The following is a 119,932-nucleotide window of genomic DNA, read 5'->3' on the forward strand; positions in this document are numbered from 1 at the left end:
TGCCCCTGCCTCACTCACAATCTCATGGCATCACATCTGGCCCGTCTTAAGTGTGCCCTCCGAGACACCCCTAGACCCTCCCCTTAGATCATCAGCCTTACTGGAGACAAGGAAATCATCTTCAATGTTCCTATCTAGGATCTACAGAATTTTTCCACTAAAGATCTGCCAGTGTCTCTATGACCCCTGAAGAAGCAAAATCTAAACCCCTTAGAATGATTTTCCAGGCCCTTCAACCTCCAGTCTTGTCTGCCTGTTACCCCCCGCCCCCAGCCATCCCCCACGGAAACTCAGGGCTTCTACGAGTTTCTTGCTTTGCCTTGGCCTCCATCTCCCACATCCACTGTTCCATGTGCCCCTGGGCACCCCCCTCCCAGTGAATGAACTGCCACAATTCAACCGTTCAGCCCTCCCAACCAGTGGAAAGTAGGGTGTTTGAAGGGACTGCGCCGCAGCCAATCTGATCTCTCCCCAATGCTGACAACCGACCCTGTCACTGGCACATTCCGCACAGCCCGTGATTCTTATCTACTTTGATGTCAGCCCGAATGTCTCAGTCTGGCGAGACTCACCGTGGGTGACCTGAGTCCACACTAGTGCAAGGTGTCAAAAAGGAAGAAGTCAAAACTACTGCCTAAGATAAAATAGAGGATTTCTTGTGGGTGTCCTCAATGCACAGTCTGTCTTCTCACTCCCATTCAGATAACTATGTCAGATGTACGTAGACATGATGTAAGGAATATATCAAAATATATTACCTTCCTGGATGCAAGCTCTGGCTTTCAAATGAATCCATTTATTTCCAGTCTCTGCTGAAATTGCCATCTGGGCCGTCCTGATGCCCCAAAATATGGCAGTCAGTGCTATAAAAGCAGGGTGCAGACCACTGTTTCTGTATGACAGCAATAAAAGCAGATTGGTTTGCAAAACTACTAATCAACTTTCAAGCATGGAACTTGCTTGTAGCAAAAGTAACAAAGGGAAAGTCCAAGACGTTCTCAAGTCCTTGCAGCAGAGTTGTAGATTCAGGGCAAGATTTCAAGTATCATAGGATACTATGTTCCTTTTAAAACTTACTCAGCATTTCTCAAAATACTGCCTATATTTAGATACAACAGCTAGAAAACTGAACTAGGTCTAAGTCTAAAAAAGCTAGACTATAGGACAAAAACTCATGTGATCTCTTTGAATCGCCAAACTTTCCTTCCAAAAAAAAAGAGAATAAATAAATGCTATCCAGTCTTAAGACTCCAGAATAAGAAATGTAGGCACACAAATGCACATTTGCATTTGCAAAATATGTGTATGGTTCATGCCTAGGTGAGAGCCACACTGAAACTGAGGATTCTGTAAAGAATTCCTAAATTAGGGCCTCTTGTAGGAATATTTAAAATAAATGTATCAGTGATTCAGTTGGCATTATATACATTTTCCCTGTTCATCTTAATGTCAAATAAGGAATAGAAGTCCCCTTGGACATGGATGCTGTCCTCAAAGTTAAATGGAGAGAAAGCGGACCTTTTAATATTTTCCTGAAGGATGCCGCTGTAGGGCAGGGTTCCTATATGGAACTCACAGACAAATCTGGCCCACTGCCAGTTTGTGTATATAAAGTTTTATTAAAATATAACCACACCTGTCATTGATGTATTGTGTATGCTGCTTTCAAATGCCTGTAATAGAGACTGTATATTCCACAAAGCCAAAAATACGTATTATGTGGTTCTTTACAGAAAAAAAAATTGCAGACCCCTGCCCTAGAGTTAGTATGATTCTGTGCTTTGCCTTTGTATGAAATGGAGAAGAGCAAGCCACCAAAATCTACTTATTCATAGGTTTAATAAAGACGGGGTCTCTTCTGGGGAAAAAACAAAAGTTCCTCATTCTCAGGTTCAAGACCATTGGTCTGTTTAAATGTAACGTGTTCAGTATCCAGTTTGCTCACTAGACTAACTCCCATCCCTGAACATTCTCAAGACCTCCACCAAGCAGAGAAGACTGACACGAGAGGAGAAATGGACATTTCGAAATATCAGGAGCTCCCACAATGGGTCACTTCTTTAAATCTCACAACTCTGTGAGGCAGAGTCCCTCTTGCCATTGCCATTTTTCTGAGGCTATCTCCTGTTTTTAAATGCTTGAGAAAGCTGAGAATGGGGGAGCTGAAGGAACCCACCCACAGTTACACAACAGCCTGGTAAGTTGCAGAAACGCAGTTGGAATCTAGGTCTGCCTGATTCCATTGCCTATGCTCCTCCCACAAATCTTGTTGCCTGGTTAATTTATTCATATATTCATCCCATGAATAATCATCAAGCACTTCAGGGGTATCTACTATGTTTGATCACCAAGGACACAGAGATTGTCAAAAACAGTGAAGAGAGACTGACACCTGGGTGAGATCCCTTTCAAATAAGATTGATGTGACCCTCCCTCAGAATCCCCTCAATCTGTAATTTAATAACAAAAAATTAAGAGTGACCATATCCTTATGAAATATAGTTGCATGGTTTTATTTTTTTCTAGAAGACGCAGTGCTGGCTAATTGGGCTGTAACCACGAAGCATACGCATGGTGTGTAGACAGCAGACACAATGTTGGGGAAAGTGCCTCACTCATGAAAGTGGAAGCAATTTCTCAAACCAGTTCAGTTTATCTTTTATCTGGATTACCTTTAAAGTTCTATGAACCATCATATCAAACATAATTCTGGCGGCAAGGAACCCAGCAGACCGTCATGAGTTATACTCAGTCTGCCAGAGTCTGTAACTTGGGCGTCATTGTTTTTCAATGTGTTCTTGGGCTATGTTTTTCGCCTACTGTTTTTAAAAAACAGACACAGCAGTAAAGAGAAATCTGTATTTTGTGTCTGTGTATGTGACAGAAGTTACAACTATAAAATATAATCCTACCCATATTTGAAAACTACAGTCAACAAACAATGTTAGTTTTGGCGTAACTAGCACACATTATAACTCATATACATACACTATAATAGTTTCAGGTGTAAACATAGTAATCCAACATTTACGTACCTTACAATGTGATCACCACACTAAGTACAGACACCATCTGTCACTGTACAAAGTTATTGTCATATCTTTGACTATATTCCCTATGCTGTACGTTATTACATCCCTGTGATTTACTTTTTAACCGGAAATTTGTATAATTCAACTCTCGACAGCTGCATAGCACATACACGAGGGAGAATTATTCAATGATTTTCATGCTCCGAGAGAAGAGATTGTTTTGGCAGCTGGGCAGTAAACCGGAAAACAAGTGTTGAGGTCAGGGCTACGGGGCATCGGCCACATCTGTAGCAAAAAGCTTCCCACGGGCCGACCTACAAACGGCTTTGAGGGAGAACACTCAGTGGCAGACAGCAGGCTCTCTGCGGCCACGTCAGAGGAGCCAGGGAAAATCAGAGGCGTGATGACATCACAGCACCTGCGTGTCCGCCTTGTCCACAGGCTGCGAGAAGAGTCAGGTGTCGAGAACTGCTCTGCTTTTCCCATGCTCAAGTATGACTAGAGTCAAGAAGACTTGTGTTTCCCTTAAATTGTGGAGATGAGGAGGAGAGTGGAAAATATTTTTCCTTGTTACTGATAATGAAAAAAAAAAAGAAGGCCTACTCTACGACTCTCAGTGGCAAGTGTCGGTGGCAGTCAGTACCCCAGAGAGGCCGAGATGACAACCTGAAAGCTAATATGGTGCAGTGGTAAATGCCACCAAAGGGAAGACATTCAGATTACATCGGGAGTCAGGGCTGTGGCGCAAATGACCCTATCGGCGGGTGGGAATTTTTCCCAACATTTTATTCTCTTCCTTCATCAGAGAAGGAAATTAATATCATGTCCTGGGGCATGTTAAAAGCCAGTTTCTGACAGTGCACAGACCACAAAGAAATTCTTTCCTGGGCCAAGTCAACAAAGTGCGGAACACCAACGCAGGTGGCGTTCCCTTCCAAGTTCAAACGTTCACCTCCCTGAGCTCTGAGAGCAACACAACTACCGCTGACCTAACAGATGCTTGAGGGGAGTCTTCAGGGAGAAGCTGCTTCATAATTTCTGGGTGACACCCCAATCGCAATACCAAAGCAACTAACAGAGCTATCAAACACCTGCTGGTGTCCTGCGTGCCGACGATTGTGATTTAGTGAAAATAAAAAACATTAGACAAGAAAACAGCTAGAGAGAGAGGGAGCCTGACCTACTATTCATGCAAGCAGAGGTAGATACCTAGTGAAAAAAAAAAATTCCCCTCTTACGTAATCTGAAACTATTGTTATTAGCATTGAAATTTTAATGTGATGCTTTGTAATATTTGAAAATCAGGATGATACGTTGAACTTAAACTTGGTACACTGTGTGCTCTGTACCCCCAGGAACAGCCTGAATTTTTACAAATGAACTAAATTCCCAAATAAGCATGTTCAAAGCAAATGAGCACCACAGCAGGGCCACGTTTGCAGCGTGGAAGAGGGCAGTCCTGGTTGGGTCTCAGGGCCACAGTCTTCCTCCTCGCTGCCTTTTGCGCTTGGGTGGAGCCTTCCTGGTTTGAAATTTCAAGAACCGTGCAAGCGTTTCCATGAATCTTTAGACCACGCTGCCTAGACCGAGTGTGGGTGGAGAAGATGAGACCCAGGGAAATGAAACAGCCTCTTCTGTATCAAAGAAGAGAATAGGAATGAAAAAAAATCCTAACTTTGCTGTGGTTCATTTTTAAATAGGTTGTTTCTTGTAGCATTTTAGCAACAAGAAAATTGGAGGGGAAAAAAACTCCCTTCACATTGTCCCTAAGTGTCAGAGAAGGGAAACAATGTGGGGTTTTTTTTTAAAGCTATTTTCAGAAAAGTATTTAAAAAGCACAATTATCTAACAAAGCAAAACTGATAATTATATAATTCCACAGCCCCGGCAGCATGAAAACTTCTGTTTAAAGGGATGGGTGGGGCTCGTCTGATTCCTTCATGTCTACAGAGCATCGTGCCCAGCTCTCCAGAGATCTGCTGGATCTACAGAGATCTCTACTGCAGAGCAACCAGGTGATCGCTGGTCATGTGCCGAGCGGACAGTAGGTGCCTTAGTCTTTAGGGAAACAGAACCTGGAGAATGCGGATGGAAGTTGTTGGTGATGAAAAAAGCCTAGAAATGGCTTAAAGAATGTTTGCACTGAAAAAGCAAACGGCACACAGTGACAGAAGACTTGATTCCCCAAAGACGGCACCTCCTACACCTTGAGCTCTAAGGAAGTGTCACCTTGGTTCTCAGAACCTCGGTTACACAGCACCTACTGTGTGCCAAGCCCTGTGTGGCTAGCTAACTTTGTGGGAATTGTTTGATTTATTCCCCACAACAACCTATGTGGAAATTGTTGTGCCCAGGTCGGAAATGAATCTGCTGAAGGGGTGCTCTGAGAAGCCACACAGCGATAGATCCAGCAACAAGAAGTTAATTTTTTTAAAGTTGTGATAAAAGGACTGATGGATAACATTTAAACCATTCCAATTCAAAGCTGAGGTTAAACAATCATTACCCACAAGAATACAGTTCATGTTGTAAATCATGCAATATGTTTAATCTGTCTCAGTAACTGGGTAATAACACATCCCTGGATCCCATTGTTTGGATGATATGTTTTGCTATGAGTATGTAAGTATGTAATGCTTGTTTTAAAATCATAGTATATTTCCCACTTTTTGTTGTTATAGATGGAAATATTACCTGGTTCCTTCTGATTTTACTGTGAGCACAGACTTAGGGAAACTGTTCACAAGAAACCACCTGTTTCATTTGTGAGTCTACCATTTATTTAGCAACCGTGCCATTTCTGATCTAGATGCAGAAAACAATGAGAAGATCAGGTTCAAGTTTGTACCCAGCTAAGTGACTCAAAGGGATCTGTCTACAGATTTCTACATGCAGTGCCCAGAACCATAGAAAAGGGATTCAGGGAGATAGAAATGGTACTGAAATGCAAAATGTGAAAGCAAGAAATTTCATTTGAGACCAAAAAGTTTTTCATTAATTCACCAGATTTTATAGCTCCGTTGTTATGATCCAAGGGCAAGGCCAACCTCAGTCACGATTCTCATTGGAGGAGCACCCAGAGAGTATGTTCCCAGACCTTAGTTCACTCCATCCTCAATAATGAGCCTCTAAGGCAGACATCTTACCATCCTCATTTCACACGTTAGAAAAAAGAAAATCAGGCACCCCAAGAGGTTAAGTGACTTATTCAAGATTATTCAGTCAAATCCATGACCGGCGTGGAAGTTGATGTCAAGGACATTGCTCACAAAAGCTGTCTTTCTTCCCCCATATCAGTGATTCTCAAACCTTTAAAAATGTAGATTGTGATTTTTCAGGGATGGGTTGGGGCCTGAGATTCTGCTGCCCAGGCTGCCGCTTGGTAATCTTCACGGGGACAAGCCAGGCCCTCCTGGGGCCCCACCTCACTTGCCCTGGTCAGGGAGTGGAAAAAGCTTTATGAGCCATGACTTCAGAGGCCTCATTCTGGCCCCGGCAGGCGGCATCAGAGCCTTCTCACCGTGGGCAGGAGATGGGAAGTCTGGTGCAGGGGCCGGGCGGGTCAGAGAGGGGGAGGTAGGGCAGGAGCCCCTTTACCTCTGATAGCAATTTCCAAACTGTTCGTTTTAGCAGAATGCTTTCCTCAACTGGAATCTTACATAAAGCCTTAGTGTATAAGACCAACAGCAGCAGAATTTTCTTGGTGAGGGTTTACTTTATATATTCACATTTATAGCATGCTCATGTTGAAGTTAAACAAGGAGCACAGTAAGACTGTTTCAATAACAACAGTTTGACATGAGATCTTACAAGCGTTATGTGAGTCCCAGAATAGAAAAGACAGGTGTCCCAGCATAGCCAAGATACAGTAAACCAGGAGGCAAAGTAAACCTATCGAAGGTTTTTTAAAAAATAGGAAAATATTCAACTGGGGTTGCTATCAAAGCAATAAAACACGGTGCGAATAAACCGAGTCACAGCAGACAAAGCCTTTTGGTTCAGTGTTGGCACATACATGGCAAGATGGGCCCTCACAAACATTGTTTTTATCATGGCATGATTTTTTAGAAGTAATTAGCTTTGAGATTCTACAAAACACATTTGCACCCCTTTTCTCAGTAATCTCCTTTCTAAGATTCTGCCCTAGAGAAATAATCTTAGGTACAGAAAAATGAAGGAAACTAATATTTACCAAGTGCCTACACTGTTAGACATTCTGCTAGGGGTTTCAGACCTTGGGAAACTAGGAGTTAGAAATGAAAGAGAGACCAGTCTGTTCATTCCACACGAGGTCTAAGTAACTTACCTAATGTCATCCATGGTGACATTCCCGTCCAGCTTTACCTAACTCTGAAGACAAGCTGTGTCTTTGAAACGTCGTGATTATCAAGCACTGGGGCCATCTTTCCCCACCCCCGTTGGAGTCCCATCCCCCCCTTCCTTCCCTCTGACCTGGAGTCATAATGGCTGTGAGAAGCTGAGTGGGAATTAGAGGCTTCGAGAGACACAACTAGAGGATACTGATTAGTTTGGGAAACACATGTCATCAGATGAGATTGGTCTGTCTTTACCTTTGGGAAATCATTGGAGGACACCAACTGGAACAAACAGGAAATCCTGAGAGAAACCCAAGAATGCTGGTCCGGGAGCTCCTGGTGCTGTCTCCAATTCTCCATGAGAAAGTCCGTCTGTAAGGGTGTGAGAGACAGATGTCATTGTACCATGGGAACCGCCCCTGAGAAAGAAGCTCAATGGGAAAAAATATGTCCCAGGGACACAAAAAATGATGCTGCTCTGTTAATAGATGCCCAGGGTCCTGTGAGGCCTCAGCTATGGAACATTGAACATGACTCAGGGGCATTCCAGGGAACAGCTAACAAGACTCGCAAGTCTCCTTCCTCCTGCTCAGCCTGCATGAGCCTGGTGAAGCCCCTTGGCTGGAGGGCTCTGCTAGTCAGGTCAGGGGAAGGAGGTGCTCCCGCAGGAAAGGGGCTCAGGGAAAGAACTGGTGGACGGAAGTGCCACGTCCTCCATTCCACCTCGGGCTCTGTGGGCAGGACACCACAGTGATGGTTGACTTCTGCCATGCTGGCCTTAGGGTAGAGGTTCAAGGTCACTTAGGTGAATACTTCCCCTGTGGAAAGCCAGGGATGGGGTTCATTGCCCTAGTTAAGGTCGAGCTTTATGTCTTAATAGCAAGTGGTAATTTTTGACTTACCTAAAAGGATAAAAAATATAGAAGAAAGCGATGGCCCCTCAGGGCCACAGCCTACTTGAGTTTTGGTTGCAGTGACCTAGGGGGCTGCACCCCTGCTCACTGCTCCTGGGGACCACAGGAGGCCCCCCGGGCCCTGCCAGCTCCGGGGCAGGGACTTCTCAGCGTGGTGCACTTAAGATCCTGGTAATCCTATGGGTTCTCCCAGTGTTTCTTTTTGAAACAGGATTGAAAGATGTGCTTCTTTTTCCAATTAAAATTTGTTTCTTCAGTCTTTGGAAAGTAACAAAAAAGAATCTTAAAGAAAATGTGTGCAATAATAGCAACCCAAATACAGAATAGACAGGGATGATGGATTTACCACAAATTCTATGGCTATCATTTCTATCCCCCCCCCTCAGCCCCTGCATCTACTCCACCGCCAAGTCCCGACATGACCCCTAAGGCAGCAAACCCACCCCCATCCCAACTCCTGGCACCCTGGTCCAAGCTGCTGTCGCATCCTGCCTGGACCGCTGCCATCAGCTCCTAATTTGGATCCGCACTCAGACGCTTGCTCTTCTCACAGCTATTCCACACCAGAAGCTGAAGAGGATTTCTGAGAATGCAAATGTGGTTGTGTCCCGCTCCTGCAAGAAAAGTCTTCAATGGCCAATAAACATTTGAGAAGCTGCTCCCCTGTGTACTCATTTGACAAACGCAAATTAAAATCACAGCAAGACAGCACTACAAAACAGCTAAAATTAAAACGATGCAAAACTAAAAATAAATAAAATATAAAAAGATGCAAAATACCAAGTGCCCGGCAAGTACGGAGAGAAAATGAAACTCTCTCACCATATGGGTGAGAGTGTGAAATGATACCGCCACTTAGGAAGTCAGTTTTCTAGCATCTACTAAAGCTGATCCATCCATCCTATGACCCTGCCATTACGCCCTCAAGTGTACCTGCCAAGGGAAATACATGTTTGTGCAGACGCGGTCCCAAGGGTGCCCTACAGCCTGTAGCAGCCCCAAACTAGAAATTCCCCAAAGCTCATCCATATCGCAAGGGGCAAACCCACGGCGGTGTATTTGCACAGCGACAACGAACCATCTGCAGGCACCACTACAATGGATGAATCTCGTGGGTGGATGTTATTCTGAGCAAAAGGAGCCACATACCCAAGTGTATATTGTACACTTCCATGTGTATAGTGTACAGAAACAGGCAAACAAATATACTCTGCGGAAAGCCAAGACAGTGCTTCCTCCCGGGAGGAGGAGTGCGGCCGGGAGCAGGTACAAGGGGAGAACTTTCGGTTTCTGCTGACGTTCTCTTTTCTGATCTGGGTGCTGATGGTGTGGGTGTTCCGTTTGCAACAACTTCAGCAAACTATGGACTTCTGTGCACCCATCCATGTGTGTTTAGAGTTAAATAAAAATTACTTCAGAGAAAATCCCAAATCCTTCACGTGGACTGCAAGACCAAAAATCATCCAGCGCCTGCCTGAATCTCCACCCTTCCTTTAGACCACTCACCTGCTGGCTTGTTAACTCCAGGCACACTGACCTTGAACCAGTTCCTCATCCTAGTACCTTCCTTCCCACCTCGGTGGCCTTGCGCCTGCTGCTTTCGGGGCCGAGAATAGTGGCTGGCAAACTATGGCCGGCCCACAGGCCAATCTGTCTGCCATTTTTTTTTTGTAAATAAAGTTTTATTGGTCGCAGCCATGCACACTCATCTGCGTATTGTCTATAGTTGCTCTGGTAGTACAACCACAGCAGAGACTGTATGGCCCACAATACCAAAACTATTTACTGTCTGGTTCTCTCTAGAAAAACTTTGCCAACCCCTGGCCTAGACCCTTCTCACAGGCCTACTCTACCGGATCTAACTCCTACTCACCTTGCACAATCAAGTGAAAACTTCTCTTCTGTTCAGAGAAGCGTAGGTCCACATGTAGTATATTCCTGGACCTTCCTTCCACGGCTCTCCTCTGCTTCAGGTCCTCAAGGGGCATCCCCTGCTCTTAGCGTAAAGCGCCAAGTCCTTCACAGCCTACAGCACCCGCGTGGTCTGGCCCACCGTGTTCTACTCCGGGTTTTTCTCCCGCACTTGCTCATTTTGATGTGACCCGAACTTTAACCTCATTTGAATACTTAGTCGAGTTCTCCTCCCCCTCGGAGTTTTTGCCCACAATGTACCTGGATGTACCTCAGCCTCGATGCTCATTCTCAGCACCTCTTCCAGCCGACCTTTGCTCTTCCTTCGAGTGTCAGTCAGCTTCAAGGTCACTCGTGCATCAGGCCCCTCCCCTAGCGGGGTTAGCACAGCCAGTGCTGGAGGCTCCTACTCAGCTTCGGGTCCTGAGGTCCCACCCTTTTTCAACTCAGAGCCATTTCTTGACCCTGCCCTCATCCGCCCTGCATCCTGCTCCCACTGTCCCCTCAGAATGGGCCTTTCTCAGACACCTTGCCCAGCTGATGACCTTTACAGGAGTGGCTCCCACAATGTCCTGCCCTCTGCCCTCTGCCCTGTGTCCTACCCCATTCCCAGTGGTGCTTCTCCTAAGGAAGGAAACAGACTTGTTTCAAGAAGGGGCTCTGGGCCCTTTTTCTGCTGCAGACCCAGAGATGAGCCACCCAGAGAGCCCCGCACCAAGGGAGGACACGTCACCTCCACTGTCAGTTCCTTCAGGGTCAGAGGCAGAGAGCCGCCTCTGCTGAGGCGGTGCCCACATCGGTGACAGGGTGGGGGAGGACATCGGGGCCCGCGTCACAGTCCACCCCAGGTAGCTCCGATGGCTAACCCTCCAGAACGCCTGTATTTTTTTTACCTAATAATTTTTGAGGGGAAAACAAGAATACACATTATACATGGGTCCTACTCATTCTTACCTACATAAATATTTTCAATTCTTTTATTTATGGTTATGCATTGAAAGCATAACTCTAGAAAGCAATAATGATATCCATATGCAAACTAATGCCCTGGAATATAATTACTGGTTTCACTTCTAAATATAAATTTTTTTAATTGGATTACAAAATTAAAACAAAAGATTTTTTTCCCTTGAATGTTTGGGCCAAAAATGTGAGTGTGCAGCATACAGGGGAGCGCATTACACACGGTTAAAACATGGTGGCGTGTCCTGATTGTGGCGGTGTCATACAGTCACCTTGTCTGTCAGAAGTCACAGGGCGGTGGCCTGAGGAGGGCGAATCCTGCCGCGCTGAAACCACACACTTCGGGAGAGGTCAGGACAGGTCAGGAGAGGTCAGGAGACCAAAGGCCGCGTGCTCCCTCCGCAGAGCGGGTTCCTGGTAAGGAAGGAGAGCTCCGTGTGCCTTGGAGCCAGGGACGCTGAGCGGCAGACATTCTCTTACTTGAAAGGGGCCAATGAAGAGAAGAGCGAGCCCAGCGACAGAACTTGAAATTAGCAATGGGAAGTGAGAACGTGAACTATGCCTGGTTCGTGAACCAGACATCAGGGAACGCCCCTCGTGTGATGCCTCACACTGAGTTGACATTTACTAAGCGCCAGTTTTCCACCACGAGACTCTTTCACCAGCCGTGTAGAAGACAGCAGCACTGTGGAAGTCAGAAAACAAAAAAACAGAAAAGGGGCCGGGGACGAGAAGGAAATACACTTTGAGGCGAAGGCAAGAATGCTCTTAGTGTGCAAATCTAAAGCACGTTTTTTGCTAAATGAAGGACGGGTGGGCAGCTCTGAAACGTGAGGTAATTCTCAGACAGATTATAGAACGAACGCGGCGAATCCTGTGGGAACACCAAAATGTTCCTGTGCTCTGATGGAAAACTTTTCAATGAAAGGAGTGGTTTCGTGAACAAACACATCACAGTATCAACCATTAGAGTAAATAGCAGAGTTCATCACGTCAGTTTTCAGAAACATAACCAACAGGAAAATCAACATGGGCGGGAGGGATGGAGGTGGCTGTTTAATGGGTATAGAGCTTTAGTCTCACGAAATGAAAAGCGTTATGGAGCTGGATGGTGAGGATGGTTGTAGATTATGGATACACTCAATATCACTGAACTATACATTTAAAATGGTTAATGTGGGAAATTTTATATGATACGTATCTTACCACATTTTAAGAATTGAAGAAAAATTTAATAGCAATTTAACTATCTTTGGAAAATCATTTGTCAATATCTACTAAAATGACTATATGCAAACCCTATCCCCTCCTAGATGTATAGAAAAATGTAAATTGTTCACCAAAAGGTATAGGCAAAAATGACTGTAAGCCATACTATTCATCATAAACTAAAAACTACCCGAATGCCCATCAGTAGGAGAATGCATTAAACAGATGGGACACACTCACACAATGAAGTAGTATACAGCAACAAAAGTGAGTGATTTACAACCCCAAGCAACCATATGTATGAATCCCACAAACACACCATTGAACAAAAGAAGCCAGGTGCAGAAGAGTACACACTGTCTGATCCCATTTATGCAAAGGGTAAACGAGGCGAAGCTAACATAGGAAGTTAGAAGTCAGGGCAGTAGTTATGCCTGCAGCCTCAGGTCCCCACATCACCTGCCTCATTCCCTAGGAGGATTCCTTCTGGATCAGTCTGGGAGTCTGCTTCTCCCTCAGAATGGGGGGTGGACTCAATACCATGGTGGCAAGAGTCATCTCATGCTAGGGTCGCTTTGGGTGAGCTCAAGGGGCAGAGGAGTGACAGACAGACTCTGAGCCGAGAGGGACAGGGCAGGTCGTGTATACAGGTGTCAGGGGACTAAAATGGGACCTGGGAGTCCACAGGAGCAGGGGACGAGGAAACAGAGATGCACTTTTATTATTAAATGACAAATAACTGCATTGGGTCAGGAGGCTTTAGTCTGAAAAGGTGGTTCCTGGAAAGGAAAAGACTGAGGCTGGGCAAACAGCAGGATCCTTTCTTGGTGTGCCTTCCTGATAAGGTTTGAGGATTATTTCGCTGTGTTTACATGTCAATCTCTGACTGTACCCGCCTGTAACCTCCCATGACATGGGGACCACTTCTCCCTCACTGCCTGGGCCCTACTCGGCACCCCTTGTTAACAAGGTGGTCTGGGAATGGGGCAGCATGGGAGGGAGCCCCAACTCAGCCGCTTCCAATGACTTGGTCTCAGTTTCTTCTTCTCTAATTCCGCCGTCGTCATCATCATCATCATCGTCCAACACATACTATGTAACAGGCATTATTCTCAGTAATTTACATAGTGTTTTAACTCAATCCTCACAATAACACTAGAAGGAGGTACCAGTGCCACCCCCGTTTTACCCGTGAGGAACCAGAAGCACAAAGAGGCTACAGTACGGCAGTGAACTTGCCCAAACTCATGTAGCTACTCAGTCATGAAGTCTGAATGTGGACTCAGGCAGCCTGGCCTCAAAGTCCATGCTCTCAGCAAATAGTTTGGATCTTATTAAAAACACAGATGACTACGTAATGCCACTGAGAAGGATTCTGAGACCGAGTCCGGACCCAGGAGGAAAAGCGCCAGCCAAGGTCTGCAGCGGCAGCACCTATGCCGTGTTTTTTACCATCATGTTAGGAAGGAAAAAGACTCTTGTCTTAACCAGACTGTAGTCAGGCTCCTCTGAGCCCTCTTTTCAACCAGGCCTTGACATTGACCCTCCTCCTGTCTTCGGCCTGCCTAGTCCAGTCTTCACAAAAATCCTGTCAAGTCAGGTTAGTAAGACTCCCTCCCACCTTGACACCTGACCGCCCTTTTGATCCGATCACGTTCCCTGTTCCCCATCGCTGATGTACAAGTTCTTGATCCAACTTCAGCGTGAATCCTGTTAAGTCAGTTTAGCGAAGTCCCCCTACATTTCATGTCTCCTGTGAGTCATTTTCTGACTCCATGACTCTGCTCGTTGGCCATAAGTCCTCACTTGTCCTTGTAATATTCCAAGGGTAGCCTAATCTCTCTCCCCTGTTCCAGAGCCCCTATTGTAACAGGCTTGAATAATATCTTTCTTGCCATTTCAACAAGGGTCAGAATACCCTATGTGATAAGGATCTTTAGGGTGACATCTCAGACTGCAGGGCCGGCCAGTGCCAAGGAGTAGAGGCAGTGCTGGGGGGGGCGCTGTCAGGAAGGTGGGGGATGATGGTTAGAGCTTGTCACAGGTGTTTTGGTTTACGCTGAGAACACACAGAGACCTGTAAATAGACTTGAGCTTTATTTCAGAAGAAAATCCCTTGGTAGTTATAGGAAAGAGTTTGGACTAACAAGAGTAAAGAAATCAGGCCACGGTATGCGAGGTACAGGCTAAGGGGAAGGACCCAAAAGATCAGGACTAGGAAAAGACACACTGAAGTCACCCGAAGGGAGACCCAACAGGGCCTTGAGGACAGGCCATGGAATTTGGGGGTCAGTGTGGACTTTCCAGTAAACAGGACCAGAGTAACCTGACGGGCAAGCGAAATCCCTATAATTCCCTTACTACAGTAAGGAAGATTGCCGCTGTGACTATTGTCGAAGCGTCACGGGACATCAGGAGCAGTATTTGTGGGGTTTCGGTCTGGGGTCAAGCAGGTTTAGGCAGGTCTTCAAGGTGGACCAAAGTTAGTGTCATTTGTAAGGGCGACTGTAATTTTTGCAGAAGAGGCTTCATTCTCCCCATTGAAAATAAGAGATTTCTCCCCTCCCCTCTTGCTCTTTCACAATTCCTTTGTTCTTTTCAAATATATACATATTTTCATATATAAAGATATAGATATCTTTATAATGCTTTCATATATATAACAGTGTTATCTTCATATTTTTCATATATTTATATTATTTTATATTTTCATATAAAAATTTATATAGATATCTATATCTTTATAATGTTCTTTTCAAATACATATACATATTTGTACATAAACTTCTATATATGAAAAGATAAGTATAAAGATATACATGTATCTTTATCTTTAATGGCTAAATAAGCCTCTCCCCCTCTCACGACTCAGGAACCTTCCCCGAGACCCTGAGAGCCACCTTTGGAAATGCAAATGTCAAAGGGGGTAGCACCCCTACCCCCTCATTCCTGTGGGAGGGTAAGCTCAGTGGACATCTTGCTCCAATTTGCAAAACTGTCTCCCATTATAAATGTTTGAGAAGTGTGCTCCCCTGCAATAAAGCCAACACGTGCCTCCCCATCAACCACGCTGGTGAGGACAGACACCTGTAACCAAAGGCGCTGCCAAGTCTCCTTCTTGAGGACCAGCCATCATTTACCTGGGAAACAGGTACGTCATGGGTGGTAGCTGCTTCGCTATAAAACGGGGTGTGATTTCTGTCTTTTCCACAGCTCATGGGGTGGCCTGTGCTGACTTATTCAATCACATCCTGATCCCACAATAATGGAACTGTTTTCTTTTTCTACTACCTTTGTGGAGAGGACTTCTGTGTCAGAAGATTCTGTTTTTAATCTAGTTCCCCAACACACTGTAGTTTAGGATTGGTGTTGTAGCAGAAAAAAGAAAAAATCCTTCTCTATGCTTCCTAGGTTCTCCCTGGGGCCCTGTCAATTAGACAAATTAACAAGAAAAAAGCATGCAGATATATTTGAAAAGCACAGGCATCTCTCATGCACAGGGGAGGGCTCAGTGATGAGTATCTCAAAGGGATGGTTAGACTTGGGCTTAGCATCCTAAAAAAAAATAATAATACATTTCTAGAGAAGTGACAGAACAAAGGAAAGGGACTTGAGTTTCTAGGGGCAGCTAATTGTGGGAGGCAAATGTAGGAAGAAGCTAAGTGTAGATAAGGCCTAGTTGGTAAGATTTGTTATGTAAATTCATTTGGTGTCCTCTCTCGGATAGAGCCTAGGGTCTAGTCCTAGTGTAACGGGAAAAGACACTGGTATTCGGGCTGCCTGTCACTACCAAACCCAATAAGCAATGACAGCGATTGAATCTTTTATGGGTGCTTTACTCAGATGGCTGGCGATACCCTAACAAACCATCTTGTCTTTTCTTTCCAGGCCAGATCTTTTATAAGGTGGGGGCAGGGGAGTAAACAAGGTGCGGTGAGGGCTTTGAGATTCAGGGAGGATTAGGTGAGCGCCTGCAGCCTTCCTGTCCTGGGCAGTTAGCTCTTCCCAGGGGAGGGTGGTCCTCTGCTCTCTCAGGAGCAAAGGTCCAGGTGTCCCCAGGTGGTAATCTTCTATCAGTGGCCCAGGGGACTGGCTGTTTTCCCAGGAGCTAGGATGGGCCTTGTCTGTCGTTTCTGAAACAAAAGCTTTAACATACACATTACTTGCTAGACTTATAACTTTTTACCTTACGCTAAAAGTTTCCAAGTCTTGAATTCCTCTACCACTAGGATCCTAAGGATCTAGGGATCTAGTGGATGCAGCATTGACTCCAATGATTAACTTCCTTTTTTTTTCTGGTTTAGAGGGACAGCCATCACTCTAGGTACTGGAGACGCAGAAGTGAACAAAAAAGACAAAATTCCAGCTCCCCAGGAACTTACATTCCAGTGGGAGGAGAGAGACAGTAAAGAAAACAAGTACATGAGATCATGTGGAATGGTGGTAAATCCTCTGAAGTGAATAAACAGAAAGCTGTGACAGAAAGTGACCGAGGAGGTAAGAAAGGTGAGCCTCTCGATTGCTTCCGGCCTAGCATGGTCTGGGAACCGAAAGTCCTCATCTTCCAGGGGGAGGGAGAAGAGAAACACCTTGGGGAGCGGGGGAGGATTCCTCTGTCATTTCATCAGATTGTTGTCATCTGAGCCCTGTTGCCAGGCAACCCAGACAAACCCCAGGCAAACCTGGCAGAGAGCTTGGAACCCAGGTAAGTAAAGACGGCTCTCATTCAGAGCATCTTAGTGTCTGGACAGTCTCACCCAGTAGGTCCTTGAAGGAGAGAGAGGAAGAGAAGCCTTTGTGAGGAGCAGAGTCAACAGTCCTAACCCTTTGTCCATGGAAATAGAAAAGACTGAAACAACTTTTCAAAAAGAACAATGGCAACAGCAACAACACGTAGCATGAGACCAAGCCGGTCTGGATCCAGAAACGTGGTTCCATTTCTGCCTCATTCACGCCCACACTCTCAGCTCACTGACCCTTGCACAGTTCGATTCTGATGTGTCTGGGCATGGTTTTTCATTTTTCAGTTGTCCTTCTCAACCCCCAAATTTCTGTTTGTTCCCTTTATATATTTTCTGCCGCTTGATCGACATTCTCTGCCTCCTGGTTTCATTCAGTTCTCTGGCCCTGGGACACCAGGGCAATGGCCTTATAATGTGTACAGTGGCCTTGAACATGAAAGCCTGGTAGAGGAGGTGAGGGTGTGCGAACTCAGTTGGCTGTTCAGGAAGGAGAATTTACCAGCCTCTAGCCAGGGCCTCGAAACTGGATCAGGACAGTTGTTTTCAAAACCTCAATACACAAGGCCATAGTCCCTGTGGTGTCACGGACTTTATTCCACAGGACGTGTGCTAAGCAGCAGCCAGAGGCAGAGGTTCTGGTGGCATTTGTTGGAAACAGACTAACAGGCAAATGTCTGAGTTGCTGCTGCCTGAGATGAGATATAGCACTTGGAGCGAACAATAGACCAGCCTCATACCTTGGGAGAAAAGGTTGTGTGTGTGTGGGCGGGGTTGGGGGGGAATCAGAAAAGGGGTGTATCAATTATTATTAATTACTGGGATTGAAAATCCATTGAGGTGTCTAGTTACTATGGCTGTACAGCAAACTACCCCAAAACATAGTGGCTTAAAACGACAGCCCTTATTCTGCTTACATGCCTACAATTTGAGTAGGTCTTGGTGAGCAGAGCCTGTCCCTACACCATGTGGCATCACGGAGGGCCAGGGCTAGAAGCTAAAATCAGCTGGAGGCGTGTTTGCTCACAGGTCTAATGGCTGATGCCAGCTACTGGCTGAGCCCTCAGCTGGGGCTATTGACCGGAACACGGGCCTCTTCCAGTGGCTACTTGGGCTTCCTGACAACATGGAGGGTGGGCTGTCCAAGAGAGACAGCCAGGCAGAAGCCATACCACCTTTTATGACCAAGCATTGGAAATAATGCAGTTTTTCTTCTGCCATATTCTGTTCCTTAAGGAAGTAACAAAGTCCCCCCTGATGTCAAGTTCAAGGGGCAAGAAAATAGACTATCTCTTAAGGAGGAGTGTCGACACGCTGGTTGATCATAAGCGACTAGCAATGTTGCTGTGCCAGATCTTGGAAAATACAATCTACCACAGGAGAGGAGGGGAAGAAAAGTCAGAGACAAGAGGGAGCGCAGGACAGGCGAGGCAGGGGGTGTCCCTAAGGTGAGAAAGTGAGTAGGAGCCTGGCTGCAAAGAGCCTGAGGGAGGCAGCGAGCAATCGAGGCCCTGCCCAGGGTGGAGAGGCCCAGCCCAGCTCAGAGAGGAGGGGAGGCAGCAGGAGCTTTCAAGCCCTGCCGGACAGTTGCTGTCTTTCTTGAGAGGCATCAGTGGCGGTGTGGCTTCGGGCCAATGACGCGGGTGTGGTGGGACAGGTTAAAGGTTTAACCAGAGTTGCCGGTGTCAGTGGTACCTGATGCTATGTCAGATCCCACAGGCGGGCACTGGCACACGCAGTCTGGGCGGCAGGAAGGGCAACCCTGAGAGCTATCAAGGTCAAGGTGGGGCAGCAGAGAGCACTCCTTGTGTTTACACTGTGCTAGCGAGGGGTAGAGCAAGGCAGAGAGAGTGGCGAGGAAAAGACACCGCGGGCTGCTTACTTAACCCCCCTGCACCTCAGTCTCCACGTCTGCAGAGCAGACGCTGCCTGCTTTTCCAGGTTGCCGGGGGGCTTAACTGCAATGACAACTGTGAGACACTGGGGTCCAAATGTCAGTCAGTGGGTGCTCCACACGGACGCCACGATCGCTGTGCCGAAATAGATCACGAGCATTCTTAACAGAAGAGGCACCAAGTGACTAGTTTGGGACCAGGACTAGACTGAATCACAGGTGTCAAAATCATCTTGTGATAGTAATTCCTGGGGGGGCATCTATGAGAAGGCAACCAAGTTTGAAGGAGTGATGACCCCCTTGCTTATCTGAGCCTGACAGAGCCCCCCACTAGCTGTCAGAGGAGCTGAGGCTGGGTTTCCCAGAAAAACTAGCTCCCTGTCACCACAAGAGAGGCGCCTCTGTTGGAAGCTACATCTGACACACAGCCCCAGAAAGGCCAGGGGCCTGGCTCTTCTCTCTCTTCATGGGCCTCCCTGCATTTTCTCTAGTGTCCCCATGTCAGCGAAGGGTGGCCAGGCCTTCAGTGGGCCTGGCTGGGGACTGGCAGGGCAGGCCCCCGCAGCTCCGTGGGACAGGACCTCGGCAACTGTGCTCAGACAGCATGGCAGTTTGAGAGGCACCCACTCGCGTGCACACCGTGGGCCCTGATTCTGCATTAGGCTGTGGGCCAGTAATGTGTCTCATCCATAGAGGAAAATGTGTCTAGAATAGCAATCATCTCTACCTGTGCACACACCCCACCAGCCCCAACCAACCTGGGGGCTGCACATGAGGCCTAGCAAGTAGTAGGTGCTCTTCCCCAAGCCTGCCACTCACACCCTCTTCCCCGTGCCGCAGCCTCCTACACACACTCACATACACACAGGTGCACGTGTGCATGCACACTCACAGACTCTGGTCCCTTCTCCGGGCTGTGTCCTACCTCCTCACAAGCTGTGCCCTTGGGGCCCAGGCCGTGTCCTCCAGCGCCACCCACCTGACAGCATCTGCAGTGCCTCTGGCTCTTCTAACAGGATCACTGTGAAAATGTTGTTTGGAAGCCCTTGACAGGAGAAAGGTTAGAGTTCTTCTAGGAAAGTGCTTTTAGGTCTCCCTGAAAAGTCCAGCCTGACTTGGGTTCCTAAGAGCTGAGTTTTGATGAGCCCGGAGAACTGATGATCGAAGTGAGCAAACCTGCAGTTGGTTCCCAGGCTCAGGTGTTTGGCATCAGGCACGCAGGGCGGCGGACACCATCCTCTACCTTTTGTCCACGGGGTCCAACCCCTCACAGGCCCAGCGGAAGGAATCGAGTTTTTTCCCCAAGCTCGGACACAGAAGCTGAGTAAAGTTGGAAAAGTCACCACCCCGGTCTGTTCTGTCTCCTCCCCTGTGAAATCAGGGGCATGCCACGTGAGGGACCCTCTCCCTTCCTTGGGTGTGGCCCAGCTCCGGGTTGTCCCGGGGGTCCCACTCCTGGGCCTACGAGACCCCTGACGTGGTGGGAAGAATCCCTGACACTGGGTTTACCACTGGAGCTCTCAGCCAGGAAAGGGGACTTGTGCTCAGCGACAAAAACCTGCTCCCACCTCCTTCCCGCAGCCGAATTAGCACCTGCGAGGCCTGCCGTCAGCACACAGCCAAAGGACTCTAGGGAACTCGAAACATGTACATCTGCTTGGAAAAAAAAAACAAACAAACAAAAAAACCTGAAAGGAGGAGGAGGAGGATGGAGGGAAGATGGGGGAAAAGGTATTTATATTCTCATGAGAACTCCCACCCTCTCTGTCTCCGTTCACTTCAAACAAACTGACCCGTGATGGGCCTCTGCCGGCGGGGGCAGCCCTGAGGCCCCGGGCTGGACAGAGCTCCCAGGGCCTTCACTGGGTCTGCGTGATGGGCGTGATCCACATCTCTCTCACAGGGTCTGCGTGCGTGTTCACCGCGGTGGCGCCTGCGGGAGCCAGTACCGGAGGGGTCTTTGTCACTGAATGACAGTGGTTATGGTTACTACGGCGCTGTCTCAAGTCCCTTGGTTAGAAGGCGAGGGGCGGTCTTCGGAGCTTAGGAAAGGAGCCAGGGAAGGAGCAGCAGGACGGAGTCCCTGGCGAGACTCAGGGACAAGAACGCTCCCAGGGAGGAGTCAGACAGGCCGTCCGAGCATCAGGTGATAAAGTCCCAGGTGTAGATGATGCACAGCCGTGGAAGCTGAGGTTCCTCTCATTCATATCTGGCTGCCAATCCACACCAGCTCGATGGAGGTCAGGCAGATGAGACACGGAGGAGCAAGCCAGACCTGGGCAGGAGCTCAAGGTCAAGGGTGTCTAGAGGAGCGTCCTGTCCTGCTGGGTTATCATCACCATGGAGCACACACCAACTTTTTTAAACTTTATTTATTTTTAGAGAGTGGGGCGAGAGGAAGAGAAATATCAATGTGCAAGAGATACATCGATCTGTTGCCTTTCACGCGCGTCCAACTGGGGACCTGGCCCACCACCCAGGCATGCGCCCTGACCAGGAATCAAACTGGCAACTTGCCATCCACAGGCCAGAACTGCACCCGCTGAGCCACACCAGCCGGGGCACAACACTGGCTCTTAACACGGCTTTGTAAACCGAATGGGTGGAGCCTGTTCATCTCGGACCAGCTCACTGAACAACAACTATTTGCCCTCCTGCACCTTCCCATTTTGATATCTAAACATGTTCATTATTTTTTGTGACTACAAATATACTCCAAACTATTTTTGAACTCCACGTCTTCTAGAGTACTCGAGGTAACCACCAACTACAACTTGTAATGAATTTTTTAAAATTTGTCTAAAGGGAACTGAACCTTAGAGCCTTCTCTTTAGCTTCAGTTTCCGGTGAGCAGTCGACCTCTGCGACACTTGCACGATGACACCTGATCTCCCTGAACCCTGAACCCTACGCACGGTACTCAGCCATGGCCCCGTGTGCCCCCCCCACCACTGCACGGGGTGCTTGAGCGGCCTCCAACTTTGGACTCTCCTGGACACTTCTAAAGTGAACAATTACCTCGGCATCTGTAGGACTGTTTCTCTAACACAAATCCCTAAAAGTAGGAATGCTGGTAATATGCATTTCATGGAATATTATTCCGCCTTAAAAAGGAAGGAAATTCTGGCACGTGTTACAACATGGGTGAACCTGGAGGACGTTATTCTTTGTAAAATAAGCTGGTTGCAAAAAGGCAAATGCCACGCAATTCCATTTGCAAATGGCACCTAGAGACAGAGACAAAGTCAAAACGACAGAGACAGGAAGTAAACTGAGGGTGGCCAGGGGCCCAGGAGGGGACTCTGTGCCCAGTGGGTGCAGAGTTTCAGTTTGGTAAAATAAAAAAGTTCTGGACAGAGGTTGATTGCACAGCAACGTGAATGTACCTGCTCCTGAGCTGTGATTGCCACAAACGGTCAAGGGGGTAAGCTGCATGTTACGTGTATTTTGCCACCATTAAAAATAACCATAAACCAAGGAGTAGGAGTGCCAAGTCCAAAGGCGAGTCCATTTTTTTCATTTGAATAAGTGTTGCGGACGTGCAGCGCGAGCCTGCCCTTCCCCCAGCTCAGGCATTGTCCACCCCCTTGTCATGACCTGGAGATGGCAAATGGGGACTGAAAGAGGGCAGAAATGGACACTCAGCTTGCTCAGCACCCCCAGACCCCCAGGGGGAGCCACAAAGAAACTTCGGTTGCAGGTGTAGGTCTCCACAGACTCCGCCTCTGGAAGCTCCCGAGTTAGTCCTGCTCTCTTCCCCCTTCCCAACTCCCTACCCTTAAAATGCTGACTCCAAATATCACAGACTGGCCTACATATTTCCCTGAAACAGCTGTCCTGCAGAATCACTAAAACTTGGGTCAAAAATAGTCTCGGTCTCTAAAAAAACAAAGCCCTCTCAGAAATGTCCTCACCTCCACAAAAGGCACCCAAAAGCTGACCCAGCTTTGTCCCCAGGGCTCATCATTGCTCGTGACCACCCCTCCCCGCCTGAAATCTTGTCCCTTTCTTGGTCCACCTATGGAAGAGAGGCAGCAGGAGGGAGAGGAATGATATCACAGCCAAGCTGCAGGTTTGTGTCTTCATTTCCACTTTATCAGCTCCCAAACAGGCTCAGAGACAGGGGGTTTACCCCGATTGTCCACTTCTGAACGCTCCCCACCAACACCTCAGTCAAAACTTCATTGTTTGTGCGGTCCCTTCACTGTGTTTTGTTTAATTTTACAAAATATTTTCAATAACCGTTGACGTACAGTATTATATTCGTTTCAGGGGAACAGCACAGTGGTTAGACATTTAGCTAACGTACGAAGTGATCCCCCAACGAGTCTAGTACCCTTCTGATGCCGTACGTAGTTATTACAATGTTATTGGCCATATTCCCTCTCCCGTACTAGACTTCCCAGGGACCGGTTTTATAACTGCCAATTTGCACATTTTAATCTCATCCCCTTTTCTACCCAGTCTTCCAACCCCCTCCCATCAGGCACCCATCAAAACAGTCTCTGAATCTACAAGTTTGCTTCTATTTTGTTTATTCATTTATTTAGTTCTTCAGAGACTTTAAATAATGTTTCTGAATTCCCAGTGTGAGAAGCTAAATTTTAATCCTACGGCTCATTTCGAAAACACTGTAATGAAAGTTCTGTTTCCCCAGGGCAACCCTTCCCACGGGAAGATCCTTTTGGGTTTTCAGGGCGCACTACCAAGGAGGGTGAGACCATGTGTTTTGAGCAGAGAACACGGTATTCTGAACCGGGTTAGCATTCTGCAGCCCCAGGAGACAGGTTTCTCAACAACCCACCTAGAGAACACCTGCTGCCTTGCTGACAGCTTCTCCCTCCCCCTTATCGAGCACAGAGACACATTTTCCTGGGCGGGAGGGAGGAGGGAGGACCAGCTGTCTGCTGTCGTGGGCAGACCCTTTTCTCAGCTGGGGGAAGGAATGCCCATTTGTGTGGTTAAACAGGGAGGGTTCCCATGAGCCCCGGACCTCTGAGCTCTATGGAGCTTGCTGGGTGGGGAGATGGCTCCTCACACCACCCACTTGACCTTGCACTCTACAGCCAGAACCTCTGAAACATAGATGGACAGGATCCAAAGTGAGTTGCAATTACTTAGGAAAGGTATTCATGGCACCAGGAAGAGCAGTTACCGACTGCCTCGATTTACCCATCCTGCGGATCAAACACTTAAGGATGACCCCAGGGACACAGGTTTCTGGTAATTACATGGCCTTGATCAGGAACACATTCAAGGAATCCCAGCCCCCAGGTCAGCCTGCTGGACAAGGCCAGGGAGAGAGGGCACGTGTGCTACGTTAGAAGCATTGAGATGTTTTTCGTGGCTGTAGAATCTGTGAATGCTGGAATCCTGTCCTGCAAGAACCCTGCAGGAGATCGGTGCAGAGGGAGAAATGACCAAGAAAAGTGGCACAGTGCTGTGCTGTGTGAGCTAAACAGTGTGCCCCAAACCTGCAAAAACAATACATTTCCACAGCCCACTCTGGATCACAGCAAATACCCCCAAATCAAATACCCCTGAGCCTCTTTCCTGTTCAGGTACTGGGCCCAAGGGGTGGCCAAGGGTGGCTCCTTGGGGACAAGTGGGTACAGGCACAGAATGAGCTTGCATGTGAGGCTGGAGTGTCCACACTCAAGCAACCGAAGTCCTTCATGGTGCAGGATAAAGCAAAGGGTGGGTGGGAAGAGAAGTGATGGGGGAGAGGTCTCTTGTTGTATTTACCCCCACACACACACAAATGTGAGGGGCAGATGTGCCCTTTAGGTGACAGCTGGCAGTGGTGGCTGCCAGCATCCCAGGAGAATCGGCCCCAGGAGCTGAGTGGAGAGAACCCTGCAACACTGGTCAGAGTAACCCTGCCTGCTGGTTGCCCTGGCAACCAGGTCTCCACCACTGGCAAAGCCCTGCACAGCCAGCTGGACGCCAGGGTCCAGAGGGGAAGTGGCCAAGATGGCAAATTGTTGGTTCCAGGGATGGGTTCTGGGGTCCCTCAGGGCACCAGGGTGCAGACTGGGAAATAACAGGGAGCTCTGCTCACTGACCTCAGGCAAACCCCTCACTTTACACACACAGAGACCAGTGATTAGCATTCTGTATTTGGGGCAGCTGCAGGATTCTACAGATGCAACATGTCAAATAGTCCCTGACACGTAGCAGGCCCTTATTTTCAGTTATCTATTGCTATGTCACAACCCGCCCCCCCCAAAAAACTTAGTAGCTTAAAGCAACATGCTTTTTTTATTCATTCTCCTGATTCTCGGGGGTCAGAAATTCGGGCTCACCAGGTCTCAGCCGGTAGTGGCATCAGACAGGGTTGCGACTTGGCCTCATGGAGGGGACACCAAAGGCTCCACTCCTCTGAATGGCACCTGCATAGCTTCTCCACGTGGCCGCTCCACCTGGCTAGCTCGGGCTTGTCCACAGCCAGGTGAAGGGTACCACAGGGCAGCTGCATCCCCCAAAGAAAAGGTGCAGCTGCCAGGCCTCTTGGAGGCCAGGTGCAGAATCGGACAGTGTCAGACAACGTCGCTTCTGCCACCACCTGCTGGTGACCTCCCTGTGAGTCCTCAGTGGAAGGAGTGCTGGCTGGCACCAGAACACCTGGGTCCAGGACACGCAGCCCTGACCCAGACTGGCCCTGCCACCCAGAGGAGGAAACGGCCATTAGAACTCAGCTTCACCTCCAGCAATTGGGTGAGGTTCTGAGGTGCTGGGGCAGAGCCAGGCAGGGGGACGGGGTGCTGCCAGCTCTCTTGTCAGCGTTCTTCCTTCAGTCAGTCAAAGACTGGACTCTCATCCCCAGAGAGAATTGGAGGAGAATGAAGGTTCTTGGCTGAGAATGGTCAGGACAACGCATATTGCTGATAGTGGGGGGAGGGAAGGAAGAGCCCCCAGAGGCACCAGGGCCGGTCCCTTTCCCCAGGGACCCAAACGGCAGAACGGTGCCCAGCAGCTGCAGAGAAGGGCAATAAATGTCTGAGACAGTCAGGAAACGGGTGGTCCTTCACGGTGGGTTTTAGGAGATGAACTAGCCCTGAAAATTCGCTCCCTTGCCTGGAGGAATAGCAGATGTGCACGAGCTCACCCCGCAGCTGGACACACAGGGGGGCGGGGCGGGGGACGGGACCCAGAAGGCAGGCTGACTAGGTGATCAGGACAGAGTCCCCACTTGGGAGAACCCCCAGCATGGAAAAGAGTCCAGGCTCAACTATCATCTACTGAACGGCCTGCTTACGGGGGTGGCCCCGGGCTGGTGGCAGGGAACCCGGATGTCGGGAGGGCTCCTGCAGTCCCCAGGGCCAGGAACTGTAGCTGGCAGCGCCCAGCAGTCCGTGCAAACAGTGCGGCCTCCGCTGAACGTGTGCCGTGCGCCTGCGACTCTGGGGCTTCCAGATCGGGTTGGCCAAAGGGCCATTCAGATTTTTCTGTGAAATAAAGGACTTTTTTTTTCTTTTTCAACAGTAACTTTATTGATTTGGACATTCTGAGCATGTCAGCTATCTCCCATGTGGTGTAAGGTTGATGGTTCTCAGTGAATGTCCCGATCTGCTCACTATCAACCTCAACTGGTCTACCTGACCGCATGGAGCACCGTCCAGCGAGAGATCCAGCACGAAACTTCGCAAACCACTTTTCACATGTTTAATCTGTCCCGGCACCTTCTCCTCACACTGCACAAATCTTCTTTGCGTTCCAATTGTGTGTTTACCTGCCTTGAAATAAAGCATAACACGCCAAAAAGCTGTGTATTTTCTCCCACCTTCAATATTAAAATGGCTGCACAAAAAATCACTGATTGTGATGTGTTTTTTTTTTAAAGTGCACACTGACAGACAGCTGTCACCCTACAATGTAACAAAATTGCATCGAATGAAGTTAAGGACAACTAAGTACCACTGGAGCCGTCGTACGGGAAGAGCCAAGGGGACTTTTCGGCCGACCCAGTATGTGCACGGCAGAACATGCCTGTGTGACCGGCACCCAGTACATTTTCTGATTGGCACCCCTGACATGGGTGATCACGCCTGTTGCCAGGGACTCAAGTGTGTCCCGTGTGACCCCACCAGGAAAGCCTGCACCCGGGACCCTCCGGGCCTCACCCACAGGCCCTTCCTGTTGTGAACACCGTGTGATGAGCTTTTGCTGCATCGGTCAGAGCCACGAGCAAAGCCCTGTGCTGAGCCCTGGGAACCCTCCTTGTGAAATACTGAACCTGAGAGTGGTCTTCAGGGTCCTTGACACACAGCCCCACCCTGGACTTCCAGGCAAGGCTAGGGACACCAAAGTGCCCGCTGCTGGGCTGGGCCTCAGGAGCCGGGCTGTGGATGGCAATGACCGACTCTACTGCTAAATCCCATTCTCCTCCCCCAGGCTCCACGCCACACTCTAAGAGCCCGTATGAGTGGGGGACAGGGATTCCCGGGAGCAGTTCTCTCGAGCTAGCTCTTTCAAACAGTGCCGATCTAGACAGTAGCAGGATCACCTTCCCCAGTCCTGGGCCCCCTGGACCAGAGGAGACTTGGCTTTCTTAGACCCAGCTGTCCCGCTCGCCCAGCACTGAACGAGCACTGAGGTCACACGACCAGGACCTGAGGGTGCTCAGCCCCACGGCAACAGCCCGCAGGGCGCCTCTGCAGCAGGGCTGGGAGAGGGCGTGGAACGTTCATTTCCCCAAAGGGGCAACGGAGACCTGGCCGGGTTGTGTGAATGCAGCTGCCGCCGCCCCATGCCACCCACACGTCCACCACGCTGCCTCTCCCTGTCTCCACCTCTCCCCCACAACAGACCCCGGGCCCCCCAGGGCGGTGCCGCATTTCGGCACAGGGAGTGTCGATGGATGTGACCCACCCCGGGTTACAGGGCTCGCTGGGGGCAGGACGGGCGTTAGACTCCAGGTCCCTTGCCTCCCAGGACAGCATTCCTGTTAGGGGTGGTCCCCACAGACGGCTCTGACGAAACTGCACAGTCTGCACCCCGCGTACCCAGGAGCGTCTAGGGGGGAAAGAGCCACTGCAACCAGGTCCAAGGCCCGGGCTGTGCTTCCCTCGGTCCCTGTTCACTTCAGGGACCCAGCAAGCTCGGTCCCAGTCAGCATCGACCTGCTGACCAGAAAGACCTGCCCCAAGACTTACCCCTTTACTCTCTGAGTGGAGCCTGGAAATAAACAAACGGACAGCGGCTCGTAAGAGAAATGATTTAACTTTATAAAAAGGTGATCATACAGCAAGATTTGATTGTTTTTTTGTTTGTTTGTTTCTTTTTTTCTGGCAAGTGAAGTTCATTAAAAAAAACCTGGAGTAAAAACTGGAAATATAACTAATAAAAATTAGAAACAAACATTTCTAAGAAACAGAGCCATCTAGAAAGACAGTGAACACAAGGAGCAGCACAAGCAGCAGCAACACGTGGGGAAAGTGGGTTCTGTTGGGACGGCAGACAGTGGGGGGCCGGGGAACCTGACCTTTCACCTGGGCTGCGCGGAGGGGCTGGGGAAATGGTGGGGGGGCAGAAGGCAGCAGCCTCCTGCAGAGAGACCCAGCCCTCCCCTCCCCTCAGGCGCCTACCAGCCCCAGGCAATGATTCACAGCCGTGTCCCTACGGATTGGCACTGAACGCCTGGCTCCTCCTCTGTCCACTTGTCCCCAGCCTGCTCTGCTGCAGGTCCCTGTCCCACCCTGGTGAGCTCAACGGGAGAAAACTCGTCTGAATGTCAACCTAAGCCGGGATGACAAACTTGTCAGGGAGGACCGAGAAGACTAGACACACAAAGCTACATACAAGACACTTGGAAATGTCTGTACCATCGCCAAGGCAGAGTTAGGACCACCCTGGTGAGGCAGGCTGGGAAGCCCCCAGCAACATCCCCCAGGCTGTCCTCCTCGGGGGGAGGTCCTGCGGGAGGCCCCCAAAGGACCCTGGGGGACGGGATTCTTGACTACATTCTGAGGTAGTCTCACTGTGACTGGCACAGGTAGCTGAGGATAGTGGTGGCGGGGGTGGGGCGGGGGGAAGGAGGGCAGAAAAGGTGCCACAGAGAGAAGAGACTAATGTGTATAATGAAACACACTGTGCTATGAGTAGGCTCAGAGACGACCAGAGTGGGGCTGGGCATCAGGGGGGCCGGCGGCAGGACACGGTCCCAGGCACACAGGCTCTTGGTGCAGCCGTGCGGAAGGAGATGAGCGAACACAAGAGGGCATCTCCTGGCCCAGGGCAGCAGCCCCTCTGTGATGAGGGGCATCCCTCCTCGGACACATGTCCTGAAGGTTTCGGGCCAGAGAACTTGGGGGCTTTGCGGTGAGGAGTCCCAAGGTCACCCACAGCGACGACAGCTCTCATGTATCGAGTGTCAGGGGAACTGACACCTCTGGACTTGAACTGGGAAAGCACAAGAAGACCCTGCTCTGAGGGGTGAGCAGATCCTCGGCCACCAGGGAAAGAGAAGGAACCAGAACTAAAGCAAAGGGGGGCCTAGACTCCCCTATGTTTCTATGCTAATTGGCATTGTTTTCTCTTCTGCCCCAGCTCTCAGAATTCGGAGTCAGGATGGAATGTCCTGAAGGTTTAGGTGGCGGCAGCTGTGCGGACCTTAGTATTTTCTTTGCTTTCCACATTTCCGCGGACGACTTCTGGGACAGAGCTCAAAAAAGTCCTCAACTTCATTTTCATAGTCGTCTTCCTGACCGATACCTATTTGAGAAGCGAACAAATAAAGAAACGACATGTAAAGTGGTGATTTTCCCCCCCACTCCAGTGCAAAATATCACATCCTAGTGAAACGGAATGTCTCTGTAATTGTTACTTTAAATTAAAGGGGAAAAGGTCATCCTTCCACCAGGGGCCCGAGAGTGAGAATTTTTCTCCGAGTACTGAATCTGCTCCCCAGGACAAGCCAAACCCAGAGTCAACCTTCTCCTCTAGAATTAACTTCTCCTACAGGCTGGCTCCTCTGGCCCTTTATCAGAGGCCCTTTAAAGGAAAGAAATCAAACAAAACGTAAACTCAGCCACAGATGTGAGCTAATCTATCAGTTACCTTCCTTTTGAAACGCTTAAAAAAGAAATCATAGCCCTGGATTTTTTATTGGCACAGACAGTTGGGCCAAGTCCCCTCTGATTTTCCCCAGCTCTGGGGCTGAGATTTCCCAGTGGCGTTTGGGTTAAAAGGATTCACAGGAGGGCAACGTGGGGTGAGGCAAATACTTTGAGTAAGAAGGAGCGGCGTCAGGCAGGGAGGGGGCAGCAGCTGCAACGGACAAGAGAGAGGCCTTTGCAGCACAACCAGAACTTGGCAGGGTAATTCTGCCGGGAGAGAAACCCGAGTCATTCTGCACGAGCCCCAGTGACTTTGTTGTGTTCACAAACTCGTTTGTTGTATATCCCCAAGCCCAGAACCATACTGATACTCACTAAAAACTCAGCCAATAATCATTAGGTTACGTGCCACCCCATTTGTCAGGAAAGGGCTTTGCAATACTTGGTATATCCTTGGGGGTCACTGCTTTGAGCACGAGTCGTGACGGAACATCACTGATAACGGCTCTTGAGTGGCAAAAGAGGTTTTATGAAAAAGCAGCTGAACTGCGCCCAGAAGGACGCCCTCCCAGCCCGACGGAGAAACAAGGATACCGTGTGGTTGTGATCTGGCTCTGCAGGGCGATGCCCTGAGACAGGGGGTGGTCACTACTGACATCACAGGCAGCCCCCCTTCACTCTGGCCTGACAGTCATCAGCACGGAGAACCACAGGACCCAGAGCACCGTCCTAGGATAAAGGACCCCTTACCGTCCTCCTTTAGGTCGAGTTCTGTTTTCTTCAGCCACTCCCTCGCCTCCTCAACCAAGGGGATCAGAACGCTGATGAGCTGGGCCATCACCTGCTCCGCTGTGGGAACCGAAGACCGTGAGGACTCTGAGCGAAGGGGCCGCCCTGGGGCCTCGAACACCCAGGACTAGAGCCAAAGCCTCCACCTCCCAAGACCTTGTGTCTACGCCTGCCCCAAGGAGGATAACAGGGTGAGGACCCACAGCCGCCCTCTGCGGCCAGGAGCACAGACCACAACGAAATTCTAGTCCGATGCCGTGCCCGTGTGTCTGCAGAGCCTGCCAAGAGCAAGCCTTTCATGGATACTTTGCTCAAAGCATCACTAAACCTCAAGTGGCAGTGTCTGAATTACAGAACGATTCTGAAATACGCGATCTCACTAATTTTATATGTAACATAACTTCTGCTGAGTGTCGCTAAGAAGCTGCTCATAAGGAAGTCAGAGGAAATCTGACTCAAAGACCACGTTAGAATTCTTAGCATTAACAGCTCACTGGGTCTGGTTTGAGGTCCCTCCTCCAAGGAAGAGACCAGCTATGCACCTCCAGATCTTAGTGCAGAGTGGGCGCTCAAGGAATGCTCCCCGAATGAATCAGAAGCTCAGAGAGTCTCCTGGAGACTTTCAACACTCTCCCTGTACCATCTCCACAGAACTAGTTGGCAAGCCCTTTTCTTGTCTATGTGGCCAGGGGAACCATCCCGGCTCAAGGCAGTCGGGACGTTTGAACGGGGCTTTGCTCTGATTTGAGAACACACAGTCCTTGCGTGTATTTCTGCAGATGCCAAGTTCTATCACCCCGAGTCAGACTTCAAAAGTCACAGGACTGAACTCTGACCTGTGTTCTCCAGCCCAGGCTCTGCCGCCCGCTGAGCCCCACTTCCCGGGCCCCCTTACCACCAGCCCAGGCCTTCTGCCTGTAGAGGTCCTCCACCGTGTCCGAGACCTTCCTGATGTTCTCCTGCACCTTCCGCTGCAGCATGTGGCTGTGCTCTTTGGGGCCCCGGTGGCTGCGAATCCGGACGCTCTGCTCGATGTCCTGCACCACCAGCCTGCCCGCGGCAACGGCCGGGTCCACCTGCTCCTGGAAAAATTTGAAGTACTTCTGGTAGGCCATTTGCTGCCTCTGGTGCCCTTCCAGGAGGACGTGATGCTCATAAGACTCGCTGTTCCTCTCCTGATCTTCCTCGTCGTCCAGCTCAGCCCCGGGAATGGCCACAGCCTCCGAGGTCTCTCCCTCAAAGGCTTCACTGGGGCTGAAATAGTTCTCAGGGCCTTGAATGAACTTCACTCCACACAGGTCACACTGGGTCCTGTCGACGTCAGCCTTTTTGAAGATCCCGGTCCCAGGCTCCCCGGCCTCCTCCACGGAGCACCCCACCTGGGCACTCACTCTCCTTCTCCAGGTGATGCACAGGGACACCACCAGGCACGCTCGCCTCAGCTTCCGCTGGATGGAAGCCTTCCACTGCTTCTGGGACAGGATGGTGGCGAGGAGGTGGTCTCGGTCATCTGAGGCCAGTTCCTCTGTCTCGCCCTGGCCAAACTCACACTCTGGGTCAGAAAAGTAGTCTACGAGGGCCACACGGAGCAGGCGGTTGAGCTTGACCTCCTCGTGATAGAGGCCATGGACCCCTTTGGTGTGCCCACTGTCCCACCACCAGTGGCAGTCCATCAGGAACTCCTCGTCCCGCTCTAAGAGCAGGTCCTGCAGCGCCTCAGCCACAGACTTCACGTCAGCCGCCACCAACACCCGCTTCACCACTTTCCGGAGCCTCTCGGGAACCTGGTCCGGGTGCTCCAGGCTCATCACCTGCAGCTTTGTCTCAATCCCCTGGAAGTGGCTATACAGGAGAGGTTTGCAGAACGACAGCAGGACCTCCTCGGCATTCACCAGCATCACCAGGCACAGCACCAGGGTCCGCTCCGCCTCGCCGGAGACCACATAGTCTATGTCCTCAAAGGCATCGAGCAGGACATTGAAGTGCACATTCTCAGAGCCGCATAGCACCTTGACGAGGTAGGACAGGTGGAACCGGAAATCCTGAATGGCTCTCGTCACATCCTTCGGCTTGTATTCCTGAATGATGGAGAACACGCCCCAGAGCTCCTTGTCCTTCTTGCTGAACAGAAACTCCCAGTAGTGCAAGAGCGCGATGTAGCTCTTGGGGAGGCACAGGATGGCGTTCTTCCGGAGGCGGGCCAGGACTACCCCGCAGTGCACGAACTGGAACTCCAACAGGGCCACCGTGTTTCCAATGCTGGGGATGAGCGGCTCTTTACACCTCCTGACGAGGACGTTCATGAAACGGAAAAAGAACCTCTTGAAGTTCTCTGGGTTCCTGTACACGTAGAACTGGTTGATGCAGTTCTCCAGCAGCCGGATGAAGCACACGTGAGTCTTCTCAGTGTTCTCGTCATCCTTGTTGGGTGCCAGCATGCCGAATTTCCCTTCTACTCCTTTCCCCCTGCTGCCTCGCCCCCTGCCCCTTTCCTCTTTTTCAGACTCGAGAGCTTTCAGTTCCTTATGGTAGTTGTCTTCCTCCTGGTGCAGCAGCTTCTCAAACTCCTCCGGGTAGTTGGAGGAGAGCAGGAACGCCTGCATGGCTCTCAGCCACAGGTCTGTCGACTCCCGGCGGCTGCGCGCCCTTTCGTTTTGAAACAGGAAACAGATGTACTCTTTCAGGGCAAACCTGTAGGGTCGGAAGGACTTGTAAACTGGTTTGAAGATTTCTTTCCATGCCACGGGGTTTTCCAACAACACTCGCTGATGGAAATGCTTAGGGAAGAGGACATTCAGGAAGGATTTGCAATGGCTGTACACATCTGCAGACAAGATACTATCGATCCCTTCAAGTTCTTCAGCTGAGAGTTTAGGGAAGACTTTCTTGGCTTCCAAAAGCAGTCCATTGATTGCGACCTGGTGCATTTTTGACTGAACCAGACACTTGGCCTCACAACGCCTCAGGGGTCTGTGGTAATCTTCGCAGTTTTCATCGTTACATTCTAAGCCCACGATAAACCTTCCGCAGATGCCCGGGTAGGTCTTCCCAAGCAGGTTCTGCGTGATCTGGCACAGCCTGTTCAAGAGGTGTTTGTTTAGGGCTAGTTTCACTTGGTTGGTCATTATTATGAAATGGTCTTTTGTCTTCTTCTCTCTCAAGTTCAAGTCCAGGTCAATAATTATTTTTAATATGGGTCCAGGGTCGTTCTCAGCTATCTGGCAATACTTGGCATCCACTTGCAAAATCCCAAAAAACTCAAAGCAAGATTTGACCATATCCTTCTCGGCATTGTTGGTTACTCTTTCGAGGGCCTTGACCAAATTGAGGAGGACCACCAAGCCCCCTGAAGCCAGGGCCAGAACTTTCTGAGGGTCAGCCTCACAGTGGCTGGTGGCTTCGTAGAGGGCTTCCACCATGCCAGCCGAGTGATTGAGAGCGTCAAACCTAAAGAAGGCATCCTTGAGCTTCTGAAAGTCTTTCAGAATCACCCCCAGCAGAAACTGGGCCTCGGCGATGCCAGACAGCTGGCTGGTTTGATGGCAGAGTTCCAGGGCTTCTTCCAGAATGACCGTGGTATGTTCTACATCCAAATCCCTGGCCACATTGAGGCGGGCAGCCTCCAGCAGACACGAGGCCTGGAAGTTCTTGTCCTCAGTGAGCCGGGCAGCCTCCAGGAGGCAGCCATGTTGCTTCATCAGCAAGGCAGCCTCCTCCCTCCGACCTTCCCTGTTCAGCAGGTCAGCGGCTTCTGCTAGTCGCTTCCGAGACTTCAGGAACACCAGCTGGTCGTCTATGTCTATCTTTGAGAGGACAGCCATCATCTCCTTGATCTTATTGGCACTCAGGTACTTCGCTGCAGCCTCCAAGTAAAACTGACTGGCTGAATAGGAGAGCTTGGCTACAGGATGGGTCTTGGCCCTTAGCATTTCCTCATACCTGCAATGACAGATGACCCGAATGATAACTCATCGCCCCACTGACAGAACAATCCCTCCTAAATACAGCATAAAGCAACTTAAATAAAATTCCCACATGTAGACATTTATGCAAAATAGGACCTCAACTTATGCAGCTTCTTTATAAATGCCTCATTTTGCAATGATAACATGAATTCTTTATTTTCCAAAGGAACTGAGCACAAGAGTGTTTAATTAGAGAAATATAGCAAGAGTTGCAACTCAGGCAAGCAAGAAGGAAGTTTGAAAGTCAGTCTCTGGGGCAAAAATGATGCATGGCCAAAACTGCTTGATAAATAAAGCCCTTCAACTTTCGTGAAGGCACGATCACCCTTTGGTACACAGCCCTGTTCGGTGTGATGTGTGCTCATGACAGAGGGTGCAGATGGGGCTGCAGGCACCAGCGGTCACATTAGTCTTCCTCTGATCATTCAGCCCGCGCTGTCTCTCTTTGTCAGGTCTGCGTGGGGCTGAATTAGTGCGAGATTGATGAAGCTCCCTCTTACTCTGCTGATCACAGCTAGTGTATATCCCACACTGCCAATTGTCAAAGCATCGGAACAATCCAATAAAACATACTTACTTTTGAACTCCCCTAGGACAAAATACTTCCTCATGACCAGAGATGCGCCCAGGGACCTCTCGACGCCCTGGGTTTCCCTGCAAAAATCAGGTTCCTAGTGTCACGGGCCCCCCGGGAAGGGGTGGAAGTGCTCACGACAGCACTGGCTGAAGGGGTCAGGAGTGTTTTTAGCAAGTGGAAGGAACTGTCTAGGTATCTTCTTTTCAAGCCTCAAACGTCCTGTGTGTTCTGAAGCAGGCCATCGAGCAACTGAACTCCATACCCAGAGTGCCCGGTGTTCCAAGGACACTCAGGCGCACCCAGCCATGCAGACAACCCTTAGATCTGCACTCCGCCCATCACTAAAAACTCAGCTGTGGACCCAATAAAGCTGATGGAAAGAAACACGGTCATGGGAAACTGGAAAAACACATTGCAGGGGGAAATCTATGATTATTCAATGCTCCTCTGCAAAAATGAGAACAGAAGGTTAAACGAATAGTTGAAAGTATAAAAAAGCAACTCTCTGTCCGTTTTGTCTTATGAACTTATAAGGGACTCGGCCTGGGCCATCACTCACAGCACTGCTGCACGGCACCCTGATAAGGGGGTACCTGATAAATGTCACAGCTGGCACCTGTTATGGACTGATAGTTCGTGTCCCTGCAAATTCCTGCGTGGAAGCCAGAACCCCCTGTGTGGTTGTATTTGGAGACAAGCCCTCCAAGCAAGTAATGAAGACTGAATGGGGTCATAAGGATGGAGTCCTGATCTGATAGGATTCTGTCCCTATGGGAGGAGATACAGCAGCAGGCTGAGTGCACTCCCCTGCCCCCCTGCCTGCTTGGCTAAGCACCAAAGAAAAGGCACCTTAGGACGATGAGAAGGCAGTTATTTACAAGCCAGGAAGGGAGCTCTTATCAGTGACCCATTTGGCCAGAGCCTTGATCTTGGACTTCCAGCCTCATATTTCTTTTGTTGAAGCTGCCCGATCTACGGCAGTTCGTCATGGCACTCTGCGTGGCCCACACACACCTGTGTTGTAGGTCGTGTTCATAAGGGAATCGAAGGCCTGCGTAAAGGGATGTGCCCCGCTACCAGCCACGGCACCAGAGGCCTGCTTTTCCATTTCCAAAAGTAGAACTCGATGTCTTTATCTAGGTGCTGGCTATGCAAGTGCGTTTGTGCTGAAAATCATGTGCACCTGTTTTTGAATATTGGCTATACTTTAATAAAAGCAAACTTAAAAATGAAAGTCTAAAGTTTGAAGATCCATTATGTTCATTTCGTCACATGCATAATTTGCTACAAAGTAAAAAAGGTAGAGAACCGACCCGTAGCCTGTTGTCTCCGGAACCGAGAAGGGACACAAATCCCTGCCGAGCAGAAACGCGGAACGGCGGGTACGGATCCCAGCTGCCTCTCGCCGCCAGACCTCTGGGGGCGCCGACCAGGCGCGGCTTCTAGGCCCCTGGCCAGCCTGGAGCCCCTCCCATCTCCACTTCCCTTTGGAACGTCAACCAGGCCAGAGGCTCGAGGAGGCCTCCACTGGGTCATGTAGGAAACGGATGCACCGGACAACTGAGGGTACGTGCACACATGTGTCACGCACACGCATGTGCGTGTGCATGGCTGAGCATCTGCCAGTGATCCCAATGAAGCAAGATCCTGACTGCCCACTAGTGTCCTTACCTTCATGGAACCACCCATTGGCAAAACGGTCAACTCAGCGGTTAAAGGTGAGACGGCAGAACCGTCACTAAGCACAAAATGGCTGTGGGTTTCACAGACACACCCGTGACATCTTCTTCGGGCCCTCTGCTTCATGACACCGTCAGAGCTCACACAGGGAGCGCAGAACAGAGTCCTGCTCTCCCGGAGCTCCTGCCCCCGCATCGAGGCCACCACTCCAGTGGGAGAGGGGGACGTGGTGAGGCCACTATGGAAGCACAGGGTAACAGCACCCAGGGAAGGCCGCCCCCACAGGGCGGGGGCAGGGAGGGAGGGAAGAAAAGCACCTACTTTTCCATGGCAATGGCGGCTTCTTCATAGAGCTCCTCTTGACAGTACATTTTCAGTGCGAGATCGAATTCCTGAATCTGCTCGAAGCATCTGAAAGCATCCTGGTAGCACTGGCTCCGCTTATAGAAATAGGCGGCATCTCTTATCTAAGACGGAGTAAAATTCGGGACGTAAGTCTGAGTCTTCAGAACGAACCAACACCGTCGATACTAAAGAGGGTGGGCACGTGCCTTGCTGTTTGTTAGAATCCGGTGAAAAGCACTAAAACATAAGGAAGGTGAGGAAGAGGAGTTCTTTCTAGGGAGAAAAATGAAGTTAAGTCCCGCCTCACACCACACACCACACACCAGTGTAAGCTCCAGCTGGGTTAAAGCTCTAAATGTGAAAGGCATCGGAGGAAAGTGTGTGAGACTATGTCGTGACTTGGGAGGCACAGAAGGTCTTCAAGTAAACGAACTTCAGGGCAGAAACAGGGGAGTTTGATGACATTGAAACTGCCCAACAAAGGACACGTGGGCGTCAGTCACCAGAGCGAAGACGAACGTCAGCGTCTGGGGCTGCACCGTCCAACGGGCACGTCCGTGGAGTCAGAAAAGCCCCATTTCTGTGCTCTCTGCTCTGGCAGCCCCCGCTCGCCATGTGCAAAGAGCGAGCACATGACGTGTGGCCACTGCAACCCAAGGAACTGATTTTTTTATTCCGTTTCATTGGAATTCATTTTGCTTGCCACACGTGGCTAGTGGCTACTGTGCTGGACCAGGCAGGTCTAGAACGTAAAGTGGGTTCCTGCAACCACACACACACACACAGAGACACACACAGGCACACACAGGCACACACAGATGAACACACCAAAGAGCACCCCATCAAGGATAGAAATGGGAAGTTCACTGCAGGAGGAACTTAAATGACGAACAAATGAAGACGCACAACCTCACCGATCATCAGAGAAATGCACATTAAAAGCACAGTGAGATCCATCCATCGGACTTTCAAAAACAGGAAAGTCGGTACCCAGACTGTGGGGCACGTGGAACCCTGGGCCCGAAGTAGCCTCACCTTCCTGGAAAGCTGCCACGTTCACTCGTGATGTTAAGCATGTGCATCCCAGGTGCCCGCAAGCCCACATCCCACACCACACCTCTCAGTCTGGTGCAGGACCGGAGCGGGCGCGCTGCACCAGGGTGCTGCGTGGCAGCCAGGACTCGGTGGAGATTCGGATGCCCACCACTGGGGAAATGGCAATCAGGTGCCATCGATGCCCACAGGGGACACCGTCAGGGGTCAGAAGCCTGGCCAGACATAACACTGTAGCAAGAGGTGGAAAGAGTGAAGAACAGAACAGAGCTACTTGGATAAGCTTAGAAGACGAGACGTGTACAGAAAAGGCTACTATGTACTCTCCAGCATGCCTGCACACGGGGACAGGTACTGCCTGCACCGGGGTGGCTGCCAGTGAGAAGGGGAATAGACACTAGGGGTCAAGGGGAAGAGGGTGAACAGAACGGAACACAGCGGGTGGCCTCGTACCACGTTCACTGGTGGGTTTGCTGTGAATAGAAGAGTGCGCTGCACACCGCTCCCTCTCAGCCTTCCCACCGGTTAGCCCTGCGTACCTGGCTCTCCCAGCATCTCCCAGGTCCTGCCCCTTCCCACCACCCCGAGCACCACCCTGGCCACCCAAGCCACGTATCTTGGCCTCAGCACCCACGAGACTCTCCTGGTATTTCTGCTTCTACTCCTGCTGCCCACAGACCCCTTGCCAGAGCATCCGAATAATGAGCTTCCTGTCAGCCCTCCAATCCAAACCTCCCGCTGGCTGCCCACAACAAGCGAACCAACTCCAGCCCCGACCAGGGACCCGCAGGCCCTGCCTGACTTGTGCCAGCCCCGCCCCTGCTCACCTGACCATTTCTACCCGACTCACTCTCTCACTCTGCTCCAGCCAGACGGCTTCTTGGCTGTCCTTTAAACTTGCCCCCCTGCCCCCACCTTGTGGCCCATTGACCGCAGGGGTCCTTGGCCTGCTGTGCCCTCCAGCAGTTGTTCTCCCAGTCTCTGGTCAAAAGTCAGAGACCCCCTCACCCCCCCGCCGACTGCCCTGGTCTAAGGTGGCAACGCCCAACCCCCCTCCGCCCTCTCTCCCAGCCCCGTCCCTGCTGATGCTGTGTCCGTGTGCCACGGGCACATCCACCGCCTCCCTCCCGCATCAGAAAGGGCAGCTCCCCAGGGGAGGAGGCCCCGCTCTCCTGCCTCCTGCTCGCTGAGCACCCAGAGCGCCAGGCACTGGCAGGGGTCCCTGGACATGTTGAATATTTAACTTCATAGCTCTGCTCGCTGCACCTGAGGTCTCTCTGATAGACCTTAGCTGGGTTTTATCTAACAACACAAGCTACACGAAGGGCCGACACATGCAAAAGACTCAGGTGTGAGGTTCCTGTGTCCAGAGAGCTCACGGACAGGGGAGCTCTGGGGCCCGTCTTGGCACATCACGAAAACCCCACAGCCAGCGCAGGTAAGTAACCACCCGGTCTCCTTTCCCCTCCTTGACGAAGCTGATTACTCAGGAGAAAACTCCCGAGTGTGGGTGAGGCCCCGTGAGGTGCCAAGCGTGCACCCAGGTGGAGAGAGAAGAGGGGTGGCAGTAAGAGGCAGCTTCCCGCGAGGCCAGCTCTGTTCCGTGGAGAGGTCCCTGCGCCAAGCAGAGCAGGGGCTTTGAGAGGTTTCCAGGGAAACCAGTGCTGCTCTCTGGAGAGAGAGGAAGCAGACAAGGCCAGGGATCCCTGGAAGGAAACCTCGCCCTCCCTCGCTCCCTCCTGCAGGCAGCACGCAGGCCGAGGCTGGGCAGAGGGGGGACGTTGGGCTTCTGGATTTTCGCCAAGCTGGTCCACGGGAGCCAGGCTGCTTGGTCGGTTTGAGGGGATGACCCCAAGAGGCCTGAAGCTGGCCGAGGGTTGAATCCCCTTCCAGGGAGGGGCCTGAGGAAAAAAAACCAGATTCTTTCCTGGGTGGGGCTTGGAGCTCCCACAAGGTACTGGTCAGGCCTGTGGAAGTTGGAGGGAAGAGCTGGCCTCCACACACTGGAGGCACTGAGTCCTGGAGAAGGGGACGTGGGCGTGCTCACGGCCTCCGGGGCTCACACCCAGCCGCCCCCCCCCCCGCCCTGCTCCCCCCTTTCAGAGGCAGAGCCTGACAGGCCAGGGGAGGCAGGGTGAGCAGACAAGGACGGGGTCTCTGGCAGTCCTGACAGGCACTGGGAGGCAAAAAGAGGAAAGCAATGGGCTTAGGCCTATAGTTGTCCCTGCTGGAGGCCCAGCGGGTGGCATGAGAGACTGGAAGGTGGGGGACCAAGGAAATGATTGGCACTGTTCTAGGTGCTGGAATCATAGGACCCAAAACTTCCACCCACACTGAGATCTCTATCCCATCTCCACCTCCCACACCCCAAGCAGTCATATCCCCAAAAAACACGGGGCGGGGCAGGCAGCATCGGGGCCACCCTTCAGACTTCCCAGTGGGTCCCACCCCACCCCACCCGATGCCCGATGCTCCGAGGATCCAGGAGTGACTACATTTCACACGGAGACGTGGAAACCCACCGCCCACCAGGAAACGCAGCAGCCACAGCTGGGCGCTGAGGAACACAGCCCGAGACCCCCTGTGGGCAAGGACCAGGCGGTTTTACACATCCAGTCCGTCACAGCTGATACATTAAAATGAGTCGCATAAAGTCCAGCACAGGGACTATATACTCTTAAAAGTCCCTGCGTATTTGAAAGCTGCTAAGAGAAGGAATCCTGAAAGTTCTCATCACAAGAAAAACATTGTAGCCGTGTGTGGCAATGACATTAAACTCATTGTAGTGACCATCTCACAATACATAATGTATCAAATCACTATGCTGTGCACCTAAAACTAATACAATGTACGTCAATGATAATAAAAATGATCACTAAGAAAATTATCACCAGGTGGCCATCACAGAGATGCTCAATGGCTATAAGAACTGCTCACTTTCAACTTCTGTGTTCATCTTCTTGCAGACCAGTGACAGCGTGCGGCCCCCACCCGCCTGCCTGCTGCCCACCCTGAGTCTCTGTGCTCTAGGCCAGCAGCTCCACCCCACGGAGCTTTCTGCGAGAGTGGAATGTTCTGTAACAATGAGCCCAGGAAACTAATTTTTCATTTTCTTACATTTCGATGAATTTGGTTTTCAATGAAACAGTCACATGTGGTTAGTGGCTGCCAGAATGGCTGGTGCAGAGCTACAGTAATTACAGGGGACAGAAAAACCACCACGCAAATGCCAAGCCATGCGCCCAGGCCGACCCCAGACTGTGAACACAGAGAAAGAAGCAATATCCTAAAGTTAGTCTCCCCTCTGATTTGAACATTTGGCCTCCGTGGCTAATATCAGGTCTCAAACACCCCATAGACCTGAACACACACAGAAAACCCATGAGTCTCCGGAGCTGTCTCAATTCTTCCACGAGTGGAGAAAGAAGGGCTACCACAGAGTCGACAGGGCCCACGTTTCCCACTCTGGAGGACCGGAGCCCCTTTCTGAAGCATGCAGAGGCAGGCCCCTGAGCCCCCCAATCTACCTGAGGGGAGCCCTGTTCTCCCAAGAGCAGCCACGGGCCAGGCCGTACCTTCCCCAGCCTCTCACACAGCTGAGCGGAGAGCTGGAACTCCTTGGCGTAGATCAGACACTTCAGGGACAGCTTTGGCTCCTTGCACTCCAGGTAGGTCTTAGCCAGCTCCAAGTACTCCACCTGCTTCTCCCTGGGACGAGGGGAACAAAACAGCGTTTCTGGGGGATGCTGACCCAACGGCCCCACACGTGCCTACTGATCTCATCAGGGCAAACCCGAAACGGCCGAGACTCTTACTTGGGGCTGACTCTCTTGGACTTCATGTTGAGGGCTGTGTTGTGGGCCAGCGCCAGTTTCTCCTTCTCAAGGGCACCTCCTTTTTGGTAACACTTGGCTGCAACCTGGAAGAGGCAAAAGGTTTTGACTCCCTGCCAAGGAAGGCAGTGGATGTGATGAACAGAACTGGAGTCAGAGCGTGCGCTCGGTGTGCGGTGTGTGCGCCGGCACAGCGCTGTCTCGGCACAGCCGACATGAGCTGGGGGGCAGGAAGGTGCTGGCGGGCTAGGGCCCCAGCCTCCAAGGAGGAAGCCTAACGGTGTTACCAGCTAATGCTTCTCATGCAAAAGGTTCATTCTGGAAGTGCCCAGAAGCCACGGAAAGGGTGCACAATACAGATTTTACAGGCCACCACGATAACACCCTGGGTTGACCTTCCAACTGCCATGCATGAGGAAGTCACAGCCTTCTCTCCTAGCAGCAGCAACTTCAGGGGGAGGCACGCGGCGACCGGCCCAAAGGCGCCGGTGGCTTTTCTGGGCCCCACAGAGGTTCCCTCCGGTGGGTAACTCCACAACAGCTAACCAGCGCTGTTGCTGGAACAGCGATGCACTTACTGGGAGCAGAAACAGGGATAGAGACAGTATCACAACATATCCCAGAAGACAACTGACCAGATTCTTGGGACAGGAAGATCTGTGTAAACCAAACAGAAGGTGGGCAGAAAAGTGTCACAGGGCAGCCTGCCTGCACCCTGACCCCTGCCCCAGAATCCTGTCCCTTTTCTCAAACAGGAAAGCTGACACCATGTCTCCAAGCACCGGCTACAGCGGCAGAGAGTCGACCCTCTGACCGGCACGTAGAAATTGGGTCTCAGTGTGGGCAAGGGACAGGATGGTACCTCTCCCCCCTCAGGCCCTTGGCTGCAGCCCCCTGGGCCTCCTTTCATTCCCATGGTCCGTGCCATGCTCCCTTCCCACCACAGGGCCTTTGCACATACTGTTCCTCTGACTGAACTGTTCTTCTGCCCCCTCTCTGCCTGGGTAACTTCATCTCCCACAGGTCTCAGCTCAACGCTCCCCTGCTCGAAGCAGCTCTCCCTGCCCAGGACAGGCGGTTCTGGGGGGCAGCAGGTCTCTCATCTACGACACCTGCAGCACCTGGGATGGTACGCTCTTCTGTGTGCCTGCCTTGCTCCCCATCACATGCCACAACAACGTCGGCCCCTAGCTTAATAGGAACCTGTTGAGTGAATGAATCTCGAGCTGTTTCCACTTGTACGGTGGTTCTGAAACACTCGCAGACACGCAGCCAAAAACAGAATAAACCACCTGAGTCCTGAGGTCCTTTAGTGGAGCCAAAACAAACTCAGGCAAGAAGAAAGATTTTTATAACATTCTCGTCTGTGCTGGCTCCCCCCAAAAAGGTTTTAGGTGCACCTATTCAAAAGGCATTTTTAAAGGGATAAAGAGTTGGAAATCCATGGGCAACATACAGGTAACACCAAAGGTGTTCTGAAAGAATAAAGGGAAAAACTTTACCTAGTTTTCCAGTTTCTACGCATACCTGCTCTCCATAGTACCCTCCCTTCTCCCCCCATGTCCTCTCCAGAACAAACAAACAACTTGGTTTTATAACGATAGCCCAGTGTTCAACATTTCTTCGCAGTTACAATAAGGGTGGGCCATGAGTCAAGTTTCGGGCTGTGTCAGGTTCTGCAGAGAAATACTACATAGTTATGGGAATACCTCCCAGACACACCCAACAGTACAAGTCCTGTTTTCTTACCCCTAAGGATTGATTCAGGGTGGCCACAGTCCTTCACCTCTCCCTGTATCTGTCCACACCCCTTTACCGAATAACTCTGCTCCTTCGCCCATCAGAAAGGCTGCCTTTCCCCCTCTGCTCTGATCTGAGCTGTGATTTGCTTGGCCAGCAGAACACGGTGGAAGCAACCATGGACCAGGCCGAGTTGCAAGAGGCCTTGTGCTTCTGCTCCCCTCTCTGAACCCCACTGAGCCATCATGCGAACAAGCCCAGGTGAGCCTGCTGCAGGCTGGAGGCTGAGGGCCTGTGATCCAGGAACCCCACTCACCCCCATCACCCGAGCCAAGAGCCAGCCAACCCCGCCAAGCAACCTGCATGTCAACAGGCAGCCAAGCAGACACGAGTCCCACGGCTGACACTACACCCCACAGCCAGACCCAGCTTCGCCGGCCCACAGAACTATGGGCCCCATTAGTGACTCGTTTTAAGCCACTAAGTTTTGGGGCTGGTCTGTTATGCAAAAAAGGTGAACTCCAGGTATGAGTTATGTGCTGCAGACTCAGGCCCTTTTCCCTGCCATGGGAAACAAAATTCTCCAAGGAACTGGGGAAGAGAGAACCCCCGGAACCCCTTCTCCAGGCACGTCGGAGGGAAGACCCCCGCAGCAGTGGCTTCCAGGAAGCTCCGACGCGCGTTTTCACTGCACCCATCACTTCCAGTGCCTTCCCTCGGGTCCAACTGTGAGAACTTCCAGTGAAAAGAAGGATCGTTAGAGCAGCAGGACAAGCTCTCCAGAGAAACCGCTGTCTCAGACGTTTGCTCGGGAGTGCCGAGAGAAGCTGTGGGCACGCTTCCAGGAAGGCTGGAGGAGCGGCCTGGACCTGAGGGCGGAGGCTCAGGGAGGAAAAGTGCTCTGCCCAGCACTCAGCTCCAGGTGCCCTCGGGAAGCACTGCCCGCTCCTGCAAACACGGGGATGCCAGGTGCCTGGGGGAGTCCAATCTTGAGGGAACGTGCATTTCTGCGCGGCCATGCCCACGGCGGTCAGTTACGCACAGCACCCTCTCTGCCCTTTCTTGTCTGATGACAGGACCTGTGTGCCAGGTGGGACTGCTCTCCCAGAACCCCTTACAGCCAGGCATGGGCACGTGACCCAGTGGTGACCGATGAGATGCAAGGAGAAGTCCACTGGGGACTTCGTAACAAAAAGAGACCCATAAGAAGAAAGTGCCTTCCTTCCCTTCCGGCCTGGGATGCCGCTGAGGAAAATGAGATGGCTGGCACTGCCACCGCCACCATGCAGCCACGAGGGGGACATCTGCGAGGAGCTGCGATGACCCAGGGAAGGAGAGACGGAATGAGACTGGGCTCAGGTGAGGACATCCCTGACACTACATGGGGCAGACACACCCGCCGTGGTGCCCCGCCCGAGAGCGGAACGGGTGTGGACGCTGACCGCGGGGCGAGGGATGGGGGAGCGGGTCCCACGACGCAGAGAGGACTCCCAGGGATAACAGTTCTCGGACGAAGGCGGCTCGGGCTCACTAGGGTGGCATGTGGCTGGGAATTAGCAGCTCGGTCTAGCGGGAAAGCTTAACCTATGCCCACCAGACTCGCACTGGCAGCAAAGCCGGTGATTAACTTAAAACAAACAAACAAGACGACCAATCTGTTACTGCTTTTAACATGTCCTTTGATGGCAGCAGGAGCTCTGAAGCCTAGCAGGCAGCCAGGAAAGTAGCTAGAAGTGCTCTTCCGTCGGGCAAAGACCTCCGCTTTCGCAGCGCCAAGCCAACGTGAAGGCTGGTCACGGCTGCGGGTGGGGGGGAGGAGCGCGGCAGGGACCTCTCCGCGTCAAGGGGCGACCTGACGTTTCAGAAGAAGCAGCACAAGCGGCACGACCCTCGCCCAGTCCCGGTGCAAACCGTGAGGCCACCCACTGAGAGACCTCGCGCCTGACCCCGGCCGGCCCTCACCTTCCAGCACTGGTGTTTGGCGTAGTAATCCCCTTGCGCGATCCACTCCGCGGGCGTGGAGGTCTTCACGAACATGCTGTCGTCCAAGTCTAAAAGGAAAAGGAGGGGTTCGCTTGCTTCTCTGGGCCTCTGTTCACCCACACCTGTGGTTATGGGGTGAATTTTGTCCCCCTCCCCACCCTCAGCCAAGTTCAATGTCCAAGCCCTAACGCCTAGTACCTCAGGATGTGACTGTTTGGAGACAGGGCCTAAGCGAGGCTGTCCTGGTGGAGCCTGATCCGATCTGACTGGTGTTCTCACAAGACAAGGAGACTAGCCCTGGCTGGTGTGGCTCAGTGGATTGAGCGCCAGCCTGTGAACCAAAAGGCTGCTGGTTTGATTCCGTCAGGGCACGTGCCTGGGTTGTGGGCCAGGTCCCCAGTAGGGGACACATGGGAAAGGCAACCACACATTGACGTTTCTCTGCCTCTTTCTCCCTCCCTTCCTCTCTCTCTAAAATAAATAAATAAAATCTTTTTTTATTTTAAAAAAAGGAGACTAACACACACAAAAAGACCCCAGGGGCTCACGCAGAGCACAGGCCATCTAGAAGCCAAGCTCAGAAGAAGCCAACCCTGCTGACAGCTTGACCTTGGACTTGTAGCCTTCAAAACTATGAGAAAACACACTTCTGCCGTGGCAGCTGCCTGGCTTGAGGAGCCTTGGCAGGGCAGCCCTAGCCAACCAGTGCACCTGTGGTGTCCTCCCAGCACTCGGTAAAGATACAGCTTACCGGGCCAGGTTGTTGTGGCTTTTGGGAGGAGAGTGTCGGGGTGAGAAGAGATGCTGTTTGAAATTTGAACGTTGCTCTACCTTCCTTTTCTATGGCTATGAATTAGAGTCCAGAGCCAGTAGCTTTTAGCAATCTCCCTTTCGGGGCCCCCGGCAAGGACACGGGACCAGGACACGGGATTTTCCAGGGCTTCCGAACGTGCAGACTCCGCCCTCAGCATGGTGAGCAGTCTGCCGCTGCCGCTGGGGGCACGGACGGTGACAACCGCCTGCTGTCAGACCGCCTGCTGTCCTCACCGGCCTGCCGGCGACTGCATGGGCTCCCCTTCCCCGGCGTGGCCACCACCCCCCCCGCCCCCGAGCACCACCAGCAGTGGGTGACACTCTCTGCGGGATCCGAGCCACAGCTTCATCAAGTCCAGGAGCGGCAGTGGCTACCAGAACCAATCTGAGCTGAAGGGGTCAGAGATACTCGGGACAATGGATATCAACTGGAAGCAAGGCAGACAGGCCGGCTGTGTTGAGAAGGCGCAAAAACACACGGGAGGCTGCCGGCCCAACACCCCCTGCGGGCCCTCGGCCATGCCCTCCAGCACCGCGTGCAAAGATGACTCCACAGCGCCTTGTTCGAGCTCCGCGTACACTACTGGTGCCCTGGTGACATGTCACCCCCACAGCGGAGCTCTGCGGTTGCTCTGCAGAGGGCCCGTGAGCCCTGCCGGCACCGTGGCGAAGAAACCCAAACTGCATGGTCACCACACCGGCCCCGAGCCCCCTTGCACAGTGGGAACAGATGCCCTCCACTACTTCACCGTGCGCAGCTCAGAACATAGTTACGAGTGTACTCTTCTGGTATCTTTCAAGCTACCAAGACAAAAGAAATCGTAATCCTTTTTCATTTTAGAATTTAAAAAACGCCTATCGTGATGCTCGCTTATCATAGGTGCGTGAACAGGTTCTGGGACTAAAAGACGCACAGGGAAGATGAAGAGCAACTGCACGCGGAAGGCCAGCCCACTCGTTTTCACTGTGGTTGAGGAAGTGAGGGTCCCAGGGAGGAAAGCGGGGTCTGAACAAGGTCCTGGGCTGGCACAGGGGAGAATTCTAACGAGACCTAGGGTAACCCCAAGCCTCCGAATGTCCCACTACACCACAACAGACGGGGCCCAGGAATGGGACTCCTAACCCTGGTTCCCGGCTGAGCCCTAGGCTGTAACGAGAAAGAGCCTCCACGCAACGGGCTGAAGCACGCTGGGGACACCGGCAAACACCCCTGCACGGCAGCCGAGCCCTGCGCTCCCCGCCCTTGGAGAAATTCACTAAGACCCACAGGGGCCAACCCAACCACTAACCCACAAGAAAGACAACTCCCCCCTTCAGGAGGGGCTGATTATTTCTGCCCTAGTTGTCCGATCAGGAGATCTTCACACTATTTTTTAAATTAACTAGTCTTTATAAATTATAAAAATATAAAAGAAGAAAGAAAGCATTGCTAATGGCACAAAAGGTGAAAAGTAAAGGTGCCCATATATCCACACCCTCCCATCCCACCCAGCGCCAGAGGGGCCACTGGGAACAGTTTTGTGCTGGGGGTGGGGGCACGTAGGTCGTTTTTCGGTTTCTTATAACACAGACAGGACTGAGCTGGGCATTCGTGTTTGTGTCTCTTTGAGGTTTTATATACGTGAGTTTCTCTAGATTCCTGCAGTGGAATTACTGGGACAGACGGTATGCTTGTCCTTTATTTCAATCGCTGTTCCCAACTGGCTATCCGGAAGCCCACAGCAGCTTGCAGTCTCCCAGCTGAGCCTTCCTTCTCTAACCCTTGACCATGAGCCTCACTATTATGGGACACATACGAGACCTTTCCTAACGGAGTTAACCCTCGGACCCTATGACAACCACACTGCCCAGCACGCCTCACTCATTTCTCAGAAGATTAGAAAGAGATTTCAAAGACTGCACCCTTTCCACCCGACCATGAGAACAGGGGAGAGTAACATGCTTTCTACCCCACGGGTTTTAATGAGATCTCACCTTTATTTTCATCTGTCTTCACCACCTGGACGAAGTCTCCTCTGATGAAGTATCTGAAGGCGGGAGCCCGCTTCTCTGGGTTCTCGTCGAAGATCCAGAGGTTGGCTCGAGCCCGAGTGATGGCGGTGTACAGCTGCTTCAGCTCCCCGTTGAGGAGCTGAGGGCGCGACGGGGGACAAAGGCCCTGAGCCCTGTGGCTGGGGCTACGAGGGACACCCCTCAACGGGCTTACTCCGATTTTGGAGAAATACGGAAAGTAAGACATCGAGAAGTCTAGTGCCGGCCGGGGAGACACGGGGAACCCCCTGTGGCTGCAGCACGGATGAGCAGGGCTGCCACCGGGAGCACGCCACGCCCTCAGGACCGCCCTTGAATTGGGGGGAATTTTATCTTGCAAAATAACTACAGATTCACAGAAGTTACAAAGAGAAGGTCCCACCACCTTCCACTCAGTTTACGCCAAAGGTCACGTCATACACAACGACTGTCACTGTTTTTTTTTTTATGGAACCAGTCCTATGCTCCTGCCAGAACAGTGGTGCTCAACTACACTTGCCCTACCCGGTGACTTGGCACTGCAGCGACAGGGCGGTCAGGGCCTGGACACAGGGACAGCCCCTCGATTAAAGAAGGCTCGTTTCAAGACAACCGCAGATCTGCGGATACCTTGGAGCTTGCAAAGCTTGGCAGTGATTTAACTTCCATTTCCGTAGAGCCTTAGAGGCTTTTACAGAAATAACCGGAAAGCTGTCACTCTGCTTGTTGTATGAGACAGAAAACTAGAATGGTACTTTCTCCTGAGGTTCCTGGTTTTGCTGGTTCGAGTTTCTGCGATGCCTCCCCCACTCTCTGGAGCTCCCCAGCAACCCTTCGCAGGTGGGAACTCCATGGAACGAACAGGCTCTGGCCTCCTCCTCAGGGACACAGCGGAGTGTGAAGAGCAAGGAAAGCCTTCACACCCTTAGCAGCCAAGGCTGCTGTGCTGCAAGACTGTCACAGTCCCCACTAGCGACTATTCTGGGCTTCACAGCTGAGCTCCCCCTTGGCAGCATCACAATTTCTGTACAGAACCCAGTTCCCGGAAGGAAAAGGTACGACCAACCCCTCCCACTTTCTGACAGCGCCCCACCCATCCAGCCCAGCTGCTTGCTGAGACCAGGGAGTTCGCCAACACCGAGGTCCCTGCAGAGCCAAGGGCAAGCCTCCATCTTTAATCTCATCTTCTTGTCCCAGACTCTTCACTGGCTCCCTGTCAAATAAGTGTGTGAGCAAAGGGCAGACAATCACCTTGTGCATTTCTGGATTCGCCAGGTGAGACCGACCCTGAGAGGGGCTGGGTTTCTCCAGGGGCACTTCAATCAGTGGCCGGTTTTCCTCTCTGGAGCAGGATGATGAAGGCGTAAAGGAGGAAATGATCTTCCATTCCTTGTAAGCCTGAACAGCAATGACAAATTCAAGACCAACGGAATATGCTTTTGAACTCTACACACACAGCCTCCCTGGGCCTCCGGGGAACTGAGCCCCCTTTCCCTGGCCTGGGGACCAGGCCTTCAGCCCCCCCTGTGAGGAGGGCGCATTCCTATGGCCTCAGGGTGGTGGGACAGCACTGAGGATGCACAGGCAGGGATCAGGGAAGCTTCCAGGAAAAAAAACCCCCAAAGGCCTGGGCGAGACAGCTGAGAAGCCGGGACATGTGCCCACGGCCAGAAGGATGGCTGAGGGCCCGAGGCGTTCTTGTTGACGGAACTGCAACAGGCAGCATGGAGACAGGAACCGCGGGTCCTCAGCCCTTGTCTCTTACTACATGCGTAAGAGACGCCACTTTGGATCAGCTGCTAAAATGCATGCATAAGAGACACCACTTTGGATCAGCTGCTAAAATGCACGAGGTGGAATTTTCTAACTAAATTATTCAACCCCGGATGGGAGACTATTCCAGGGCTGTGCAGTATAGTGTGCAAGGTAGACTCTGAGGTCAGACAGAACATAGACTTCAGCTCTTTCCCTTATTGGCTATGGGACCTTGGGCAAATTACTTGTCTCTTCTAGGTCTCATTTATCTGCTCCATAAAATGAGGATGATAGAACCCAAGTTTATTGGGAAAACAAAAGGAAATCATCGATGTCAATTCTCTAATGCTGTGCCTGATACATCGTTAGATGGTTCAGCTCTTTTTCCCTTTATCAAACTTTTTCTCTAAAGGGTCAGATAATAAATATATTTGGCTGCATGCAACTGCTCAATTCTGCTATTGAGGCACAAAAGCCTCCGTGGTCAATGTGTAACTGACTGCGCACGGTGGGTTCCAATAAAGTCTATTTTTTGAAATGAAATTGAACTTAATATAATTTTCCTGCGCCACAGAATACTACTTTCCTTCTCATCTTTTTTAACCACTTAAAACATATAAGCCATTCTGAGTCCACAGGCCATACAAAAATAGTCGGTGGGCTGGACTGGGGCCACGCGGCCATGGTGTGCAGGGCTGGTGGTGAAGCTGAAGTGCCCAGATCACATGCAGAACTTAGAGTTCGAAGTTCCTGTAAAATTCCAGACTGCATTCTTTACTGGGTCTTTTGAGAGTAGCTTTACCTTACTTTTTCCTATTTCCAAAACGGCGTTACTTGCCACCTGTGTATCTTTTCAAGGAGGATGAACCAATGGAGTGGATACCGTTCATTACTTCCTTTCTGTAACTTAACCTATATAAACACTAGGTTAAATGCTTTAAATACTACCTAGTAAATAAGAATGGTTACGCTAGGAACCAATTTTGGAATCAATCACCAGGTTCTGAAAAGAGATGCGGGTCGTATCACGTAATCACGTAAGCACTTGGACGTTAAACATCTCCAGGGCGTGTCCTGACTACGCCCTTTGTAAAGCTGTTTACCCAACTGCGTGGCTTGCGGGCAAAAGACACAAGTGCTTGCCATCCGAGGACCTCCTGGCAGACCCCAGGAGGCGCAGGCTGGCTGGCCATGGACGGGCTGCCGAAGCCCAGTATGCCTCAGAGCTGCTGGATGGGCAGAAAAGCTGCCCGAACAGCACATGACCAACTGTTTCCATGAGTAAAACACATGGGACTTTCTAGGCAGAGCCCTTTAGGATGAGCACATGTATTTGTGCACGAAGACACGAGAGTACAGGCATTTCTGGCAATAAAGCAAGAGGCATTTAAATATCTCAGCTTCTCTTGGGATTGATCACTGGGAGGGTATAAGGCTTAGTTTCTACTGCAAGCCTGCTCTCTAGGTTAGTTAAGCAAACTGCAAACGCCGTGGCTTTCAAAGTCCTCTCTGTCCTGTTTGCACAGGGGTGTGAAGGAAAGGACTTCCCACTGGGGCAGACTGGAGATGGCAGGTGCCCTTCCAAGGCCCCACAGGAGAAGAGTTTGGGGGCGACTGGGAGAATGACTGCCCCTCCCCCAGATGAGGAAAGACCCTACAAGAGAAGGACTTGGTGTAACATTCCCTGGCTCCCTCCTCGTCTCAGAAGATGGTGACCTGTGGCTGAACAGGTAACAGGAAATCCTCTAGGGTGAATGATCACAAACTCGGGCAATAAGAAGCCCTGTATGCACGCGCACACACACACACACACACTCACGCATGCACACCCGAGCGACAGATGCTGCAAAGAGAATGCCTGCCAGAAACATAAACAGGGTCGGGGGTGGGAGGCACTGGAGGAAGAGGCCAGGGATGGAGTGGAGCTCTCCATGGTCCCCCATCTCACACAGCAGTTACTACTGAACAGCCTTCTGCCAGTCACCCCAAAAGAAGCCCCACAGGAGCAGCTGGCCCACAGGCGACCAGGGACTTATGTGATCCCTGTTTTTCCTCTGCTTTGCTGGAAGCATTTCCTCCGGTGCACTGACTGACACTTTTGGGTCTTGAGGTTGTGAATGGCAGGCTGAGGGCGTACTCTGCACCAAGGACACATAATCACACTGCCGGTGCCTTGGAAAGCACCACAGCGGAGGTCTTTCTGGAAGTCTCACTGTGCACAGGGAGGGAGTGGATGTTAGCAAAAGATTCAATTCGTGACGGTTTTAACCGCGTGCATCTCACCGAGCCACCGGTGGGAGTACGGGGTCAAGGTGTCCAGGCCCTTGTCATTTCTAGGATCGAGGTGAGACAATTGCTGGATTCTCTTTTTTCTCACAGAGGCGACCACAAGTTACAGATCCATAAGTCCAGAGCTCCTTGAGCTTTTTCCTGGCCCAAGCATAGAACTGGCACTTAATAAAGGACAGGAACGATGAAGTCTTACCCCTTCCTCTTTAGGAGAGCCTCGGTCCAACTATGACCAATGGATGTATTATGAGAAAAAAAAAGTTAGTCCTCAGAGATTAAAGAGTGATTCCAGGGTTAGTATGAGGGTGCATCTGATTTCGTTAGCAAAAGTCAATAGAAAAGAAATGTACTTAAGGTATGGCAGAGATATACTCATTGTGGAAGGGTCTGGAAGCTGATGGGCATGCAGGGCTTTGAAAGCAAGTACAGGGGAATTTAGAGCTCCAAGCGTCTGAGTTCATTTCGAGGCTCTGCCACTTCCATTATCACTACAGGCAATTTACGGAATTTCCGTGACCCTCGGCCTTATCTCTAAATGAAGGCAATAAGAACACAGACAACCTCAGAGGGCTGGTGGAGGATAAAGTGAGACAAGGCATTCGAAAGGCATTTCGTAAACTAGAAAGCACCCGTAGCAACATTCATCATAGGTATTATCAAGTCAAACATGACATTTTTTCAAAGATCACAAAAAATAAGCACTCCATGTAAAGGGTCAATTGTGGGGCAGATTTTAAGATGTCAAATTTAAGTGGTGCTCCCAACTTGGTTACGAAAAACAGCCTCTTCAAGCACCGTGTGCAGTGGGGGGTCTGCGACAGGGACCAGGGCACAGCCAGCTACGTCCCCAAAGGAGACCCCACAGCACAGTCAGCAGCCAGCCTGAGTCCCCACCAAAAGACAGTGGGGAACAGAAATCAGTGGTTAGAAAATCAAGGACAATAGTCTTGAGTTAGTGGCTCCACCCATAATGCACTGAATTTGGGGAGAAAGACCATCGGGTCAAAGCAATGAGCCGACACAAGGTCACTGGGGGGTCAGTCTGGGGGTACTTTCGCTGCCATTGTCTGCAATGGGTGGCAAGCAGTGCTGGTGAAGCCATGCCAGAAGGGAGCTCCCAGGCAGGGCCGCTCTTCTCGTCCCCCGCATTACCTGATCCAGTGGGCAGGAGCCAAGCCTCATTTGTCTTCCCGGAGTGGTCTCTTTCTATGGACTGACCTTGCCCAGTTCTGTCCTCATTGGGTGGACACTGCTAACCTTGCCTTCCTTTGTAAGGCTCTCCTTAGAGCTCATTCCAACTTGAGCATCCTTGGGAGTCAAGGATAACAGTAGCTAGTGAAAACCAGAAGCTGGCACTTGGGTATCAGGCATTTAGAAGAAGACGAATACAAGAGAACAGGGAAGGGGAGAACCAGCCCAGGACCCACTGTGAGACAACCCACAGCCACCGTCAAAACCCACATCAAGCACTCAAGCCCCACACGAAACAGAACAGGCACCTGTGACAAACTCTCTCGTACTCAGTTCCAAATTCTCTTTCCTGGAGTGGAAGTGTAACTCAGACATATACATGCGTGGCTGAAAAGAAGTCAGTACGACATACCTCGGAATCAGTGAAAAAGTTGTAAAGGAGGACATCGTCAAATTCTAAGCCTTTTGCTTCATAAACTGTTAGCACAAGTGCTAACCCCAGCTCTTCTGGAATCTTCTCCTTCGCCATTTCATTGGCTACAAGGATTACCTAGAATAAGAAAGGGGAGCGAACACACAATACAACATACAGATGATATATTACAGACGTGTACACCCAAAACGTGTACAATCATATTAACCAATGCCACCCCAATAAATTCAATAAAGTTGTTTTTAAAAACGGAGAGAAGAAAAGATCAAATAATATGAAGAGAAATGTGGTAAAGCTCAGGCCACGTCTACAGGGGCAGGTGACATTATTAAAGAGAAGTGGCCAGCAGGGACCTGGTCAGCCAGGCTGGCGGAAATATCACTAATGACTAGTCACTCCCCCATTGCTGAGACCCATCACGGGAGAAGGACTATTGAATTCTGCCTTGCAGAATAATTTAGCCTCTCAGACCTTTTTTCAACCGCAAACAACATTTTATTTTAAAACACGGAACCCTGAGACGCTAACCTGGTGAGCCCCAAATTCGATGGGCTGGGTTTTCCTCTTGTTCCCTCGCAGCAGAATCGCCAAGTCGCTGACGCTGCAAGACTCCAGGACAGTTGGTTTGGGACCATCAAAGAGGCCAGAATCCCTTGGAAGACGATCGAAAGATTCTGGGAAATAGAACTGAAGCAAATCCACCACTCCTGATGCCAGATTGAGGATTCCTGGGGCAAAACAGAGAACACACACACACAACAGAAAACACGTGTCAGATGCTGAATAACGTGACGGGTTGTCTTGGCTGAAGCAGTATTGGCCCTGATAGCATGTGTCATCATGAGCCAATTTCCTGTTCCCATTACATGATCACTGTGGCCCTGAGCTGCTTTATTCTGGCTGCAGTAGATGAAGGCAGAGATGTGTTGCTGTGCTAAGAAGGTTCTGTGGGATCTAATTCGCAACCTGTATTCATACTGGAGAAAATTACCTCATAAAGAAGAGTCGTAGCAGAAATGTGATGTGAACAATTAGAGCTATTAGAGTGCCAGCGTAAGGGGCTGGCACAGATGGGAAGGAAACAAGACTTATCCTGTCCCCTCTCATCGGGGCTTGGAGCGCTGGAGACAAGGTTGCCATGGTAACAGCAGCGCTGGCTGTTAACTGGGGCTGCAAGCAAGGCCTCCACCGCCCTTTCCCACCACCAGGTTTCTATCCGGCTGCCAGAGGACTGGACCAAAAAAATTGTCAGAATCGGAGTAAAGGTTTTCTAAAGAGCTTTCTGCCTGGGTCCTGTGTTTTGTCTAAGCTCTGCAGTGACATCGAAAGTAACGCTGACCGAATGCCACCAAACAACATGCACCTTCACAAAAACCACCGCACGGTATCCGCACGACTGCCCAGTGAGACAGACCTGATACTCCACCTGAACGAACGGGGACTCCGAGGTCCGAGAAATCAGTAAACACCGTCGAGTGGCCAGATTGGAGCCTGGACTGACCGCCAGTCATGCCAGGTCTCCCCACTATTGTTCGGCATGTGCGCCCTTTGCCTGGCATGACGTAGAACACTATATTTTTGACAGATGCCTGGGAAATGGGTTTCTGTGTCCCCATTGCTACTGCCAAAAAGTAAAGGGAAATTCTACCATCAATACTTATCAAAAGTATACAACAGAAAGAAACCATGCACCCATGTGGAAATTGCTGAATCTAAGTAAATCAATTGGGAAAAGACATAACAAGTACATAAAAGAAGATAAAAACTGTTCCTATGTGCAGAAAAATGCCAACATCCAAAAGTCAGAATGTTCAATAAGATTGTGAGATACCAGATCAACACACGAGAATGAACAGCATTCTCCTAGACTATCAATAACTGATTAGAAAATGGGGGGCGGGGAGCAAGGGCATCCACGGCAGTAACAAAGCATATAAGGTACCTGAGACACACCTACCAGTTGTGAAAAATGTCTGGGGGAAATGATAAAATATTACTGAAGGCCTGAAAAGAAGACCTGAATAGAGAAATATGTTCATGGCTCAGAAATCACAAATATGTAAAAAGGTGACTTCTTCCCAAAGCACAATAGATTCAATGAAATTTGAGTCCGAATTACAAGAAGTCACTGACCAACTTTGGTAAGTACTATAAGGAGTATGATATTAATAGCACGAGAACAGACAAATGAAATAAAGTAGTGAGCCCGGAGACAGACTCCCAGACATGAAACACAGCATCATGGCTCCAAGGGGGAGGGTGGACTGCGAAGTGGCGGCATCGGCACCGCGGATTATGTCCACAGAACCAAGGGGAACTGCCACGTTCTGCCGTGTCTGACACACACTCAGGTTTGTGGCCCAGACTTTCAGGGAAAGAGTCTTTTGTTTTAATTTTCTAAATTCAACTTTTATTTATATTTAGAAATAAAACCAATTGTCGTATTCCAGGGCATTGTTTTGTATATGGATATTGTTATTGCTTTCTAGAGTTACACTTTTAATGCATAAGCATAAATAAAAGAATTAAAGACATTGCTACAGATACAGAATTAGTACTACCCATATATAATGCACATCCTTGTTTTTGCCTGAAAAACTTGGGCAAAAAAGTGCACATTATACACTGCAAAATACAGTAGACCACAGAAGGGTTATAAAGTGCCAAGGCTGAGAAACGCTGGAATTACTTTGCAATATTCCAGTAAGATCCTTTGGGTTGAGACCCTTGCAATGGTGTAAATAAACGGAAAGTAGGTGTCAGCGCTGGGCGGCCAACACCAAAACTTGATTCACCCCGGGATGGCATGTCACGGTATGTACCTGGCAGGAACCCACGTCCATCACCGGAAAACAGACAACAAATTGTGTTGTACTCACAACACGGAACACTAACAAGTTAAAAACAGGTTGACTGTGGCTCCACATTATTGACATGCAGAAACCCAACAACGCGACATTAACCAGAAATGCACAGCTGCAAAAAGAGACGTCTGGCATGATCCCATTATACATGGTTTCTAAATGTGTGAAATAACACTGCATGCTGTCCACGGGCACATAGAGGGCGCAGGAGGTGAATCTGTGAGCCTTCGATAAACCATAAAGCAGTGCTCTGGCCGTGGTGTCGTGTTACTTAAACTCTCTGTGCCTCACCTTCCTTCTCTGTAAAATGGGAACGATGCCTCCTTTATGGGCTGAGAATAAAGCACAAGTAACTAGAAGAAAACAGCCTGGCATCATGCCTGGCACAGAGATGGGGGCGACTGAGGTACAAGTTCAAAGCACCTAAGTACGCGTTATCTCCACCCCCCGCTACTCCTGTGTTTGTGGCTTCTCCTACACAGAAAAGCTACTTAAAGGGTTACTAACTTGTAATTTGTACACAACTTTGCATTACATAAGCAGGTGCTTCCAAAAGCGCTTTACTGAAAGCTCTCCAGTGGTTTAAAGGTTCCCCTGCAATGTTTTCAGGCCATGGCAAACTCCCTAAGATGTAATTCCTCACCGGTCCATTTCCACTCAACCACAGCCTGATTATCAACCTAAGAATGGGTGGTAGCAGCAGAAATCCTAAGACCTCTTGCTTGTGAGGGCATTTACTTACTAATGAGCTCCAAATTACTATCCTTACTGCAGCTATAAAAGCCTAACAAAAGCTAGGCCACAGCTTCAAAAGCAGCCCGAGGCCAGTTCCTGAGCACCTCTCCCGCCAGTGAGCCCAAGCCCTGGACATACCCGAATGGGACCTGTAGTTCTGGTACAACTGGTGGATCTTCTTGGGCTTGCGGACAGCACACTGCTTGTCCAAGGTGCTCTTGCTGGCGTAATGGAACAGAGAGCGCAGGTCGCTGAAGCGGAAGGCCACGCCCTTCATGATGCTCTGGGCAGTGTCCCCGGTGAGGAACATGGCGTTGGGGTCGTTGATGCACTTCATCAGCAGCGCGAGCTCGGCCTGGGTGAAGTCCTGAATCTCATCGCCGTAGAGCTCGTGGATGGACCATGGGAGCACCTTGAGCTTCAACAGCCTCCGGGACAGGTTGAACAGAACATCCTCTTCATCAAAATAGCCCTTCTGAGACCTGATCTGCTCATACAGGCAGAAGAGGCTGTAGATCTCAGTCCGGTCTTCCTTGAAATTGGGGCACCGCTTCCTCCCTAATTTCTTATACTGTTCTTCCGTGAGTTTCCCCTGGGGGCTGCTGAGGGCCTCAAAAGAGCCCTTCAAAAAAGATTTTATTTCTTTCCAAATCAGCGCGGGGTTGTAGGAGGTTTTCCCTTTGTTCATTCTGGGCCATATTTCACTGGCGAACACCTCGAAGGTCACATACACCCGCGAGTCGATGTCGGCCAGACGCGTTTCCACAGCTTTATTATCCTCCTCGCTGTTGTCCCCATCCACCTCGGCCTCTTCTTCATCATCCTGCCAGTTGGGGATGGTGCACTCTTCCTGCGTGGACCACCCGACAATAGCCCTTTTCAAGCTGCCATCTTCGTTTCTCAGGAAGAATGGTTTGGGCAGAGAGGCGTCAAGCAGGAGGAGCAGCTGCTTGGAAGTGACAAACAGGGGGAAGTTCTCATCCCTCAGGTCCTGGAGCCGGTGCACACTGGGTTCCAGCGGTCTGTAGTGACTGGTGGCCTTGGCGGACTTGGAAAGCTCGATGAAGTTCCGCTGCACCTCCTGGCACAGGACGTGGTTCTTGGTCACGAAGATCTGGTGTAAGTGCTCCAGCTGCTGGGGACAGTCTGGGGGACATTCTGGGGCACAAGCTCCTGCTCCTGGGCCGGGCGCCCCGGGCTCCCCACTGGCCGTGCCTGTGCAGGCGTCACTCCCCTGCTCCTCTTCTATGCTGTCCACTGTCTCCACCTCCAGGGCGTCTTCCTCCTCCTCCTCCTCCTTCTCCTCTTCCTCCCTGCCTGGATTCCCCTTCCTGGGCTCCATTTCCAGCCTTCTCTTCAGCCAGATCTGTCTGGCCAGCAGCGGGCTCCCCGCCTGCTCCGCCTTTTCCCAGTAAACGTGGAACTTCTTCCACAGCCGGTACAAGCAGCAGGTTGTCTTCCCGGTGCCGCTCCGCCCGATCAGGATGATGGGCTCCAGTGGGCTGGGGTTGAGGTGGATCACGGCGTACTCGCGCTCGCCCACCCGGAAGGGGTACTCCACCGTGGCCGTCATATCGTTGAGGATGTTGAAGGCCATGTTCGTGCTGAAGCTGTGGAACTTCATGATGCTGTACTCTGTCTGCACCGCGCTGGCCGGGGGGAAGTACTCAGGCTTCACGCGCTCCCTGCCCTTCTCCGCCTCCGTGTCCTCCACGTAGCAGCGGGGTATCCGCCTTTGGACTTTCATGCTGGCCGACACCTGGTCTTTGTTGATGCCCTTCAGCTTCTTCCGCAGGATGCAGGACAAGCCCCGGTTGTAGGCGCTACAGATGGCCCCGATGGAGTCCTTCAGCTTGCCGTGATCTAAGACGATGTCCCAGATCCGGATGATTTCCGTATAGACCTGCCCCGACTTCCCCACGGAGTGTGAGCTCCGCTCCGTGGTGATGATCTTCTCCGGGTTCTCGCTGCAGCGAGGGGAGAAGTCGATGGCGAGCTCCCACAGCATCCGGGCCCCTTTGTCCAGCTTGGCCTCGAAGAGCTGGATGTTTCCTTTCAGGTGCTTCAGCCGCTTCTGCAGGCTCTGGGTCCACTCGCCATTGCCCAGCTGCTGGATGTCCTGGATGATTTTCTTCTTCATGACCTTGGTCATCACCTTACTGGACAGCTTCTTCAGCACTTCAGAAGTACATTCGATCTCCCACGTCATGTTCTCGAAGTCCTGGAGGCAGGCCTCCGTCTCCTGCTGGTTGTCCTGGTCGCTGCTGTCCTCCCTGCAACTGTGACCCGCAGGGATGAGCTGCGAGGTCCCAAGGCCCGCCTGAGCCTGTTCACCTCTTGTCTCAAGGAGTGCAGGGTCGTTCCTGCTACAATCAGATCTCCCCACTCCCAGGGCTCGCTGGAGTTCATCCTTCTTCACTTCTATGCCAGCTCCTGTCTCCGGAGGCTTGGGGTCCTGAGGGCACTCCTCTGGGAGGGGCATATCCAACTCAACCAGCTCAATCAGAGCCCGGATCTGCTGCACAAGGTGGTCCCTGAGAGAGCAGGGCCGGCCAGCTCCAGGCTCCTGCCTCTGCAGCTGGGCCTCTGAGAGAGCCTCCCAGCTCTCGGGGACCCTGGCTCCTGCAGGCGGGCACTGGTCAGGGCCACCGCAGGGCAGCAACTTGGACGAAACCTGGGACTTGAGCTGAGGCGTGTGACCAGGAGTGGCAGCAGGCCTGGGGGGCTTCCCCGGGTGGGCAGCCAGGTCCTGCCGGGTCCTCCGCCGGCTCTCCGACAGAGCCTTGTTCCAGGCCACGAGCAGATCATCGTTCTTCTTAACCCGGTGCCGCGCATCTTTGCCTTCTTTGTTCTTCAGGCTGAAGTTGATGTTGAACTTCGCCAGCAGGTCTAAGAGCTTCCTCATGCGCCTCAGCATGCCCCGCTGGAAAAGGATGTGCATCAGCGTGTTCCCGTTGCTGTCCTGCACGTTGGGGTTGAGGTAGTCAAACTCGGTGGGGTTGGACCAGACGAGATCCAGCAGGTGGTTGAGGAAGTTGAAACCGACGTCAGCTAAAAGACACCAACAAAACCCTGTGAGTGCCCAGGGGCTCTTCTCAGGAACAGAGGCCCCTGTATTTAAGAGAGATGCCATCCAGGAGCGTATGGGAGCACCTAACCCCCCTAAGTATTTGCTAACCCTGTGGTTCTCAACCAGAGGCAATTTGCTCCCCACGAGACATTTGACAATGTCTGGGGACATTTCTGATCATCACAATTTAGGAGGTGCTACTGGCATCTGGTCTAGGGGGTGGGGGGTCCAGCAGGGATGCTGCTGAGCATCCTACAGGACACGGGACGGCCCCCACCACAAGGAATGAGGCAGCCCAAATGTCAACAGTGCCAAGGCTGAGAAACCCTGAGACAACCTTACGATTCTCCAGTAAGATCCATTATGTCAAGACCCTTGAAAATGGTATAAATGCATAGGAAGTGTTTGTTAGTGATGGACAGCCAACTTTGAAAGTTAATCCCCCTCAGCCAACCCACCCTGGTCATTCACCATGGTGGTCACTCCTTCCCATCAAGCTATGGGCAGGCCGTGGACCTGCCCCAGAATGGGCTTTTTCCAGATCACTGGTTTTCCCAAGAGAAGGAAACAAAAACCAAAAAAACAGAGCATCGGTTCTAATATCCAGCCTCCTCCTCAAGGCAGAGACCAGCTAAGAACCAGAGGCCTACCGTTGACATCTAAGAAGATGTGGAGAGCCGCGTGCAGAGGAGTGTCGCCTTCCGTGAGAGAAATGCCACGGGGGTCTGCGCCCTTGCTCAGGAGCAGAAACGCCAGCTCGAAGTCCTTGCGTTTCAGGCACATGACGAGCGGCCTCTCCTGGCTGTCCTGGAGACCCTCCGGCAAGGCTGCGGGAGGCAGAGGAGAAGGGCACCCGTGAGCTGCATTCATGTGCCTGACAGCCTGACACACCTGGAGAGGGCAGGACCACCGCTGCCATTCATCCCAAGGGAAGAGCTGACGCTCACCTGACTTCTAGGCCCTCCTACTACCTCCAGAGAGGCAAAGCCTTCCCAGCACTCTCAGCGTGAAAGTTCAACTCCTTCAAGTGCCCTGTCCATGGGACTTGCCTCCGCTGCCTCTCTAGCTCCCCCTGTTGTCCCACCACAGAACCACGGACCCCAGCATTAGCACAGCTGGGGAGGACGGGCAGGGCCTGCAAACAACTGAGACAAAGGTACTTGCCTGACACCGTACCCACCACACAGTGATCAGGACATAACTACCACTCCCTACATCCTTTGCTCCTACAAAGCTGCTTCCCAAGAACGCCCATCTGCCATCTCTTGCCACCTTCCCCGACACCTCTCCAGCCCCCACATACCTTCTTTAGCTCAGTCCACGCCTCCCCTCTGCACTGCAGGCTCCCCAGCCTCCACCCCCACGGGCCCCTGCAGCCACGGATGACTCTCTGCCCTTGGTCCCCAGCACCTGACCCCAGGGAGGTGTTCCCTGAGTGCTGGGTGAATCTGGAATAAAACTGGATCCCGTGACAGCCATAGTTTCTGGGCAAAGGGAGTCACGCTCCACACGAGGAGTAGGTTTGAGGAAACAAACTAGAGGAGGCATTCCTTCCATCTGCTTCCTGAAACCTGTGGGTAGAACCAGCGCCTGAGGGCTTCGGATGGCACTTTGAAAGCTGGGGACCAGTGTGTCACCACTCCGCTCACACAGCAAAGCAAGAGGAAAACCCAGAGCCACGGGGCTTCTCTAAGAACCATTACGTGCACTCACCTAACACTGCAAACATCCCTAAGAAAGAGGGACTACGACCATTCCCACTTCACACATGAGGGGACAGGGGCGAGAACGGCAGGCCTCAGGGACACAGCTACTGACGGTGGCAGTGGGGGCTGGAGGAGGCTCGTGTTTTCAGATTCATTTGAAAGTAAAACCCAGCCCAGCAAGACATCCACACACCCCAGACATCCAGCCAGCCAAGTGCGACTGTGCTGATTACACGGCAGATGTTTCCACCCACCGACTGTTTGACTGTTTCTTTAGAAACAAGCATCTCAAATCCCCAAGTGTTGATTAGAAAAGAATGCCACCAAGTTGACAAGGACCCACGCATCATGTGCAGAGCAGGGAACAGTCCAGCCAGAGGTCAGGAGGAAAGGACCGCGGCGGGCTGAAGCAGGGCCAAGGACCCCCTCCACGTACCTGAGGCCCCTCGAACAAAAGACAGAGAAGACAACAGAGGCAGCGGTAATTCACAGAAGTGTGGGGTCCCGACAGGACAACCCGCGGGGACAGGTCTTGCTGTTTCCAAATGAGAAGATACGGAGGAGGAGAAGGAGTCTCCAAAGTTGAGCGGAGGGCCCCGTGACAGGCAGCGGCCTGAGAGCCCTCGGGAAGAGCCCCCACCCAGTGCCGGGCACCTCGGCCTCCGGCGTCTCGGCGTTCTCACCTCCGAGGTCTATCAGGCGGCCCAGGAGCTGCGTCCTGCGCCGGTCCCAGGCACTGAGCTGGGGGATGACAGTGCAGAGGTCGAGGTCCGAGAAGCTGCAGCCTTTGATGAGGCAGTCTCCGAGCGGGGGCTCCCCGCTCACTTTGCGGGTCAGCAGCAGAAGCACTTCGGGCCACTTCTGCTTCTCCAGCAAAAACTTGATGAAGGCATTGGCACCATCACAATTAATGTCACAGACCAGGTCAGGAGGAATTTCTTTCGAAAATAAGAATATACCACAGTCCAAAGTAAGATTCATATGGGTTCTGTCCCCCAAACACAACTTAACACACATATATAAAATTAACAAAAGTCACTGATCAGTACTTTTTAGTACTGGAGAAACTATAAACAAGTAATGAGTTGCTCTGGCAGGTGAAGCTTCTTGGGAAGGTTAGAAATACCTAAGGAGAGCACAGCCTGGTCCAGAAGGAGGGCAGGATTTTGGCTGTGTCAGAAGGAAGAATCCTTGGGTTAGGATAGTTTACTGAGCTCAAAGGACAAGAACCCAGCTTAGATTTTGCATAATATGAAGAGTTTGTCCTGCTGAAGGAACACAAATACAGGGAGGTACTACAGAATGACTAAAAAGCCAAGAGTTATAGGGTAAATAGCGAGAAGATGCTCTAACCCTCCATTCTTAATTCTGTACCTTGAGGCATAAAGGTTGCCATCTGATCTCTGATATCCGGGGAGAGGACAATAGTTTTCCCAGCTTGTGATGCTGGTGTGTCTTAAGTGTGGCAAACTTTTAAAGAGATCCTTACCAAGCAGATTGCCAGATTTCACCAATGAAAACATAGAATGCCATTTCAATTTGAATTTCAGATCAACAACAAATAAACTTTCCACATGAGTACGTCTCTTGCAGTATTTGGAACATACATATACTGAAGATATGTTCACTGTTTATCTGAAATTATAACTCAGCTGGCATTCTGCATGTTGTCGGGCAAGCCTATCAGTAAGAAAAGCAGGAAGGAAGAGAAAGGAAAGGAAAATCAGGGCTACCTGAGGTCACTCCGATGTGCATTTGCTAGTTTTTGCTTCCCATCTTTTCCTAAGTTTTCTAAAATGAATATTCATTTTACTATTTACTTTTTTTTGTTGTTTTGAAAACAAAAAAAACACATTTCCATATGGGCTACCCTATCATCTTAACAGGAATCAGCAAAACATGAGTGTAAAATATAAACTTTTATAACAGACCATTGCGATCGTTGTGCCCGCGGTCCTCGCTCTTGTCTCCTGGTGAGAGCGCGCTCCCACCCACCAGCCCTCTCCACTCCCGCGGCAGAGATGGGGCGGCACCATGTCTGGGTCTAAGCCAGTCAGGACTCTCTGTCCCCTTGACCACAGGTATCAGATCGGAGGCACACACTGTGACCAAAAGCAAAGGACTTCTGTTCAAACAACTCAGAGACAGATGAATCCATGGGTCCGGAAATCCTGGACGAAGTCAGTGGTGAGCGACCTGGGTCCTGTCCCCACGGAGTCTGAGATGAAAGCCAACCAGAGGACAGCTGGGCTGAAAGACGGGAGATACTGGGCCCTGCTGACATTGGTTCGATCCCTGAGGACAGCTGCACCTGAGGCCAGGCTCACATTCCTCATATGACTGGCAAAAGTGTCACTTTTTTGCTGGTGTAAGCCAATTTGAGTCTGTCTGCCACTTCCAACAGAAACAGTTCTATATTTCTATCCTGCAGCCAATTAAGGAGACAAAGAAGAGAAAGAAGGAAAGCAAGGAGAGGAAAAAAAAACAGGAGAGTGGGATGGATTAGAGATGCTAGAATAGAGAGAGATGAGGGAAGACCTTCGGGACAGGCAGGAAGAGTTGGGGACAGAAAGAAACAGAGGGCCCCCGCCAACGTGAGAGGGAGAGGAACCATGCCAGCAAATGCGCTCCCCCCAGAGACACAGAGAAACACGGAGCACAGAGCAGGGGCAGGAAGGACTGGCAGAGAGTAGCATTCCCGTCTTGCAGCCTCGTAGATGTCTACCTAACACCCATATGCTGTGCTCTCAACCCCGAGCACGGATGAGGGCAGCCTTCCTGCATCGTGAGTTGGAGGGCATCGAGTCCAAAGGCCAAAGGCTCCCTAGAAATAGCTGCACAGCATGGCCTACATCTACTAGGTCCTACACAAGGTGGCCCCATCCCAGAGTCTCAGGTGTGCTGTTTCCCTGTCACCCACTCGTGTCCAAGAAAGAAAGACCATCCTGACGACCTTGCCCCGCCTCCTCCCAACCTGCATTTTCTGTGCAAGATAGTGGACAGGTGCTCGACATCTGTCACCTCACGAGGTTCATGGCCCAGCCAAGGCAAAGAGGAAGACACTGACGCATAAAAGGTTCAGTAATTGGCCCAAGGTCACAGGCCTGGTAAGTGATAGAGTTAAGATCCCAAACTCCAGGCCTTGAACTCTAAGGCCCGCGGCACACCCTGAAGAGCGCGCTGACTCTTCCGGCCATGCCTTCTCATGTTCTCTACAGCACTGAGAAGTCTCGGCCCCGAGAGCGGTCCGAGCAAATGCTTCACAGCGCATGCTGACTGCCCATCTTGACAACTAAATTTCACCTACTTAGGATTTCTAGAATCTTCCCTAATTAGCTAAAGCCCATCATCCAGAGTACTTTTCTGGAACTTCCCTGATATCCCCATAATGAAAAAACATTAAAATTAGCCGTTAGTTCTACAGTAACTGTATGCCCCAGTGTCAGCCAATATCTATACAAGAGAGAAACATCTGTGGTCTTTTCAAAAGGAGAGTCTGAGCAAAGGGTAATTCTAGGAGGAGACATGGAAAACCAGTAACAGAGGTTGCCTTGGGGATGGGATTTAAGGGCTGAAGTTCACGGGTAGATGATAGACTCTTCACTGATAGATAACTGATGTTCTGCGCTGTTTTACATGCGAATTGTTACATTTTTTAATCCCTTTCTAGATGTTCAGAAAGAGTTTGAATGAACACAAACCACCTTTCCCACAAGAGAATCGGTGAGAAAGATTACCTTGCAGAGAAGAAAGGAGGCGCAAGAACCTCTGAACTACATCCTGCTTCAGAAAGTTCTTGTGCGGTAACCGGTTTCCTGAGTTCATGTACTTCGCCAGCTGCGCACAGGCCTTGCGGAAAATGTCACTCTCACTGGCGGGTCCATTGCCGTTGCTCAGTCCTGCAAAACAGCACCAGGTGACACTTCCGAATACAGAGGTCCAGCCCTGGGAGACTGCACGAACTGCAACTCTCCGCCACTCCGAGTGCCCACGCGCTTTGCCCTGTGACTTTGCAGCTGCTCCCATCAAGAGGTGGAGCCCATTCTCCTCCCCACCCTTGATTCTGGCCCAGCTTCAGGACGAATTATGACCAACAGAATATGGAGGATGGGATCTTTGTGCTGGATCCGAGCCGAGTCCTCCAGATGCCTTATTTAGTTCTGTTCACTCCCTGGGAACCCTGGCCTCTGCCAAGTGAACGGGTCCAGGCTGGTGTTTGGGGGAATGAGGCCACATAGAACAAAGAGGAACCAGCCCAGCTGTCCAAGGCCCCCTGGATGCAAAAGAGCCTGGCCAAGATCTGCAAGAGCGCAGACACTTGAAGGAGTCGGTTAAGGCGGTGAGAACGGCCCAGCCTAAACTGCTGACTGACGGGATCGAGAGCTGAATGCACGTTGACTGTGTTAAGCCACTGAGTGTCGGGTGGTTGGTTATGCAGCAGGGGGTAACTGATGTAGCAGTTCAGGGAAGTGACAGAGGGGGGTGACCTGGTGCAACAGTGACATTCCAACCACAGCAGCCGCCCCTTATCCTCAGTTTCACGGTCTGCAGTTCCAGTTACCCACAGTCCACTCTGATCTAAAAATATCGGATGGAAAATTCCAGAAATGAACAGTGCATAAGCTTTACACTGCACACCGCCCTGAGTGGCATGACGGAATCTCGCACCATCTGCTCCCTCCCACCTGGAACATGAATCACCCCTCTGACCAGTGTCGCCGCGTGTAGGTGCCCTTGCCCGTCAGTCACTCAGCAGCCCTCTCGGTTTCAGAGAGACAGTGACCACATCCACATGTCTTTATAATCGCTCTGTTTTATAATTATTGTTAACCTCTTACTGTGCCTAATTTATACATTAACCTTTATCAAAGGTATGTAAGTACAGGAAAACGACAGTAAAATAGGATTCGGTATTATCTGTGGTTTTAGACATCCACTGGGGGTCTTGGAATGGATCCCCTGCAGGTAAAGGGGGACACCTGTACATGACAGCCACCCACTTATTCTTACTGGCAAGAGTAAGAAGCCATCTCTCTGGCCAAAGAAGGGAAGACAGTATCTCCTTGGTTCAATTTATTTGAGAAAGTAGTTATGATCAGAAAACACCCCCTGATGGAATGTTGGCAACGAGCAACTGTTATTTACTGGATATCAGATTCTACACTCGGAAGGCACCCTCAGTTAAAACGAAGCCCCACTGCGCAGCGAGGGGAGCAGAACTGGACGTCCCTGTGCACACCGGACGGAAAGGCCTGGCCCCCAGCACGGGCGCCATCCCATTGTGAAGTGTCACGTTCTAACAGAGGGAAAAAAGCGAAAAAGCGTCCTGTCTTCAGTCCGGTTTGCAGAAGCAGACCCCGAGTGCGGGACTGGCGTGCCAGGGGTTTCTCCAGGAGGACACCAGACAGGGACTGGGGGAAAGGGAGCCAGGGTCTGACCCAGGCCAAGTCCCACCACGGGTGGCTTCTCCTGACCTCACAGGGGAGTTCTGGAGGAGGTGACATCTGACAGCTGTCCCCATCCAGGGCCAGGAAATGAGCTTTCACAGTCTCACCTCTCTCTGTCACTAGCGACAAGGCGCCTAGGGGGGATGTAAAGTCCCAGGCACGTCTGGTTTGGAGGATCATGAGCACCACGGGCTCCGTAAGCCCCAAGACCGCTGAGAACAAGCCTTGGGCGCTGACTTTTCAGAGCAAAGGCCCAGCCACATCGGGGAGCACACAGCAGTGGTGGCAGGGCATCGATCCCAGGAGGGCTCTGTCATCACCTCCTGTACCTTCTGATACACAGCTGGATCACCTTGAACAGATCCAGAAGCCACACACACACACCCCTTCTGAGGCGAACGTCCATTGCTCTCTAATCCAGAAACTTTGGGTGCCGGACAGAACAAGACTCACTCTAGCACTAGCCTCTAGCGAAAAAGAAGTGGAAACCATTTGGCAAAGAAAACCCTCCATCCCCTAAGCTAGAAGCCCACCCTGAGACAGAAAATGTGTGTGGGTGTAATAGTGACTGCCTGACTGATGCCCCTGAACTCAACCCCCTACCTTCACCCTAAAATTCCCAGGAAGACACAGGAGACTGCAAAGTCACAACACAGAAAAACAGGGCCCTTGGTAAAGGGGGAATTTCCTTCGCTATCAAGCAGACGGAGAGCTGCCTCCCTGAGGCCATGACAAGCCTTTCGGGAACATCGTTCTTCCACCAGGGCAATTAGTTTAGTGTAAAAGTCACCTGAAATGGAACAGAAATATACTTAGCTCGACAGCAGAGATAATCAGATGCAGTTGTGTAATAAACGCAGGCTTGTGTGGTTAAGAAGGCAGTTCTGGATCAGAGAAAGCTCCAGACATCAGGGAAGCTACAGAAGGGTGTCAACACTGTAAAACGCATAAAAGGCACGGCACTAAATCACTGACAATGGATCCCTGGGTGACGTGTTTATTACTCTGAACTTGTCTGGCTTTTAAATTTTTTCTGTAAGCTTAATAAGAGACAAAAGAAACGTTAGGATATAAAGTTGCTTATATATTATAATCACATAATTTTTGTAAAAGGTGACTATATAAGAACTAAGCAACAACAACCAAAAGACTAGAGGAGAATATGCCACCCTGTGATTACAATAAATTCTTGTTTGTATATAAAACTGTACTTCTACAAACTTTCTACAATGATCGTGTCTAGTACATATTAGCAGATTTGAAATTAAAAATTAAAACTAAAGGTGATCATGTCAAGATGCAACAGTGCTCAGAAGTGTTACAAAACACTTGAAATCATTTCAAAAAGAGATTTGTTTTTGCCTAAAATCTTTCTTTCAAGCTAAAAAAAACAGCTATGTTTTATCACATGAGCTGGTACATTTTATTATACACATTTTATCAATTTAAACGTACATCACCATCTCATTTTTATAAAAGAGAATGTAAAAACATATAACTATAAAAGCATGAAATAAGACTAAATAACCAAATCACAAAGGTATTCATTTGCAGGGGTAGGTGAGTTCATAGAGAATTAATATTTTTTATTTTCTTCTCTAATATTTTGTAAATTTTTTTAACAAAGGAATATATATATATTGCCCTGGCTGGTGTCAGTCGCTCAATGGACTGAGTGCGGGCCTGCAAACCGAAGGGTGGCTGGTTCGATTCCCAGTCAGGGCACATGCCTGGGTTGTGGGCCAGAATCCCAGTGGGGGGAGTGTGAGAGGCAACCACACATTGATGTTTCTCTCCCTCTCTTTCTCCCTCTCATCCCTTCTGCCTAAAAATAAAATCTTTTAAAAATAAAAATAAATTTTCAAAAAGAACATATTGTTTTTTATGAGCACCACTTTGCGGACATCTTTTGAGTAAATACTGCATGGCAGCACTGACTGAAAACAGGGCACTATCTTGGGGCGGAGGCGTGTGAAGGTGACAAACCAAGGCCTCTGAGTCACAGGCTCTGTCTGCAAAGCAAACAGCACACAGAGAAGGCCCCAGCATCCTCTGAGTGCCACAGAAAGCAGCTGGCTCCCTCAGAAAACCAGAGAAAAGCCTCAGAGGGCTGGATTTGTTCCCACTTCAAAGCCTCGCATTAGTGACTGAGATCAATCAGTCAGTCCTGTTCTGGGTCCTAGGAGTTGAGCTGCCAGAGAAGGTGCATATGCTGCCATCTGGTGGCGGCTGTGAGAGGCACATAAGACCATTACATAACACTGATCACTCAGGAGAAAAAGCCTTCTCCGCAGGGGCTCTGGCCCCCATGGCAGCTTGTGGGAATCTGGAGGCCTGCCCAGGACGTGGAGGCCTGCTCCATAGTGATTCTCGTGCACGTTCACAGGCGCTCTGGTTTTGAGAACAACAGGAATCTTCAGCAAGATCCTTTAATCCTCGGGCTTTATTTCTCACCCAGATGCAAAAGCCACCCTCTTCCATGTGCACCATCGCTTGCTAGGTCTTCCTGATAATTTTCATCCTCCTCTTTTCTGAGCAAAATCAGAAACTGTTTCTTTTGCTTTTTTTTTGTTTGACTCAATGTTTTCCTCTAATCATTTGATATTCCTCTAGCGTAGCAAGGCAACCTTCCTTCCTGGTCACATGGTCTGGAAAACTCTCAAGCAACCAGACATGCAATAATAAGTTTACTGATGAGTATCGGGGGCTTCAGGCCTGTCTGCACGCACTCCCGCACCGACTACCCAGTCAGCCCAAGGGCAGGCCTGGATGGGGCCCGCTCCTCCTGCGGTGCTTTCCAGCCAAGCAAGGACAGTGAGTCCTGATACGTAAGGAAGGGACTGGCTGCAATGCTGAGTGTCTTCTCCTGGTTCCAAACCTGGATCAGAATCAGCTGGTTCTGAGTAAGGAAGGGAGCAAGGAAGGGAGAGCAAGACCTTGTCTCGGTAGATGAGATGTTTCTAAGATCAGCAGATATTCAAAAATTCTATTATACAAGGAGACTAAAAATATCAAAACTTTAAAAACTAAATAAAAATGACTTGTGCTCAAGTCTGTAACACTAAATATGACATATACATTATTCCAAGAATTAATATTAGACTTAATAAACAATAAATTTGCCCAAAAAAGCAGCCATTTTCTACCATTAACTGGTGGTTGTTTTTTGTTATTTTAAAACTTGGAAATTCATTGGTGGAGACAGTTAGTTTTAATTTCCCAAACAGTAGAAACCATTTTGAAACAGAGATTACAGACATAAGCTCTCAGAAAGCATTTCACAATGATCTAATTATACTGCCTCACAGAAGAAAAATCACAGCTCCTTCAAATAGAGTTTATTAAAAAACTATGCATGATACGTCACAGCTTTAAAAGAACATCCATGAAACACAGAGGACTCTGTAAATACATTTGATTCCCCTCATTCCTACAGTTTCATAGAAATGAGAGAAGATATTTTAGAAAGATAAATGAAAATGAAAATACAGACGGGGAAATGAGCGGGGATGCTAAATGAGAGCAGCTTTAACTGTCTCCATGTAAAACGTTCCTGACCCGCCAGCCTCCCACTCTAGGCACCGGGCGCCCGAGCACACTGCAGACTGTCTGCCATTTGCCACCTGCTTACCCCCTGCAGGGGAAACAGCCAAATAACTTCAGCACGTGCACACTCGCCAGCTACTAAGTACTAACCCGTCTAGTCTTTCGTTCATTGATGCAAAGATAAGAAGATAATTAAGGAAAGTCAATGGCAGAAGAGAGAAGCAAGAAAATGAACAACTGACCCCAAAGGAAATACAAATAACTCTCAGAGAGGAAGATGTTCTTTTAAAAAAAAAAAGATCTCAATATTGTTAAATGCCATCCAAGACGTGGCAAATGTAAACAAGCACAAGCTTCCACAGATAATAAACAATCAGAGAGCAAGAAAAAGTTCTTCAAAATTAAAACCAAGCTTCCTATTTTCAAAATGCAATGGGCAGGCTGAATTATAAAAGGAAAAGCTGAAGACCAAGTTAAAGAGCCGAGAAGAAAACAGGAGCTAGAAAACCTGAAGGAAAAAAGCAGAGCAACGTTTAATCCATCAGCAAGCTCATCTGTCTGACACAATGGCGAGCAGACACTGGAGGGGGACAAAGTGAAGACCATCATCTCCCTGAGCTAGAAAAGTTAGATTGGAAGGGACCGACAAGTGCCAACCCAGAAGGACGGATGAAGTCCCATACCTAGGCACGTCCCTGGGAAATTTCCGAACTCTAAGGACAGAGAAATTCTTAGGAGGGAAAATAAATGGGACCGACATCAGATGCGATCAGTAGCGAATGGAGGCTGGAATACAATAAAACAGTTTCTTCCGTGTGGAGAAACATGGTTTTACAGCACATTCATACATCTAAGATGCCTCAGATGGTCGGACACACCAGAAAAGGCTGGGACATGTCAAAGATTATGAAACACGTTCCGATTTCCAAGATGCTAAAATGTGGAGCGGGGGGAGCGTAACTTGGAATCAATGAAATGCAATGCCCATATTCCTATTATCAACCAATAAAGGAAAAATAAAGACTTAAGACTCCATAAGTCTACTATCCAGGTCTCCTCCGTGAAAAATTTACTTGAGTTGGTGCTCTGGCAGAACGAGGGAGAAATCTAAACCAACAACATGAGCAAGAAGAGTCACATGTGAGTAATAGAACTAAAAGAAGTATAATGTCTAAATAAAAGTTTACATAAAGTTTAAAGAGTATATATGTGCACATGCATACACATATATACAACAATGTACGTGTATGTTTCATTAAACTGGAATGCCTACAAAGTGTCACATTTTAAATGTTTTTGCACCCTGGCTGGTGTAGCTCAACGGACTGAGTGCCAGGCTGCTAACCGAACGGTCACTGGTTCGATTCCCACTCAGAGCACGTGCCTGGGTTACAGGCCAGGTCCCCAATACGGGGCACGCAAGAGGCAACCACACACTGATGTTCTCTCCCTCTCTTTCTCCCTCTCTTCCCCTCTCTCTAGAAATCAATTTTTAAAAATGTTTCAATTATAATTAACATTCAATATTCTACTAGTTTCAGGTGTACAGTATGGTGGTTAGACATTTATATATAACTTACAAAATAATCCCCCCTATATACCTAGTACCCACCTGATGCTGTACATAGTTACTACAGTATTTAAAGAGCACAGTTTTCAGGACATGTGGTACTTCTCTTCTATGGGTCTGGTTATATGTTACTAGTTGCAGAAAGTGTAACATTTCTATAGTCATCCTACCCTGCCAATGCCATTTACTGGTTTTCAAGTTTTAGAATCAATCTATAGATGAAGCACAGAAGACGGAGAGTTAAGGAGCAGAAGGCAAATGACACAAATAACCTTGCCAGACAAAATGAGACGGGCTGATGTGCTGCACTTCACCTGATACAGATACAGCAGGCAGCCGACGGATGGTGCCCCAAACTGATACACCAAGAAGTGGAAACAGAAGTTAATCTGTACGTGCATGAGTGTCATTTAGTGTAGCATAAGTGTATTGTAAGTTATTGGCTGTGTCTGCTTCTGAAGAGTAGGAATGCTTTTTGGTATCTCCTGTTCTGTCTGATTTTTTTCTCTTTTACTGTATACATGCATTAAAAAAAGAAAAGTCCTCATCATACCAAAGGTGAACCTGTCGAAGTTCCCAGAACACTGCAGATGCTTTCTAAATGAGTTTTCTCATTCTATCCTCAAAAAAAAAAGCAAACAAGTTTTCTATAGATGAAGAATCTCATTTCCATCTTCATATACCAAGAGAAGATGAACGGATTTGTATCTCATATCACGGAACCAGTTTCACCCACCCTCACGCCCCCAAAAGTTAATTGACGGGAAGCTGTACCTGCTAGGTCCTTGGAACACGCAGCCAGTTTTTCCAAGTGACTATTGATTTTCTCGATGGCTTTGAAGTTCTTATTCCTCTTCAGCACGTCCACGGGGGTCTGGGAATACCGGTCCAGCAGGGTGGGGTCAGCCCCGAAGTGCAGCAGCATCTGCACATCCTCTGTTTGTCCTAGAGCGGGCCAGAAGGAAAAGGGGGCATTGTCACGGTTCCTTCCGTAAGGAGATGTCCCCATGAGTGCTCGTCCTCCCAGTTTCCTGCCTGAGCTGCTGGGGCAAGGAGACCAGGATCCCCCTGCTCGCAGGTCTTGAACTGCTGGCCTTGGGCAGTCCACCCAACTCCCGGAAGCAAGGAGTCCTGTGTGGAGTGGGAACGACAATAGCATTTAAAAGGTTTAGAAGTGCGCTCCTCTATACCTTTCTCCCCTCTCCTTGGCAACAAGCAAGGAGAGGGGGAATCTGGTTACTAGGCAACAGTTATAGCTGTAAGGATAACAGCAAGCTGTGACTTCAGATTTCTTTATTCCCTAGAGAGGAAACAAAATATTCTTCCAGAAAAAGAGTCTGTCTGGGGACAGGAGAAGAAAGTGGCAATTGCTCTTGCATCAGGGTCTTTTTGTTGTCACTGTTTCCATCCTCCCAGCCCCTACCCTCTGGCCGCCAGTTCCATTTGCGGTTTTGACGAATCTGTCTGCCAAGCATCAAGGCGTCTCTGTGCTCACAGATGCAACAGTTCTTAGAATGGAACAGGTATATCCCTGGGGCACAAAGACTCACGGGGGCAAGGAGAGTGGGATGAATCAATGCCTGAACCCCACTTCCACACCCATGCTCCCTAAAATCCACCGCCTTGACCAGGCACCTGTACACCAGGTACTGTTCTGCTCAAGGTGTTCTCCTCTTGCATCTCCCCAATAACAACTGCCCTTCTTCCACTTCACAGAAATAAGGCAAAATTTTACAGTCCTACTTTTTCCTTCCCCATCGAATCTCTCACAGCGGTAGGCAGAATTCTAAGATACCTCTTAGGTTCCCAGCACCTGGTGGACACACATCTTCTCCCAGTTCTTCAATTAAATACTAATCCAGGTGCTGCTGTGATGACACTCTGTGACAATGTAATTAAGGTCCCAAAGTAGGTGACCTTAAGATAGGAAGTCCTTCCAGGAAGGCCTGACCTAATCATTAGAACCCTGAAGGTCAAAGGTGTAGAGGTCAGAGACCCAAAGTACAAGGGGGGAATCTGAAGCACAAGAAATTCTCTGCTGCTGGCTCTGAACATAGAAGGGGCCCCATGACAAGAAATGTGTGTCAGCAAGGAAACAGGAACCTCAGCCCTACAACCACAAGGAACAGAATTCTGCCCCAACCACGTGAACTTGAAAGATGGCCTGGGACTCCAGATACATACACAGTGCAACCCAGTACCAGGTTTCAGCTCAGGGAGACACTGAGCAGAAAACTCAGTCACATGGATGCCCATCTTCTGGAAGGACTGCCCTGTGTCCCCAAGGGAGGACGAGGGGTGGAACCCCATTCCCATCCTCTCACTCATCCGGAGAGTGACACCTTCTAGCAGCCCGAGCTTTGTCTTCCGTGAGGTTGGACTCAGGATGCCTTCCTCACGGCGGCCCCAGAGGTGACTGAGAAAACCTGCCTGCGTACGTGTCATGTGGGGGGACTCCAGGGCCCTTTCAGCATCGAGACACAGCAGCAGGGGCTGGCCGGGCCTCGGCGCCAAGGCTGGCGTTGTGAAAAGTCACTTCTCATTGGTTCTACTAGTGAGAAAGTAGGTATCTTCCAGAAGGAAGCAAATCTGTCTGAGACCTGCCTTCGGTTCGAAGTTCTCAGCACAGACGAAGTAGGTTTCAAAAGCTGAGCTGACTGTGTGGGTGTGGGCATGCGTTTCCGTGTCCCCTCTCACTGTGTCACCTGCGATACGCGATCACCCTGCAGCTTTATCCTCAGTTTAGACCAGAGCTGGACTCCCAATCTCAAGGTTAGATATTCCAGGAAAACGTGCTTTTCTATCCTAGAAAAGTGATGGATACAGTAGGATTGCCCCTACTGTAATGAAACCCCAGGAAACACTGGCTGTACCCACCAAATCAAGCTCCCAACCTCTGTCCCTCGCTCCCACCTTGCTGAGCAACCCCCACAATTCTCAGAGCTGCAATCCTGGACCTGGCCACCAGGTGGCAACATACCGATCTCCATTTTTGTCTTTTTACTGAAAATTTAGGAGCATATTTTGCGAAGAGTAAAAAATATCGTGAAACGATTTGTTTACTAAGAAACCAATTATGTTTGAAATATCCATACGTATATTAAAGCAGCTACCTCTGCTGTTGACTTCCCCAAAGAAAAGAAAACTCAATCCCATCACTCTGGTCTACTGACCTGCAAAACATCACTTAGTTTACGGGGGTTGGTTCCACAGCACAGAAAACCAGCCCAGTTCCTGGAGTGCACTGACCCAAATAAGGTGACAACTCGGACCTCCGGGGGATCACGTGAGGGAAAATGAGTGCCTGCCACGCCCCTTTTGAGGCTCTGTAATCCGCCCTCCTCCGACACCCCCCAAACCTTTATTATCATCTTTAATGATCATTTATAAAAATGGTTAATACGCTTCTGTTGTTTTGATTTCTGTGATAGTGATTTTAGAAATAATGCAATCCAAAAAAAATGAATGCTTACAATATTACAATCACTGAAATTTTCTTGTTAAAGTTATTTGAGTACTTTTTCTCCAGGACAGTATCACTGAATGACTGCTAAGACTCTGAAGCATAAAATACATTGGGGCAAACTTCTTTTCATAACATAAACTGGAAATATGAATTAAAAATTCACATTGGATAATAATTGTTGTGTGTTTATATTCTGTTATGTGTACAAGTAAAGGAGTAATATAGAAGTTTTACTTTAAAATATTGATGTGTACAGAATTCTGAAAACTCCTTGCTCTTACAATTATTTAGATTTACAAATTAAAAGTTCTAGATGCCAACCTAAAAAGATGTAAAGTGGTACACAGGTTTTTTAATTTTTAAGGGGCTAAGAAAGCCCAATTCAAAGACACTGACATACCAGACTTTCCATTGTTTTACTTGACTAGCATCCCTTCCCCCTCTTCCAGATCGTGACCCCCAGTTTTCCTTTGGGAAAGCGCCTCTGTCCATTCCCAGCCCACCCCATTTGATAGGAGTGAACACCAGACAGACAGACAGACAGACACACAAGGCTGTCACCTCATTCTCTACTGCTGTCCGGGCCACGGTTCCAGGGGTGAGCACCTGACCGGGACCTGGCCAATGAGATCATTCCATCCCTCTGGCTCCAGTGATTAGTTCATTGTGGGGAGGGCGGGCATGTTACAAAAGTCAAAATCACAGCGACTCTTTCCTGGGACTTTTACTGAAACACTGGGAGAAGATGGCCTCCTTGGCTGAGACTGGCAAAAGGAGAGTATAAGCCTGAAGAACCTGGTGGCCCCAGCGGAAAGGAAGCCTGTCTAAGAAAGGGCCTCACACAGAAAGGGCAGAGTGCAGAGGTGAGACCGACACTTGAAGACGACTAGGCAGCACCTGGACCAGACTGGACTCTCCCACCACACGCGTGAGTAACTTCCCTTTCCTGCCTGAACCGGCTGGAGTGTCCGTAGCGTGCAACCAGGACAGATGCAGCTGCTCGCAATCCATCCTCAGTTTTTCAGTTCGAGGCGATGACCGTTTCTGGGCTTTGGGGCCCCCGATGCCTGGCTCTGACGCCTCCCGGAGGCTCTGCCCTGGGCCTTTCGAAACCACAGCTCCCGAGCCAGGGGACCATCGTAACGACCAGCACCCACCAAAATGCCAGCAGAACCGAGGACGTCTAAGGCCCTGGGATGCTGCAGTTATTTCAAATGGTGGATTTTAAATTCAGGCCGTATTAAAGAATCCGCAGAGTCCTTGACTCTCTCTGTACCAAACATATATTCATGATGGAAAAAATCTCACACATTGCTGGGGAAGCCTCTCTGGGGTTCAAGTTAGCAACAGCTCTCATCCAAATACACATCCATATGCTAACGTCCTAAAGCTGGATGTACATTTTTACCTGCATGTACATAAAATATTTGTGGAAGAAGACATAAGATATTGATACTATTGGTTCCTCGGTGGCTGGGGCACAGACATAGGGCAGAGACTCTCAGTGTGGACCTTCTGCACCTTTTGACTTTTTAATGTAATCTATTTACAAATAAAATGAAGCTGGAGCTTGTCCAAATAAAGTGCACACATCCTTTCAGTAAGCAATTCCTCAACTAGCAAACTGTCCTATAGAGACATCCGAGCCAGTTCGCAAAGATGGGTGTAGAAAAGTGTTCTCTGAGCAATGTTCTCAGTGACAGAATAACTGCCAACCATGCAAACACCCAGCAGGAGGGTACGGACAGCACAGGTTAAAGTCAGAGGCACAGACTTGAACCACAAATGACCAGGCTATGATGACTTCCTCCCAGAAGTGCACTAGACCGGCTCGGACCCGCTCACAAGGACCAGCTGTTATATGTCCAGGAATGTCGCCAGCCGGTTGACAAAAAAAAAAACAAAAAAAACCCAGCCATCATTAATGACTACGTTATTTAAACAAATAAATGATATTAAAAACAAAACTCATTCTTTCCTAATTATTTTTTCGCAGTTTGCTATTACCTATGATGAGGTTTCTTTACATCTGCATTCACATGGATCTGCGTGAAAAACGCGGTACCACTGCGTGCCACGCACAGTGCCCGGCTCCACGACCAGTGCCATTGGCAGCTCAAATCAGCCACAGTGGGAATATTTACACCAGGGAAACCGGCAACAGTGCGGTTCAGGACTTTTCTTTTAAAAGATCCAGTTGCCAAACATTTGTCAGGACATCACCACCTTTAAGGAGGTACTAAAATATATAGGACATCAAAAGATATATAATAACCAGTGTTGGCAAGGGTGTAGGAAAACGGGGCCCCTCCCACATCGCTGGTGGGAATGTAAAACGGGGTGGCCACTTTGGAAAACAGCCCGGCAGCTCCTTAAAAGGTTCAACAAAGAATCACCATGAGTCAGCAATACTGCGTATCTACCTGAGGAAAATGAAAATATATTCCAACGCAAAAACTTACACACAAATGCTCACAGCAGCATTATTCATAATAGATGAAAGTGGAAACAAGCATCCACTGGTTGATGAACGGATAAACAAAATGAGACATACACATGCTATGGAATATCACTTGGCAATAAAAAGGAATGAGATACTGATACGCTGCAACATGAACGAACCATGAAAATGCGCTAAGTGAAAGAAGCCAGTCACGGAAGACCACATACTGCAGGATTCCATACATGACGTGTCCAGAACAGGCAAGTCCACACAGACAGACCGCAGACCAGTGGCGGCCAAGGGCGGAAGAGGTAGGGGACACAGGGAGTGACTGCTCATGGACATGGGTTTCTTTCTGGGGCGATGAAAAGGTTCTGAAGTTGTGATCATGGTTACACAGCTCTGTGAATATACACAAAAAGTCCCAAGTTGTACACTTTAGACAGGGGAACTGTATGGTATATGAATTGTATTTCAAGAAAGCTCAAAATAAAAATCCACAGACACCCCAGCCGTGGCTTCCTGGGGCCCAGTTCAGTGGGGCGGTAACGACAGAGGAACAGCCCCCACCTGGCTGCCCCCGGGACCCGCCGAGGAGAGAGAACTGCACTGGCCCAGGAGGACCCACCAGGAGAGGGGCCCCCGGCCCCAGCGTCTAGTCCACAGCATGTGCACGTTCAAGCCAACATTTTACAATCATGAGTTTTCACATTTTTTAAAATCCAGCTCTCCAACATCTCTCACCACATCAGACGGCAGCACGGCCCGGTTCCCACAACCAGGGCCTGACGGCAGCCACGCCAGGCACAAGCCCCCCATCACTCCCGGTGCCCTTCCTTCCACTGGGGCTCAGAGTCCATTACCATTTCTCCCCACAGCTACCCTGTTTTTTTATGGGAAAAACATGCATGCTTCTTCCTGTGTCACAGGCTAGCAGGGAACGTCTGCGTCAAGAGCCAGCTTCGCCTCCCAGGTGTGGGCCCCACTGCTGTACGTGGCCTGTCTGGCCCCGGTGTGTACCCCAGACTACAACTCCATGTTGGATTCTAAGTGCCAGGAAGGCAGGACTATGTCTGTGGTCTGGTTCATGGTTTATCTCTGCTGGGGCACAGATTTGGCATAAAATAAAGCCATGAGTAGCCAGGTGATAAGGGCGGGAACAAATGCAACGGGAAGCCCAGGTCCTGCGGTCACCCGACCCCACAGAAGCCACGTGAAGCCGACGGAGCCCAGCAACCCTTCGTTCTCTCGCCGGCCCCCTTTCTGCACACAGCCCGCCCTCCTCACCATGTTTAACTCCAGGGAGTTTTCCTGCTGAGCCTGTCACAGGATGGCACGGGTAAAGTGTAATGGCCTGTCGTGTGGGTTCCCCAACGCCAGAAGCCCTCCAGCCCAGAGCGCCCCCTCCACTGGCGCGGCGCCACTCACGCTTGATGAGGTATCCTGGGGAGTGGGCGGCGACCACGTGCAGCACGGTGCGGCCGTTCTGGTCCTTCTGGTTGATGCGGCCTTTCCACTCGGGTTGGTACTCCATTAACCACCTGAAAAGATGGTTTTCCCCTGCAGGGCATGAAGATGGGTTACTGACGTCCTCTTCTGCACACAGGCAACCAGCAAAGCACACTTCGGGGAGCGAGTGGAGAATCCAGCACACACTGGAGCACACTCTGCCTTTGCCAGAGAGAGGAAACTCGGCGGCTCTCCTGGGAGCTTGGCAAAGGCTCTCTGTCCCATTCCACTGTTCGGGTCCCCAGCTCCACCCTGCTGCCTGGGTCTGTCTAGGAACCCAGAATCCTCTCAGTCGGGGCCTCCTGTAGCTACAGGGTCCCAGGAGAAATAAAAATGATGCTGGGTCCCTGCTGCCTTCAGTCATTTGAATAATCAATCACTGACTATTCAAAACATCCAAATTGCCTCCATTCAGGTGGCTAAGTCCTGCTTTCCCTTGAGCTCAGCAGGGCGCCAGAGCTCTGAGCTGGGAGGGCATCCACAGGGAGGGCGTCCACAGGGCGGGCAACTGGGGGAAGACTCACTGGCTTGGATACAGAGCCGCATGAGGGCGTGAAGCGGGTACGGCCCTATGGTCTCCACGCTTGCGCCGATGGAGATAAGCCACTGGACCAACTTGGGCACCTGTTCCATCTTCTGGTAAAGCCCAATGGCATATTTCTAGGGAAGAAGACACAGAGACACAATCACGGATGCCAGGATGCCACTGTATCAGTGTGAAACTTCAAGCCCATTTCACCCATAACGTTCAAAATCAGTAAAACCTGCATTGTTGTGGCTCGAGCATAAGATTGTTACAAATAACACATTTGCTAGGAGGCAGCTAAAAAGGACGGCCCCAAACGCAGGCCTGAAGTGAAACCTTATCCTCCAAGAGGCCACCTTACCTCAAAGAGACTTTTCAGGGGAAGGTCTTGGACACGGATATTTTTTGGTAGCCGATCTTTCTTCGCTGACAGAAGTAGAAATGACTGACGAGGAGAGAAAGACAAAAGGTTGGAATAACGCTGCTTTCAAACAAACAAACAAAACAAAACACCCTCTGGCCCTGTCTCTTTTTTTAAGCCACCTGCCAAGCTTTTCAGCGCAAGCCGTGATAATCCAAGTCTGTCTGTCTGGCCAACTTCCCTTCTTGCTGAGAGCTACACTCTCTCCACGTTTCCTCGAAGCCTGCCGAGGACCGGAGTGGCGGGTGTCCAGCAGGACTGCAGAGAGCATGCTGGCAGAGTTCTTAACGCCAAGCAAGCAGAACACCCAAGTCCTTTAGAAATATCCCAACTAAGCCTTTGGCACATCAGCTCCAAGTCTCTGGGGTCCATGAGACCCTATGCAGTGGTGGGCTGCAGCCAGCTCCTACCAGCTAGTGAGAGTTGACTGCACACATCTCTCCCCACCTCCAGGTCCTGGAGTTGTATTGGGAGCTCAGAACTGGCCATGTTCGAGGTCTTCACACTGCAGAAACTGGCCAACACTATAAACCAGGACTTTGCTCAGAGAGCTAGTTGTTAGACCCCTGAAGAAATGGAAGCCCAGAGAGGTTAAGCGAGTTTTCCTGGGTCACACAGCACATCCTGACAGACCCTTTACTGAGATCACCCAGATACACCAAGAGGTCTAAGAGTTCCAGGCTCCACTACGGCCATGACTGGAGGCCCAGTCTCAAAATCAACTCCCCTCATGTGTCCTCTCATCGCTAACTGAGCCTAGGACCACAGCTTTCTCTCAGATGGGTCCCTGCTCGTAACAGTTCACTCTGAGCAGGCCCCACTGCCGACACTCAATGCAAGATGACAGTCTGAGGTCCTGACGGTCCTGGTGGCTCGCCTGGCTATTTTTTGTTTATTTTTTAAAATAAGTGCCTCTGGTTTTCATGTTTGAAAATGACCTAAGCCCCATTGCTAGTAAGATATTGGACCTGCCATTTGGGCTGGACTCCTGGTTCTTCCCAGTTGTCTGTCTTCTCAAGACCTTTTACTATGAGAACCAGCTTCCGGGACCTCATGGCCAGACACCCTGAAACTACACCGGTGACTGTGTGTGCACACAGAGAGATTCCCATCGATTTCATTAGACTTCCAATGGAACCCATGCCCTTCCCAAAAAGTGAAGACTTCTGTATTGTGAATTCATCAGCCTGCCTGGCTCTAGAGTCCTCACTTTGCCCTGGCAGGCTGCCCTTGCTTTGGTGACTCCCCTGGACTTCCCAGTTTTGAAAGCCCCGCTACGCTGTTCCTGATGACACCCCAGCCTCGTCCAGCCCTTTCTCAGGAGCACTGATAGGTCTCCATCAACGATAACTCCTATTCAGTAGGCACTTGGCATGTGCCAGGTATTCTAAAAGTCCTTTAGCTCAGCTCCTGGCACATGGTAAGTTCTGAATTAACATTAAGTGAGGTTATTATCAGGAGTTCTTGGCCCCATTATTTCTAATCCTCACCAAAACTCTGAGGAAAGAGCTTTATAGCCATCCTGCAACTTATGAATGAGGAAAATGAGGCTGAGAGAGAAGGTAATTAGGCCAAAATAGAAAGTGGAGGATTAGGGTTCACGGAGACGCCCTGTGACACTGTAGCCAGGCTCCACAGTCCGCTCCGCTCCTTCGTTGGCTGAGTACCTGGCTCTGGGTTCGGCTCCTACAGCCTCAAGGGCACCTCTGGGCAGCAGTCCCTTAGAAACAACCCCCCGAGCATCACAGGCCGGTCATCCGAGCCCACTGTACAAAGACTGTGAAGATGAACGTGCTCCCGTATTTTCCCCACTCCGTGCTACTGCTCGCATTTGGACTTCACGGTTCTTCCGCGACGTTGGCAACACAGAGCAGGGAGCGCGGTCACCACAAAAGGGGTGTGTGTCTTTTTTATTTTAAAAAATGGAAGCTAGCTAATTCATATATCTCAACAACTTTCCATCTTCGATGACATGTCAGAGCTAAAAAGCTATTTCGGCCTAAAGATGAACAAACAGTAAATGACCATCGCCCAGGGCCCGCAGAAAGAGACCACTTGGTGCAGAGTGCGCTCTCCCGCACGGGAGCCGCCTCCCTTTACTTACATGCCATAACCCTTTCTTTGCCAGCTTTTCTATTACAGACTGCCACACTTCCTCTGAGAATCCAGTAGAGAAGATCTGATCAAAGTGGGGCAAGAAACTTTGCAAAACAATGGGGTCACCTGAAAGAAAGAGCCAGAGTTCAGAAAGTTTAACCTGGGAAAAGTCTACAGCCTTAGGGAAAAGCCTTCCAATTAAGACTGCACAGACACCAATGACAAATTAAACACACATGAAGTTGCACTCATTTGAAATTTGGGTGACAGACGATCCCCCAAGTGTTAGCATAAGGTGAGCCAACAATTCACTTAGCTTTTCTCTTCGCCATATCCAGTGATGTGGGCTCATATTTAATCCCTCAACCAAGCCTCAGGGGCAGTGCCTGTTATCTCCATTTATGAAGGAGAAAAATGGAAGCTTAAGGGAAGTTACAGAGTACATTTCCCTGAAGAAAAATGCGACAAATACTATTCTCACCCAACAGGCAAGAAATGACCACAAATGAGGTCGGGCTTCACCGTGTATTGTGCTGCTAGTTCACGACAAAACTCAAGGCTGGAACCCGCATCGATATTTATTCTTCTAACCTGGTGGCCCAACAACTTTGCATCTCGTTATCCTTCAAACCTGGTTTGTCAAACTCATGGATGACAAGAGCATCCAAGGAGACAGGGCAGACAGAATAAGATGGCACTTCTTCCAGGGTATGAATTTCCGACAATAAATAAATATCAAAATAACCATATATTATTCTGGTGAAGGGGCACGAAATTCCCCATAAGTACATTTTTCAAAATTCAGGAACTGGGCATGGGCATACTTTCCCACTCCAAACAGGAGCACGCTGGCAGAAAAGTATGGGGTGCACTGCCCCAAGAAGTCCTGTTAACTGCTCCCTCTGATGACGAGGGAAGCATGCAAACCACCCAGACTTCTTCAAGGGACAGTCACCGAGAGCAGGTGTTTGGCCAGCCTGGCTTCTGACGGAACGATGATTTTCAGAAGACGCAGAGAAGACAGTGAAGACGTGTATGGAAAGGACAAGCCATCGGGCTCTGAAACTTGCCCACATCAGACTTACTGCCCACAGTGGTGAAGACTCCAACGAGGAAATCGGCAAACTGGCTCTGGTCGCAGCTACCCTGCAGAAGTTCAAGGCCCTCAAAAAACATGCGAGCAGCTTCATAGTGATTGAGCAACCGCAACAAGGAATAACCAGCTCGGTAGTATCCCTGGAAAGGGGAAAAAGGAAAACCTTAACAATAGCCCTCCCTTCTCGTGCGTGTGCTGCTGAAGGGCAAAACAAGAATGACGACACGGAAAATGGGCTCTAGAATCTCACTTCTCTATAAACACAGATTTCTAGCAGACACTGCGAATAGAATTGCCACATTAGATTCTGGGCCACATTTTCCCTATCATTTCCTAAGTGTTAAGAAAATAATCACTTCTGAATCTATGATGTACACAGCATTTAACATTTGACACAGAGAAAGAAGGAAGCTGACTGGCTTCCAATTACATGTGTGGTTTATTTATTCACGCCTCATATCACGGCCTGAGTGAGCCAGAAGAGAAGAATGAAAAAAATGCCACGAATTCAGTGTTCCGGGGAAGAATGAGATTGTCATTAAACACAGAAGTTGCTCCCTGGTCCTTTCAATCAGTTCAACCCAATTCGCACTAAACGTGGAGGGGAAAAACTGGAACCACAAGCATCGAGATTTACAGACTTCCACATTATAGGCAATATATACCAGAGGCAATTTTTTAAAATTTCTGTAGAGAGAGGAAAATTATGATGCTTAACACAGGAAAACAGCCTGTGATACGAAAGGCTTCCTGTGCATCCTGTACTATAGTTTGAGTAAAATCAAAACAACAGCTCCTGCCTCCCCCACTTTGACCACCGAGCTGCATCGGTGCTGAAAATTCCACTCACCACCAAATCTGCAATTATTTATTGATTTGTCTTAACCTTCACTTGAAAGTCTAAGCGGTCCAGGCAGAAATGAAGGTTACATTAAGTGAAATTCAAAAAATCTACAGGGAAAGAACAGGGAGGGGATAAAGCCAAGATTCAAATCAATAATATGGGACATAAGGAAGAAATAAGCATTGAATCAGAATAGCGAGAAGAAAAAAAGAATTCAAAGAAACAAGGGTAGTATAAGGAGCCTCTGGGACATCTCCAAATGTATCAACATCTGAATCATAGGGACACAAGAAGAGGAAAATCAAGAAATTAAAAACTTACTTGAAAATATAATGAAAGAAAACTTCCTTAATTTGGTGAAGGAAATAGACATGCAAGTCCAGGAAGCACGGAGTCCCAAACAAGTTGGACCCAAAGAGGACCACACCCAAACACATCGCAATTAAAGTACCAAAGGTTAAAGATAAAGAGAGACTTTTAAAAATAGCAAGAGGAGTTACCCACAAAGGAGTTCCCTTTAGACTATCAGCTGATTTTTCAAAACAAATCTTATAGACAAGAAGGGGCTGGAAAGAAGTATTCAAAGTCTTGAAAGGCAAGGATCTACATTCAAGATTACTCTATCCAGCAAAGCTATCATTTAGAATGGAAGGGCAGATAAAGTGCTTCCTACACAAGGTAAAGCTAAAGAAGTTCATCACCATCAAGCCAATGTTATAGGAAATGTTAAAGGGACTTATTTAAGAAAAAGAAGAAGATCAAAACTATGAACATTAAAATGACAACAAATTCACAACTATCAACAACTGAATGTAAAAGACAAACTAAGCAAACAACTAGAACAGGAACAGAATCATAGGTATGAAGACCATCTGGGGGGTTATCAGCTGGGAGGGGGAGTATAGTGGGGGAAGGTGGAGGCATTAAGAATCATAATTGGTAGGTACAAAAGAGACAGGGAGGTATAAAGAATAGTATAGGAAGTGGAGAAGCCACAGAACTTACATGCACAACCAATGGACGTGAACAAAGGGGGGCCCTGCTAGAGGGAAGGGGGTACCAGTCAGAGGGGGGCAAAGGGAGAAAAACTGGGACAACTATAGAAGCATAACTAATAAAATATAATTTTTAAAAATCTGTATGCTTTTCCTCTCACCTGTCTGTCTCTTTTTAGGCACATTGGCAGGACCCTAAGCCACTAAACCAAAAGAGGGTGAAGAAAAAGGTTATTTTCTTCCTCCACTATGGGGGACACCTGGGGGAGGGATGAGCAGAGGGAAAGAATGGAGAGAGAGACACCCAGAAGCTCTCAGTAAAAACAGCGACTGGTCCTGGTGGCCCCGCTGTCAGGGGCTGCTGCAGATGTGGCCACTCAAGGAAAAGCCCAGAGCATCACCCAGGACCCCATGCACCCCGTCGGCCACTGCCAAAGCCTCCATGTCAGGAACGCGGGCAGACCCCAACTACCCCCCACCCTATCCCAGGGACAGGGTGCGAAAATCCTACAAAGTCTTTGGGCAGAATTCCTCAGGAATTCATTACCATTTTCAAAAGTACTCAATAATTCCTAAAGTATCTATTCTCCAAGAGAAGAGGTTTACTGTAAAATATACAAATCTCTCCCTCAAGGCAGACGTGCTCCATAGGTTAAATCTCCCCACCCACTTCCCAAGAGGAACACTCCCACTTTAAGAAGCAGAGAGGGACAGAGGCAGACTCAGGGGAGGGAGGTGGCAGCTGCCCTGAGCTGTCCCATGCACCATACCTTCACATAGGACGGGTCCCATTCCAGACATTCCTTGGCAGCTGCAAATGCCTCCTTCCATTTCCTGAGGTTGTAAAATGCATTGGATTTGTTGCACAGTAGTACAGCCAACTCCCTGGGGGGGACCCTGCAAGAAAGAACAAGCTGGTAATTATAAAACTATCTTTTTGCAAATGCAGAAAACAACCCTTGAAGGCACCATTTTGGTGCTGGTTGCCTCCATCGCAATGCAGTTTCAGCAGGAAATGTCGCAGGTGTGACTGTCAGCGCTGACCCTTGTTGACCCCAAGAAAGTCTGGGGCACTTGCAAGGTACAGATCTGCCCTTCCTCACTCTCAAATCCTCCACTCCCAGCTTTTACTGACAAATGTTCTCATCACCTTGGTTTCACTTCCTGTCGATCACTAATGGTCACCTCAGGGACCACTGGTGAACCTGCTGCAAAAATGGTGCCTGTTCCCAAGGATGGAGAGGATGGGGGCTGCCCACTGCACCTGAGCAGAGTCCTGCCGTGGTGTGAATGTATGTAGGTCCCTGCTGCATGGGGGCAGAGTTTATCACAGGAAAGACCTCTCGGAACGCGTGAGCACGCCAACCCCACGGACCTGCCCCGAGAGGCCCAGGACGAGCAGTCTTGTGTTACATTGGTACAGCCATCCTAACATGGTAGGGCCTGGAGCCAGGGCACCAACTGAGGCCCACGCACCATGAGGCTAATCTGCACTGCCCAACTGAGTGACCACAGGCCACATGTAGTTACTTAAGTCTCAATTACTTAAAATTAAATAAAATGTGAAATTCTGTTCCTTCACTGTATTGGACTCATTTCAGTACTGAGTAACCACACTCATAGAAGATCCTATCAGACAGTGCTCCTCTCAATATGTGAAGGCTACCGCTCAAGCTTAAAACGTCAATAAAATATGTTCTACCCTCACACTGAACTAACAAGCAAAACAGAGACAGACTCATAGATGGAGAACAGATAACAGCTAGTGGGGCAGTGGCAGGAGGGATTTAGAAGGTGGAGGAATTGAGCAAAAAGGAAAAAGAACTGACTCATGGACATGGACAACAGTGGTGACTGCTGGGGGGAGGGGAGTATAAGGGGACTAAATGGAAAACACATAATAAAGATTATATCTATATATATCTCCTACCCTCCTAATTTATAATAACTGGAAGGCAAGGTTCAAACTTAGAACAGCAAGCTCTCTTGCAGGAGGCACCATTCCAAGTTCTGTCCATACCCCTGACCTTGGCCAGCCCTCAGAAGAATGGGTACAGGTAGGAGGCTTGTGCAGGGCCTGGAAACCTCAGGGTTCACGGGCAGAAACTGTAGAGTCCCAGTGCCCACGGTGTAGACCAAAGAGGACAAAAGGGCTCTGACTGGACAAAGCCCCTGGCCCCACAGACTCCTGCCTGTGGGCAGTGGTACAGCTAGGGGCAGGTAAACAGGCCTCTCTCAAGTGTGGCAGCGCAGGGCCCCTCGTGCCTGGATCTTGGGGTAACACAACGGCAAGGTTAGTGCTGAAATCAGGTCAAAAGAAGAAGAAAAACACAAATTATTATCACAATATGTTAACAGAAGCCCAGGGGCCAATGAATTCGAGACACATGGGGTGGGAGCTGGGGGGCAAGCAAGGCTTATGCTTCTCTTTTATGAAAGTTTTTTCATGGTGATAATGATACAAATTGCTATAGAAAGGTTAGGTGATGCAGATAAGCACAGAAATAAAACAAAGAAAAACATCACCTCTGCTACTGTCCCCACCTCAGTGCTTTGTGTGTCGGGCTTCTCTCAGCGTCCATCATCCCCTCTAGGGCAAGAGATGAGGCCCCGAAGCCCAGAAGGGGCAGTGGAGCATCCAGTGGGGACTGGCAAGGGAGCTGAAGTGGAGGAGGGGCCCTGGTGTCCAGCCCAGAGACCCAGCCCAGCGCAGCCATCCCCGTCTGCAATGAGTGCTGGCTGCCACTAGGGGCTCCAGAGACAACCCCCGCCTAATGGGAGCAGCCTCTCCACAGGAAGTTATGCTCCCGCTATGAACTGAATTGTGCCCTGCCCCCAACTCTCGTGTGGAAGCCCCAGCCCCCAGTGTGACAGTGTTTGGAGATAGGGATTTGGGGGTAGTGATTAGGTTTAGATGAGATGATGGGGGTGGGGCCCTTTGATGTGGTCAGTTCCCTTATAACAAGGGACATCTGTTCTCCCTCTCCACCACACGAGGACACAGTAAAGAGGTGGGAGGTGGCCGTCTGCAAACCAGGAAGAGTTCTTACCAGGAATGAAGCTGGCCAGCAGCTTCCCAGTCTCCAGAACTGTGAGAAATACATCCGTGCTGTTCAAACCATCAGTCTATGGTATTTCGTTATGACAGCCCGACCAGACTAACACAGCCCCACTCCCTAGGACGGCTCCGGCCTACGGCCAGCTATGGACTAACATGGGAATCAGAACATCAGCCCCTGACCCCAGAGTGGGACCAGCTCTACAGTACAGTTCGTGCTCCCAAGTTCCCAGCAAGACCCGGCTGTGGGGACTGCAGATGAGATGTCCCCGCCTGGAGTCTCCCCCTGCCCCGTGCTCCTTCCCTCAGTCCCATTCTCCTGGGAGCACTTGCTCTGTAAACCACGTGCACCTAAATCTCTATGTCGGCAGGAAGGCAGGCAGCAGGTGATGGGCAAGAGACACAGTGTCAGGAAGGGCCGCGAAAGGCAACATGTCAGGGTCCAGGCAGAAGTGCCATCAGTAGTCACACAGCTAGTAAGCCATGGAGCTGAGATATGAGCACTCATGGTGTGGGGTCAGTCTATGGCCGTAACCACTTTCCAATGCTACCTCTTTAAGAAAGCTGGATGTTCTGCCCTGAATGAGGATCTCTAGGCCCAGCTCTGACACGCAATTCTGATCTGAACCAGAAGGGGGCAGAATGACAGAAATACAGACCCAAGCCAATTACACTCAACTTAAACCCAGCTAGTGTACAGAAACCATGGTGATAGGGAGGTAGAGGTAGGAACCATATTTCAGTAATTTAATTGACTGTCATTTCTAAGTACATGTTTAGGCTGCACATGCCCCACAAATGAGTTCTGTTTCTTCTGGGAACCTCTGGGAGGTCCCCAAGGCCATTTCAGATGGACCACAAGGTCAAAATATTTTCACAATTGTAGTGCACTTCATAATGATCCCCAAATGCTGCTGGTAAAAGGGACTTTGAGATGTGTTTAACTTATGAATCTTGACAAGAGGTTTTACCAGATTATATACAATCACAAGCATCCTTATGAGAGAGAGAGACCGGGCTATAGCAGAGGACAAGGTCAGGTGATGACAGACACAGACTGAACAATGTGCTTTGAAGACTGAGGAAGGGGCCATGAGCCAAGGAAAACCGGCAGCCACTCAAAGTTCAAAATGGCACGGAAATGGATCCTCCTCTGCAAGGACCCAGCCCGGCCAGACACCTTGATTTTAGCCTTGTTAAGACTCATTTCAGACTTCTGACCTCTAGAACTGTAAGACAATAAATTTGTATCATTTTAAGTCACTATGTTTGTGGTAACTTGTTACAGCAGCAGTAGGAAACATACAATAACAATACTAAGACGATGTACACCTTTTTCATGCTCATTCCCTCACGCATGTTCGGGGAACTTTCTAGAGGCTACATGAGGTGACATCACAACAGATTGAAGGCAGAAGCAGATGCGAGAAGCTGGGTGTTTTCTACTGAGGCAGACGTTAAAGGGATTTGCAAAAATGTAAAACATACCAGTCTTCTCACCAAATTGTTTACTTTGGAAAATATAGTTATTTTTCTATAAAATATGTTATTTAGCCCAGACCAGTGTGGCTCAGTTGCTTGGGTGTCATCTCGCAAAGCAAAAAGTCACTGGTTCAATTCCCAGTCAGGGCACATACCTAAGTTGCGGGTTTGGTTCCAGGTTAGGAAACATAAAAGAGGCTACCAATCGATGCTTCTCTCTCACATCAGTTTTTCTCTCCTTGTCTTTTTCCCTCCCTTATCCCTCTCTAAATAAATAAATAGGTATAATATACAAAATATGTTTATATTAATATGTAATAGATTTCTTATTGACATTTTAAAATAGATGAATAAATACGTATTTTAAATTTCTCTCAATTTTAAGTTTTGATACAGACTATATTAACAGCTAAAAACCTACATAAACACAAGCTCTTTGGGGTCCTCCATAATTCTTAAGCATTATCATGACACTAAAATGTTTTGGAACAGGTCTACGGAAGGGGCAGGGGAAGAGGTGAGCCTCAGTTCCCGAGTGGCGCGCACTGTGGCCCGGGGGTACATGGCTTAGGTACTCAGATGGCTCGGGCCTGGCCGAGTAGCGAGTCGCTCGGCTGGTTGGAGCATCAATTCACCGAGGGTATGGATTTGATTCCCAGTCAGGGCACATACACAAATCAACCACTGAATGCACAAATAAGTGGAAGAACAAATCTCTCTCTCTCAAATCAATAATTTTTAAAAAAAGGTGATGAAATGAATGACAATTGAGAAATTTGGGGACTTCAGGCATCCCAGAAACTCCAATCCCGTAACCAGACAGAAGCAAAAGTTCTGAAATGTTTATCAACAGTCCCTAGGTTTCATTTTCTCTTTCCCGTTACTCTAGTGCCGTCAGTTCAGTTTCTGAGCTGCCAACACAGACAAGATCAACAGGAACTGAGGAAGAAGGGAAACAGAAAGTAGGCAGCGTGGTAAGAAATGTCATGAAAACATAACCGACTGAGTTTCCACTTACCTGCCCTCTCCCCCCGCAAAAAGTGGAAAGAAAATACAAACACTTACCCCCACTGGAATAAATGCAGAAGAACCTGAATGGCTTCATCGTACTTCCTGATGGCCAAAGAGAAGTTCCCATTCCTAAACACTTGGTTGCCAGATTCTTTCAACAGCTCAGCATAAGCTATAGGGTCCATCCTGTAAGGAGCAAGAGGAAAGGCTGGCTGCCAGGTCTGCATGAGGCCGGCCTCCTGCCCATCTGCATCGCTGAGAGTCTGCTGAGGCAGTTTGTTCACTCTGGCCCCGCCCACCTGCCCAGGGCACACCCTTACAAACACCCTTCACCACCATGAACCCCAACAAAGAGTCTGACGAGGTCATTTTTCCCTCAGTTCTTTTCTGGCCTCAGGGCAGAGACCAGAAGGATTCCATTCATTCTATGCTACAGATCAGATAGGCACTGAGCAAGGAGCTGCTTCCATACACAAAACAATGTAAAGCTGGTGGGTAGTTTGGCTCAAGAAGTGGCAGTGGTTTCTGTAACTGGCACTATGATTATACTTCCATTTACCCATCACCACAGCCCATCAGGGGTCGTTGTTCACATCATTCAGATTCGGGGACAATCCTCAGAGATGAGATCATGTCCACTTGCCTCAGGATCTGCTAATGGCATTCCCCGGTTCAGACCCGAAATTCAGGTTTCTGCTCTTGACCACAGTACCCGATCCCCTATTGGTGCAAACAAAACTCAGCTGATGGCCCTTCTATTCAGAAGGTGGGGGGACAGGGAGGTGGGGGGAGGTGTGGTTCTGAAGGCCACAACACACAAGGGACCGAGTCACAGGGCCACAATCACCGATCACGGCCCTGCCGCCCACCCTCCTCCCTTCCTAAAACACTGCAAAATAAGCCTCAGGGCATTTGTCCCCTAGATTTGTCCCTGCACTTGCCATTGCCTGTTTACTTGTCTGTACCTCCCCAACAAAGCCTTGCTTCTTTCAGGTCATGACTTCTGTTTGACTCACTGTGTGCCCCTGCTGCCTAACATATAATGAATGGGTGCTTAAATGTGCGTGGTGCAACAATGTGAATGTCGGACCCCAAGGTTGCCTCTTTCTGACTGATTCTCTCCAGAGGGGCCTGGAGAGTCAGAAGTGCTACAGCCCTGCCCACGTGACAAGCCTCAGACAGCACCTTGGAGAGCCTCAGGGAGGTGGTGGGGGACAGTGGGCAGCAGCAGAAATGTCCTTGAGGTTTTCCTCTTCCCAAGATGGCAGAGAAAAAGGGAGGGCGGTGGGGAAGGTCATACATATGAGGGCGATTCAGGTGATTGCAAATGCCATGTACCTGTCGGGTCCTACAACCTATTGGGGGTTTCATTGACTAACACAGTTCTTGGATATATGATAATTCCTATTCCTTTCATTGTTTCAAATCTCAACGAGAGGTTTCAGGTCAGGGAAAGCAGACCCACGCAGCTATAAGCGGTGGCTTATTTTAAACCCATAGGAGCTTATCAGATCTAAGTTGGTTTGTTTGGCTTTTTTAAAAACTGCTGCATTCCTCAGGCAGAGCTGTAAGCAGAATGAGACACTCGATTCGTAAAACAAGTCAGAAGGTGAGATTCCGCCTACACCTTTCATGAAATGGTCTCTCAAATTTACGGCTCGCATTTACACAGAGAGGACTGAGAAGAACATGGAAAAAATGAAAGAATCTATTGACTTGAGAATAAAAACATGTTTCTTTTTCAAATATTGTTAGCCCTATGTCCCATAAATCTCTTTTAAACTGGCCATTACCAAACAACTAGAAAAAGGAAATCACTATCAACAACTGACAAAGGATGAAAAGCCCTCTTTGGTAAATACATTTTCAAGGCAAGAAAAGATGCAACACCCTGACCAGAATGTGTAAGGTCCAAAACAGACAACTCGCAAGGACTACGAGTAATGGCTAAATGCATGGAGACAAGATAAACAGGATCACCCTCACTAGTGAGCAAGAAGTAAAAAATTAAAACAAGGTATCACTGGAAAACAATTACAAGAGTGGCCCCAAGTATTGGGCACTGTCGTATTCTCTTACAGGGGAAATATTATGTATCAAGGACAGTGTTAGGCCTGTGGATGCTCGCAACCATGTAAACTGGAAATAACTGAATGTTCCATAACGCGTAATGGGTTAGAATCAGTTGCAGAATATCCGTACAGTGTAACACCACTCAGTTACTTTTAAAATCATGCTGTAAAAGAACGTTCAATGATAGCCTAAGTTAGTTGATTAAAAAAATTACAGCCCACATGAAAAGATGTATAATCCAAAATTCAATTTTAAAACCATAAAAGGTATTGAAAACATGCCAGATGTCAACAATCACACATTGGGATTAGGCAGGGCTTCACCTTCTCCAACTTCTGATTGCTCTACAATGTACAACCGTGATAATCAGACGGTAAATGATTTTTTTAGTTGTCTGCACTAAGCAGAAAAAGCCCCACCCTTTATTCATTTTGCTCCTAGTGCTGCTCTTCTTCAATTCACTTATTAATTCCATTAAGCATGTGCTCCGTAGACATCATGGAGGACCTCAACTCTAGGTAGCAAGCAACATCTCTGAGTGGCTCCTTCCTTATATTCTATGAGCTGCCTACAGGTATCCCATTAAGGGGATGGAAGCCATTGCCATCAGCTTGTATATTCTTTTTTTACATATATTTTATTGATTATACTATTACAGTTGTCCCATTTTTTTTCTCCCCTTTATTCTCCTCTGCCCTGTACCCCCACCCCCACCAACATTCCAACACCTTAGTTCATGTCCATGGGTCATACATACTAAGTTCTTTGGCTTCTCCATTTCCCATACTATTCTTAACCTCCCCATCTTATTTTGTACTTACCATTTATTCTTCTTATTCCCAGTACCTTTCCCCCCATTCTTTCCTGCCCCCTCCCCACTGATAACCCTCCATGTGATCTCCATTTCTGTGATTCTGTTCCTGTTCTAGTGGTTTGCTCAGCTTTTTTTTTTTGGGGGGGGGAGCAGTTTAGGTTCAGTTGTTGATAGTTGTGAGTTTGTTGTCATTTTACTGTTCATATTTTTATATTATTTTTCTTAGATAAGTCCTTTTAAAATTTCATATAATAAGGGCTCGGTGATGATGAACTCCTTTAACTTGACCTTGTCTGGGAAGCACTTTATCTGCCCTTCCATTCTAAATGATAGCTTTGCTGGAGAGAGCAATCTTGGATGTATGTCCTTGCCTTTCATGACTTTGAATCCTTTCCAGTCCCTTCTTGCCTGCAAGGTTTCTTTTGAGAAATAAGCTGGTAGTCTTATGGGAACTCCTTTGTAGGTTAACTCTCTCCTCTCCTCTTGCTGCTTTTAGATTCTCTCCTCTTTAATCTTGGCTAATATAGTTATGATGTGCCTTGGTGTGTTCCTCCTTGGGTCCAGCTTCTTTGGTACTCTCTGAGCTTCCTGGACTTCCTGGAAGTTTATTTCCTTTACCAGATTGGGGAAGTTCTCCTTCATTATTTTTTCAAATAAGGTTTCAATTTCTTGCTCTTACTCTTCCCCTTCTGGCACCCCTACAATTCGGATGTTGAAATGTTTAAAGCTGTCCTGAAGATTCCTAAGCCCCTCCTCATTTTTTTTGAATTCTTGTTTCTTCATTGTGTTCTAGTTGAAAGTTTATTTCTTCCTTCTGCTCCAAATCATTGTTTTGAGTTCTCATTTCTTTCCCTTCACTGTTTTTTCCCCTATATATTTTTCTTTACTTAACTTTGCATAGCCTTCACTTTTTCCTCTATTTTGAGACCATATTCAACCATTTCTGTGAGCACCCTGATTACCAGTGTTTCGAACTGTGCATTTGATAGGTTGGCTATCTCTTCATCGCTTAGTTGTTTTTCTGGAGTTTTGATCTGTTCTTCATTTGGGCTATATTTCTTTGTCTCAGTGCACCTGTTACATTGTAAGGGGTGGAGCCTTAGGTATTCACCAAGGTGGGGCAATCCACATCCCTGTGTTGTGGTACTCTATATAGGGGAGGGATCCAAGAGGGAACAATGCCACTTGCTTGGCTCTCTGCTGGTTTTCAGTCACTTCCCCCGCTTCCCACAAGCAAACTGGGCCCTTCTGGTGCTGATTCCTGGGTGGGTGGGTTTGTGTACATTCTAGGACCCTGTGGGTATCTCTAGTGAATTCTCCTATGAGGCTGGGAGTTTCTCCTGCTGCCACAACCCTCACAGATTTTTATAGTCAGAGGTTATGAGGCTTTATTTCCCTGCACTGGAAGCCTGGGTTGCATGGTCTGTCTCGCTCCCCAGTTGATCCTCCCGGTTTATCCGCATGCGTATGTGGGACCACCTGGCCTGCCAGCCACCACCTTGCCTGCCCTGGTCCTCCAGCCCCCTCCTTGCCATGTGCTATCTCTGAGGACAGTCTACATGATTGTTTCTTCTTTAACCCCTTGGTTGTCACACTTCCATACAATTCAATTTTCTGGCAGTTCTAGTTATTTTTGGTTTTTAAATTTGTTATTGTCCTTCTTTTAGTTGTACAAGGTGGCAAAGTGTATCTACCTACACCTCCGTCTTGGCTGGAAGTTCTCAACTTGTATATTCTTAAAGTACCCCCACCTCTCCTTCCCTTCCCCTCTCCAAAATAAAAAATTTTTTTTAAAAAAGTCATTAAGATGCCAGGCCCTGTGCTTCCCCCTTGCTTATTTCTGCAATGGCATCTCTGATTGACAAAATCGGCCTTGGGTACTTACTGGGGAATAAGTACCCAAGAAGAATTTTAACAAATCCTTCTGGGCTGCCCTCCATGCAGGGTTCTCATCTACTTTCACTCTCTCCCCACTTGGCCTTGTCACTGGGGCCATATTTTCCCACTGGGGAGTAGGAAGGCATTTTTATTGTCATCAAATCTAACATCCCCAGCAGCTTCCCTGAAAAGTCAGCCTCACTAGATGGGTGTTTTTCTTCTGGGAAACTCAGACCCACCATCTCCATTCTGGGTTCAGCTCTAACAAACACCCCTCCACATTTCCACAGACTCTGCAGTCCCTGTTTATGGTCTTGGCTTCTCCAGGAAAGACTTCCAAATGCAAACAAGATGATTTTCTGTCCTCTTACTATGGAGGACATGTTACAGAAACCTCTCCAGATGGAGCCCTACGGCAGCCTGAGCAATCAAATCTGAGCTTCAAACCCCAAAAACTCTCCTTCGGTGAGCCCCCAGTGGGCTTCCAAAACAGTGCTTTAGTTTCACTCCGGGACTCGCTACCTGGCCAACAGTCACTGTGAGCCATTTGGTACTCGGTGAGCTGAAGTCCTGATCCAGGCCCATCGGCCCCTTCAGAGGTCATGTTGCTAGAACTCAGCGATATGAGGCCTGTCAGCCCCGTGATACCCAGATGGAAGCAGGTAAGTGCTCCCATGTCCTTGCCAACACTTGTCATTTCTTATCTTTTTATAAAGGCCTTTCTAATAGGTGATATCTCATTGTGGTTTTGATTTGCATTTCCCTGATGACTAGTGATGTTGAGCATCTTCTTATGTATCTATTTGCTGTCTCTACATCTTCTCTGGAAAAAAAGGAGACATTCTGTTCCGTCCATTTTTAAATCAGTGTGTTTTTTCTGATTTTGAGTTCTATGAGTCCTTTATACATTTTGGATATTTGCCCCTTATCAGATATGTGACTTGCAAGTATTTTCATTCCTTCATTCAGGAGGTTGCCTTTCCATTTTGTTGATGGTTTCCTTTACTGTGCAGACGCCTGTCAGTATGAAGTAGTCTCATTTATTTATTTTGCTCTTGTTGCTTTTCTTTGCACTATCAGATTCAAATGTTCATCACCAAGATCTACATAAAAGAGCCTAAATCCTTCTAGGAATTTTACGGTGTAGGTTTTACATTCAAGTCTTTAAGCCACTTTGAGTTAACGCTTGTGTATGGTGTGAGACAGTGGTCAAGTTTCATTCTTCTGCACGTGGCTGTCCAGCTTCCCCAACATCACTTATTGAAGGGACTGTCCCCTCCCCCAGTGTGTATCTTGGCTCCTCCGTCATATACGAACTGACCCTATGGGCATGGGTTTATTTCTGGGCTTCCTATTCTGTTCCACTGATCTATATGTCTGTTTCTACACCAATATCATAGTGTTTTAATTACTATTTTAAATAACATTTAATCAGTGTTGTCAAATCAGTGTTGAAGAACTCAAACACAAAATATTTTCCACTCTGCTTACAAATGTAATAAAAACTATTCATGTCAGAATATTGGGGGGGGGGGTTATACTCCTCTAGAAACCAGGAGTGAGCTCTTAATATTATACGGGCAAACATCCCTTGTATTCATGCATTTATGTTTCTGCTTTTTGTTGGTACCGACAAGTCACAAGGGAAACTGAATTGCCAACCACACAGAAGGCTTTTCACTTCTTAATAGGATTTATTGACAGTTATATTTTTATTATAAGAAAGAATGCTTTCTACCTCTGCTTTAGAACACAGAGGACTCAGTTGTTGAGTCTTTTTTTTAAACAAGGGGGTGGCCCATTTGCAAGGTGAAATTATTAAATACAAGTGGCAATAATTTAACAGAATGACAATATGCTTGAGCACCGACCATGGGCTTTACATCATCGAGTCATTTTATTCTTGCAAAAAGCCCCATGAGGTAGGCATGACTGTGTCCCCATGTGACATACAGGGAACCTGAGGCAAAGAGACATTATGCTACCTGCCACAGTCACACGGGCCATGGTAGAGCAGGAATCCAAACCTAGACGGCCTGACTTTAGGAGCTCAGCTCCACTCTGAAGGGCCGAGACAGAGGCTAAAGGTCAGAACCCAATCAAATCACTACAGTGTGTCATATTTTGGCTGGCACCCAGCAATCACTCCCCTATTCTTTCAGTTTTGCTAATGGTGCAAAAGCTAAAAAGATAAGTAAGAGTCATTTTCACAGCAGCTGCGTTGGCTTTCAGTCAATTTCACTACGCCCCTCTGAGAATCCAAGGTCCAGTTCGGGGGAGGTGTCCTGGGCCGCCTAGCTACACACAAAGAAGCAGAAGCAAGAAGAACACAAATGCACTGAATAGATTTTGAAACAAGCAAGTTTGAAAGGAAACAGATCCGGGATTTTGTGGTTTGCATGATTCATTATGTATCTGTACGTAAAATTACACAATTGACTTATAGGAAGACAGCAAAAACCGCCAACTGGAGCAGGCTGGGGGCAACTGAAATGGGCGGAGGGAGCTTTATTTTCACAGGTCATCTGGGTACTACCTGAAATCTCAAAAGCAAATTAATTTGCTTTTTTGGTTTGGGGCGGTGTTCTTTTTTAAAATAAAATCGTTTCAAAAGACCCTAAAAGCAGTCAATGATCCAAGATTAAGTGTGGAATGCTGGGGGGAGAGCTAGTTCCAGATCGAGGCCAGAGAACAATTCTCAAAACTGCCTCCTTCCTACTCCCCACAGGAAGTCAGCCAGGAAAAGAATCCAAGTCAGACTCGTTCTGGAGACTCCAATTTGTTTTCTTTGCTTTTCTTTCTTTCTTTTTTTTTCCTTGAGGGAAAGAGGGCAAATGCAAGAGGAGAAAAGTAGGGATTTTCTTAAGAAACTCACTCAAAATCTATCAAAAGACCTCTGGAAAATATGACATAGGAGGCCCAAGCCTTTCCTACTTGGGCATCAACATAGAACAAGGAAAAACAGACCACCCCGCCACCCGACCTCAGCTCTCTCACCAGCCTGCAATGAACCTGGGGCTGTCCCAGTTCATCCATTCTCCTCCGTCCATTAACTTTAAATTATTCTGCCCTGCCCTGGCTGGTGTGGCTCAGTAGACTGAGTGCCAGCCAGCGAACCAAAGGGTCACTGATTCAATTCCCAGTCTAGGGCATGTACCTGGGTTGCAGACCACGTCCCCATTAGAGGGTGCATGAGAGGCAACCACCCATTGATGTTTCTCTCCCTCTCTTTCTCCCTCCCCTCCCCTCTCCAAAATAAATAAATAAAATCTCAAAAAAATATATTCTGCTCCAATTTACAACCTCATTAACACCCCACTACACAGAACTCCAAAGTCAAGACCGGAATTTTAAAACCAGTTGTCAAGTCCAGCTCTGAACTGCCCTTGTAAAATTTACATCCAAGAACTCATTCCCAGCAAAAAGTAAATACCATAAATAACTATCTACCTAATACGCAGGGTCTCTTGACTATTTTAAAATCTATGCCTCTTGATGAGATGTTCACACACCCACCCAACACACATGTGCCTCTCAGGAAGATCTGTAACTTTCAGAACACCCGGTGTTAGCATTTACACCACACCCACCCTGTGCTGGGCACTGTACTGGGCCCCGGGGGCCGATTGTGGAAGGAAAACCACTGTCCCACCTCTGAGAAGCTTCCTGTCCACCAGGGAGAGGAACATTAAACAATCACACATGTGTGACAGTTAACAGGTTTTTCTCCGTAAGAAGAAAATGTAGACGGTATAAGGAAGCATATAAAAGGAGGATATACCCTGAATTGTAGGGAGCAAAGCAGGTTTCTCTTAGAAGACATTTAGGCTAAGATCCAGAAAATCAGGAGTAAGCCCAGTGAGAAGTATAGGTAGACCCTGGCTGGTGTGGCTCAGTTGGTTGGGCACCACCCCGCAAAGCGAAGGGTCACTGGTTTGATTCCTGGTCAGGGCACATGACTAGGTAGTCCCCTAGTATGAGTGGCAACTGATTGATGTTTCTCTCTCACATCTATGTTTCCTTCTCTCTCTTTCTCCCTCCCTTGCCCTCTCTCTAAAAATAAAAATAAAAATAATAATCTATCAAAAAAAAAAAAGTACGAGTAGGGGTCCAAGCAAGGGGAACAGTATATGCAAAGGCTCTTGGCTTCACCGTTCAAGAACTGCCAGGTGGGTGGGGGTACGGAGTGAGGCTGGAGAAGTAGGTAACAGCTGCACCAGAGAGAGGGCCTGGCATCTTGAGGGCCATCAGAAGGTCTTGGAATTCATTTTAACTGCAACTGGAAAAGGGCTGTGCCTTAAAACTTCCTGTGATGATGAGAATGATCTACTCTGCACCAGCCAGTACAGTAGCCACTAGCCATTTGTGGCTTGTTATCCATTTGAAATACAGCTAGTGCAACTGAGGAACTACGTTTTCATTTTATTTAATTTTAACTGACTTTAATTTATATAGCCATGAGTGAGTAACTAGTGGCTACCACACCAGACGGTATGGCGCTGGAGGACTTTAAGCTGAGGATTACCGAGAACTGGCTTACACTGGCTGCGGCCCAGACGGAGAGAAACAGGCCAACGTAAAACAAACTCAGGAGGCAGAGTCAATAAGAGTTGCTGATGGGACTACATGGGAGTCAAGGGCAGGAAAATCAACTCCAACGCTTTTGCATCACAGAAATAGGAGCTTTGGTTTCAAATATAAATGTATATAACATTGAACTTTCGGCCTAGCCTCTGAGAATAACCATTCCAATGCCACTGCCTCTAACGGCTATTGTATATGCTCTATGAAGTAAATAATGTAGGGAAATACGTGCAAGTCTGAGAATGGGTCGCTTGTGACTGTCAAGGACACACCAAAGAGAAAGACAGTCTGTGGGAAAACAGGTCCTGCAAGCCAGACACAGTGTCGTGAGCCCTTTACGGCGTTCCAGCAGCGGCAGCCGTTGCAGGGGCTGGGTGGGGGCAGCGGCAGGCACAGAGAGCCACTCAGCCCTCTGGAACAGAGGCCGGCATCCCCGCCCCAGGGCTGGAAAAGATGCTTCTCTACTGCAACCCGGCCAAAGTCAGGATGCTGCTTTCTTCTGTTTGCTTGTTTGTCTGTCTGTAGAAGGGGCAGGACAGGCAGTGAGGGAAGTTGAGTTAGCAGAAGGGAGAGCAGAGGCGAGTTTAGAATTTTCTTCAAGTGCCATTTCTTTCATTACCAAGATAGTTAGCAAATTGGGGGCTCCCTCCATATACATTAGTCTGGGAGTGATTTTCTCCATAGTGTGTCTCCTCAACAGAGCTATACTGTCTCCAAAGGGGTGAAAAATGGTTCTAGAGGAGTGAAAATTTTCATTCTTTTTATGTTCAAAGCACAGACATATAGATAGATAGATATATAGATATAGATATAGATATATAGATAAAACAAATACATATACAGTATATCTGTGGTGCTAAAATTTGCTACATTAGCAAAAAAAAGTTACATGGTTGGGGGGTGACTATAATGAGAAAATTACGAAACACTGCCCCAGGGGTAAGGAAACTGAGGGATAAAGAAATGTTAAAAGTAAACCAAAGATCCATTTACAGACAAACGGACTGACACAATGTGGAATCCACATACCAGAGACTTCTGCCTCACAAAGGAAGGAAATGCCGATCCACGCTACCCACACGGAGGAACCTTGAGGGTGTGTGACCGGCTGAAACAAGCCACTCACAGACAGACACACACTGTGTGATTCCACTGGCATGAGGTCCCTGGAAGAGTCAAATTCATAGAGACAGACAGTAGAATGGCAGCCACCTGCAAAAGTTAGGTGGCTGCCAGGGGCTGGGGAAGGAGGCAGAGTCACTGTTCGCTAAGCACAGAGTTTCGGTTTTGCAAGATGAGACAGTTCTGGAGTCTGACGCTCAACAGTGTGAACACACTCACCATGACTGAACGGCACATCTCAAACGGCCAAAATGGTAACTTTTATGCTATGTGGGTTTCTGCCACAATGAAAAATTTTTTAAAGTAAAAACAAATGGAAAGCCCAGAAAGAAAGAATATTTTTTCAGACTTGTATTTCTACTCCAAGTCCAACAGAAAAATTATTCGTTTTCCCTATGCGTGCTATGCTATGCCAAGATACCCAAAACATGGCAGGGTACCAAAACCTCCCCGACTCACAGTGGTCCTGACTTACGTGAACATCCAGGACAGGGAAGGCAGCCAAGACACTAACTCGCAGAGCCAGGAGGACATGCGCCAGGAAGACGGCAATCAAAACCCATCCCCCAATCGGGGTGATCATAAGTTATCTAAATGTCTCATCGCTATGCTGTGCTCCTGAAATTAACATAACACTGTATGTCAGCTGTCACGGAACAATAAAAAATTATTTTAAAAAATTCCTCCAAATCGTCTCTCACTGTGTACATACATCAAATCATCAGACTGTGCACTTTAAATATCTAACAATTTTATTTATCAATTTCACCTCCATAAAGGGGGACACATCCTCCAGAAGGCATCACATCGTGTGGGTTGCAGTACTCGGAGAGTGACTTCTGTGAGCATAAGAAAGCTGACATCACGCAAATAATGTGTGCGGACTTATAGTCAAATTGTCAGACAACATACATCAACAATTACATGCCATATTAATGAACAGATATCTGTAATTGGGATGTCCTAACCCATCACCTTCACACGGCCCGATTTTTTTATTTCAACATCCATTGCCAGCGAGGGAAAGCACAGCGATGCTCAGTACGTGCACCAGTCTTAGGTGCTCGAGCAAATCGATAGGTTCCTAACCCCGGTAAGCCCGTCCAGATCAATATACAGCACCCTCTTGCCCCTGCCTTGTGTACACACACCTTCACCCCGATTCTGATCTCTAAACTGCAGATCAGTTTTGACTGTTCTTGAACCACCTAATCACGCAGTGGGGATTCTCGAGCCCGGTTTCTTTCCTTAAACATTGTATGTGTAAGCCTCACCTATGTTACTGTGCATGAATAGTTCACGTTTCTTACTGCTGTGCAGTGTTGCATTTTATGTATCCATGCCACTGATGGGCACTGGGTTGTTTCCAGTTTGAGGTAATTATGACCACAATTGTTATAAACATCCTTGCATATGTCTGCCAGTGAGTGAGTGTCTGCATTTCTTTTGAGTACCTAGCCCAGGGGTGGAACCCCTGAGTCCCAAGGTGCTGTACGGCTTTGGTAGACACTCCCAGTTTTCCAGGTGGTTGGACCAATTTATACTCTTAATAGCAGTGTGTTGGGAGAATAAATTGCCAACATTCATCAGCACTAGGTATTATCAGTCTTTTTAACTTTAACCAATGTGAGATCTCATTGTGGGTTTAATTAGCACTTTCCTGATGACTAACGATGGTATGTGCTCTTAGATAAAGATGTCACCCAAACAGACCCAATCTTAAAAGGAAAGGGTATTTGTTTTGTTTTTAATAAGTAACCACTAGGTGACCACATGCCAGGCCCACTTTAGCTCCTTTTTTTGGCAGTAACATCTCTGCCTGGTGGCAGGGACAGGGCTGAACTCTGACCTGGACACCCAACAGCCCTCACGCAACGCAGCAGCACACAGATGACAATAAGCTCAGGAAACAGACTTCCTAAAGAGGTTTTACAAGTGAGTGGCTAACGAGAGCTCATTGGATTCTACAGGGACAGCATGGTATCATAGCAAAAAGCTAAACCCAGGTTAACTTTTACGGCAGCCACTTGAACATTGGTCCTGAGCATCAATTAACGGTATTTATAATTCGGACGGGCTTGGAGACGACCCATTTTGCTACAGTGAACCACCCCGAGGCCTTTAAAGTGGCCACCCCTGCCTGGCAGAACCCCAGATGTGTTTCCACTACCTCCCCTTTCCCCAGAGCCGCTAGTTCCGAGGGAAACCAACCCCACCCCTAGTTCCTGAGGAGGGTCGGATGAGTAAGTCCTATCTCCCTGCCAGGGACTGGTTCCGTGCTGGGTGTGGGTCGCAGACTGGGCTCTTGGAACTTACAGAGGTGTTTGTTAGAGGCTTCTGGGAATATTTTTTGCTCACTCTTTTGAACAATCTTCCAAAGCAAATCTGTCATTTGGGGCAAATCTGTCATTTGGGGCACTGTCCCGTGTAGAAGTGAGGCTGTGGCTCTAGACACCAAACACACAGGTGCGCAGCCCCAAACATCAGCTGGAGAGGAAGCCACCAGGAAGTGGAAGAGGACTGAGCCCAGGGAATCACAGGAAAATATGCGGGAGCCACTGGTCTGAGCGAGTCCGAGGCCTGCCTTATTCGTGTAGCTACTTACATTTTAATCTCAACTAACTGATACTAAATTCAGTGGGAGGCCTCAGTGCCTTGTCACTCTAGCCACATTTCAAGGGCTCAGCGTTTTCGTGTGGCTACCATACCTGACCGGACAGGCACAGAAAGTCACCCACACCGAGAAAGTTCTATCGGAAGAGTGCAGTTCCACATAGCACAGTAACCTGGGTGCACCATCTGAGACACTGTTTTTCTGCTCAGTGAGCAAGGGCGCCTTTGGTCCCTCACATGTGAGAGTGGTACACGTGAGGGCTGATGCCCCGGATTTTGGCGCACAGGGTCTCTCTCTGCCGAGGGACTGGGCGCCCGGGTCTTTTGCACAACCCTGTTCCCACCATCGCGTGCCGGGCTGTCTTCCTATCCCGCACAACATCTAACACACGGAGACCGGTAATACCTGTGATCAGGGACTCAGTTCGCTTGGAATTGCTTCCGCACCATAGTTTGGGTAGAATGCGGGGTCACAGGCTGTGCTGGGGCCTTATCTCCTCCAAGCATCGCGTTTAGTGCCCGCAGCAACTCAACTACAAACTAGCTCGTTGCTCCGTAGCTTCCGCATAAACGCAGAACCTTAAGTGTCTCTATCTCTTCCCTTAACAGAGCAAAGACCTGCAAAACCGAAGTACAACCCGAGAAAACCGCTGCTGACCTTGTAAAGCAAAAGTGAAGAGAGTTTCCTGACATGATTTCGTAAAGCGACTTGGTTATTTCATTTGAGAAGGGGATAAAACAGTTTTATTGTACAATTCCAGTTTTACCCCTCTGAGTGACTGTCTAGAGTTTGCAATGTGGCCAGCTTCCCCTGGATGTTCCCGGACTCACCTCGGACGGACTCAAATTCTAGATCACACGTGGACTGTGTCACTGTGTGGAGAAAAGCAGAAAGAGGACTCCTGGGAAGGTAAATTGCAGTCACGCTGCTTTACAATGGAATGTTTATAGGCTAAAATTGACACAGGAATAAAGTGACCTGTATCTGTTCAAGCTGAAGGAACAAACTTTTCCAGGAAAAACCAAGGTAAGAAGAAAAATATTAACAAAAACATATACAAATACAGGCGCATATAAACTTCTTACAGAAGCTTTTTTTTTAAGCTCCTCGTAGAATATCTGCTCACACTCATAAAATTGCAACACTCACATGGATTAAAAAAGAAAGAAAAAAAAACACTTTTACTCAAAAAATAGTCTTGACTTTTAAAAATACCCAACATGTTTCTATTTGAACAAATTCACTATTATAAAATGTCAAATCCTCTCCCTATTAACGAATTAATGTATATTTTCAACAAAACTTCAATTGAAAAACAGGATGCTTAAAGCAATTAGTAATTCCCAACTTCATCACAAAGAATAAACAAGCCAGAATAGCCAAGATATTTTTAACAAAAAGAGAAGCACGAAGAGAAAAACTCCTCTGCCATTTTAAAGTGTATTTTCGAACTCATCTAATTTCTAAGGGTGACACTGAACTGTGAGTAAGGAGACCGATGGGACAAATGGAATACACAGAAACAATGTGCACTCTACAAGAATTTCACCCATGATAATGGTGGCTTTTTAAACTGCTAAGAAAAGATCGAATCAGTTGCTACAATCTGCTAGATGGGAGAGAATTTAAATTCCTCCTTTGTACCATGCGGTGGACCAATAATGGACACCTCGCCACAAAAAGCCCACACTCCACCCCCCAGAACCAGTAAAAGCATGACACTGCATGGCAAAGGGACTTGGTAGATGGCATTAAGATTACAGACGTTAAGAGGAGGATGTTACCTGGATGGCCCGGTGAGCCCAACCCAGTCAGATGAACCCTTTGAAGCAGAAAACTTCCCCTGACCAGAGTCAGAGAGACCTCGGGGAAGGGGAAGGCAGAGGAGACGCTGCGGGAGATGAGAAGCGTGGAAAAGACACCCATCGCTGCAGGTCTGGAGGATGGAGGGGCCAACGTGATAAGGAAGGCGTGGCCTTGGAGAGGATCCTGGGTGACAGTCGGTAAGGAAACAGGAACCTCAGCCCTACAGCTGCAGGGAACTGGGTCCTGCCAACCCCGTGAATGAGCCCAGGAGAGGGTTCTATTAGGGCCCAGCCAGCCAGCACCTTGATTTCAGCCTTGTAACACCCGCCAAGCTAACCCAGACTCCTGACCCACAGACCGTGAGATAATTGCGTAACCTGGTTGTTATAAGCCACTAAGTTGGTGATCATCTGTTCTGGCAACAATAGAAAACTAATACACATCACATATCAAAGTCCGTTCTAATTGAATTAAAAAATGTTAGTGTAAAAAAAAAAAAGAGCCACAGCATAAATTGTCTAACCACTATGCTGTATGCCTGAAACTAATATAAAATAGCGAATGACAACTGTAATTGAAAAATAAAATTATTTTTAAAACTCACAGCAATAAAAAAGAACAAGCTGCTAACATACACAGCAATATAAAGAATATCGAAAAACGGGATGTTGGGCCAAAGGAGCCACACTCAAGAGTATATACTTGGGATTCCACTTAGGTCAAGTTCTAGAACCAACAAATGTAAGGAACCAAAGGGAGGGAGGGGGCGTGACTGGAAAGGGGTGACGCAAGAGCACTTCCTGGGGGGATGAAAATGTCCAATATTCTCACTGGGAGGAGGTGGCCATACAGGTGTATAAATTTATTAAAGCTTATTGAACCGTATACTTAAAATTTGTGCCTTTTATCACAAGCTAGTATCTAATTTTCTTTAACAAAAAAAGCATTGAGACAAAGAAACCATAAAAGCACAAAGAAAAATACAGATACACATTTCAGATCACCTTTAACTGTTCTAGGGGGAAATTTGGTTAATATCTAATCAGTGACTTGTACATATGGCCTTTGGCCCAGTAATGCCACTTCTAGGGATCAATATTGCAGATTGATTGCACACATAGGAAATGGCAGACATGCAAGATTTTTCACTGTCAAGCTCATTATAATAATAAAAGACTGGAGCCAACCTTAATGCCCATCAACAGGGGACTGGTTCAGTAAATTAAAATGCAGGCCCCAGACAGAGCATTACGCAAGTGTAGAAGGGAGGAAGGAAGGAGCTCTCTATGTACTGATTTGGGAGTCTCCAAAATATATTTTTAAAAAGCAAAGGCAGAACAGTGTGTACACTATTCTCTCTTTTGTGCAAAGTTAAAAAAAAAAAAAAAGAGGGACGGGCTGAATAAGAATATATATTTGTATTTGCTTGTGTATGCATAAAGAAATTCTAGAAGGATCCACCAGAAATAAAATTATTTACCCTTATTGGGGAATGGGGTGGAGGGATGAGGAGGAGGGCCTACTCCCTCCTTTTCTAGTTTCTGATTCTTGAATTATGTAAATTCGAAAGTTTTAATGCCACAAAAAAAATGGCATGCAAGCTTCACACTCAAGAAAGCCACTCTGATGATAATAAAAGCAGAAACCACATAGTGCTAGTCACGAATCCATGAAAAACGCAAAACTTCTACACATCAAAAAGCCCTGAAAATAGTAGCGTAACCCCCTAACTCAGCGATGTGATGGATGGAGAGCACCTGTCACACGCTGCTGCTGCCGCCGATGGCAGGATCAAGTGGTGAAGCTTCTATCTATAGAAACGTTAGATGCACTGGGAATTCATTCTACAAACCCACTTCATTCAAGTGCGTGAGGACACACACTGCCTCGCTTTTTGTAAAAGCAAAAACAACAGAAATCCAAAAGCCCAGCAGCCGGATTTTATATCTTTTAAAAAATGGTACAGCTTAATACAGAACACCATACAGTTATTAAAAACTATAAGGCAGATCTAGATAAAAAGGAAGACATGTAACAATATGCATGTTACATGCATATTGTTGAATTAAGCAAGTTGGAGGACAATTGGTAGTGCAACTCGAAGAACTTAAGGACATATCTGTGTGTGTGTGTGTGTGTGTGTGTGTGTGTGTGTGTGTGTGTGTGTGTATGCGTGTACATTTGATCTGCAGGGAGAATTTTCAGAAGGACACTTATGAAACGAACAAGAGTGGTAATCTTCAGGAAGTAGATCTGGGAACCGGGAGATCACCCAGCAACCCTCTCTGACTATGTTCACAGATCACACAAACAGGAAGGATTTAATAAAATGAGATGCTTGGACTAAAATTCTGGAGCCAGGAAACCAAAGCTCAGAGATTCGAGGGCCTGACCAAAGTCACACAGTGGTGAGTGAGCACAGGCGGTGAAACCCCAGCTTATCACCAGGCCCCCACCGTGGTGCCCTGGTCCACACCCCCTGGGGGTGGACAGGAAAGCCAGACCAGAACCCTGGTCCACGATGACTCAGGGCACTGGTATCAGCCGTGGTGGTCCCTGCATGTTATTTGAGTGTAAACCCTGCAACTTGGCCAGAACCTTTGCTTTGTTGACTCAGCAAAGAGAAAACATTTGCTAAAAACAGCCCTAGTATTTGCCTGTTTTCAAAGGGCTTTCCTGAAATCACCAGTCAGTTAATTAAGGAGCTGTAGCTAAGACAATCAGTGAGACTCAAGGCCTTGGAGGAGGGGTGGGAGGGGTCACGGCTGGCAAGTCTGAAAATGGCTCCAAGTCGTTCTCCGTGATTGTCCCTTTGGGAAGAAGGGCTCAGCACCTGCTCGCAGGCCCTAGAAGATTCTTTTCAGCTGGAGGACTGTCACCGTAATCATCACCCACTGGGATGGCCATTCAGCTCAGCACAGAGACCTGCTCAGGGGAGAGCCAAGGTGCACAGAGGCAGGCCCTCAGGTACAATCTAAGCATCAGACCTACAGGCCCAAGCCCCTCCGCAGCAGTGTTTGAACTGGCACTTCTGGAGGAGTTCCAACCATGGAGGCAGCTGAGGTCGGAGGCTCCAGATAGAGTGGCTTTGCCCCTACCCTGCAAAAAAGCCACTTTAGCACGAGAGAATCCATTACCCAGAGACCAGAGAGGCAGTAAGCGGGGTACCGCTGCCTCTGAGGCTAACCTGTTCCCTGGCCCCTTCCCTAAATACCAAAGACATCAGCAACCTTCTAAAACTTTCCTCTTTTTGCTTAAGTAGCTTTTCTTTCATTCCCTAGAAAAGAAAGAACAGTGGCATGCCTAACTCATCTCTTTCTACCACTTCCCATTAAACAAGGCCTCTGTCAAGGCTCTCCTGTCCCCATCCACTGCTAGGCACCGTGCTGGACCTTTGTTTTTCTGCTTTCCCCATTAGACTGAGCTCCTCAGGCAGAAACCAAGTCTCACTAAGTCTTGTTATTTCTGCAACCAGAGGGCTCGGCATTATTGCATGAATAAATGATTTCCCGGCTCTTGACTTATCAGAGGCAGACGATTAAGCTGGAGGAACTGGAAAGGAAGAAATGTTTAGGGGGTGGCAGTTACTTTCACTGATGGTTTTGGGTTTCTCACCATCTCCTGGAAAGCCAAGAAATGTTGAACTGTCAGCTGTTCCCTTGGAAGACACAAATTTAATGAAAGCCAACCGCACAAAGTACACACCAGAAACCACCAGATAGATCCAACCAAAATAAAACTGCCACAGTGGCTGGCTACTCTCAGAAAACAGAGGAGAGAGATGTTTGCACATTCATAAGCACCTGTTGAGAACTCAGCTGGTCAGCAAAAAGTGCCACATATTCCCGTGTGAAATTACAGCCTCAGAGATGCGGCAGAAATAAATGCTCAAAGCAAAGAGTAATCCTTAGATCAGTTTGGAGCTGGCAAGCAGTAACATTTGCACACAGAGAAAAGAAATCAAAAGGAACCTAAATAGAGCTGCTAACTCTCTATTTTGCCATTTAAGAACATTTTTTAAAAGCGTACCACCTTCTTTCCCCATAATTTCACAAAAGAAGGGATATTTTAACTCTGCCCAAAGAAGGGAAATGTAACCTTGGACCAAAGAAAGTCATTGTCAAGGAAGGGTGAGCTGAGAATCTTACAGCACCTTCTAGACTTGGACGGCGTGCAGATGGTTTGGACTTTGAAAGGCAGGTCCAAGTCCCTAAAACCTCACCAGGTCCCTGCAAGATGCTTAAGAAATATCACTGAAGGGCAAAGAAAGATCAGTGTCAACTCCTAATGCTGTAGTGAAGTCTCGACCACTTGACCTCCAAAGAGAATGGGCATAGAGAGGCCTCCTCCCAGTTGGTGGCCGGTGACAGTCACAATTGCTCCTCAGCGTGTGCCACAGACTGGCATTTTTCCATCTGATATCTGAATGTGAATAGTCCAAGGCAGCTGCACAATAACAAGTAAATTTTATTGAGCACTTACTATGTTCCACATACTAAGCTCTTCTTGGGTATTTTCTCATTGAATGTCCCTAAAATGCCAGTTATCCAAATTTCCCAGGTCAGAAAACAGGTTCAAATCAAGGTGAAGGGACATCTCCAAGCAAGGCACAAATCCAAATCCGTACCCAAATCAGTGTTCACAAGCCCTAGGAGGGAGGAGTTGCACAAAGGGTGAGGGTGACTGGAGAAAATGGGAAGGATGGCCTTTAGAATTAAAATCAAATCCCTGCAACAGCAAACCCAGAGAAAGCCCCCAGAGTTAGCATTTCACTCTACCTCAAGACAAACGAGGAAGTTAAGGATCAGCCGGCACAAGCTGCTCATCAATCTTGACTCAGCATCTGTGCTAAATCCAGGCTGCCCAGCAAGCACCACATTCCTGTCATATTCTCCACTCGCCCCCAAAGCACCTGGGACTTACAGATGATTACCAAGTTTGCAAAGTTTGGAGCTGCCCCAGGGGGCACAAAGCCCTCCTGCGGCAGCTCTGGAACAAAGGTGCTTCCCCATTCGCGGGGGAACTTGAGTTGAATAGCAACAGCCCCATCTGCCTCTCCTCCAGATCTCTCCCCAACCCCCTCTGTGATATTTTAAATGCTGATTGGCCTCCATTCCACCTTCCACCCCCCCAGACCAGGATAAGCTACTTCTCCCTCCTTGAATGCAGGGCAAGACAAGCCCAGCAAAGAAGCTAAAACACCATCCACTGTGACATGGGGATGAGGGGGGAGGGGTTCAGAGGTGCCCTGGAAATCCCCATAAAAAAAGTCTCCCCCAGACAGGGACCCCTGAAAGGCAGCCCCTCAGTACTGCTGGGAAAATCTGAGTTTTAGCCCCAGTTCTAACACTAGCTAACAAGTTTCCTGAAACACAGAGCCTTGAACTTGGCCTTGAAAAAAGTGGCCAGATGGAAAGGTCCATTCATCTATACTCCCAGCTTTCTAAATAAAACTCAGAACTGTTAAACACACACACACACACACACACACACACACACACACACACACCCCACTTTTCATGGCTCCGAACTCCCTGTAGAATAAAGCCCAACAGCTCAGATTCCCATTCTATGTCCTACATACACACACACCCTCCACTCACCTTTCCAGCGTTCTCCAACCCTGCATGCCCCACAGTGCGGTCACCGCTGCGTGCGACACCAACGCATCTGGCTGCCTTGCTCTCACGGTCTCTGAATGGCAACGCAGTGGGGTTGGGGCTGGTGCCAGGAGGAGGACAGAAGGATATGAATGTGTCCCCCGATAGAAGAGAAAATCTAGAACCTGGGACCAAGCCTCACTATACCTCTTCCGGGCCTGGGGTCAGGTACCTAATTCACTCAACTCCAGGCCTCAGTTTCCTTACTGGAAAACACACGGTATCCCCTACATGACTGGACTCCCATTTCTTCAGTCAGTCAACAAGTACTGAGTGCCAAGTGCCCTGCTGGATGCTCAGAACCTGTGAGTGGGCAAGATGGACCCAAAACACTCGTGAAGTTAACATTCTAGGACAGGGGATTACACATAATATTTCTGTCAGCGTTAATTAAGATATGAAAAACACACTTAACATAGAGCCTGGTGCAGGATCAACTACTACTACCATTATTATATCGTCATCATCATTATTTTGGTATTTAAAGGAAAGCCCGCTTGCTCATCATTACTCTTAAAAAGAAGCTGCTTCTTTTACCGGAGATGCTTGTCTCTCCCTCCTGGCACCCCTCAGTCTGCCTGCTAGAAGTTCTTTTCCTCGGTCTGGACACGGCCCAGAACTGACCTCCCGTACCTGCCCCCGGAAGGACTTAGGGGCTGGGAACGCTCCTGGAGTGCCTGTCTGCAGCTCCAGGAACCCCGGCACATGGGCCTGCCCGGCATTCACTCCGTTCTGCCACCCTTAGCAGTGCCTGTGTCTCATGTTGACATCCGACATAGGACTGGGCCCTGAGTTCTGTGAAAAGTGACACTGCCCTGAAAAACAAAGAGTGAAAAGCGGTGACAAGGGCCCGGCACTGAGAGGAGAAGAAAAGGCATATTAGACAGAACCTTAGTGCACGGCCAAGGAGTTCAGACTTGCGTGAGCTCTGGAAGTCACCAAATTTTGAGCTGCCAGGTAAGGTGGACCCTGCGGGGCCGAGGATGAGCTGGCCCACGGGTGACATAAGAAGAGTGCCCTGCAGGCCACAGCTGGACAGGAAGCTCATCCCAGTTCAAGGCTGTGACCCAGGTATCCTTGTCACAGCGGATCAAACTGCCCAGTATGGCACTGGGATTCTCTCCATTCTCCTTGTTGTGCAGTTTCCTCCAAAATGGCCTGGCTTCCTCTGATGGGGAGCAGAATGTGATACCCCAAAATATGTCTCTTTGGTATATTGATTATTTTGCATGAAAGGTATTCAGAAACAGCCAGTGCAAGGACGCTCTGACCCCACTTCCTGAGACAAATCTCCCACACGAAAGGAACACTCCCTGTACCAGGAGGAAGAAGGCGTTCTTTCACCACAGACAGGGAGTGAAGGGCAGACAAGGCTGTAGAAATAAACCTTGTTACTTCTTCCCTGATTTACTGCCCCCGGCTCACACCCCTTGGTCTTGTCACTTTTCCACAAACACATTGTTTCTTTGTCTAAAAGATAAAAAAAGCTTCTCGCTCTGCTCACTTCTTTGAATCTCATATTTTTATGGGCCTCCCTCACATAAAATTAAACTTGTTATTCTCCCGTTAATCTGTCTTCCACCAGGTTCACTATTACGACAGCCAAAGAACCTGGCAGGGAAGAAGGGGAAATTTTTCCACCCCTAGGCCTCTGAAAGGTCATCACCATTTTCTAGGAATGGCAACCCTGCCCCATTCCAGACTCTGCCCGCTTCCTGCCTCTGGCCCCATTGCAGGAGGACCCGCTGCTTTAAAAAATGACAAACATCTCGATCTAAATGCCTTAGGAACTTCAAACACAGAGGTAGCTGGCCCTACCCATGGCTCGGCTCTGGCCACCATGCAGCAGCCCCACCAGCTCCCCAGGCTCACAGGAGCTCAGACGCACAGGCCACAGTGAGCACAGGTGGGCACTGAGGCTGCAGCACCGGGGCAAAAGAGGGAGCCGAGTCAGGTGGACTGGGTCAAGGTGTCATCGGTAAGGCTGAGTCACGCTTCCCGATTTCCCACAAAAACAAGGAGACAAGGCACTGCTGAAAAACAAGGAAGTGAAGCAATGCCTAGGTGAGGAATTCAGACCAAGAAAGATGTCTGACCAGGCAGAATGGACCACCTCGCTGATGAAAGGAAGAACACCGCTCTTGGTTTAAGCACTGTGACATTTGGGGGCTCCAGAGCTGCCTGTTTACCTGGCTCAATACTTTTTAAAAAAAATGTTAAACCTGAGTGTTCTCCCTGCCACCGCCCCTGTCCCCACCATCCATCTCTGCTGTAATTTACAGTATCTTCTTTGCTACAGAGACACCTTGCCCTCAAATTTCTCTTTCATTTCTTAGAGCAAGGATTTTTCGACCTTAAGAACCTCAGGCCCCACACGAAGGAAATTTGTTACACAAGCCACGAGTCTACAGTCAGTGGGTCACTGGCTGGGAAACCGAAGGCAAGGCACTGACCTGTCAGCTTCACTTCCCCTCTGAAAGGGCAGTGGGCAGCCTGTTCTCAAGGTCAATGTGAAAAATGCCACGCTCGTACGTGACAATGGCCGGAGGCCCACACCCCAACCTCCACTTCAGTTCTTAAAAACATCCAGGGGTGCTTTATCCTCCCCACCCAAACGTGGCGCTTGCAGGCTCCACTCTGCTAAAAGAAACTTCATCCCAAGAAACAAAGAAAGGAGTAAGAGGGCCTTAGGTATCAGCCACAGGAAAACAGAGGTAGTCAGCAAGTTTAATAATCTCACAAGGTCGAAGTCTCTGTTTGGTCCCTGGGAGCTATGGGCTGGGAAGTCAAGAGAGAAGTGGTATCTGACCCCAGACCCACCACTGGTGACTAACAGGAGATGGGCCTCCATTTCTTCATCTATAAAATGCTCATGGCCCGGCTCCTGACACTGCAGGTGTGAAATTCTGACAAGAGATTTAAAGAATCCCCTTTCCAGTTTATAAATCCAGAGTTTGTGGCAGGCTGGCAGCACTCTCTTCCTTTCCTTCTTTAAAAAAAAGGAAGGCATAATAGCAAGGAATCCTTATTCTGCCCCTTTCGCCCCACCCCCAACCACCAGCACTCCCGCAAGGCCCATTTTGCAGACGCTGCGAGCCACACAGCCCTGTCCTGTGGTGCTCTCGTTACTCAGGCAGGAATTTCCCTGCTCGAGTATGAGGATCAGCCATCTGTCCAACACTGTCTCCTCCCTCCCAGAGTTCCTTCCCAGGGAAAGGCTGATGCGCTTGCTCCGCAGCCTGCACCGGCCACCTAGCCCCGTTCCAGGGGTGTCCAACCCACGGCCCAGGATGGTGCTGAATGCAGCCCAACACAAAATCGTAGATTTACTGAAAACCTTTTCTTTTTAAATTTTTCCTCATCAGTTTTTGTTTGTGTATTTAATGTGTGGCCCAGAGATGCCAAAAGGGTGGGCACCCCCTGGATGGAGGTCTCAAGTGAATGGATTATAACTAGCTTTAAAAAATAATAATGATAGAGAAACAGAAAATGTCATTGTGCCTCACTCTGAGAAGAGAATAAGTATACTGTGAAACTCCTGTTAAGTTTTATCCTTATACATGTATGTGGGCAAATGTGGTCTCTCTTGCTGGTCTTGGTCAAAAGGAGACTGAGAAACCCCATATCCCTGAAGGGGTGGGGTCTGACTCCACCGAGCAGTGCCACACTCCCCAATCCCACCTCCACCCCTGTGGAGGATGCAAGGGCCAGCAAACCGCACTGAGAACCCAAGCACCCACGTCCACGCCTCAGTTCCACAAAACAGAGCTGACTGGCAAAAACACTTGGAACAAACTTCTCACTCTCCTTCAAGGTGGTAGAACTTCCTATCAGGTTCAAATCAAGACGCTCAACAAAAGACCAAGCCATCTGTGTAAAAACCTTACCTAAGAAAGGTGCTTGCCACCGGGGAGGCTCAGAGTGGGGAGGACCTGGCTGCTAGACATGCAAGCCCTTTTCTCCCTGATATTTCTTCCAGCCAAGTATTGATTGAGATAATAGCAGCAACTGGGCTGGGGACTAGACACCTCAGGGTCCCCTCTCTCTCTCCTCTTTTAAAAATCATTGTCTTTATTATTCAAATTGCCCATCTCCCAAAGAATTTTCACCGCAGCACTAAAGCTTGTGGCCACCCAGAAACAACCCCCCTCCCCCAACTGGAAAGCGGGCTGGCCCGCCCTGAGCGCTGAAAGATACGCGCTACTTCAACGGCGTTGCAAATGCTCAGGGCTTCCCTTGAGCGCACCCCCCAGGCTCCAGGCTCCGAGCCCAGGTTTGAAAACGACCGAAAGCAGAAGCCTGGGCTTCTGGGGACTCCCCTTCTTGGCCTTGAGCCCCTGCTGCACCCGCGCCCTACACTGGTTTCGCTGAGGACTGTGGGCGGTGCAGCCCCTTTCGGGCAAGCCCTGCTCACAATCGGGAAGGCTAGACAAGAGGCCTTCCAGGGGCTGGAATCGCGACCCTCTCCCTGCTGGGAAGTGGTCACTCTCCAAGTTCCCCACAAATCCCGCCCCACTCCCCGGCGCCCGCCAGCCCGAGTGCGTGCCTGGGGGTGCGTCCACAGGTCTTCTCATCAGAATGTGCTGGTGCCCCGAGGTCCGTCCCCCCCCCACCCCCGCGCGCCCCGGGAGATGGAAGCGGGGCCCAGGAGCTGCAGGTTCGGTCCTCGGGTTGGGGACCAGGCAGGCCGCGCGCCGCCGCAGTCCTGTCGCAGCGCGCGCCCTAGTCCCCCGGGGCCCGGAAGGCCGGAGGTGCCCCGCGTCCGACCCCGCGCGCGACAGGCCGGGTCTGCCCCTGGAGGAGTGTGGGGCACAAGGGGATGGCCTGCTCGGCCTCCGCCATGGGGTCCCCAGCTCCAGCGCACGGCCACTTCCCGCCTGGAAGAGGCGCGGGGGCCGGAAGGCCGGCTGCTTCCCAGCTCTTCCCGCGCCGCGTACGCACCTAATTGCCCGTGGGTCCCACATGGTTGGGGCCTAAGGGCCCGCACCGGGGCGCAGCAGCCGCCGCCTCGGGAGCTGGTCCCTGGTGGGCAGGGCGCAGCGGGTGGTGCGGAAACCCGAAAGCCGCGGCGCTGGGCAGGGACGGCGCGGTGCAGCGGCCGCGCGGGGCCCCTGCTCCCGGTGGCGCGGCGCCCGAGCCGCGATGAGCAGGGCGGGGGCGCGAGGACCCCGGCGGCCAGCTGTGTGCAGCCGCAGACCTATTCCAAGTTTCCACGTAGTTGCAAGAGCCCGAAGACTGTCACGTGCACGTCGCCTCTGGGTGGGAGGGGGTGTTTGCCAGTGTGTTCAGAAGAGGCGTTTCGACGTCTCTCCAGGAGCACCGGTGAGGGCTGCGGTAGAGTGGCCGTCGGTTGCCTACGAAAATCCGGTGCCTCAGGCCAGTCACCACGGGGGACAACGCGCGCGCACACACACACCCCCCACACACACACACGTTTTGGTCTTCGGGGAACTCTGTCCGCCTTGGCCCGGCCGCCGCGATGGCCGCTGGAAGGGAGGCCACAGTGAACATCAGGGCCTGGACTTGCCGGTCCCTCCTACAAAGAAACTGCGGGTCGCCGAGCCCGGCCCTTCGCTCCCACTTCCTGTGCTCCTGCTGCTGGACGCCGAGTACTTACTCTGAGCTCGACCCTCCATTCTTGGGAAGCTCGGGATGCAGGTGAAGAGGCCAGCGAGGCCTCGGGCTTCTCGACGCGGACAGCGGTGTTCGTGGAGCCCACGGGGGAGGCAGGGAGCTGCAAGGAAGCCCCTGGAAGGGCAGCGTGGGTACTGAGTGGGCAGGTGGTCGGCCAACCTCAGGCTGCCATGTTGGCGAGGATCCGGGCTGCGAGCGCCCGCCCTCTCACTCGCGGCCCCTGTTGGGTCCTCAGTTTCCCCGGGAAACCTTCCCCACCCCAGCCCCCCAACCAGGGACTGGTCGGACCAGACAGCGAGGCGAGGCTCGAGTCCACACTGCCTCCTGGTGGTTCTCGCTTCCTTCGGAGGCACCACCACGCCAGATCCCCAGCTGCCCTGCCCGAGGAGGAGGACCCCACAGGGCTTGAGAAACAGCACTATGTCCAGGAGGCGAGGGCAGGAGAGTGCTCGGAGTCGGAACGAGCCCCTCCGCCTAGCCAGTGCGCCAGAGCCTCGCCTCCTCCCATCTCCTCTGCACCAAACCTGCCCCCACACCGCAGTGCATCGCTGGCAGTTCAAAAGCCTTGAGGGCAAGGGGGGGGGGGAGGTCATCCCATCGGCTGCTAAAGACCAGAAGATGTAGCTGGGCATTTCGGACGCGTAAGAGTTTTATCCCCGCTTCCAGTCTTAGCCTCCGGACACAAACGCTGTATTCCACCAGTTCGCGAATTCGGCTGAACGCTGGAGTCGTCTGAGGGTCTTTTAAAGGTACTGATACCTGGCTCATTACTCCCAGATGGTCTCATGGAATTGGTATGGGGTGTGACCTGGGCATGGGGAACAACGGGGGCCTTTTTAAAAGCTCCTCGGGTGATTATAACACGATACAACACTGGGGAAACCCTTCCCGTCTTCACATAGTTGGAGGCACTTACTATTTCCCAGACATCATCGGTCCTTGCCGTTTTAGGAGACTTTACCGTCCTTTCTCCAGTATTTTCCCAGCGTCGCCCAGTTCTGTATTTAGGAACGGCCCCGAGCCTCCTCTGCTGGTCTGCCTCCTCTTTTCTGTCTCCGACCCGCTGGGGCGGCTGCTTCCAGAAGGCCTAGCCAGCTCCTTCCCTCAGCATCTGAATCTTTGTGTCCTACTTCTTCCAGTATCTTTCACCGCTGCCCTCCGAGCCGTCACATCAGCTCAGAACGGTGCTAGAAAAAAAAACAAACAAAAAAAAAAACCTGTTTCTTTGTGACATTTTTATCAAAATGATATATTCTTACAGTTAAAGGAGCAGTTGCCCCGCACACCCGACTTCCTCCCCAGAGGCAACTTTTATGTTAACTGATCCGTTGAGGGCTATGTCAGTGTCTCTAAATAACACTTCTGCTTCT

General features: G+C 49.3%; 1 protein-coding gene across 3 annotated transcripts; it reads right to left on the reverse strand.

Annotated features, from left to right (window-relative positions):
* Window positions 1-28,213: 28,213 nt before the first annotated feature.
* Window positions 28,214-118,158, reverse strand: TRANK1 (tetratricopeptide repeat and ankyrin repeat containing 1). Of its 3 annotated transcripts, none has more exons than XM_037148201.2 (24): window positions 117,870-118,158; window positions 92,432-92,563; window positions 87,597-87,723; window positions 84,977-85,127; window positions 83,899-84,017; window positions 81,735-81,818; window positions 81,372-81,507; window positions 80,767-80,898; window positions 74,204-74,374; window positions 66,604-66,765; window positions 63,550-63,804; window positions 61,811-61,987; window positions 58,229-61,141; window positions 55,020-55,219; window positions 54,471-54,608; window positions 50,075-50,221; window positions 48,788-48,944; window positions 45,980-46,068; window positions 42,260-42,363; window positions 42,020-42,152; window positions 37,368-37,513; window positions 31,720-34,763; window positions 30,786-30,884; window positions 28,214-29,691 (listed from the first exon to the last, which is right to left on the reverse strand). In XM_037148201.2, exons 1-24 carry the CDS (start codon window positions 117,890-117,892, stop codon window positions 29,591-29,593), a joined length of 8,940 nt encoding a protein of 2,979 aa, XP_037004096.2. In that variant the 5' UTR covers window positions 117,893-118,158; the 3' UTR covers window positions 28,214-29,590. The 3 variants fall into 3 exon arrangements, with proteins under 3 accessions (XP_037004096.2, XP_037004095.2, XP_037004097.2); XM_037148200.2 differs by lacking the exon at window positions 117,870-118,158 and adding an exon at window positions 103,324-104,199; XM_037148202.2 differs by lacking the exon at window positions 117,870-118,158 and adding an exon at window positions 92,937-93,226.
* Between the last annotated feature and the right edge of the window lie 1,774 nt (window positions 118,159-119,932).

This window comes from Artibeus jamaicensis, unplaced genomic scaffold (assembly GCF_021234435.1).
Source record: "Artibeus jamaicensis isolate MK-2021 breed Jamaican fruit bat unplaced genomic scaffold, CSHL_Jam_final contig_519, whole genome shotgun sequence".
Classification (NCBI taxonomy): Eukaryota; Metazoa; Chordata; class Mammalia; order Chiroptera; family Phyllostomidae; genus Artibeus; species Artibeus jamaicensis.

What these genes read in the sequence shown, in the direction of transcription:
- TRANK1 (XM_037148200.2), bottom strand. Translation starts at nt 103,382, where the DNA reads ATGTCCTCCTGGCTCTGCGAGTTAGTGTCTTGGCTGCCTTCCCTGTCC. An exon ending in CCCTGAAAAGTCTCTTTGAG is followed by an intron (nt 81,508 to 81,734) that starts GTAAGGTGGCCT and finishes CTTCTTCCCTAG; the next exon opens with AAATATGCCATTGGGCTTTA. An exon ending in TCGAATTTGGGGCTCACCAG is followed by an intron (nt 54,609 to 55,019) that starts GTTAGCGTCTCA and finishes TTCTTATTCTAG; the next exon opens with GTAATCCTTGTAGCCAATGA.